The following is a 144,179-nucleotide window of genomic DNA, read 5'->3' as shown; positions in this document are numbered from 1 at the left end:
TCCCTGAATTGTTTCTAGAATAACCATACAGTGTCACCATCACCCCTGGGTGATCTGCAGTAGACTCTCGCAATAACTTCCACTTTATTTTTTTTTTCCCCTATTTCTTACTCAGAGGCTTTCAATGATATCCTCAACTGCAAGTGCTGTCCAGTCCATCCCCTCCTTTATATACAGTGCTACCCCTTCACTTCACCTGCCCTGCCTATCTCTACTGAAGAACCCATAACTGCTCATCACAGTAGTCAATTCACAGGTCTCTTCACACCGCATCTCATTTATATGAGTGATGATGTATCTTCTAGTTCCTCTTGTAAAATCCTTGTATTGCATGCAATAGTGCACAAACGTTTCAAAAGTTCTCCAGTGTACTTAGTACATTGTGGAGCAGAGTGAAAGCCCTCAGCACTCCATCCCTCACTGTCATGACATCCCATAGCTTACCACTAGTAAGCCTGATTTTTATCCCTTTCCCCCTTTGAACCTAGTTTAAAGGTCTTTCAATCAGCTCTGCTAACTTCTGAGCAAAAATATTTTTCTCCCATTAAGAAATGTGAATCCTGTCAGTCACAGCAAGCTTGGTGTTCTATAGATGACCTGTGATCAAGACCCAAGAATTCTGCTGGTGTTACCAGTCTCAGAGCCAGGCATTGATAAACTGGGTCTGCCTGTTTCTTTTGAAGTCATTTCCTACAACTTGGGAGGGTAGAGAAGAATACTGCCTGCACTTCCAATCCCTTCTGCAACCTCAACAAGGACCTGAAGTCTCTTTTGATTGCCCGTGGGCTTTTCACTATGACTTTGTTGGTACCCATATGGCAGAGCAATAACTGATAATAATCTGAGGACCATAGAAGGCTAGGAAATTGCCTGCTAATTTATTTAGCTTGATTCCCAGGGCGGGAGCCAACTGGAAGGCAGCTGTGGTCAACAGATCAGACTCTGGTCTTCTCAGAATGGAGTCACTTAAGACAATAACATATATTTTTGTTCATAAAAGAGGTAATGATACAGATAATAGGCTGACCTGACCTTGGTGACTCCTCTAGCATAGGTGGATCATTATCTACTTCATCATGACCCTGTCTTTCCAATTACAGAGTTTTACAGCATTACATTTCTCAGCATTAGAGATCCACCCTCATTCCAGACTAAACTCTGCTTCTCTTTTTAGCTTTCAGCTGCAGTGAGTGCTTGGTCCTGTTTTTCTCTAATTTCACCTTCACCTTTTTTACAGGTGGCTAGGGAGATGCCATTATTTCTTTCTCTTCCATCATCTAATTGATCTTCGAACAAACATTGTCAAATCTCAGTGACTGTCCTTCTTCCCACAGTCTCCCTCTCTAGTACTGACCTTAACTGGGGAAGAAGGATAAAACAATCATGCTTCATTTGGAGGCTTGCAACTGACCTCAAAGTGGAGAGTGTTGGCACAAAGATGGACAGGGCCCTGAGGGCCTGGGGAAAGTCCTGGTTATGGAGGGATGCTTCTCATCAAGCCTGTGATGTGGGTCTGTGCAAGGTTTCTGCTGTGTATGTCAGACCTTGTAAAGGGAGAGCTGTCCAGGGGATAGGAAGGCTGGTTTACATTATAGAAGAATCCACTTTCCCTGAGCTTTCTCTCAGATGCTCCCAACATGACATGACCAACCAATGACACATACAATGGAATTTTTTCTTTCAGCATTATTTCACCTGATGTGTCTATCTCCTTTCTTAGCACTTCTGTTTTCACATTTTTCCCCGAATTCACTGAGAGACCTTGCTATTTCTAGGACAATTTTTTTCACTTGTCTGAGGTGTGAGCAGTCAGAGAACATTGCCTTTTCAGTGGTGTTAACTCAGACAAAATACAGACATCCAAACCAGGCAAACAGCAGTTTGGCACATGCAATTCTCCCACCATTTTCAAAACTTTCTGCTGTCATCTTGCTCTAAAATCATGTTTGTGGTGTTGCATTTTCTCTAGTTTTCATGCTTACAAACTCTCTCCTGGTTTTCCTTTCTTCAGGAGTTCACCTCGTGGATAATCTGTGTCTCAGGTAACTCTTCAAAGGATGGGGAACATCCTGCTACCGAAGTCAGAGGTTGCTCCTCCTGAGGTTATAGTGTAGTGGTATTGTCACCAAACTCCAGGAAATAAACTCTCCAACCAGAATGATGGGTTTGTAACTGACATGACTTTATTATGCCACCGGGTGCATGGGGGGATCGATCTGCCTGTCACACACATTGAAGAGACAGTTCACAGCTCACATATCTTCATTACATACACATTCATCATAATCCTGTGAAATGCCCACCCAATTCCTGTTACTCATTGCATATGGTAACTTGGGCAGATAAGGCTGTGGAGGAGTTTTCTCTGGGGGTTGCAGTGCTTGTTTGGGGAGAAATACCCCCACTCAGTTTACCCTTCTATGGAACTCCATTAGTTAAGGACACTGGAATGTGTTTAGTGTTTCCAATTAACTACATGATCTTGTTTGGGCTAATTTGTGACCCTGAGAGGCTCCTTGCGCTGTTTTCTTTCGCAGCCGTTTACCTATTTGTCAGGCCTTACCAACACAGTGGAAAGCCTACATTGGTTTGAGAGAAGACATCTGGTTCTCTTGTTGCATACCTTCCTTATCTCTATATCCTCTATACACAGTCTCTATCTGTATAGCCTCTATGCCCAGTAAAATTCTAGTTTAAGAATCCTTGTAGCACTGTCTGTGTCTAAGTCTCTATATTAGTGAAATACTAATTTAATTTGGTATCAATTATACAGTGAAATAAGTAAAGGACTAAGCTATTCTTTATCTTCAGTGGGGATGGAGAACTAGAAATAGATTCAAAAAGTGAGAAGGATAATTATAGAAGGCATTAAGAGAAACTTTCTGGTGGCAAATACACTGCTGGCCCAAGTTCCATTAGACGTGTTTTTAGAATTCTCCAGATGCTCCTACATTCCCCAAACCAAACCTGTGTAAACTCCTAATTTTCAGGATCCTGTACAAGTACAGCAGGAGTTTTTTTCCTTCTCATAAGAGGCCTACCCCGATCTTCCAGAGGACAATTGCATAAACCAAATAGTCTGGTAGGGTTTATGAAGCAATCAGACTGTAAAGCAGGATAGAGAATTATGTTGTATTTATCCACTCCATGCTGGGCCTCAGCTTTGTGGTCTACTCAGGAGATTATTAAGAATATATATTTCATGTTAATTATGATAGGGCAAAAGGACAATTTGATTACTGTTAGAAGCTTAGTCTTGCCAAGTGCTCTACTTAGTTAGAAAATAAATAACCAGAACCTAATAGCCTCGGGCCAGTTTTAATTCACTCATGTAGAAAAATGGTTTAATCCTCCTTAGTGGTAGTCAAAATAATCATCGAGTTAGATGATTAGACAATTCACAAATGTGAATAATAGACAATTCACAAATGTGCTGTCAAAGTGAACATGATCATAATTAGAGACTATATTCTTTCAGGGAATTTTATTTTATGGCATCCCATGATAAGCATAATTAAACTTCTTGGGAAGATGAACATTTAAGCTGAGTTAGAATTAACCTGTCACACATCAAAAAATGCTGCTGCTGAGGTGTAAAAAGAAGCTTAGGATCTGTGATAGCTGGAAACATGTGAGTCTTACATAAGAAGCTCCTTTTTCCCTGGCAGTTTTCCATCCCTTTTGTCAGACCAGAGCACAAAACATCCATTCTTGTGCATATCTTCCTATCAAAGGGACTATCTAGGGTGGGGAAAAATATAAGCAGAGAGTTCATGCTGGCTTACTACCAAAACATTCAAGCTTCAGCCGATTCACATCTTCACTGGGAAGCCTTTTCAGCTGAAAATCTTATTCAGCTTAATCTCCATAAGACTTCTAGGTGTTGGAAAAAGAGAGAGAATGTCCATCACTTGGCCTGAAGGAGAATCAGGTCATTCCCTTGCCTCTTCTGAGCAGAAAGCACAGACAACATTGTCAAGAGTGACTACCTTTCCTCTCTGTGCTCTCACAAAACCTGGAAAAATGTTTCCTCCTGCAAAACCCAAAAGGTCACCAGGCATTTTCTGGTCCTTGCTGGACTGATACCAGAAATCAGCTGCAAGCTTCAAATCCAGTTAAAACTAGCCTAGCATCCCAATGAAAGGGTCATAGAAAAAAGAAAAAGAAAAAATGGCTTCTCTGCGGAGACAGTAAGAGCCGCAGAAAAACAACAGCACTGGGTGAGTTTTTTTAATAGAATAGTTTTTTTAATAGTAAAAGCCACAAGTTCAAGGGAATATTCTTTGTTTGGTTTCTTTTAATAAGCAGGATTGAGAAAATCTTTCTTTAAAGAAAAGAGCATTGACTCTGCAGAAGATCACCTGAAGCCCCCAGGAGAGGCTGGCTGCCAGACTTGTTTCACAGTCCAGCAGGTAATCATAGCCCAGATTATGGAAAGCTGGCTTTCTATTGGAAACTGTCATGTACATCTGCTACTCCCAAAGAACTGCCAGAGGTCCGCAAGTCAGTGTGCTGCATGGGTTTCTTTTCTCAACCTTCCACAGATCATGAAAAAAGTGATAGGAAAACTGAAGACAAACCTATCCAAACCAGAACTTCTTTAGTTTGCCTTTCCTCTGAAGTGGCTGAGCAAGGCTGAAAATCCACAGCTCACATACTGCAGGTCTTTTGGAAGGTTGTGGTCTTGTTACTCATATGTTGCGTTTCCAGGTAAAAATCAAATCAACTTTCCTTCATCTAGAAGGACTTGGAAAGTGTTTGCTTGTGAGTGTGTATCTGGATACTGGGAGTGGACTAATGGGCAAGTGGGGCTCTTGACTTTCTTACACAACCCCCTGGAGTACAGATATTCCTCCACAGTTGCCTACTGTGTTCTTCAGTGCATGGAACAGTGTCAGTAGCTGTTCCAGTGAAGTCCAGGCATCTTCCTGGGTGTTCAGTATGGCAGTGAAAATTGCTGAAGTCCATTTCTGTCCCAGAAGCAAACTCAAATTTTTCCATTTCCTGATAAACCCCTTTGTTGTGGGTTTTTGTTGTATGTAACTGGGGGCAGTTATGCTTCATACAGCTGCTTGCTCAGTCAGTCCACCCGCAGTAGGGTGGGGAGGAGAATCAAAACGATAAAACTGATCAAACTCATGGGTTGAGATAAAGCAATTTAACAGAAATAGGATAACTGCCTGAATAAACAAAGCAAAACAAGGAATTCATTCACAATTTTCCATTATCAGGCATTCAGCCATTCCTAGGTCTTGATCTGTCATAATGATTAAATGGGAAGACATGCTGTAACTCTGAATGCATAATGCACAGCAAAAAAAAACAAAAAAAAAGGTATGGGATATCCCTATGGCCAGTTGGGGTCAGCTATCCCAGCTTCTTGTGCACCCCAGCCTGCTTGCTGGAGGAGCAGTGGGAGAAGAAAAAATGGCCTTGGTTGTGTGGAAGCACTGCTCAGAAATAACTAAAACACTCCTCTGTTATCAACATTTTGTTGGTCACAGATCCAAAACATTGCACCATATAAGCCACTATGAGGAAAATTAACTCCATTCCAGCAAAATCATAGAATCCTACAATGGTTTAGGTTGGAAGGGACCTCAAAGCTTATCCAGTTCCAACCCCCTGCCATGGGCAGGGACACCTTCCACTAGACCAGGTTGCTCCAAGCCCTGTCCAACCTGGCCTTGAACACTGCCAGGGATGGGGCAGCCACAGCTTCTCTGGGCAACCTGTGCCAGGGCCTCACCACCCTCACAGGGAAGAACTTCTGCCTAAGAGCTCATCTCAGTCTCTCCTCTGTCAGGTTAAAGCCATTCCCCTTGTCCTGTCCCTACAGACCCTTATCAAAAGCCCCTCTTTCTTCAGGTTTCTTGTAGCCCTTTTAGGCACTGGAGCTGCTCTAAGGTCTCCCCTTAAGGAGCCTTCTGTTCCCCAGGCTGAACCAGCCCAGCTCTCTCAGCCTGTCTCCAGAGTAAAGCTGCTCCAGCCCTCACAGCATCTCTGTGGCCTCCTCTGGACTCACTCGCAGGGTGGGTCCTTGAATACTGATCAGCTTCCATGGGTCCCTCTTCTCTCCAGGGCTGTATCCTTTTGGATTCTTCAGAATAGATATCTGAAGAGGTTAAAGTCTGCCCTCTTGAATTCCTTGCCTCTAGCTCTAGTTTTTGCTTTGCTCCCTCCTCTTAGAATCCTGAACTCCACCACCTCATGGTTACTCCAACCAGGATTGCCCACAACTTTCACATTCACAACTACTTCTTCCTTGTTTATAAATTTCAGGTTCAGCAGATCACCTTTCTTTGCTGATTTCTCAAACACCTGTATCAGGAAATTGTCATTAGTGCCCTCCAGCAGTCTCCTGGGTTTGTGCTTTCTTGTGTCCCTTACCAGCAGATACTGAGGTGATTGATGTACCCTATGAGGTCCAGGACCTGTGAATGAGAGACTTCTAGTTGTTTTCAGAAAGTCTTACCTACTCCTTGACTGGGAGGTCTGCAGCAGACAGCCACAAGAAATTCACCCATGTTATTCTTTCCACTAATCTAGACTCATCAGCTCTTGACTTGATCCTAACACATCCACAGGCAGGGCTCCATGCATTTTGCCTTTTCTCTCACATAAAGGATAAGCCCCAATCCTTGCCTTTCAAGCCTGTCCTTGTTGAAAAGCCTATATCCATCCATCAGAGCACTCCAGTCATGTGAGTTATCACACTGTATCTCCATGAAGTCATAGCCCTGTATCTGCCTCCTTGCCTTTGAAGCCTGTCCTTGTTGAAAAGCCTATATCCATCCATCAGAGCACTCGTCATGTGAGTTATCACACTGTATCTCCATGAAGTCATAGCTGTGTATCTGCATACAGAATTCTAACTCCTCCTGTTTGTTCCCCATGCTGCATGTATTACTGTAGAGACTTGCCCCATACGCTCTTCTGCGGGCAGTTCCTTCTTTACATACCTATGCATGAAGTGACTGCATTCCACTTCTATTTTATTGAATGCTACCTTCCTTCTGTTCCAGTCACCCTAGGCCCTTGTCTTTCCCACCTCATCCACAACTCCTTCACTTGTTGTTTCAGAAATTTCTCCGCAACATCATCATTCCTAGTTTAAATCTCTTCTTATCTGGTTGGCAAGTCTGTTGGCAAAGATCCTTTTGCCCCTGCTTGTCAGGTGGATCCTGCCTCTTCCAAGTGATTGCTGATCCTCAAGGAGAATCCCAGGGTCATAGACACCGAAACCCTGGTGCCAGCACCACCTGAGCAATCAATCGTTGGATCCATCCTGTCCTCCTCAGGCCCTTATACCCACCAGCAGGACTGAGGAGAGCACCTTGTGGCTCTCCATGCCCTTGATTACTGTATTAGCATTGTAGTATCTTCCTAGGTTACCCACAGCAATGCCTACATAGAGGAGCAGCCCCGTGCAACAGTTGGACTTATCTTGGTGGCTGCTTCACATCACCTTGAATTTGAGTTTCCAGCAAGCAGCAAGCTACCCTTGATGGCAAATCAAGCTGCCTTCATTACATGCAGTAAAGCCTCTAGTCTTATGTGCAATTCCCAAAACCAGACAGGATTCATTTGAGCGCTGGCTGAAGACCGATCCCATACTGTCCTAGAGATACATACTTAATGTTCTCTAAGCATTACAAGTGCAATTTTTGTGCTGGTCTCTTTACTCACTATATGGTATTTTTATCAGCAGTTTGTTTTTTTTTTCCCCTGGGCCGTGATCGAATCCTGGTGTTAACTACTTCACACTCTCCATGCAACAGTGAATTGAAAATATCATGGGAGTGTGAATGTGTTTCTGATATGCATTCCTGAAGTTAAAATGCACGAGGCTTGGGGAGATTCAGAGCTGTTCTCATTAATAAATGAACTGGTATCTCACTACTGGTGGGCAACAAGAAGTATAACAAGGCTCAGAGAGGAAAAAAACTTTCTGTACTGCTACCATCAATGCCAAAGTTAAACAAAAGGAAAACAAGAAAAAGGTCCTTTCTATAGAACTCATCCTCTCTCTTCTCTTACAAATGACTCCTATTAATGCAAGTGAATCTAATCTACGGTACTTTGTTTTTATCCTCCTGATAGAGCTGGAAATATTCCTTAATGTTATTGTCTTGTTAGTGGATAAGCAAAGTGTTTTTACGATTTCATACATATTATGGCAAAGCAGGGCATAGACCCCATGTTTGCAGATGCATGCAAAAGACATAGTATCATCAGGGGAGTCTTTCCAGCAATCAACTAGAACATCAAGTAGGAAAGAGACCAGGCAGTTTTGTTTTCCTGAAATGCATGAACTAATTTTTAATATGCTGTAAAAGGGAGAGGGTCTTATTTACACTGGTGACTTACTGAATCTAATATCACTTTAATAGTTTGCTCCAACATCCAGTGGAGTTAATAGGAAAGCTTTCAGTGAGATAGAGTCCTTTTGTTGACAGAAGTCAGCATTCTGGTCTGGGAGGGTTGGTTCATTGTCCTTCTTTTACGGGAGAGTTATCTGAGATGGGATTTTTCTGGCTGCCCAAGGGCAGTGGAAGTCTCTCAGCTTTCTATTTGCAATCTCAGTCTAATTGCTACCAGGAATCCCATCTACACAAATAATTGTAGTGATTCACAGTACAAAAATCTTTTGCATTTCTGTGAATTCCACATGTGATTCCCACATAAAAATGTAGGTGAAGTCAGTAAAGAGCCTGACACACTGACGAAGAGGGACATAAAACTCACAAGATAAAAGCAAGTGTGCTTAGAGTCAGATTCACATTGAACATCCTACAAGGGGATTCTGTTTTAGCAGGACACATAATCTATGACACTGCAGTACTCACAGCAGTTAACACAGCAGACAGAAATGTCTTTTCTTACATTGTACTTTGAGAGGTGAAATTAGATATTTCAACTGCTCTGAGTCAGAAATACATTTGTAGCCAGTGTCAATTTACATTAAATCATTCTCCTTTTATTTTTTTAGCTGGGTTCACCTGAATGTTGGTTGATATGTTTGGTCTCCTTTGAGGTTGCTTTCCAAGCTTGTAATTTGCTTTTCCAGAAGTTAAAAATATTTGTGAAAATATATAAATAGATATGTAAGTATATAATTAATTTACATAATGAATTATAAGTACAAATATAAATACAAATATTAGTATATATATATATTAGGGATATTCATATAGCCTTCTAGAGGAGTTTGCATGTAATACAATTTTTAAAAGATCTCTACCCCAAGTATGTATTCATTTTGTTGACTTCCAGATTTAAAAATTTCCAACTTCTTGTTTTGCTGCTTTCAGTTTCAGAAGAGGAACAACATAATTATTCCAGGTTAATGTGAGTTCACCTCACAAATGAGAGCTGACTAGCTGCAGTGCCTCTGATGTGCAGTCTGTGTCTGGTCATATTTGTTTTCATCACCAGCTGGAGGAAAAGGTGAGGGTCAGCAAGTTCTGCAGCACCATGGCTATTCTTTGTCTCCTCTAACCTTATTTAGCTCTGCTCAGAAAGCTTTCTTAGTAAGGACAGTTCTGAGCTGGTAGCTAAGTGACAATTAATAGAGCTGCTCTGCACCTTGCAGTCTCAGTGCTATCCAGGCACAGAAACGAGACATCAGCAGGAAATTTCAGCCCTTGCCAGTCAGTCAATGGGAACTGACCCTGAAAAGCAACTTGAAATTCCCTTTTGAACTGCTTTGGGATTTTCAAATCTATCTGTGAATATGAATTAGCCCAAAAGCTTCTTTGAGTCCAGCCTGTCAGAGTGGAGTTTTTCTCCTACACTGAGGCTGTTGCTTAGACTGAGTGAAGGGGAAGAAGCTGGTTCAGTCTTGAAAGCTGTGTTCCTTAGGGAGTCTGGACTCTTATGCAATCCATAGTTGGAGACAGTGGAGGAGTGTGTTTCAATACACTTAGTCTCCTGCCTCTTGTGTGCAAGACTCTTTGGGATGGGAGGTGTGTAAGTTAGGTCCTACTGGGACCAAAGGGCCGATCTGGAGAGCTGTTGGCTGCCTATGGGGTATCTATCATCATTTTCATCTTCTGGACTAAGAATTTTGATGTTGTTTGTAGGCAAAAGAGGCAAAGCAAGTACTCTGGATGAGTCCCAACACTGGCCCCTGAGGGACACCACTTGTTACTGGTCTCCAGCGCACGCTGAACCATTGACTGCAACTCTCTGTGTGTGGGCATCCAGCCAAATATTTATCCACCAGGTGGTCCATCCATCAAATTTGTGTCACTCTGCAAGGATGAGACAAGGATGTTACGTGGGATAGCGTTGAACTTTTCACACATGTCCACACCGAGAAAAAACACACCTGGAGTTTTGGTGGTTCCTCCCTATGCCTTGTGGCATGGAGCTAGTCAAATGCTATCATACTCAAGCACATGTTGAATGGTCTTCTACCAAAGAGCTTCTGGAAGAAGCAGGGTTAACAACATGCTGGTGGGTCTGAAAAGTGCTGGTGAGCAAATATGGACATGCTCCAGATATGAGTGTTCTGACCAAAAGGTAAATGCCAAAGTAAAAGCACCACAACACCCAGTTTTTAATGTATGGTGATCCCAGCTGTTCACTGTTTGATTGCATTAAGCCCCATCCAAGCCAGCCTTAAACACTGCCCAGGGATGGAGCAGCCACAGCTTCTCTGGGCAACCAGTGCCAGGGTCTCACCACCCTCACAGGGAAGAGCTTCCTAAGATCTCATCTCAGTCTCCCCTCTGTCAGGTTAAAGCTATTCCCCCTTGTCCTGTCCCTACAGGCCCTTGTCAAAAGTCCCTCGAAAGGTTTCTTGTAGCCCCTTTATGGCAGCTGCTCTAAGGTCTCCTGGAGCCTTCTCTTCCCCAGGCTGAGCAAGCCCAGCTTTCTCGCCTGTCTCCAGAGCAAAGCTACTCCAGCCATCACAGCATCTCTGTAGCCCAGTCCAGGTATTAATAGTCCAAGGAAGAAAGGTTTTTTTTCTTGAAGGTATGGACAGGCCTCCTCTCCTTTAACATCACCCTCAGCCTCTGTGCTTATTTTTAACATTAACTGACAATTTTAGCACACGTTTTGATGTATGTTTTGCAGCAAAGTCTCCTTAGTTTACCAAGGATAGTATCATTTGTGACAATAAATGCACTTCTCTTTCTTCCCTCTGGATGCCTGGTGTGCTCTTACCACAAAGTTAGGACTAAGAGTCTTGCTGGAAAACAGAGTAGTTGCTAGCTCTATCTTATACAACAAATATTCAAAGATGTACCTCTGCAGAAATAATCCATTTGGAGAACATGCTACCCACCACTTTTTGGATGGATGGCAGATTGAAAGAGGGATTCGTTAAACAAGGCTCTGCTTGTAGCATATATTGTTTGAATCTCTATTCCCCTGTCCACTGGCATTGTGGGGTTTTTGGTGTTCCTCCCTGGCTGCCACAGTTGTGAATCCTGGTTGAAATGCTGCTGTCAAGCCCTGGATATGAGAGACAGGCAGTTTCTTGAGGAATACTACTATAGGTAATTTAATATATTTCCATTTCAGTGACATCAAAGGGTTCAGTGATTCATTCTTTCTTTCGTCTGCTGTGGTTTCCATCCCTGATAAGCTCAGGATCTTGTCCTAAGGTTAGATTTAACCTTTGATGTGACAATGCAGAAATCTAGCCACCACAACCAATGTGTGCAACGCCACAGTTGGCCTTAGTCGTAACTTCACCTTCAGTGTTCTTAGGCCAAATTGTTTCCAAGCTATAAACTATGCTCCCACCTTCCTTCAAATCCCCCCCAAAAGGGATACAGGAAGACTCCTCTCTACCTTTGGCCTGCTTTTACTTGGAGGGAGGGGGGAAGGCAATTTTTCATGGTAAATATGTGGGGCAAAAGAAAATTTCGCTGAATCCCCCCCCGTAAAACTTTCATATTTCTTGGTTTCTTTTCCCTGCCCATGACAGGGGGGTTGGAACTAGGTGATCTTAAAGCCCTTTCCAACCCTAACTATTCTATGATTCTATGATTGTATGACTTTTTTCCTATTAAAAAAAAAAAGGTTCACAACAGCTCCTTTCCTGAGATATTGAATAACTTTTCAAAGGGAAGAAGAAAAGGAGAATGGTTCCTGTAGGAAGTTGAGTGTGCATGTAGGATGGCAATTTTTCAACACAAAAAGTCATGGGAATTTGGAAGTTTTGTGATAATTGCACTTTTATACATTATTTCTTCTTGTCTAGGAGTAGGAATGCTCAGGTAAGAATATCACTGCAAATTCTTGTGAGGAAGGGTGATAAAATGACAGTCCGTAGGGGCTGCCACACACCCCCTCCCATCCCCCATTCTTGGTACACTGACAAGTAAGTCACACCTGCCTGATTTCAGCTGGCAGCTGAGATTATGTTTCACCTATGCTGCTTTACTCATCATAAGACTTGAGCTCACACCATCAATACAGAGCTAATGACAAATGTGCTGTCACCTACTTGTCTTTCCTAAGAAACACAAGACTTGACTTAAAAGGGTGAAAAAAATCTGCAACACCCAAAACTGACATGGGAAGAAACAGTTTTCTCGCTGCAGGAGTTCAACCCTCCAAGCTTCTGGTACTGATTTTCTCTGATCTTAATTGCTTTTGTGAACCAGGCAATCACATGATGCAATAATCAAACCAGTAAATCAGTTCAAGCAGTGATGTACCTTGTAATTAAGCAATACAAGTAATCAGCCTAAAATGGGGGCCATAAGAAATTATAGTGTCATCAAGCAATAACTCAATCACAGCTCTTCATACAGTTTGGCAATAATGTGGAAAAGATTGTTTAGCTATTAAGCCCCTCAATTTTGGTATTTCCAATAAGATTCAAGCAATGTTTAAATAGCCTGTCAGAAGGCAGAACTACTTTCCAGTTAAATCTCAGGTCCTCTCTTACTGTTGAACTGGCAGAAAACATTTTTATCTCCCCTGAAGTCTGATGAGAATTGAGTTTCTGACAGTGTCCGTGTCTTCACTCTGGAAACCTTTATTTTAAAAGGAAGAACACTGTGTTCCTATCCTTTTTACCTCTCTAAAAGGTAATCTGGTCTTAGAAGTTTAGAAAAGGATCCTAGCATTGTATTTTAGTAATGTTTCCTAGGGGAAAAAAAAAATAAAATATCTAACTCTTACCTATTTCTCCATGGAAACCCTTTACAAAAACAAAGGCATTTTAGACTTCTTTGTGATCAAAGTAACCCCTTGTACAATTAAGAGGAACATTTTGTGAAGTAAACTTTCTCTTGTGGTTGAAAATACTTTTCTTCTAGAAATTGGAAACAGAAATGAGTAATAACTTTTTAAACCATCGGGTTTTCTCTGTAACCTTTTATGCTGAAGTCTTTGGTTTTCAGGTGGTTTTGATAGAAATGCATGAAGGTGATTTTTATTTTAAATACCAAAAATGGTTTTCAGAAATCAAATTACCACTATTCTTGATCAAAAACATGTTTTGAAATACAGGAGTTGGGGGGAGGGGTGTGGTGTGTGTTTGTAGGTATTTGGTTTGTTTGTTTATTTTTTAGTTTAGCATTCCTGGAGATCTTAGAAAACTTGAGCAAAAACAATGAGAATGAAAACTTGACAGAAAAAAGCACATACAAATTAAAGCAAGAAAGTCTTTCTGTTGAAACTCTCATGGAAAATAATATCATACTGTGACTTTTGTTTCAATGCTGTTTTCTAGGGCTGGGGGTTAGCACTTCTTACAAGCTGCTTTTGTTTGGAGTCAAGCTCTCATTAGTATTTGCTTGGTAAATGTAGCTTCATTGATTTTGTTTTCTACCTACTGTAATATTTTAAGCTGCAGCCTCAATGAAATCGGAAGATCTCTCAGGTGCATCACAGGGAGTGCCCTTTTTATCCAGCTAAATATACCACCATGACTTGAATTTTCATCTGAGATTTGTGAATTGAATAGATGGATTTCTCCATCCCCTCTGATTGATGTACAATTGTGAAAGCTTGACCTTTACCTGCTGAATACCCATTTCATTTTAGCCTGAAAATAATTCAGTCCCAGAGCTGTAATGAAGTTTTCCAAACTTATTTGTCTGCTAAGTACAAAGTTCTATCCTATGCAGGGAGCCAAGGAGGGAACTGGTTACCAATTAATCATGACATTTCTGCTGTTTTCCTGTCCCAGAGAGACTTGACATATCCCGCTAATCTTCTCCTTGTGTCTTCAGGAAGTCTACACCATATTATTCTGTACTTTTCCATTAATATATACTGTAGGAGATAAATGTAACAAAACTGTGCAATCCCTTAGGGAAGGGGGAGGGAATTTTATTTTAAATGGTCTCTCAGTGGGATAAAGCTATGCACTTACACTTTCACATACAGTCACTAGCACCAAGATGAGTCTGCCCAGGTGCTTTGACTAAGATCAGTTATGTATGGCATAGCAAAAGTATGTGCGCACTAGGTTAAAATGGCCAGAAGCACTAAACTTAGTCCAATGGAGTGTTCAAAATACTCCATGACAACCCATAGGGCTAACACCAGCAGAGACTCTCTCTGGGAGGCACCCAGCTATACCAGGGACATATATTCCAGATAAGACTAGCCTATTGAATGGAGATGAATGGTTGACCCAGTACATTTTATATATGCAGAAAGGGTTTAAAGATAAAAGAAGGTATGCCCAATGGTGCCATACCACACTGCCTGAAGTGCAGGTACGTGTTATACAGCCAGGAGACAAAGTCTTAATGAAAGTGTTTTTCCAAAAATAAAAATTGGAACCTAAATGGTAGATGCCATGTACTGGTTTACTGTGTTCTTATTTTGCTGTTAAGTTTTTAGGAAAAGAAACTTGGATACCCAATTCTCAAGTAGAGAGGGTTGTAGATAGCCAAACCAGCAGATTGAAGACAGAATCCTGAACAGTGGCAAAGAGTCAAGTGGGATATTCCACTACTTCTGACACTGCCAACTCTAGTGACTACTACACCATAGCCAAGTATAACATTGAAAAGAATGAGTGTTAAGGGTGGTCATGTTGTACCTGTTACTGATAGTCACCTTGTATGTGAAATTATGGAAAATGATCACATGATTTGGACGATTTTGTCCAGCATATTAGTAGGAGTGCTGAATAAAAACAAAGGGAGGACTGTTAAGAGATACTAGTTATTTAGCTTAAATGAGCAAGTTCTAAATAGTTTGAGTCACTTAGAGTTATAGTACTGTGTGGTTTAGTATGCTGCTTGCATATCTTTACTTTCTTAGCATAAATAGCTATATTTGCTGAAGCTTTAGGCTATAAGCTGTGGACTTCCACATAGGCATGAGTTAGTTTTCTTAGTAATTGTCCTGGAAGCTGATACAGTGCAGTGTTTTGTCTTTAGTGTGAGAACAATGCTGTTAACACAGTGATGTTTTAGTTTTTGCTAAGTCATGTTTATCCAAAGTCTGGACTTTTTTAGTGTCCTGTAGTTTGTCTATGAGCTAGTGCAGAAGAAGGACAAATCAGAAGATGAGGAGGCTACCACCATCAGCAGAAATGTGAAAGGCCTATCCAAACCCTGATTTGTCCAAAAACCTACCAAAACAAACCTACAAGATGCAATGAAAATTCATTGAGAGGGCAATGGAAGCATCCATTGTCATCTGTCCTGAACACTGTGGATGATACGTGGTGTGTAAATTTTTCTCTATTTGTATTTCTTTATATAGTTGAATGATTATATTTGCTGTAAAATGAACACCTCTGTCTGACTCAACCCTTGCCCATCATCAAACAAAGGCATCAGAGTTGCTGGGTTCAAGGTATTGGATCTTTTCAAAATTACATTATCTGCCATTGGAAGGATCAGTTCATATCTGTATGCCCATTGCAGTGATAATGCTTGGGTTGCATACTGGTTTAACAGTATTTCCAGCTCATGTGGGATGTAAAGTGTTACAGGGTGTCCTAGAGTGAAGGGATGGCATTTTTCTAATATTGTGGCTGCTGCAACTGGTTTAATACAGGCTGGTGCTCTTGCAACCAGATCTAGTTCCATGGAGTAGTATGCAATCAGTCCCTAGTGCTGTCCTAATTTCTGTGTTGTCACTCCAGTGGCTATTCTTTTTCATTCATGCGCATCTAAGTTGAAAGGCTTTGTATAATCTGGGAGGCCAAGAGTGGGAGCTGATGCTAAAGCTCCTTTTATAGTTTTAGAAGCTTGTTCCCTTCCTGGACACCATGCAATAGTTTCCACTTCCTCATTTCTTGTTGCTTCTGTCAGAGGTTTTGTGATTTCTCCTAACACAGGAATCCAAAGTCCCACAGCTCCAAGGAACACTCACAACTGTTTCTTTGTAATTGGATGCAGAAGCTTTATTGTAATTTCTATTCTTTCTGGGTCTGTTACTCACTGCACTTCCCTTAGGATAAACCCTGTGTATTTAACTTCCTTCTTACACAGCTGGAGTTTGTACAGAGAGACGTGATATACCAAGGCAGTACATAGATGTATAGTACCTTTTATACAGGTGTCCTCATCTTTATTTGCTATTAACAAATCACCTACGTATTGTGCAAGAGCTGATTCACACAGTAGTTTTATGTCTTTCAAATTATTTCTCAGTATTCATGAAAAAAATGTAGGAGACCCTGCAAACCCTTGTGGGAGACTTGCCCAGGTTAATTGTTGTCCTTTCCACACAAAGGCAAACAGAAGTTGTCAATCCTTATCTAAAGGGATACTAAAAATGCAGCAGTTAGATCAATAGCAGTAAAATATCTTGTCAATGGGGTATCTGTAGAAGTATGGTAGAGGGATTGGGCACCACTGGATGAGGATCCACTGCATGATAATTACCTGCAGATCTTGTACAAAACAGTATTCTGGGTCCCCATCTTCATCTAATCTATTCTTCTTTTCAGGGAGTTTAAGAGTATTACAGAGCAACACACACTCTTTCAAAATCCTTTGGGCTAAATACTGGTCTGTTTGCTTTTGAATGCTCTTCTCAGCTTCTTGAGGAATAGGATACTGTTTTATGGCCAGAGGGGGTTTTCTGCCTTTGTTTTTATGTTTATGAGTTAGTAATCCCACATGAGTTGTAATTTACTGCGCAGCTTTGATAGTACTCATTTCAATACTTATGGTATTTATGGCTCATTTTGTAAGCTTTTGGTAATCACACTCATCCCCATAATTATTAAGTCTGTCCCTTCAGGTGACGAATGTAATTCTACATCCAGAAACTTCAAGAGATCTCCCCCTAGCAGACATGCCAGGGGGTACTCTGCTAATAAAAATTGCCCCATGTAGTCATTTCCTATTGTTACTAACCAGGGCTTATACAAATTCCACTCTTGTTGTCCTATAACTCCATGTATTAAAATTCTGTCTGTGGTCCTGGACTATCTCAGTGTAAAAGTTGAAAGGAATAACATGGTTCCTGTATCTACCAATAATTCAGTTTCATTCCCTCTAACTTCGCCTACATTATATCCCTACTGGTCCAGTTGAGTTACCCACATATTAAAAACCTCTAACCTAGACCCCACCCAAATCTGCAGAGTCCTTATCTTCTAGTCATTGTGACTGTGAGTCTTCCTGGGGCAATTCTCTGCCGTGGTAATTTTTTCCTTCTGTCCTTTTCCATGGCTGGAGTGGATATTCCCACTGTATATGTCCTAAATTCCCACAATAATACCACCCTCCTCCATCATTCCTTCCACTTCTCTTTCCCTTTTCCCTGGTCTTAGTTCAGATGTTGTACCTGCTGTCTTCGTTTCCCAGCCCCAGTCTTTTACATGTAAGTTCTTTGCTAAAGCCACAACCAGTAAATTTGTCTCCTGTTCTTTTGGTTTCTTCCTTTCTTTAATTCGCTTAGCTTTTTGCCTTTCTCTTTCTTCACATCCATCATATACAAATACAACACCACTCAAAACCTTCTGCAAATTCTCTACCTGCCACCCAGCCTTCCAGAATCTGAAGAGGGCCTACAAGGATGCAGGAGAGGAACTCTTCATCAGGGACTGTAGTGATAGGACAAGGGAGAATGGGTTCAAATTTATACAGGGGAGATTTAAATTAGACATTAGGAAGAAGTTCCTCCCTGTGAGGGTGGTGAGGCCCTGGCCCAGGTTGCTCAGAGAAGCTGTGGCTGCCCCATCCCTGGCAGTGTTCAAGGCCAGGCTGGAGGGGGCTTGGAGCAACCTGGTCTAATGAAAGGTGTCCCTGCCCATGGCAAGGAGTTGAAACTAGATGAGCTTTAAGGTCTTTTGCAAGCCAAACCAGTCTGTGATTCAGATTCTGTATCAGGGGTTGCCTGATCCCTAGTTGTGAGTACATCATTAAAATTCTGCGGTGTCATTCCTCTGTGTTTTAGAAAAGCTTCTTAGAGCCATCCCCAGAAATCACTAGGGTGCTTATCAGGTCTGCATTCTTGTACTTTAGTCCAGTTCACCCCTCATTCTCTTAATAGCTTCTACTGAATTCTAGAGCCTTGTCTGACAAATGGCTCATCCCTTGCATTTATTCCCAATTTGGACCATTTTCTAGCCAGGTGTTTATTTTTACCTCCTGCCTGTTGAACCAGTTCATCATCCTTATTAAAGATTTTACCTCTCTCAACAGGTCAGAATAATTCCCTCAGTAACACCAGGGTATCTCCCCAGCTGGGATTGGGCTAAGTGCATATGTTAGAAAATAATTGAGTACATTTCTCAGCATCCTTCTTCAGTCTCGGCATTTTACTTCCCCGTATCACCAAATCACCAGACCCACCAGACTCAGGGTCTCTCTCCTTCAGACCTTATGTGAATAACTTTCTCCCAAATCAACATGCAGAGAAAATTAAGCCAGAAGATGAGCATGAAGAAACTAGCTATGTTTTTTTTTTTTTTCACTATGCTTCAGCTTATCCAGCTTATCTACAGACAATTTCTGAGGAGATACAGACAGCCTGCGGATAAGTGCATAGTAAGGCATGCAAAATGGTCATAAGAACAGACCTAGAAATACTGTGGAAATAGTCCTGTACAGCAGTATTTCCTGGAGAAAGTGGGCCCTCTAACTTTGTAACCCTTGTACCTGTTTTTTAATTTTCCTCCCTCACTAGGCCTGTATAGATCTATTAAAAGTCAGATAAGGAAGTGACAGTAAAATCGTGCATTGGGAAATACAGAAGACTTGGTCTGTGATCAAAATGCAGAAAGAGCACTACACTTTTCAGCACAGTTGACTAATCTCCCACTCTACTCCATTATAATGTCCCTGGGATCTCCTTTGGGTTCACTGGCATCAACTGATTCTGCCCAATGATTTCGCCCAATGATTTCCAGTGTTCCACCACTGATGTCAGTCAATGTTTTTCACCTCCACAAACGTAGGATGCCTATCAGGATCACAGGGGCAGAGAGCCTGCACTTTTCAGGGTGTGCTGTGAGGTCTGATGTCAGGAGCTAGGTTACCTCATGTAATATAATTTGACAGATAAAAATCTAAACAATGTGACAGGATCTTATAGGACTCTGGCAAGATTTACCCTGTATACCCTACATACAATTACTCATAATCACAGAAGACTTATTCTCCATGAAATCTTGTGAAGTCTTTCTTCCCCTGAAGACTGCCTTACAGTCGTTGGGGTGTCTATACATTCATAGTCTGACCTGTGGAGAAGGGAAGGAATTAAATACCCAGCAAGGTAAAAAGAACATGCCTATTAGCTGTGAATTTTCCAACCTACTCACTTTGTAAGACACTGATAGTACAGAAAATAATTATTTTTCTTCTTTTGACTAGAAAAATTCTGAGCTTCTGTAAATATGAAGCTACCTAAGAAGGAACTAGTTCTGATCTGCAAATTAAACCCACCCCACTGCTAGCTAACTTAGCAAATACGGACTTTTTCAGCATCCTGCTATGCATGGTCCCAGAAAGTGTGATCAGCTTCTTAGGGACCAGTGGTCTTCCTTGGGTATTTGTACACTTCTGATTTGGCAGCAAGACACATCTAGCCACATCAGTTGTGCTAGACAGTAATTAATGTGATTTAGTCTAGAGAAGAGTTCTCTTGGGACATAAGCTAAAATCCAGTGTCTAGCTCTGGTCTGGCCACTAGGCAGTGGAATCACAATTGTTCTTCTAGGTCTGTCTACATGAAGAAGACTCCATCCATGGATAATCAGTATTTTGGTATCTGCTGTGTATAAACAAACTCCCAAGGGGATCCTATAGGACTGCCACCTTGTCTAGAGCTGTGACATTGTAAATCCCACTTATTATTTGGAACTGAAAAGGAAGTTGCAGAGAAACCTGGCCTTGTGCTTGTAGGTCTGCCTTTTCTATTGCTCCTGCCACCGTCACTGAGGTGAGCTAGAATAAATTTTCCTCTGGAAACATGATTCTCATGGGTCAAACTTCCTTTCATGACCTCCTTTAGTAGCTATCACAAGCCTTCTTCCATTTGACTTTGCTGATGAACTTTAGACATCCATGTTTTTAGGACACCTTCAACACCAGAGCAGGGAGGAAATCAGCATCCAGGAGCCTCAACTCAGACCTGCGAGAGCCACCTACGGAGCCTCAGGTCCTCGACACGACTTGCCCAGGAGCTGGCAGCTCAGCTCTTTAGAAAAGACAGGCCCAGCAGGTGGGGAGGGGGAGTTGCCCTTTATATTAGGGATAGGCTGGAGAGTACAGAACTCTGTCTGGGGACAGTTAACAAAGTTTGTGGGTCAGGGTTAAAGGGAAAACAGCTATGGGAGACATTACTGTGGGGATCTGTTACAGACCACCTGATCAAGAGGACTCTGCGGATGAAGCACTCCATAGACAGATAGGAAAAGCCTCACACACACAGGTCCCTGTCTTCATGGGGGACTTCAACTACCCTGATATCTGTTGGAGTGATGGTACGGCCTGGCACAAGCAATCCAGGAGGTTCCTCAATTGTGTGGAAGACAACTTCCTTCTGCAAGTGATAGAGGAGCTGACAAGGAGAGGTGCCATGCTTGACCTTGTGCTCACCAACAGGGAAGGGCTCGTTGGAAATGTGACGCTCCAGGGCAGCCTTGGATGGAGTGATCACGAGATGGTTGAATTCAAGATCCTCAGGCCAGTAAGAAGAGTGTGCAGCAAGCTCACTGCCCTGGACTTCAAGAGAGCTGACTTTGGCCTCTTCAGGAACCTGCTTAGGAAGGTTCCATGGGATATAGCCCTAGAGGGCAGGGGGGCCCAAGACTGTTGGTTGATATTCAAGGATCACCTGCTACAAGCTCAGGAGTGTTGCATCCCAAATAGAAGGAAGTGCAGCAGGAGGGCCAGGAGGCCTCCTTGGATGGATAAGGAGCTCCTGAGGAAAATTCAAATGAAGAAAGAGGCTTATAAAAGGTAGAAGCCAGGACAGGCGGCCTGGGAAGAATACAGGGATGTTGTCCGGGAAGCTAGGGACCAGGTTAGGACAGCTAAGGCTCAGTTAGAATTAAACTTGGCTGGGGATGTGAAAGATAACAGGGAGGGATTCTATAGGTAAGTAGTGAATAAAAAACAGACTAGGGAGAACGTAGGCCCCCTCAGGAAGCTATCGAGAGAACTGGCCTTTGGAGAAGGCTGAGACTCTGAATGACTTCTTTGTGTTGGTCTTCACTGGCAGAGGCTCTGACTGCACCACACAAGTCTTGGAAGGTAGACACAGGGACTGTGAGAATGAAGACCTTGGGCCCACTGTAGGAGAGGATCTGGTTTGAGACCATCTTAAAAACCTGAACATGCACAAGTCCGTGGGTCCTGATGAGATCCATCCGCAGGTCCTGCAGGAGCTGATGAATGAAGTTGCTAAGCCACTGCCCATCATATTTGAAAAATCATGGCAGTCAGGTGAAGTTCCCAACGACTGGAAAAAGGGAAATATAACCCCCATTTTCAAGAATGGGAAATCAAATGACCCAGGGAATTACAGACCAGTCAGTCTCACCTCTGTGCCTGGCAAAATCTTGGAGCAGATTCTCCTGGAAGGCATGCTAAGGCACATGAAAAACAGCAAGGTGCTTGGTGACAGCCAGCATGGCTTCACTAAGGGGAAATCCTGCCTGACCAATTTGGTGGCCTTCTATGATGGGGCAACGGAACTGATAGACAGGGGTAGAGCAGTTGATGTCATCTACCTGGACTTGTGTAAAGTGTTCGACACTGTCCCCCATGACATTCTTGTCTCTAAACTGGAGAGACATCAATTTGATGGATGAACCAGTCAGTGGATAAAGAACTGGCTGGATGGCCACACACAAAGAGTTGTGGTCAACACCTCAATGTCTGGCTGGAGACCAGTAACGAGTGGTGTCCCTCAGGGGTCGGTGGTGGGACTGGTCTTGTTCAACATCTTTGTCGCTGACATGGACACTGGGATTGAGTGTGCTCTCAGCAAGTTTGCCGATGACACCAAGATGTGTGGTTTGGTCGATACGCTGGAGGGAAGGAATGCCATCCAGAGGGACCTCGACATGCTTGTGAGGTGGGCTGATGCCAACCTCATGAAGTTTAACCATGACAAGTGCAAGGTCCTACACCTGGGTCAGAGCAATCCCAGGCACAGCTACAGGGTGGGTGGAGAAGAGATTCAGAGCAGCCCTGCAGAGAAGGACCTGGGGGTGCTGGTCTATGAGAAAATGAACATGAGCAGGCAGTGTGCACTTGCAGCCCAGAAAGCCAATTGTATCCTGTGCTGCTTCAAAAGGAGCGTGACCAGCAGGTAGAATGAGGTGATCCTGCCCCTCTACTCTGCTCTCGTGAGACCCCACCTGGAGTATTGTGTGCAGTTCTGGTGTTCTCAACATAAAAAGGGCGTGGAACTGTTGGAACAAGTCCAGAGAAGGGTCACGAGGATGATCAGAGGACTGGAGCACCTTCCGTATGAAGATAGGCTGAGAAAGTTGGGGCTGTTCAGCCTGGAGAAGAGAAGGCTGTGTGGAGACCTCATAGCAGCCTTCCAGTATCTGAAGGGGGGCTATAGGGATTCTGGGGAGGGACTCTTCACTGGTGACTGTAGTGATAGGAAAAGGGGTAAAGGTTTAAAACTTAAACAGGAGAAGTTTAGATTGGATATAAGGACAAAGTTCTTTCCTGTTAGGGTGGTGAGGCACTGGAATGGGGTGCCCAAGGAAGCTGTGAATGCTCCATCCCTGGTGGTATTCAAGGCCATGTTGGATGAAGCCTTGGGTGAGATGGTTTAGTGTGAGGTGTCCCTGCCCATGGCAGGGGTGTTGGAACTTGATGATCCTGAGGTCCTTTCCAACCCTAACTATTCTATGATTCTATGATGCTATGATATTTGTGTTATGATACAATGTTAATACAAGAGCTCTTGATTCACATTAGGAGTAAGAATTCACTGTACATTCATTTTTGGAAACTTGTGGTCTAATTCTGCTCCTGTAGAAAGCTGATGCCTTTCTTGTTTTTCTTCCCTTCATACTCTGTGTATTGAGAATGGCTCCATGGCCCAGCAGTGAAAGGAATACATGTTCAATGAATTTTCAATAAATGAGTGGTTCAATTTGAAATCTGTGTGGTAACAAGCAAGAGACTTCTAAAGCGTATCACAGTAAAATTTCTAGTTTCTGTTTAATTTTCTAGTGTCAATGCAGTGTCATATCACATACAGCAGAAGGCAAACCTCAGAGAACACAAATGTGCAGACATGCATTTGAATTTGGTTTATAAAGTCATTGTGTCACAGAGGTAGCTCCAAGGTAAAACTGGAATGCAGAAAAAATGGGTCAGTTGAGACCCCCAACATTTCAGAATGAAGGAGAAAACAAAATCAACACACAAGCAAGCTAGTATATTGTAAGTTATACTTCTGGAGAAGATAAGGCTGTGTAGAAACCTCTTATCAGCCTTCCAGTATCTAAAGGAGGCCTACAAGGATGCTGGAAAGGGACTCTTCATCACGGACTGGAGCAACAGGACAAGTAGTAATGGGTTCAAACTTAAACAGGGGAAGTTCAGGTTAGTTATAAGGAGGAAATTCTTTTTCTGTGAGGATGGTGAGGCACTGGAACAGGTTTTCTTCTTGAAAATGGGAGTTGTATTTCCCCTTTTCCAGTCATCAGGAACTTCACCTGACTGCCATGATTAATTTGTAGAGGAAGCCCCAGCAGGAAATTCACCACCATTCCCAGCCAACTTGGAAACCTGGATGAGAAATGGCACAATTAGAATAAGAAAACAAAATTTTGTGTGTGGTTGCTTAAGCTTGCTTCAAACATACATTTCTCAGTCGTGTGTGGGCCAAGCATGAATGAATGGAACATCAGCCAGGCCTCCTCAACTCAAGCTCCCCCTGCCCTGCCCCTGCATGGTAGTTAGTTCCAGAAACCTGGGGAAATTATCTCTTTGCTAATCTGTAACTGGCACAGTGAGGGGGAGCTTGCAGACAGGCATTCATCTTTATTTGCTTGAATAATTATCTGCTTTGCTTGATGTGCATCAGCTGGCTTTGTGAGTTTGATAAATGTTATCGTTTGAAGATTAAATTTTACAAAAGAGGATTAGATGAGAAATGGCGTGTAACTAATTAGTGGCAAGCAATGTGAAATTAAAAGGCAGGCAAGTGTATGGAACAATGCTTGTATTTCACCCAAATTCAAGCACATTACTGATTAGGCATTTAGGTTATTGAATCCTGAAATGCTTTGACTCTCAACAGAGGACATTCTTCTCTTTCTACCTGCATCTCCTGAAGATTCAATAAACACAGTGATTTTTTTACATTTAATCTGTAATTGATTTTAGCAAAAAAGCCATCATACAGGAAGACCTTGTGTAAGAGTTAAATCATGTTTCCAAATCACATCATTTGTATTCAGGGAAACTCATCATTTGAGTTGTTCTAGTGTAGATGAGAAAAGCACTTACACATGTGCACTAATGGAAGTACCTGCTTAAGTTCAGTTATTTCAGTGTAGCTTAAGGAGATGCTTTAAGTCAAATTCCTTCTCTTGTGGTTTAGCTTAAATTCGAATCTGTGCTTTGGCCATTCTTGTCTAATATTCAACTCATTCAGATTTAAGACCATTTTTATGACTACTGGAGTGTCGCTTCTGCTGGCCAGTAATAAGCCATCCATTTTGTGACTGTTTAATAGTGTCGTAGCTGATGTGTTCCATGGACGCTAACATTGTATAGTGTAGGTAACTTTTCCTTTTTTGCTAAAAGATTCACTTGCATTCGCTGGGCATGGGGTGGATGTGGAAATGGGAAGAATAAAAAGGCTAGCTTTTTTTTTTTTTTGCCTACTATAGCTATAAATTTTATTACATGATCAGAGTAAATCCCTGGAGGTCTGATTTACTAGTTGCTATAATCCAAGAAGACAGTGGGATTATGTTATAGGCCTAATAGATGTGGTGTAGGAAATATGCTAGTAAGAGAAGAATTGAGATCAGATGTAATATTTTAGCTCCACTTGCACTGATTTGTGCAAGGTGAAATGGAAAAAGGAATAGTAGTGGATGTCCTTGGATACTCTGACACTGATTGGACCAGTGCAAGAAATGCCATGCTAGTAAAAACATGGAATGAGTTTGTTGGACATATTTATTCATTTATATGACATTACAAGTTACATTTTTACAGTGCCACTAAGGGAAAAAATACTCATTCTAAGGAGGGATTTATGTCTGTATTTTCTGTATTACATAGACTTGCTATTTCCAGGTACTGCTATTTCCCTCATCCTGATTCAGCAAATACTTTCTACCTAGAAAATTACTTCATCATATGTTTAGTTTTCTTAACAAAGTGAGGCAATAGGGAGCAAGTTCAGACTAAAATAGGAAGGTATGAACTGTTGGTTTGTGTCTAAGTATTATGGTCTCTTTAGAGACATCTGAGTGTAAAGAGCATAATACTGTAACAGCTTAATTTACCAGCGCCATACGACATACCTAAGAGTAAGTGCTCTACACGTGCCTGAAGTATCTAAAGAGATATGCACACATTCACTTCATGCCTAATGAAAAATTAAAAATAATGAACAATTAGATTTGTTGTTGTGAACGGGAAATCATGCCTATTGATGTGAATAGCTCCCTTCCAAGCTGAGTTCAGAACCCAGGGCTACTCCTTTTACACAGGAAAAGAGCTATAGGACACAGTAGTATACTACTCATACACCTACACAGCTGAGTATGCTGTTTCCCTCTGCTCCTTTTCTTTGCCAAGAAGCAGAGTAATAAAGGAAGGTGAGGTACAAACTAACTAGGAAAATTGAGAAATTTGAGCCTTTAAATTTTGTTTCCACTGTAAATTGCAACAAAGACAAAAAATGTGACCTCTTTTCCCCTCTCCGTGATATGGAAAATCTGAAAAAAAGAGAGGTGCTCTGACAGGATTATGTGTTTAGTGTTGATGCAGACATGCGTTGCTAGAAGAGAAAATTCAAGGCAAAATGAATTAGTCATCACCAAGGTACAGTGCTTTTGCCATATGAAAACAGAATGTCTCCACAGCATCAAATACAGGAAAGTAGAAATACTTTCTTTGTCTTGTTTATCTTTAAACTTCTATGTAAACTGAGACATTTTCAGAGAATTCACTGATTTGGGCAAGTATTATTTACCAGTGGAAAGAATCCAGTCAAAAATACTTGAAAAAGTAGTCCCACAACAAAAGCTTGATATGTTTTTGATAAAGACATCATGATTTGATCACCTGAGTGATAAAGATGAATTTCCAGCTTTGTGGACAACTTATGTCTCCCAAAGAAGCCTTTTAATGTGGACCAGTAAATCCTGGAGACAAAAAGCTACAAGATCTTCACCCCATCATGCCCATCTGTGGGAATCAGAGCCCTGCTGAGGTGGGACTCTGACAAGGCAAGAGCTTGTTTGGAGAACAGGAAACAGAGACAGGGATAGAGCTATAAGGACAAGGAGAGTAGAAAAGGGACAGTACAAACAAAAAAAAACCCCACCTTAGGAGCTAGAAGCTGCAAATGGCAGCCTACCAAGCAGCTTGTTCATAAAGAAGGCTTGGACACCCATGCCCGCAAATAAAGGAGATATAATATGCATGCCTGTTTCTGCATGTCATGGAGACAGGGTCATCAACAAATATTTGCTTCAGGTTTTAAAAGAAGAGACAGCTAAAATTTGTTCTGTGTGATACCTGCAGCAAATGCTCACCTAGAAAGGACATCTTCGAGAAATCTGAAGTGGCTTTTTCTTCATATCTAGCAGAAACGGTTTAAAAATCCTTTCACAGTTTTGACAAATGAGAAACATGCACTTCTTTGAGGGAATATGTATGTATTTTTTCTATTTTGTTGGAAAATAAAGAGCTTACTTCAGGACTGCTATAAGCTGAGTAGAATAGCAAGAAACAAAGCAATACTTTTGAAGAGACAAAACGTCTAGGATTCTGAAATCTTTTGAAAGCCGGAATTGACAGCTAAACAGCAAACAAAAACATGAAGTAGGTTTGTGCTGAGTGAACTAAACTGCTGGGGGGACTGAAACTGCTGTCCACAAACTGCCTTTAGCAAGTGTCCGATTCCTCTGTCTCAGTAGCTGTTTTGATTAGAAGCTAATTATCTTATTCAAAGCCAGGCTGGAGAGAGCCTTGGGTGACGTGGTCTAGTGTGAGGCACCCCTGCCCATCACAGGGGGATTGGAACTGGATGACCTTAAGGTCCTTTCCAAGCCTCACTTTTCCAAGCCTACTTTCCTATTAGTAATACTTTTATGTGGCAGTTTTCAGTTTAGCAGTCAAACACCATATGGAATTGAATAATCAAACATTGCATTTAAAGAGGCTGCAATAAAACATCTTGACTCATATAAATTTTTATTTTTTTTCTTCATTTCCTGGAAACAGATTCTTTTCCTTTTTTTTTTTGAGAATTGAATATTCATTTTTTCAATTGAAAATATGACCAAAACCGATTATTGTCTTACACCACTTTTTTACACAGACATCAGTAAGCGCACAGACACCCAGCTGATGGCCAAGGAGTCTGAGTTCTGTAGACAAAGCTCCGTGGAGATCTTTCTCAGCTCTAAGTTTTCCATACTCTTCATTTGCGCCAAGCAAGGTTACAGAGTGGATTCCTGTTGTCCTGGTACTGTAACGAAGACTGTTCCCACAGTCAGGAGGAGGTATATCTCAGTCATAGAGTGCAAACCAGATGGAGAGCTGGCTTTAGTATTTTGAGAAGATTTGGAGGTGCTAGTGGTGGTATCAGCATGTGCCCATGGTGCTGAGATAGATCCCATTTGAGAAACCAGTCTCCATTCCTTGCTCTGATGAGAAAACACTATTTATGACTGCCAGATTAATATTAATAACGTATTCTGGACAGAACATTTTGTTATATGCCGTCAGAGTGAAGATCCGTGGGGCATTGCTCATATCTTGGCTATGGCTGGGCAAGCTGTTATTTCTCTTGTAGCAGAAGTCATGTCATGTATCTTGGTTAAATCACACAACAGATCCCTATGAGTCCATCTGTCTTGCTGGTTTTCTCAGAAAATTGAGGACAGGTTGTGTCAGAACTCCTCTGTTCCATTTCCAAGGTAAAAGCCTTCTGCAGAAGACATTCTGAGACCGTTATTAGACACATCTATAGACTACATCACCTCTGTTTGACCACCTATTTTCTTGCCCTTGTGCCTGAACCCTGTGTGTTGATGAGTGTATCGATGGGATCTTTTCTGACTGATAAGTCAGGGTGCCATCTGGATAGAAGGTACCCAAATCAGGCTCACAAGCATTTGCATTTTCATCTTTGAATGCACATCCTGTGGGAGCTGCTTGGAAGCTGGCACTTGAGACAGGCAAGAGATGCTTAATTTGGGACTAGGAGTATCTCAGTGAGCTTTGTGGCTTGGTGATCCTGTGCCTTGTTCTCCTTGAAGAAGTGGGAGCTGTGAAATAGTTGATGGTTTGGTCATGTTTCACAGATTCATGTGTCTTGATTTTCTATGGCAGCTGCATAATCTGGAAAAAATGGAAGCAGTTTTGGGACAAAAGCGTGAGCACATGACCTTTGAAGTGTCACCTGGTTCTGGGGACAGTCCAGCAGCTCTAAACAGGTCAATGAGAAGCTCAAAGACCTCTCAGGGCCTTCTCCTTGGTATGCTTATTGTTTTGCATGGCTTTGAAGGCCTCTGTGGATGACACCACTTTATTCTCTTCACACAAGGGAGGACATTTGCTGTTGCAAAGCTTGTCAGGAGCCTATGGATAGGAAAGATACCATTTCTCAGCAGCCCTACTTGTCTGTGCTGAACCTGGTTGCTACAGGAGTTTTTTGGTGTAGCATGCTCTGGCAGGGAGAAACCAAGTTTAGGCAATGAGGTGTTTTAACTATTATCCCCCACTTCTCTGATCCTTTTGTTTCAGGGAATTTGAATTGTTCGTTCTCAGACTCCAGCATATAAGAGGAAGGTGTGTATGAGGAGGTTAAGTAACTTGTGGCGAGCACATTGTCTTCTTTTCCAAGAGTATTCACATGATGAGGGAAGAATGTGCGGTGATGTATGACAGACCCAAACTGTAAGCCCCACCCAGAATTATATAGGAACATGGGGGGGTGGGGGGGTAGGGGATGGGGGAGGGTGTGAGGGGCATGGGGTGGGTTTTGCGGGGAGGCAGGCAACACAGGCTTGAAAATGCTGTGTTAATTGCACAGGAACGTGGGCACACAACTCCGTCAGGCTCCCAGGTTTATTTCTTGGGCATAGCCATCTACAGTGACACACTGCTAACAGTGTGTATGGGAAAGAGAGCATCGAAAAGATATGCCCTTTGGACTGGAAATATAGGGGGTGAGATAGGGCTTAAAAAAAGCAGGTTCCCTACACCCTCTTGGTGAATAGGGTGTAGAATAGAATATAGAGTAGATGAGATAGAGATAAAGAGAATAGAGATAGAAAAAGAGATAGAGAGATACAGAGAGAAACAGAGGTAGAAACAGAGACAGAGATAGGGATAGAGGTGAAGAGAGGTAGAGATAGAGATGATAGAGACAGAGATATAGAGATGATAGAGATAGAGATAGAGATAGAGATAGAGATAGAGATAGATAGAGGAGACAGAGATAGAGACAGGGCAGGATAGGATAGGATAGGACAGATCAGAATTAATAAAAAGAATAGAAGAATGAAGAATGTAGAATAGAATATAAGGATTATAAAATATAAAATACAATAGTTCAGTTGGAAAGGACCTCCAGTGATCACCTAGTCCAACTGCCTGACCAGTTCAGGGCTGACTGAAAGTTAAAGCATGTTGTTAAGGGCATTGCCCAAATGCCTCTTCAACACTGACAGGCTTGGGGCAGAGAGACCGAACCAAGCTGGGGGCGGGCATTATCCTGAGCACAGGAGCCCTCCCGCATCTGTCCCCGAGAGCTCTGCAGGCTGCAGAGCGCCGGTGCCTGACAGCTCTGCTCCGCGAGGAACCGTTCTGCCATGCCCCTGGACCCGCACCCCTGAGCCCCGCCGCCCCCCTTCATTCCAATTCCAGTCGCTTCAGGGACTGCTGTTCCAGCTCTCCCGCTGCCGATACCGGGGTGGGCAGCAGCAGAGCCCCAGGCCGGCTGTGGCATCGTAAAGGTAGAGCGTATGGCTCTGATTCGACAAGTAGCGCTCGCAGCACGCGCATCCCCTTCACCTTCAGATGCCGTCCAGAATTCGGGATGAACCATGGATGATCTTAAAGGTCTTTTCCAACCTAGTTGATTTTATGACTCTATGTATCGCCGCAGTAAACTGCAGGGAGGGGGACCCGACCACCTCCAAACACCCCCCCCCCCCCCCCCCCCCCCCGCCCTGCTTTCCTCAGCCTCCTCCTGGGCTGGAAACGTCGCTGGATAGCGAGAGAACTGATCTGAGCTCGGTGAAATCCAAGCGAAGGAAGAGGGAGGAGGAGGAGGAGGCTCTGCTCCCTTCCCATCTTCTTTCTTGCCTCTCCAACTCCTTCTAAGACCTCGGGGATTAGAAGGAAGGGGATCTCCGGGAAAGACCCAGAGCAGAGGACGCGGGCCCGCTCTCCCACCCTCTCCCTTTTACAGGAATCCGTATTTGCAGAGATGTCCCCTGCTGTACACACACAGTGACTCCTACTAGATGCAAGGACGCGATTGCAGAAAACATCAGCTCGCTCACAACCTCCCTTCCTTCCCTGCCGGCAAGGGGCGAGAAAAGCTGGGGATTCTGCAAAAAGCCGGGATGGGGCTGGGGTGTGTGTGCATGAGATCATACGCACCCCCCGAAGGGCTGGGGAGCGCCGAAGCAAGGGGCGGGGGAGCCGGGGGCAGGGGGAGGGATGGAGCCCGGCTCCCGCAACGAGGGGAGGAGGAAGGAGGGATCGTGTTGGTGGGATGGTCCGGAAGTCCTGTGATAAAAAGAGGGGCGCGGGGGAAAAAGTAGGGAGCAGCTCTGGACTCCTTTGCGCTGCCTTCTCACCCCCGAACACGCAACTTCCCCGGCACTTCCCTTGAGCGCGCGGGAGCCGATAGGACCAGAGCGGAGCTGCCGCAGGGACCTGACATCGGCCCGGCCCGGCTCATCTCAGCTCATCCCAGCTCAGGAAAGCTCTTCCCAGCTCAGCACATCACTCGCCCGCCGAGCGAGGTACCGGCGCCGGGGCGGGATAGACCGTGCGGTGCTGTACCGTACAATACCGTGCCTTGCTGGTGTGCGGAGCGGCAGCGGGCACGCAGGGACGGGGAAGCCCTTCTTGTCGTTGTCCCCGGCGCTGGCGGGCCCCGCGGTGCCTGTGCCGGGCGGGGAGCAGCCACCGAACCGAGCGCACCGCTCCCAGCCTTGTCAACCTTGAGCCGTCCCGGGTGTTCCCCAGGAGGTGAAGCCCTCGCTGGCGTTGAGCCGGGAAGAGGCTTCTGAGGGATCAAGGTGCAGGATCCTTCCCCGCATCCGTTATCTCTATCCCGCCTCTCCCGCCGGCACTCGCGGATGCTTCACCTTCAAATGCCCCCTCGGCGGTCCTCGGCGGAGCTGCGGCTCCCGAGATTGCCCTCGGAAAACCGAGAAGACGACAAGCAGGCGGGGAAAACGAGGAAGTTCAGAGGTTTAACGCCTTCCTCCCCTCCTGCAGGAGGAAAGCCCTGAGGAGCATCACACGGCTCCTCCAGGATCAGTCCCGTGTTCCCTTCCCTCCTCCTCCTCCCCTTTCCCTGATCATCCAGCTTTGCTCCCCCAGTGCCTTGTCCTGCAAATCCAAGGTCTGCAGGTATGGCAGGTTGGAAACTTGCCTGCACCCAGACAAGGGGAGAAAAGTGAGACTGAGAAGAAGCTGAGAAAGACCAGGCATCAGCGTTTTCTCCTCCTAGAGAAACCATTGCTCTTACAGTTGTGCTTCTCTGCAGGGTGCCCTTCAGGACTCCTGATCCCTGTGCATCTGAGGTGTGAAGGTGGGCAGCACCGTTAAGCCATCGTCATGGACTTCGTCATGAAACAAGCTCTAGGAGGTAAGTGCAGTTGGCACAAGAGGGGCCTCCCATCCTTTCATCCCCTTCCCTTTGCATCTTGGCAAGAGAGGGTCCCTGTGAATCTCTATAAGGGTCTGCAGCTGGAAGAGCTGTTTGGAAACACATGCCTCTCGCGGATTCATGATCCCAGAGCCAAGTGTCTGAAGGATCTGGGCACGAGAGGGCAGCAACAAGCAGACACCAAAGTGCCATGTCAGGGGAGAGATCACCACAAGGTGCGCAGGGCCTGGGTCATGCCCTCTCTGGCACTTCACTTGCTCCATAGTGCACAGGTCTTGCCTTTCTTCATGTCATACTGCTGAGGTGGGTATTACAAAGGCTGCAGGAAGTTTTAGCTAGGGTAAACCCAAAGGGTAGCATTTTATCCATGTGCATAAGCCTTCTCTTTATCCTCTCCCCCCCAGACCTTGACCAAAAAAACAGTCAGTGCAGAAATGTTTGTACCTAGTGTTTGGAGATTTATTTTTAATAAGACAGTCACTGCAATATGCAGTGATTAAATATTAATAAAATATCCCCCACATATGCACCATACATGGATTTTGGTCTAACCCCAAATATATTTTTGACATATTTCCTTCCATGTGTGATTAACTGTTTTAACCTAATGGTGGGAAATAGAAAAGGCAATGGTGTATGTGTATGGGGAAACTGAAAACAATGCAGAAGTATTTGGGGATGAGATTGTTTTGTTCTGCCACAGTTAACATTGCCTTTCTGTGCTGCTTGGCCTGAACATCCAGTCCAAGCAATGCTGTCACTGTGATGACGATGCTGAATGATGGCTGCTGTTGGGAACTGGAATATTTGGCCTCAGAGGAAGTCACTGAGGTTGATCTGATCATTCTTTTTTGTACTGTACCTCATGTGTGAGTTTTTCATTGATTTTCATTGATTTTCCTTTGGAGAAACTGTAGAGTCATGGAAGTGTGAGAGTACTTTGTGCATAATGTTACTCTATTGATGTCATATGCAGCTTCAGCATTTACTGTAGGGCTCTCTCCCATGGGATGGGAGCAAGATTTTGATCCTTGAAAGCAAATGAACTGTTCGAGGTTTTTTTGTTTGTTTTGGTTTTGCTGTTGTTTTTAACACCAAGAGAGCAATATTCTCACAGTTAAGACTAGAACAAGCAACCCAAGTTTTATCTGGGGTGTTTTGAATGGGAAGATTCTACTGGAGAAGAAAAGGTCTAATTTGATTGTGCAAAATAGCTAGATATGGAGATATATATGTGGGAAGATAGCAGTTTGTATGGTAGCAGTGTTACATTTCATTACTCTCCAGAACCTGTTTTGAAGGGGAAGTAGTTTTGGGAAGAGTAGATTTTGCACTGGTTACTACTGCTTGCGCAGAAATGACCACCTGTACCTGCAAACTGGAGATACAGCCACTGCAGCTGAAGATCTGTTAATCCACCAAGGGAAATAACTGCTTAGAGACTGCAGTTAAAGTCAGGGGAGGATGGCTGCAGCAGAGCAATAATGGCTGAGGTGCATGCCTTTCTGTGCAGCTTAATTTCTAACCTGAGCAGGAGGCAGTGCCTGCCCATGCTTATAACATCCACCCTGGACAGACATTCATTCTAACATAATGTTGCATGCCAGAGTCAGGATTGGCATCATAAAAGGAGAAGGCAAAGTTTGAGTTCCTGATGTCTGTCAAGATGTTGTCCAGAGCACCAGCTCTTCTGCCAGGTAACTTAATGTGTCAGGAACTTGCCTACTTAATAAACGAGAAGTCTCTGCAGAGTGGTAAAAACCAGGAAATGCTCATTCATTAAACAGAGACCTGTTTTTAAATTAGAAATAATTTCTAAGAGGAAAAACAACGTCTCCCAGGGCAAACAGAACATGGAAAGCAAAGCTAGTTTTGGACACTTGTTTCCCACTGGCACTAAAGCCCAAGCTGGCTGCACTGGCACAGTAAGATAAGGGCTAAAGGTTGCAGTTTCCTTAATTATGGGGCCAGAACCCTTTTGTTTGCTGGTTCTGACATCCACAGGGAGATGCTCAAACTGAGCAAAGCGCCAAACCTCTGGTGGGTAACAGGCTTGCTTCGGCTAGGATACATGGTGTGATCTTCTAGTGGGCTTTTTCATTATTCACACTTCTAGCAAGATCTTCCCTTGGATTTTGTGGTTTTTTGACTTCAGTTTCATGAGGCTTTTCCCAGAGCATCTCCAAATTCATTTTGCTGCCTGCCTGAGATTTTTTGAATGGTGTGAAAGTTCTTTTTCAATTCTCAGAATCTCTTCTGGCTACCCTGGAAGAAACAAAAAAAACTGCAATTTTGTCAGTGAGGTCCAGTTTACCGAGAATCAGACTTGCTATAGATATCACTTGGAGATCACCTTCAGCTATGATAGCTTAACCCTTTCACTATCTCAGCCACAACAAAAGCCAGTGGGCTTCCTTGTGTAATCATTATGGTCATGATATTTTCTCTTCCCAGCATCCAGCACCAAAGTGGGGCCTAGACCAGAGCTTATGGTAGCTCAGAGCCTGGATCTGAGAGCTGCTTGCAGGTTGTGTGTTTTTCTGCTTTCCTGATGGACAGGACCGTACAGGGCTCTGAAGTATATTTGGACTTTGGGACCAGGTTTTGCCATACTAGAGTTTAGTTAGGGTATGTCCTGGGAGGAAAACTTCATTGCTTTCCCACCTCCTCACTCATTAGTAGAACATTTCTGTGGGAGTTCTCCTGTTGTCTTTGAAGCTATCCTAGAGGACGTTCCCTGTGCCATTAGAGACAAGGGAATCAGATTTGGTTTTTCTTGGAGTTTTGCCAGTCAGAGAAGAAGTCAGTGATGTGTCTTGAAAGGTAAGTGAGCTAAGTTAGGAAGCAAGGATAGGCAGTTATGTTTAATAGAGTTGCTTGGCTTGGAAGTCTGTATGACTGGAAAATTTGCATTTTGTGAGATCAGTTTTGCAGGTTACTGTGTTGTGAAAGAAGAATGTGTCCTTGCCCTGACTTGTTATTAAAGGACATCTGTTTCTGTGCAGTGGAAGGCTGTACTCTGCTATACTGCTGCACTGGGATTTTGCTACTCATTGGCAGCAGAATCTGCATGGCGATTGACCATTTGAAATGTGTCTTTGCAAATCCCTGTCCCCTTCAAGGCAAAATCCTTGTCCCTATCATTAGCAGTGGAGACTGGCTGAGGAAAAGCTGTGCAAAATATGAGCTCATTTGGCCAATTTGCTTCCGTGGCTTGTTTTGTTCTTCTTAGGCATTTTCAATACCCTATTTGAAAGTCACCTCATTTATTGTCTGACAATGTCAGAAGCTACAGAGATACAATGCAGTCATGATGCTTATTAGCTGTGTAGGACAACAAGAAGAAAATAGCAAGAAGAAACCCAGAGGCTTACAATTGTGGCTTCTTCTTGCACAAAAGTAACAGGGACAGCAAAGGGGTATTTTGTAACTGATCCTGTCACACCAGCAGACACTGACATAGGTATGCAGGAAGGGTGATCAGTCACTTTGCTGTTCCTGTGACAGTTCACTAAATGAAGACAATCAGAGTGATTTAATGATTGTGTTTTACATTAGGATTGCTCTTTACCAAGCCAGAGCAGACTTCTGAAGCACTCTCATAATGACCAAGGTGTCTATCTTTTCAGGAAAAAACTGGTAGTGGAGGACCTGGAGGAATTCAGCCATAGTGTTTTTCACTGGGAATTGTTTATTTCTTTATAGATTTTTGTGAAAGCAAAGGTTGCGTTAACAGCTGTGTTATACTCCCATGTCATACTGCATTGTCTCACTTCTGTCACTAGTGGCTTGGACAAATAGGGAAAAGGAACCAAAGTAGAAGACAGTAAAATTCATGAAGCTCTGCTAGCTGCCATCCTATAACTGGGAGACTTGAGGGACAAGGGTCTCTAGTCATTTTCAAATGGAAAGAGAGGAAAGGGGAGGTGAGTAGGATTTGTCTGAGGTGGGATCATGATGTGGTTGAAGAGGGAGAGATTTCTTAGGGCAGAATCTAGCACTGTGAATGCCATTCTGTGAAGATATGGATATACAGAGCACACAATAGCTCTAACTCTATTATATGATGCTGCGCAGGGGGCTTTTAATGTGCTCCTTTTATTGACATGGATAGGAGACATGTCTAGCTGTGATGTCTGCCTTAATTAGTGACTTTTCCTAATGGCAGCCTGTGGATAAATCAGGTAACTCATTTCATATACAATAATGCAGATGAATGGTACTGTCTACAATTCTTGTTCATACTACCCATACTCCTTGAACTCATTGTGCAGTGCAAGCTCCACCAGGAGGGAGGCTTCATTTGATTTTTCTGGATAGATATTCACTGGTCTATATTGCAGGTATAAATTTCTGTTTTATTGGCTGCAGCTTCGAGTGAAGACTACAGCTTAGCATTCACTTCTTTATCTGTGAGGATTCAGTGGAGATTTGGTTTGGTTCATAATAATTGTTAAAATACTGCAGGCAGAAGACAAATGCAAAACCATATTGCCATCTGGAAGTTGTCAGCAAGGGGGACTGCCTACTTCATGTTCCTTACTGGCAGCTTTGATTCAGCTAGGTATACCACAAAATACAGTCCAAAGAGAGTCTAAAGTGCCTTTGTTCCCTAAGATAGGCAGGGATCTAAACCTTCCTGAAGATGATGGGCTTGAAGTCACTGTTCATAAGCTCTGAAAAAACAGCCCCTGTGCTAAGCTTACGTTAATGAATGTGTGACTACGTGTGAGTGCCAGCTAAGCCTGAATGGAAGCTGTACTAGTGTTTGACAACATCTTAGCAGTGGCCTTCTCTGTGGTTTGTGAAGTGTGTATTTTGCTGCTACATTTGCCTTACTTCAGTTTCTTGTGATGTCAGGATGAAGTCCTTGATTTTCGCTAGAGAAGTCAGTGAGATTGAGTGCAGTCAGAGGCAATATAGATGTGCCTAGGGTGGAACAGACAGTGAAACAAACACAGCGGTTTCTTCTCTTCCAACTCAGCCTCTTGTTTCTCACGTGCAGTTCTCTGCTGAGCCTCTTTCCTGTTCTGGGACCTCATGCATCATCTAGATTGTGTGCCACTGCTGATGTTAATGTATGAAGTTCTGGAGCAGGGCTGAAACTGTAATGCAGAATGGCAAATTATAGTGCCAACATGCAGTGATGATGTTTACTTCTGGGGTCTCTATTGCCTATAGTCCTTGAAACCTGTGATAGATGAGGTCTTTCTTTTTGCAGTCAGGTGCTTCCATATCACATAGACTGAAGAAGCTGAGATGAGACAGGAGTTCTCCAGCCCATATTCAAAGTGGTAAATGTGGGTGGCCCATCTACTTTTGTTCTCAGATAACTTCTGCCTGTATTGCATGCAGCTCTAGGCCCCACAATTTAGGCATGATGTTAAGGTATTTGATTGGGTGCAGGGAGGGCAACAAAAATGGTGAAAGGGCTGGAGAGCATATCCTGTGTGGAGCAGCTGAGGATTCATAGTCCAGAAGATGCAATGAGGATGCTTCAAGGGCTGGAGCACCTCTGCTGTGGAGACAGGCTGAGAGCCTGGAGAAGAGAAGGCTCCAGGGAGACTTTGGAGCATCTTCCAGTGCCTAAAGGGGTCAGAAAAAAATCTGGAGAGGGGCTTTTGACAAGGGCCTGTAGGGGAAGGACAAGGGAAATGGCTTTAAACTGCCAGAGGGGAGATTGAGATGACACCTTAGCAGAAGTTCTTCCCTGCAAGGGTGGTGAGTCCCTGGCACAGGTTGCCCAGAGAAGCTGTGGCTGCCCCATTCCTGGCAATGTTCAAGGCCAGGCTGGACAGGGCTTGGAGCAACCTGGTCTAGTGGAAGGTGTTCCTTCCTGTGGCAGGGGGTGGGACTGGATGAGCTTTAAGGTCCCTTCCAACCCAAACCACTCTGTGATTCTGTGAGTCTGTGATTTTATGATTCTATGACTATAGGTTTGTGTAGTTTGGAGAAAAGCAGGCTAAGAGGTGTCCTTATTGCTCTCTAAAGCTGCCTGAGGAGGTGAAGTGGAGGCTGAGGATTTCATCCCTTCGTCCTGGTGACTGGATATGTGGGAATGGTTTAGAGCTGCATCACAGGAGGTTCAGATTTGACATTACGAAATATTTCTTTACTGTATGGGTGGTCAAACACTAGAGACACTGAAACAGGTTGCCCAGGGCAGTTGTGGATGCCCCATCCCTGGAAATGTCTGTGGGAGGTGGTGGATGCCCCAAGCCTGTCAGTGTTGAAGAAGGATTTGGACAATGCCCTTCATGACATGCTTTAGCTTTTGGTCATCTCTAAAGAAGTCAGCTGGACTAGATGATGGTTTAAGGTCCCTTCCACTATGTTACGTGGAATATATTATATTATATATATACCACACATATATAGGAACTGTATTATCTTATACTATTAAGTTCTAAAGTGAGTAAAATATGAATTTTGCAGCCCTGGTTTGTAGTATGGTTGTGTTGTTGATCTAACATCTTCTGGGTCTTCTTCAGTGCTTAGAGTGTATGTATTTTAACAACATTATGAAGAGGTAGATATCTGATAGATACATTTTTCACAAGGAATGGTTTTATAAGCCTTTTTCTTCCTAATGTGTATTGCTGGCAAAGAAATTTTCTTTAAGAAATTGGATTGAGTGCAATCATGATGTCTGTGACAGAGGAAAGGATAGAAAACAAAATCCCATGTAGGTGACTCAGTGCTTCCAGAAAAACAAAACATAGATGCACTTAGCTGTTAAAGGCTGATTAATCTATACCAGCCTTGGATCTTCCCTGTTAATTTATTTGATGCCAGATCCTCCATAGCAATCTGTAGGGCTTAGTTATTCAGGGATTCCCATTGACACCAAAAAGCAAGATGTCTTTCAAGGAAACAAGTCACCAACTGTGGAGATGATACTGATGAAACAGCTACAGTGACACTCGTACGATTTTTCCACCTAGGATCCAACTCAAAAGGAGGAAAACTGGCTAGGCCCTTTCTTCCTGTGCCTTTCTTGAGAAACTTTCCTTTTACTTTTGCTTGCCTCCATTGGGACTGTTGCTGTTATAATCATACTGATGATCTCACTTGTGTATGCTGGGATCTTACTTATGCTTGTCTTATTTGTAAGCAGGCACTGAGATCAGAGTGTGCTTATTTAGTATCCCTGGATGAAATAAGCAACCTTCAGCCTGCTGATAGTAGAAGTATGGCACAAAGAGCTTAATTAAGATTTCTCCTGCTGAGCATCTGCTTGACAAGAGCCTGCTTGGAGTGCAGTTACAAGGATAAGCAGGAAATTTTCTCTCTCAGAGAGGGGAGAGAGGGAGAAAAAAGGAAGTTTCATATGCACTATGGTGTATTATGGAGTTTATCTAGTATTTCTTCATGGCAGAACAAAAGATGCTTCTCTTTGATTCTCTGTTCATTTCAAAGGAAGTTCTGACACTTTTCATTTTAACATCTGTTGCTGTACAGCTGAATCTTTCTGGCTTTTCTCTTTTTGCATCTTCCATGATTGAAGCTGGCTCTCATGGGGGCAGAGAAAAGCAGTGGTTTCTTTCCCAGCTGTATACTTTTGGCACAGAGTTTGTCAGTGCTGAAGTTTTGGCCACTTTGCATAGGTAAACCCTATCTGCAGCCTCAGATTTGGAGCTAGTCAGGAGTCTAATACATGATGCATTATAGTTATTCAGACCTCTCTAGTGAAATGGGACTTTGAAAATACAAGCTACTGGCTTGCCTTTGTGTTGGTCCTTAGGGAGAAAGAAGTTCAGACTATTGTTAGGCTGTTAGTTGTGGAGGCCTACTCGCTTGTGTGCTGGCAAAGGGACAGCCATCAGAGAAGGCTGGTGTATATGAATGCCGATGTACATGGCAGGGCATTGTGCTTTGATTAGAAGTGAAACTAAGATGGTGAAATCAAATCCATGAGGCTACAAGGTTTAGAAATCTTGCTGGGTGAAGTTGAAAGTGTATGGGCTGTTTATGTTTGTTAGCACTACAGTAATACAGGGCTCTAAAAGGGCTAACTAATCGCTGCAAATGCTTAAGGGAAGACAGGCACCCTGTCCTGATGGAAGACAAGAATCTTTCTTTCATTCTGAAGCGTCCCCAAGGCCAATAGCATAGAGTTCAATTCTAGCAATAAGATTTTTGCATGGGAAATTGCAGTAAGAAATCTAAGGCAGTTGCATGGAGATGAAAAGCTCTTCAGCAGTTTTTGAAGGTCACCAAATTGTTAAGGAGACCTGGAAAAGGAATGGCAGTAAGGATGAAAGGCTGGAAGAAAGTCAGGGACAGATCTTTAATGTGTTGGCACTGGCTTGCTTCCTATCAGAGGGCTATATGCAAATTCTTTTCAGTTGAGCATCATGGTCCCTTCTTAGAACATTATATGATAATGCTCAGAGAGGAAAGAGAGGGAGTAGAGGTTCGTGATGAGACTCAGAGACAGATACAGGTTCTAGTGTTCTCAATAATGGGAATTCACCATTTCTCAGGCCCTTGGAGAGGCGAAATGGTTCAGAAAGTGGTGACTATGGGACATGAGCCTCTCAAAGCTGCAGAATTTCTACTCCCACTTCATACAGCTGCAGATGCACCACAATGAGGCTCTTCCAAGTTCTCTGAATCTCCTCTTTCAGTGGTGGGGCAGGCAGCACTCTGCTTAACCTTGGACACTCCTTTTTAGGAGACTGCAACTCTGCACTGCCTTTGTATACTCATTCCATGTGCTGAAATCAAATGCTTGCTCAAGGCTCCACAGAACCTTGAACTTTTGCTAAGTAATGTGTTTGAGAACTATGTTTATGGCTGTCTTATTTTCTCACCTATGGCTTGATAGCAAGAGCTTGGATACAGTCAGTTCTGTTTCTCTCTTTGATGGGTTCAGGTTAGGGATCTCAGGATGTAGAGCTTTGCCAAGGTGGCTGAGAATTTCCACAAGTTGCTGATCAGGTAAGCATATGGTTTGCTAAATGGTGATCACTGCAATTACAGACATGGCCAAGGTTACTAGTGATCTTCCTATCACTGGTATAAATCACAGTGCATACCAGAAACAAAATAATTCATCAAATTGTGTCTCTCTACTAGGGACAAATTGATAATAACACTGTCCAATTAGAGAATTGATCCTCCCTCCTTCTCCCTCCCTGCAGTTTTAAATGAGCTGATTCCAAATTGGGTAGATGCTGTTACTGCAGTGTTTGCAGTAATGCAAACACTAAATTTAATCTGATGACTTTGATGTGCATCTTTTTTAAAATTTGAATTTACCCTTACCTACAAGAACAAAGCTGCTCAGCAATTACTTGTGTTTTTGCAGCATGGTTTGAGTCTTGTGGCTCATTTGCAGTGATACTGACCTTGAATGAATGTCAAACATGCAACATCAACAGGAATGCAGGATTTGAATGCTTGATAATTATCTTCTGTGGGAAATCAGGAAAGAAACAAAGAAACCCAAGCATGGAATGGTGGAGCTGTCTCCTGAGATAATAGGAGGAATGAAAGTGAAGGCAGACATCTATTAAAGGAATAGGGATGGCAAAGCCATGTGTGTCGATGTTTAGGTTAGCTGAACTGCCATGTCTCTGTGTCTCTGGATCCACCTCTTCTCATTTTGCTGGTGAGCACAGGCAACGTTGACCAGCTGAAAAGAAATTTGAACCTTGTGTTTAAGGTAATTGAGTGGGAGATGTTTGTCCCAGCTGCTGAACCCTGGGTGTGCTTGGAAATGTCACTTAGTCTCTAGGTTAGATTGTGTTTTTCCCAGTCCCCTTCCACAGAAAGCAAAGCCTGGCAGGGCCAAATGTGACCCACAGGAACCTGAACAGTGCCCTTCTCTTAATTGGAAGGGAATAGCTTTTCCTTTTGCTTCAGTCGCTCCTTCTTCTGCTTCTTGGTGCTTGGCAGAGCTGAACATGCATACTTAATGGACTTGAAAGTTTGTCCTTGGCCTGCTATTGGGAGTGAAATTTTCTTGTTTATTCTGCCTCCTTCCCACCATGTTATTGCAAGAGACTCTTTATCAGGGACTGTAGTGATAGGACTAAGAGTAATGGGTTCAAGTTTAAACAGGGGAGATTTAGGTTAGATATAAAAGTTCTTCCCTGTGAGGGTGGTGAGGCCCTGGCACACGTTGCCCAAAGAAGCTGTGGCTGCCCCAACCCTGGCAGTGTTCAAGGCCAGGTTGGACAGGGCTTGGAGCAACCTGGTCTAGTGGAAGGTGTCCATGCCTGTGGCAGGGGTTGGAACTGGATGAGCTTTAAGGTCCCTTCCAACCCAAACCAATTTGGGATTCTATGATTCTATGCAGTGTGAGACTTTCTGCATGTCCCCTGAAGGGGCAGAAACTGTGGGGGACCGCCTGATCTCTGTTCAAGTCCCTGTTCTTAGTATATGTGTCTGTGGAGATCCTTGAAAAGACACAATTAAAATTTTATTTTGCAAGACATCTTTGGAAAGGTTTTGCTAAACCATGAGGGTTTTGTTGGTTAGTTTTGTTGTTGTTTTTTTTTTTTGTTTTTTTTGTTTTTTCCCGTGAAAAGATTTTAAATACACAGTTTGTATTTTCTCAGCAATCAGGAAGAGACTCCTCGTAAACATGAATGATTTCATGAGACTAAGACAATATATCCAAACAGATGCATTTTTAATCTTTGACAGCCACTTATTATTTTGCTGGCGTTAAGTGTATGGATGCTATTTTCCCCTGATAGACTGGGTTGCTCTTACTGGGTAAATGTTTTGTTCTTTGTGAATGAATCTATTTCTCTTTGTAGTTTCCTCCAGATGTATTTTTTAATTAAGTAAAATAAATTTTATTTAAAAACCTGCAAACAAACAAATACAAACAATCAAAAAATTGAGGAGAAGGAAAAAATATTCAGAAGTTTTGGCAGCTGCCATCATACCAGCATAGCTGCTCTTGTGGACGGCTCCAGCTAGTAATAAAACTGCTTGGGAGAGTATTTAGAAAAAACATAGTCTCTGTCAGAAATAGACAAATCTGCCTTTTATTATTTATGATGATGATGATGATGATGATTATCTATATTTAAAACACTTGTGACAATTATAAGTTTCTCCTCCCTATTTTTCTTACAGTTTAGATATCTGCATTTCCTGTTCCATGTCAGCCCAGCTGCACTATGACAGATGAAAAGGAGCATAAAAGAGGAGATTTGTAATTATATGGAGATACATTAAAATGCTGAGGAAAAATTTAAGAAGGGAAACAACTGCTCTTTCTAAACACATGAGAGAGGTAAACACTGCAGTAAAGGAAGACCTACTTACGGAAAAGGACAATATTGGTAAAAGGATAACGTGAATAAATTGGCCATGAACATACTAGAGTCAGGAATTAGAAGAGAGTTTCTGACACGTGGAAAAGGAGAGAGGTGCTGGGGGAATCTGGGAGAAATGGAAGTGAGGTCTCATGTAGGTTTCAAATAATCAGTGTAATTGTGCATACCCAGAGATACAGGGACAGTGAGGCAGGAAATAACTCTGTATCCTGAGCACCCCTATAGAAAGAAGACAATGTCTTTGACTCTTCATTTGAAAGACTGTCCTAATAACAAAGCTATCTTTAAAAGGGGTTTGGTTTTTACATTTAGTTGTGATGTTATTACAATATGTGATAGTCTCTGATGGGATCCAGGGGTCTGACCCAGCTGAATGGGAAGCAGCAATGTGCCCCTCTGCATGAAGTTGTCATGGAATCTTGTAATCATGTAATGGTTTGGGTTGGAAGGAATCTTAAATCTCATCCTGTTCCAAATCCCTGCCATGTGCAGGGACACCTTCTACTGGACTTCCACAAGCTGTGCCAGGGCCTCGCCATCCTCACAGGGAAGAATTTCCCTCCATTGTAAATGCTATCCACAGTTTATGTGGAACAGTTTACACAGTTTACCCACAGTTTACAATATTCAACAGTTGTCAGAGAACAAGCTATTCTGTCTTCCTCAGTACCAATATTTACTATTCTGACGGCAGACTATTAGACTCAGCTTACATTCCTCACTTTATGCTCCTCCTATCTACCTTGGCCATAACCTGGATTTAGGATCACATTCCAGTGGCTTAAATCTCTACCTAGGTAGGCACTTCAGGAGGATGCATTATGCTGGCTTAACACCCATGAAAAGAGGCATGTTTTATATGCAGTACTAAATCCCCTGGGCTCAAATGCCTCCTGTAATATTGTGAGGCTTATAACTTTCCACCCAAGTCTCCTTAAAACTACTGAATTACTCCAGGAGTACCTACCCAAAGGAAACCTTCAGCCAGGGCATATAGGCAGACAGTAAAATATCAGGTCATTGCCATAGCAAAGTGTTGGCTTCTGGAAGAGAAGAGGAAGGTGCCATTCCATTCTGCTGACTGCATCTGGCTGTGTGACGAAGCAGAGATGCCACTGACATTTCCCTTTTCTAGTTATGTGTCTTGAGGTCTCCTGACATGGAGACAGTGACTTGCCTCCTGGATGACACTTTCAACTGGGACTTGTGGTTTTGCTTTTTAACTGCTATCTGGTAAACTTTTCAGGTAGTACTGCTTCCTCCTGGACCTCAGTTCAGTTGTTCAAGGGCACTATATGTGTGTTCTTGCTATGCTACCTGCTGCACTAACAGGTGTTTAAAATAGGTGAGCAAACCCCATCATCTCAATCATGACCGCAGACAAGAGGTTCTGCTTCCACACCAGCTACAGTGAAGACAGAGCTGCTACAGTTTTAACACTCCTTCACACCTTGAATCCTATCAATGCAGGGTATGTCAGCTTCAACGCTGTTTAAACTCCAGCTAACTATTGTGAATTGGCCACCCTGAGTTAAGAGCACCCATTATTTTTTATCTCACTTGTAGACATGCTGTCTAATTGCTGATTTTTAAGTTGTTATTTGTCTGATATTTATCTGGGGCTTCGTTTAGCATGTATTTTGCTATGTCCTGTAAAAGACTAGGTCTTTTTTATGTGCTTAGAAATTAAAAGCCAGCAATTGAACTAATCTAGCCCAACAGAGACAAGCTCTGCATGACCAGTGAAACCCAGGGCTTGATTCTGCACAAGAGGGTCCTGAGACCTCACAGGCACTGCTGTGATACAGCATAATGTAATTCACAAATTTCAGCTGCTCTAAGAATGTTTTTATTTTTTTTTGACAGAGATCTGTCTGTCTACAGCAGCTGAAGGCAGCATTTCTACTAATTTCTTGTAGATGAGAGTAAAATCATCACAGGGTTTTTCTTCCTTTTCTCCTTAAAACCTCACAAAAATCCCTGCAAAATCTCATGGGTTGGAATATTTTGTGTTTCTACGCAGTGTGAAAAGGATGGGTCAGACCTAGCGCTGCTGAATGTGCATAGAAAAGGTATTTGTGGCTCATTATTAGGGGACAGGCTAGCCAGAGACGGTGTTACTTACATAAGATCTCAAACATACCCCAAGTGCAGCATGGATGCTTTGGAGTGAAGCAATTATCTATTTTGCTGTCTTAAGAACAGAGTGACCTAGATTCTGTCTTCTTTTTTCTCTTTCTCCTTTTTTTTTTTTCCCCTTTTCCTCACAGGGTGGCCCACTTAGTTGATTAAACTGCAACTCAATTATAATAGGTTGTGTTACAGTTGGGAATAAAGCAGATGTAAAGAGACTGGAACTTATAAAGTAATTTTTTCTTTTCTTTTTTTTTCTTTTTTTTTGCCTTGTTGGTTACCTGGAAATTAAGTGACAAGCATCAGTTTTAGTAGTTTTGGGGGACAGATATCTCACAATAGCCTTTGCTAGCAGCAGGGAATGCAAAAGTGATATAGTGAAAAGTTGCACATTTCATGGTAATTAAAAAAAAAAAAGTAATGGTCTAATTTCAAATAAGAGATTTGAAATAAGCTTTAAATCCAAAATAAGCTCAAATTCAGCAAATGCAGTGACAATGTGAGGCTGATACTTTTTTTAAGTAAATACATAAAACATGTTTACACTTGTGTATTATTTATAATTTTGGTGTGCCTGCAAATTCTCTAATAAATCATCAGAGGCATTAGGAGGACAAATAAGTCATCCAGGTAAAGTCTGAGGAGGACATGACCAAGATCCAGCTGAAAACTACCCATCCTAAACATTCTTTCATAATGGAATTATCCTTTACGTTAAGGACATGACAGCCAGGTAACATGTGGTCCATGCTAAAGAATGCTGTATTTAATGAAAACTGAGCATCAGCTCAGTGTTGTATTTGTTTCCTTCTCTGTTTTCTCCTCTCATTTAAACCTCAGAGAGCAGAAGAAAAGCAAATGTGTTCAGTACAGGACAACCTGAAAAGTAAAATTCCTCTTCCCACCAAGTTCAAGGAGGAAAAGGATCCAATGAGAGCTCTTAATCCCTGCCTGAAGACATGTGCAGTCAAACTGTACTCCCACCTATATATTTCTGGGTAGGTATCTGCAGCAGGGATGAAGCTGTGGATGGAACCCAGCACCAGATTTATGCATGGACTCCAAGTGGTAGGAGGAGTACCTTCTGTCTCCTTGGGCTGGATGTTTAGCAAGGCTTCTGGCCATGTCATTGCATCACCTGCAGCTGAGCAGCCTTCACAGCATTGCCACCTGCACATTCATCCTGCTCTTATTTCTGTCCCTGACAGTGTGGAAAGCTGATGCTGTGAATATATTTCTTGATGACAGAACAGAGGAAGCCTGCCCATTCCTGTTCTGGAAAGTCCCATTGCCCAAGCTGAGCTCTAGTGTACTGTCTTGCTGCTCACTTACTACTTCAGGTTCTGAAAGTGGTTTCAGAGCTGCAAAGTCTGTTCTATGCAGTGAGACAGACAATCTCCTTTCCTGCCTGGGTTCTCATTTGACTTCAACAACACATGAAAGAAGCATCTACCTGTGTCAAAATCTGCCTTTGATACTTTGGAGCTTAAAGAAGTTCCTAGGGGATCTGGGAAGAGCTAAGGGAGAAGGGCCTGGGAAAATCCTCCTTCCTGTGTTTATGCTGAACTTCCTGGTATCAGGGAGTAGTGAGCTAGTAAGGAAGAAATATGCAAATATTCTGTGAGATACTATATGAAGCTGGTGGCTGAGTTCATCACTTATGAGAAGAGCCAGGTATCCTCCAAGTGCGTCTCACTTAGAGCAAAAGAGAAAGATCACACTCTATCTTCAAACAGTTAGTAAAAATAAAGTGCTCTTTGTCTTTGTAGGGAATTTTTCCTCCATTGGGAAAGATTAATCAGTGATACCACAGATGATAAAAGCCAGTCATGTAATTTGAAGGCCTTGAAAGCCCTAAAAGATGACTTGCATTAAAGATGACTGTCATCAAGGGGAAGGCCACATTGATTTCAAACGGTCTGAGATCCATTTGAAATTTGAAAGCATTTGTGGTACACTTATACATTCTCTTAGGTGCTTTTATTTTGAATTTCATGATTAATTTTCTGCACTTTCTCGATAGCTAACTTACATAGACATGGACACTGGTGTATCTTACAGTCTACTCTTTTTTAACTCATTTCATGAACCCTCGCTAAGGATGTTATCGCTAAGATAGCACTAAAGCCACTTATTAGGGCCTGTTCTTCCTGGTGTTCTCTTATGAGGACGGTAGTGGGAAGGAGAAAATGGAACAACCAATCTTGTCTGAGGGCTCAGAACTCCAGTTTTCTGACAATAAACTTGTTCCCTTCTTTGGGCTGCTGCAACTTCTTCCCTGTAACAATGTGAGTAGATTCTGGTACTTGCTGCTGCTTAGACCTAGCAACAATTGATGAAGATAAATAAATGATACCCTGTGAATTTTACACAGCTCAGCAGTCTGGATTATGTGGCTAATATGTCCATAGTGCTGCTGAAAGAGCTGGTGTGAACTGCCAGTGGAGCATGTAGGGGTTAATGGTATAAGAGACATTCATCCAGTGAGCTTTAGTCCTGTCTTTGCTCATGATGATGTGGTAATTTTCTGATGAATTGGATTCACTGTGGAATTGTAGTAACTTGTACTGGGGTCATGTACGTGCAGGTTTCCCTGAGAAAGACCTTGCCTTGGCTTTAGCAAAAAAGCATGGTGACCTTTGATAGAAACAATAGATCACGGAGTGGGTTGGGTTGGAAGGGACCTTAAGGCCCATTCCCTGTCATGGGCAGGGACACCTTCCACTAGACCAAATTTCCCCAAGCCCCATCTAAACTGGCCTTGAACACCGCCATGGATGGGGCAGCCACAGCTTCTCTGGGCAACCTGTGCCAGGGACTCACCACCCTCACAGGGAAGAACTTCTGCCTAAGAGCTCATCTCAGTCTCCCCTCTGTCAGGTTAAAGCCTTTGTCCTGCCCCTACAGGCCTTTCTCAAAAGCTCCTCTCCAGACTGTTGGTTTCTTTAGGCAGTGGGGGCTGCTTTAAACTCTCCCTGGAGCCTTCTCTTCTCCAGCCTGAATAAGCCCTGACTGCACATGCTACTTAGAATGGGGAGAGAATGATGTCCTTTATGTGTGGGGCATGTTTCGGAGCTTCCATCAGGAAGCACAGGAACCTTGTTCATACGGTAACAGGGTAACCTCTACTGCTGCTGGATTTACTACACCATGGACCACAGCTGATGGACCCTGCCCACAACCTCAATTCCAGCAGATCTCTTCTCCCAGAAAGCCCATTACACCTTTTGAAGAGCCATAATATGCTGAGAGGACATTTTCCCTGTATTTGTTAGATATGTTCATTGCCACACAGAAAAATCACCAGACTGGCTTTGCTATACTCACCTTGCTGAGAAGGTGATCTCTCTGTCCCTCCCACTGTTGTGTGCACACAGTAACTGCAGAGTACGATTGTTGTACAGGGCATTGACTATGAGCATGTATGAACCCTTCCTTGACTGTATTTATTGTAGAGAGTAGGCTCAGAGTAAATCCCTGTTATCCACCATTCCCCATAATTTTCATTCCATGTGCAAGTTTGTACCAGGGAATCAGAGACTTGCCTTGATCGTATCACTGACAGTCTTGGGGAGTTAAATTCAGTTCAGGGTTTAAGCAGAGAGACTTGAGGTTCCTTATGTCTTGGCAAATGCTCACTGTTCATGTTTGCCAACCTTTTAATTAGAGAACCGAATAGAGAAAGTGGTAAGAGGTAACTGGCTTGAAATACAAAACCTTCAACAGAGCTTTCATTTTAACAAGGTTCTTATTCCCATTCTCTTTAACTACAAAGCCTTTATAAGAGAGCCAACTCATGAGTCAGTCTTCATTAAGACATGTACTAAAGCTGGCCGTAACTGTTATTTGAAAAATAAGAAATCAGTTGTATTGGACAGATCAAGGTTTCTTGATTTGTTTGGTTGTTTTTGTTTGTTTTTTTTTTTTTTTTATCTCTCTCAAATCCACTCCCATGCCCTCAAAAAAAAATTGCAGGGAGCACACACTGGGGCAGTGGGAGGAGAGAGGAGTACTGGCATAATTTATCTTCTCCTCAGAGAAGCTGGCCTAACCTTGCATTCTTTGTTGCTCAAGGGTAGAAAGCACAACACTTGTAATAAGGCACTCAGGGAATTTGCTGACTTTTGGCTGTCTCTGTGGCCATGAGCTCATGCCAATTTGGTAAATAAGGCAAAATTGCCTATCTTTTCCTGGTCTGTTGGGGTATGTAATTTTTCACAAGTAACATGGGAAGTCCCATCTGTTTCATAACATATTCCGGACCTCTGAGGCATCTTTGGGAACAGAAGCTGTGAGCAGAGAGCTTTTTCCTCTCTGTCCACCATCACCTTATTCCATTGTCAGAAGCAGAGCTACTAAGCCTTTAGCTCTTATTTATGGCATGTCATTGACCTCTGGTCCCAAATGCCTGTTAATTGTTAGACAATTTCTCAACACTGTTTTTTAACCAGCTCAGTCTGGCTTATACCTGTAGCAACCTTTATGTGTATCAGTATGGTTATATTTAGTCATTTGATGAGTGAAGAGTGTGTGCCTGAACCCAGCATGCTTTTCTTCCAAGATTTTGCCTGTAGCCACAAATGTATGAGACGAAACCAATTGGACAGACGCTGTTTACTGCATTTTGTGGCACAGCCTTTAGTTTTCCAGTGCAGTGGCATGGCAGAAGTAGGCTAGACTTCAGTTGTGATGGTCTATGCAAAAAACAATGGTGGTGTGGTTTCACTGTTGCGCGATCTGTGTCAGACAGATAAACAGAAGCACAGAGGCTGTATGTTGCAAAACCAGTCAGCCACCATGACATCAAAGGATCTAGAGAGTTGAACTGGTTTTGGAGAGAGAAAGTATTTGCCATAAAATCTGTTTATCGTTAAACTAAACTTCAGCTTAATTAACCTGTGACAGACTCATTTGTGTAACTTTCCAGCTTAAGCACTGAAGCTCCTGAACAAGCTCATTAAGACACTCTGATAGATGGACCAGCTTGACAATGGGAAGTAACACAACTAATCTTAAATACAGACTGTTTCATTATGTAACATTTTAAAAATGTTTTTTCCTTAAGCAGATCTCAGCACCTCTGGGGAACATTTACAACTTCTTGCTATGAGTAAGCATGTGTTCCTTCTCTGGCCTAAAAGGTGATAATGAAGTCCTTCGCAGGATCTGTGGTAGTTCCTTGCTAGAGAAAGATGAAATACAGCACTGGGTTATATTCTGGCCACCAGTGAAAGGAACAGAGTGAAGGTTGTTTAAGCATTTTCAGCAGAACACAATCACTCAGATCAGGATGATTTGCTGCCTGATATACTCACATAATGTCAGGATGAGGCAGAGCTGTATTTAGTAGCTCTTCTTTTTCATCTAAAATATGAGCTATTTTCTGGCACACTGCATTGATTTCTATCTCATCTTTATCTTGTATAATTGCAGAGGCAGGACAAAGCCTAATCTAGTCTTATTTTTCTAGTGTCTTCCATGCCTTAGCTATGACAATAGTTTATATCAGTGTCATCTCCTTTTTGACAGAACTGCTGGTGGATCCACACTCCCTTGCGGGAAGCATACTTGTGCACTTGAATATTCCTCTTTTGGTACACAGCTTTAGCTTTGCACCCATCCTGTTTTATGCCATTATTTAAGCGCACTGCTAATGCTAATTTTGCCCTACTAACTCTCCAGCATCCAGATAAAGAACTGTAGGAAGGCTGGTGTGCTTGAAAGTTACGTTTTGTTTTTTTTTTTTTCCTGGGTAATGCAAGGTACTCTGTCTTGTAACAAACCATGCATGTCAAACTTCCTTACTTTACTCAGTTTACACCTACAGTACTGCAGCAATGGAGTGAGTGTCCATGCTGTCATTCAAATGATTAATTAAAATGAGGGATAGACCTTTCAGAACACTCTCCCTGCAGCACATCATTCCAACCTGACAGCAAATCAATTATGCATCAGCTTCCAGACTTAACAAAGCAATACCAGTGGTCTCCAGGAGCCTCTTTATTGTTGCTTCTACAAACATACTGATGAATACAACTAGCACAGCTAATCACCAGATTCTTAGGTCCCCTCAAAGAATTAACATGAAGTGATCTTCTAAGGGACCTCCCAGGAGACACTGGTTTCCCTTCAGGAGAATGGAGAGAGCACAGGCAATGTTTCTTAACTGTATCTACTGGATGCCCATATCAAGTGAGATGGATCGCATTAGGATTGTCTTCTTGAGAGAAGGTTCTGAATTGTCACAGCTACAGACCCAATTTAGATTAGCTAGAAATGTTTACAAAAAGAAGAAGGTCTGTACTTGCTTTCATGTCTGCTAACCGGAAGTCAGCTTTATAGCTTCATTGCAACTGTTTACTCTTCTGTTCCTTTGTCTGCCCCTGTTAAACTTGGTAGACAAATGGAACAAGGAGAGGTGCTGAGAGATGAGAGAAGGGTTTGAGAGGAATAAGGAGGTATTCTAACAGCAGAATTTGGAGCTGTGAGTATCCTGGAACTGAGATATGCCCCTAATCTTCTAGAATTTACATAATCTTGCTGGTAAAGTATCTATAAGGTTTGTGGTAGGTGTTACACTCATCCAAGTTTTATTTCTGTTATGTCTTCTGATATATTACCTTCTTAATAGGAGCAAGGAACAGGTTACTGCACATTGGTATTGTTGCTATTACCTCTCTCTGTGTGATCCTCAGTCTGGTTTGATGGATGTTGGTCCTCTTTTCTTGGGGAAAAAAAGAGGAAGCCTTCTATCAGTATGGAAGTCCTCTCAAAGGAATGCTGTGTTCATAAAGTGTAGTATTTAGAGAGGGAGGCATCTGAGCCTTAATTCACTATGCAAGAGGCAATGTGCATGTAGTGTCATATATTTCAGTGACACTGCGTTGTATTTTGATGGAAAGGAAGACATAACCAGCATGAGCCATTTCTATATGCACTGTCTCCCTTAACTTTTTCAGTGCTGCTTATGTATATCAGCCACCTGGAAAGATCATAGCAACAAGCAGAAGAGTTTTCTGAAACAGTGCGGGGAGTGTTTCTGTATTGGAGGAGAAATCTGAAGTTGAGGTAGGTGAAGTGGAAGGAAAAGACCTTTTCACACAGTTTTCACTTCCAAACCTGGAAGCCAGATACCACACAAATTCCCTCCAGAGTCTCTTGTGGGAATTGTCATCCACAGCCACATCATCTGGGAAAATCAGTGATAAACTGAAAGTACAGGGAGACAGCAGACTTTTTGCTCCATGGTGTGTCCAAGAGGTCCACACCAGCGTTATTACTGGAGCTGTTAAACTGAAAGTAGGATTGGAGCTGTTAAATAGAAAGTAGTTCCAGGATATGGTTTGTATGAGTCTATTTGGTCATAAGAAAATGAACATGAGCCAGCAGTGTGCACTCACAGCCCAGAAAGCCAACCATATCCTGGTCTGCATCAAAAGGAGCGTGACCAGCAGGTCGAAGGAGGTGATCCTGCCCCTCTACTCTGCTCTTGTGAGACCTCACTTGGAGTATTGTGTGCAGTTCTGGTGTCCTCAACATAAAAAGGACACGCAACTGTTGGAACAAGTCCAGAGGAGGGCCATGAGGATGATCAGGGGACTGGAGCACCTCCTGTATGAAGACAGGCTGAGAAAGTTGGGGCTGTTCAGCCTGGAGAAGAGAAGGCTGCGTGGAGACCTCATAGCAGCCTTCCAGTATCTGAAGGGGGCCTATAGGGATGCTGGGGATGGACTCTTCATTAGGGACTGTAGTGATAGGACAAGGGGTAATGGGTTAAAACTTAAGCAGGGGAAGTTTAGATTGGATATAAGGAAGAAATTCTTTCCTGTTAGGGTGGCGAGGCACTGGAACGGGTTGCCCAGGGAGGTTGTGAATGCTCCATCCCTGGTGGTGTTCAAGGCCAGGTTGGACAGAGCCTTGGGTGAGATGGTTTAGTGTGAGGTGTCCCTGCTCATGGCAGGAGGGGGTTGGAACTTGATGATCTTAAGGTCCTTTCCAACCCTAACTATTCTATGATTCTATGATTTATGTTTTCACTATCCACACTGCCCTTTTTGGCTACTTGCACCTTCCCATTAAGAGTGTGGCCACACAAGGAAAACAGTGCAGCACAATTAGAAACCTGCCCCAGGGCAGGACTGAAAATGAGAAAATGGTACACTTCTTTCAGTCCTGTTAGGCATGTGAATGCAAAGGCAACATATATGACAAGGGAAGCACATGATGGATGTTCCTGTAGCTGGTCTGTGGGAGCAACAATGGTAATAGTCCTGGTTTTCATTTGTTCTTCCAGACTGGATCATCAGTTATGTTTCTGAGATAAATGCAGAACCCCTGTCAGAATGAACAAGCGGCTGAACTTGCACAGTGTCAGCATAATGAAGATGAAAGGTGAGGATATGGCAGAAAGTAGCTGAGATGCCATGTTCTCAAGAAGAGAAATATATTTTACAGGAACTGAAAAAAGAGATGAGGGGTGTGTGCTGGGAGTCTGTCCCTTGAACAGTTGCCCAAAGCTGCTGTGCATCAGACATGTTGCCTTTCTTTCTTTCAGTTCATCACAGTTGCACTTCACCTGAGTAGAAGTAACTGGCATTAATTTGTAAGTGGCACATTCATTTTGAACATGCCCACCAGTGTGACACCACATCAAGTTTCCAGCCTAAAGAGGCAGGCAGCTCTTCTTAATTCTGTCTGGTATTATGCAGAAGCATCTAAGCACATCAGGTGTGTGATGATCTGGGACTGTTTGAGATTTCTTCTAGAAGCTTTGGTATTTAATCGCTTTTTTTTTTTTTTTTCATGTTAGGAGTGATTTTTCAGCAGTTGTGGCCAATGTAGTGTCCCCTTGTGTGTGTGTTGGCTACATGGTGGTGGGATAAGAGTTCTTTCTGTACTGGAGAACAGTGCGCTGAGTTGACAAAATAAGTGAACCTGTTCTGTCCTTTCAAAATTGGGTAACTGGAAAGTTGGTTGTTGGTGTTCACAAATGGAAGAAACAGAATGTGACTCAAGGATTAATTAGATTGTCCTATTTGCAGTGGTAGTCACACTTGTGGTGTGGCACTCAGCAAAAGTTGACTTCAAGAGCATCCAGATTACTCTCTGTTAGTGGTCTTCTCTCTTTTAACTTTCATGTTTGAAGCTGGGATTTTGATTTTTTTTTTTTTGGCAGTAAGCGCAAATAACACTACAAGGAGCTATTTTGGTGCTGCTAACTGTTCCCCCGGTCTCTCTGTCTGTCTGTAAGTCAATGTCTATCAGCCTTGCCCACAGACTGAAATGGGGAGGGGAGAGGGACAAGCATCAGCTTTTAGCGGTTGTGATGATTCTTGCCTTAACAGTTGGTTCTTGCCTTAACAGTCTAAGTTTAACTTGTTGTTAAGGCATGACTTTCTCCGCAAGCTGAATAACTGAGTAACTCTTATGTTTCACATAAGAGAATGAAGATCACTGGGGTTCCTGTGATGCCAGCTGATGATCTGTGGCTTTAACCTGGAAATACTTTAAATTGTGGTCCATCAGACTCTAACAAAGTCCCTAGATGAAAGAAATGTTTCAAAAGTTCACCATGGTCATCAGTAAGGTAAAAGACATGGACTAAAATTTAAGCATACGTGTGGCTCCTTTGCTAGGCTGGGGCTCTACCATTTTTTGTACGTAAGAAATTGGAACTTGTCAGGCTTTTGTAGCCACTTTTCCCTTGTCTTAGCCTCAACTGAGATCTGTGCATGACAGAAATCTGAACATGAATGCAGGGCTATATTCAGCTGGCAAGAAAACTGGTGAGAACCATGATGTGTTGAGACTCGTGAGGAGACCCAGGCTACAACCATCAGTTGCTACCTCCCTTTATAGGACAGCCTTTAAACCTTGTTTCTTGCAGCCACTGCCGTTTATTCTTGGCAGCAGAAAGCCCTGTTCTCCCCTTTTTTTTAAATATTTGCTCTTTAGCCCATTTAAAGAGTGTACAGTTAGAAAATTTTCCAGGCACTCTTCTAGGTCATGTTCCCTCTCTCTTTGCATCAGTTCTCCATCTCCAGTAATGCTTCAGATGCAGCTGTGTTTCTGGGCTCTTTTGCACAGCAGATTTAAAACCGTGATAAGTAGCTGCTAGTTGGAATTGAGGCTTAGGGGCTCATTAGCTCACAGAGACACTTGTATTTCCATTTGCATTTTAGGGGAACTTATGATACCCTGTAATTGCAATGTCTGAAGACTCTCCATTCTCCTGGGCCTGAGTAGCCACTGGTTTTCTGCTCATTTGATTAGTAGCAGCAAAATTAACCATTTGTTTGGAAAGCAGCTAAATTCCTTGTACCATTGACAGTCAAAGAGGTGATACCCACCCCTGCAGGCGCTAGGGCATGTCTTCAGTAATAACAATGGATGCTTCTTCCTTAGAACTCACTAGACTGCAAGGTGTTTTCCAAGCTGGGGAAGGTCTTTACTGCTTTCACAGAAGAAAGAGCTAAGGCTCAGAGGTAAACCCCAGTCACTGGGATGTAGGTAGGGTGAACTTGCCATCGTGACTAAGAACCAGCTTTGTCCCCAGTGCTCACCCATCCTGTTGTATGTGTAGAGTTCTATGGGACTGAATACTGTCATGGAAGATGATTTCTTCTGCTCCTATCTTCATCCCCAGTATTAGTCTTTGAAAAATTAACTCAGTCACCAAGGCACCTGAGATAGTGTCTCTGTGATAGGAGAGAAGACTCAGCAGCAAGCAAAAAAAAGTGGTGAAGGAAATGGAAACATCATGTGAAGGAAGGAAACAAGAATGGAGATATTCTGAAATTTCTCTGGCTAGAAACTCACACTGAGCAAATATGTTTTAAAGAGCGGTTGAATGAGAGAGCTTTCAATGTGCCTTCCCATCTAAGTGGTTCTGTGACCCTGTGGTGTGAGAAGTCTACTTAACACTGGTTCATGTTTGTCCTCCTGGTGAAAGCACTCAGTGAAGAAAAACTAGAAATGAGCACTTGTCTCTTGTCTAATGTGCTGTTTTGTAGCTTTAGTGGAAAGCCAGCATGCACTTCTGTTAATATCAAAATCTTGTTGTGGGCACAAGGGAAACACATGTTACATATGAAAAGCCAAGAATGTATTAGTATAATCAAAAACTTAACTGTCTAACTAAAGATGTATTATTAGTTCAGATTTAGTTCTTATGGCAAAAGAAAACCCAAAATAAATACTGCTATTAAAAAAAAAACTCAGTTGTAATAACAATACAGTTAAAATTATCATACGCATGTTCTAGTATTTATCTTCCTACCTCATTCTGTGATAACATGCTTGCTGTTCCACTGCTTCTTGAGGTCTTAAGGAGAATAGCTTCAATCTGATCAAGAGAGTCATCAGTATTGAGAGTTCTTTATTAGGAGAAACGTTAATGAATTCTTCCTCACTCAAGGATTCAGTTGGGGTCATTTTTATACTTTCCCTAGCACACCTTTACACCTTGCTCTTTTTTTTAATCTACATTCAGATAAACTATGTATAATACTATACATGTGTGTTCTTTGTTCTGTTATCTCTACAACTGCTTTTGCCCATCTCCAAGTTTGCATTCCTTTAAGTAACTGTTAGTGAGTTGCAGTTTCTCCAGTCTTAACCTGCATCTCATCTTTCATCTCATGTTCACTTCTAATGATGAGGCATCCACAGCGTCTTTGGGCAACTTGTTGTTATTACAAAGGAAGGTTAGATATAAGGAAGAAGTTCTTTACTGTGAGGGTGGTGGGGCACTGGAACATGTTACCCAAAGAAGTGGTAAATACTCCATCTTTGGCAGTGCTCAAGGCCAGGTTGGACAGAGCCTTGGGCGACATGGTCTAGTGTGAGGTGTCCCTGCCCATGGCAGGGGGTTGGAACTAGATGATCTTAAGGTCTTTTCCAACCCTAACCATTCTATGATGCTATGAAGTGTATAGTTATGATCATTTACCTTTATGCTCACCTATATATGTTATGAGAGGCCTTACAACACTCACCAAATGATTCTCATCAGTGTGGGATGGAAAAGTGTATATTCATAAATGACCTGTGTCACAAAGTTTGGAGTCATATGGGCATCCCCAGTGAGGGTCTGGTCTGGAGGTGTCATCTAGGGAAGCACCAACAGCAAAACTAATCTTGGGTAAATAGCCACTTAATTTTTGTATGATTTTGGTGTAAACACTTAAGTGGGCATAGAACATGATTCCCAGCTTTCTTTGTCACCACAGTTGGCACCAGTGGTACCTTGTCAAGTATGTTTTGGCTGCTGGGCAGCTTATTGGGGATATTCTGGGCTCTTGCTGAGTTCATCAGGAATACCTCAGACTCCTGCTGAGTTCACCAGAGCCCTGAGCTCGTTAGGGAGGCTTGGGGTGGGGTGGTCTTGGAGGCACCCACAAGATACACAGCTTTGTCAGTTGGTTTACTTAGTCACCTCTATGACTGCTTTCATTAACTCTTCTCTACATCCTGTGTCTCCATTTCTCTAGGCCCCTCCTGTCTGTTTTCTTCTAAACTATACCAAACTGTCCTAGAATCATAGATACAACTACACAAAATGACTGCCTGCTTCTACTGCCTTCTTAGAAAACATGATTTTACTGTGGGGAAATAAGCAAGAGTAAGACAAATCAGCTAGAGCCACCTGGCCATTAGGAAAACTGCTGTTAGAACTAAATGAAGTACAGCTGTAACTCCAGGAGGGTCAAGATCAGTTCAAATAAAGAAGGCTTGGCAAACCTCAGCCCTGAAGTCATGTCATGGTTTAAGCCCAGCCAGTAACTCAGAACCATGCAGCCACTTGCCCAGTCCCTCTGCTTCTTCATCCCCCCCCACTCCTGGAGGGATGGGGAGGAGAATCAAAAGAATGTAACTCCCACAGGTTGAGATAAGATCAGTCCAGTAACTAAGGTATAACACAAATCACTGCTGCTACCACCAATAATAATAATAATAAGGAAAATAACAAAGGGAGAGAATACAATTGCTCATCACCTGCTGTCAGATACCCAGCCTGACCCAAACAACAATCTGGGCTTTCTGAGTAACTCCCTCCAGTTTATACACTGGGCATGATGTGCTGTGCTATGGAATACCTCTTTGGCTAGTTTGGGTCAGGTGTCCTCCCAGCTTCCCCCCTCACTGGCAGAGCATGAGACTGAGAAAGTCCTTGATAAGAGTAAACATTACTTAGCAACAACTAAAAACATCGGTGTTATCAGCATTGTTTTCAGGCTAAAGTCAAAACCACAGCACTGCATCAGCTACTGAGGAGAAAAATGACTGCTACAGCTGAACCCAAGAGAGGTCACTACACAGCTTATGCTCTGGTACTCACTGGCAGTACTGCAAACAGCCTTCATTTATCCAGGGTCAATGGGGTCACATGGTTGTTTCCCATGGCCCCACACCAGCTGTTGTGGCTGCTTATCTGACCCACACCTTCCACCTGTGGCTTGGGTCTGATCGTTTCTCTGGTTTACTATCTCTAGCTTCACTTACAATAGCATAACATACAACGCAGACATCCTGCTCTTAAAGTGCCATTAGCAGCTCTTTTTTTCAGGCTTTTGAGGGAAATTTTAGCTGTACTATAAATTTAATTCAATTTTCACTGCAGTGACTTGACCTCTCCATGCTGACCATTCATGAAGATGTGGGTTACACTCATGTACCTGTGATGTAAGGCTCAGATTTTTTTTTTTTGACATGTTTTTAATGCTCAGCAAAGTTACATTGAAAATGTTCCATGACTGCCATAATCAATGCCAACTTGAATCTGACAGTATGCTATCAAGTCCTTGCAAGTACAATGCATCATATGCTGTAGCAAACACTACACTGAGTTCTGTGGCATTTGCAGGATCCTGTGTTTCCTGTGTTAACCAAAATGTGTGTGTTGTATTCTCTTACTGTGAAATTTGTTTTCATGTGAGATGCAGCAGAACCTCACCTCACGTGACCCATAGCAGGGACTCCTATGACAGCTTGCTATGGAATTGAGAAAGGGACCAGCTCTCATGTGGAAACTTAGAGCACTGAAGAACAAATATATGTATGTGTGAGCAAGCACCATCCAAAATGTAGTTGGAAAGTTGGAAAGGGTTAAAATGAAGAAAAAAGTGGAGGGTAATAAAAAGGGTGCAAATATCTTTACTGTTAATGCTTAGAAAGACTTCTCCAGGAAAGATATACATAGCTTCTTGGTCAAATACTAATTATGTTACTAATCAGTCAGAACCATCCCAAAGTGTGCAACAAGGACACACATCTGAAGACAGAATTTCTGAGGGTGAACTACAATTTTAACTTTCACTGTGCATGTAGGCTATCCATCCTGCACTTCTTCTGACATATACCAAAATAGATTGCAGATCTCTAACCACCAGGGCATATTCTCTATTGATGTTGACTTCACAGAGCTGCAGGCTAGTTCACAGGATGTAAGAACTCGGCTTTTACCTGTAGTTTTCAGAAGTAGCAGCTTCACACACTTACTGGTGATGCAAGCTGACTGGTATATGTGGAAGAATATTCCTGAAAATGATGAAGGGTCACAACTTGTTCGTGTCTTCTCTGTACTCTAGGTTAGAAATGTGAAGACAGCATAATTACACAGGGACAGGATTTCTGCCTTGCAGTGAGGGAGAGTAATTTTTAGTATTTGGCATAGCAGGCCTATAGGAAAGAATTTGTTATGAATAAACCCAGAATGAACAGAGAGGGGATTCCAATAAGCACTGAAAAAAAAGTGCTAAGCAAGAAAGATACCACCTTGTGAAGACACTCAATGCTGCTCAATATGCAGTGGGATTAGCCTGGATCTTTGAAACTAAGTTGCAACCATGTAAACTGAAAATCTTTACTGTAAATCCAGCTGGAATAAACAGCAGGCAGACAGACTTTGATACTGCAAAGTCTGTTCCTGTGCCTCAGCTCCTGTTAGTTCCTAGCATCATCTTTGTGCCCGCCAACACTGAAATTGCCTCACGACTGAATTCCTATTGTACTCCCTCATGCTGTTAAGTTTAACTATTCCTTTTGAACAGTGGCTACACCAGAGCTATTCAGAATCAGTTTCACCATTGTTAATAGTCAGTTCAAAAGGATATTACATGGCAGGACTTTGGCAGATCAAATGAAAGGATCATGTAGCTCTGTGTTGGCTCCAACAGTAGGTGCATTGGGAAGACAGCAACTAGGTAAGTGTAGTGGGGATCCATCCAGAACATTGCCCAGCCTCCAGTAAATGTGTCTTTCAAATCCAAAAGTTACTTCTGTGCATATTTAATAATCATGAGGATTCTTTAATTTAGAGCAAGGGAGTGTTTATGTAAAAAAAGAATTGTAATGGGATTTGAGCAGAGACAGAAATATGTTATTCTCCACCCTTGTAAAACTTGATCCCCACACTGAAACCTGCATTTTGTATTGAACTGGATTTGTCATTCAAAACAAGCAAAATCCTGGTATTTTATAAGCTGTTGAAAACAATGGGAGTTTAAAAGGCTGTGAAAGATGTTATGTGGAGCAGTCTGTGCCTTTTGCTTCTTTAGGATCCAATCAAAGGCTCAAAGCCTTTGGATAGAAAGCCTGGGTGATGTACAGTTTGGGGTGAATAAAGAATTTAACATATATTCTCCCTTGTGATAATGATGGGTGAGGTCTGTCAGCATAAAATTGGTATAAATCATGCTCATTTTAAAGGTAAGGGACCTCATTGCTGTCAGCACTGAAATCGCTTGCAGATTTCTTGGAAATCACTCACTTGAAAAGTGGAATTAAAAGATCTTTTGCTGGAATGGGGAATTTGCAACACATTGGCTGTCCATTTATGTAACTAGGATACATAATTAGCAAATCTTACCAAAAAGCTGTTGCCTACTGTCATTTAGATGCTGGCTTTGGCTGTCAAAGAGGTGGGCAGATTTCTGCCTACATCCTGCACCACTGAGGTTAGTGTGTTTTTGTTGTTTTTTTTTTTTAATTTCTGAAAAGTCTTAGCAAAGAAACAGAGACCTCTGTGACCTTATGTGTGGTGTGAGCAGCTCACACTGTTTGTTTCACCACCATCTCACATCATCTGTTCACAGTAGGGCCTTTTTACTGTTCTGGGATCCAGTGTGCCAGAAATATGTGCAGGAAGGCAGGTTTACACTGGATCACAGCAGTGGTCTGCCTCTTTCTGCATCCTGTCTCTAGTACTGAAAAAACTTAGATACTTCAGCAAAGTGTATGCACATGCCAAGATAATAACTTCCCCTAATATTCTTTCATCTTTCTTATTCTGTTTTCATTCTGGGGGCTTTCTGGGCTATAAGTTTTTTCTCTGCATTTAATGATACTAAGTGGAATTATCTATTGTGATCTTGTCCAGCCTATCCTTGAATCTGTGGAATATTTTGTGTCTTCAGATGGAGTGCTGTGGATATCTTCTATTATCCACAGGACTTTGTGCAGGTGTTCCACCAGCCTACTACTGGTTGCATGAAAAATCCAGCTTTGAATCCTGTTCCTCATACCTTCATTTTCTCTCTCAGCTGATTTTCTGGAATTTGAGTTCATGGGACAAGGGAAGTGCAATGTGTTTTCAGACAGGGAGGAGGTCTGTTGTTTCCCATAGTCCCACAAGTAAAGGAATTCTACTGAGACGCATGTTTCCCATTGCAAATCTCAAGCAATCAAGAACTTGGTGGTGAAGATGGTGGCATAATCAAAAGTGGTAATCACATAGAATCCCAGAATCCCAGACTGGTTTGAGTTGGAAGAGATCTTAAAGCTCATCAAGTTCCAACCCCCTGCCATGGGCAGGGACACCTTTCCACAAGACCAGGTTGCTCCAAGCCCTGTCCAACCTGGCCTTGAACACTCCAGGGATGGGGCAGCCACAGCTTCTTTGGGCAACCTGTGCCAGGGCCTCACCACCCTCACAGGGAAGAACTTCTGCCTAAGATCTCATCTCAATCTTTCCCCAGTCAGGTTAAAGCCATTCCCCCTTGTCCTCTCACTACACATTCTTACATCCTCACTCAAAACCTCTACATTGTCTTCTAGTAGTCTGAGAATACTTGTGAAAGGAAGAGAGTAATTTTGCTGTGCTGTTGAAGCAGAATTGCAAAGGCTCTTGAAGGTGTCTTGTAATAAAGGGACTCTTGAAAACATTAGCTCTGATTCTGAGAGGCAACTGAATTTGGTCAGTCAACAGTACAACATCTGCACAGTTTTTTTGCTATACAAGAGCAAGCTCAGCCTTCACAAACAAATGAAATTGATATTTGTCTATCTGCAAGCAATGTTTTGGCTTTTGCAAAAGTGTTTCTAATACTCAGTAGGTGTCCTGGGTTCAGCAGTAGCAGTCATTTTTCTCCTTCGTGGTAGCTGTTGCAGTGCTGTGTTTTCAACTTTAGTCTGAGAATAGTTCTGATAACACACTAAGGTGGCTTAACCCACAACAGTAGGTCAGTTAAGGAGTGATAGAAAATGCTGCGTGACCTAAATGTGTAAGATGATGTAAGAAAAAAGAAGTAGAATAATGGTGAATGAACACTTCAGAAAGCTCCATCGCTCATCAATTGTTCATGGTCTGCTGGTAGTATGAAGAATTAAGAGCAGCACCCCAAAAATTAGAAAGAAGATTTTGTGATACTGCTAAGCTTGCAGCAAAAAGGATGCATATGGAATAATTAGATTCAGGCTCACTTGTATATTCTTTCCATGACTTACTTAGGTAGGATCACCTGATTTCATATAAGTGTAAGCCTGGCTTGAGCTAGGAGCCCAGATGACAATCCTAAATGTACACAATTATCTCCATCTTTTTTGGAGTGTTCCATCTTCTTCATTTTAGACTATTACTGCTGTTGTTATTACTGTTGGTTTTGTTGTTGTTACTTACAGTTTTTAAGTTAGTCTGAGGAAATTAGCATCAATGAAAAAAATGGAGAAAAAATATCATCTCTTGTGCTGACAAAGATGGATGAATGAATTAATTTTGAGGCCTAGGAAGGAAAGCATTTACAGCAGATCAGAAAATGGACAGTTGCAAAGAAACTGTGTGTTAACTTGCCTGAAAGCTGAAACTCTAGACCATTCATAGTTTCGCAGCTGAATGACTGCAGTGGTAAATGCAGTAGCTGAGAAGTATCTGGACCTCTGCTCTTGGAACAAGAGGATGATGTCACATAATTCCCACCTTTGCTAGTTTAGGTTTATTCACAACCTGCTACCGCAGTTGCTAAACCCCATAGCTATGCATAAATATCAATTCTGAATGTGGGTGACCATAAGACATAAAGAAGTTCCAAGAGACTGTCTAGTTTGTGAACTCATAACTTAAGCCACTAAACTCTTCCATGGGTTGGAAATTCAGACTTCCTCTCTCCTCCAACTCAGTAGAACATTTGGTATAAGAATGTGGCTTGGGACATGCCAAGCATTGGATTTTTTTCCTGATCTTATCTATAAGATACTTCTGACATTAAAAATGGAAACTGTCCATAAGTACAATGCACATGTGCTTTTTCTTTCTTTTTCTTTTTTTTTCTTTTTTTTTTTTTTAATTTAATTAGGAGTCTCTATTTTGTAAAGGTTGTAGAACTGGCTTCTGTTGTCTTCCTCTAGCCACGGCATACTAGAAAAGGTTTCCCAGGATGGTAGTACATCCTGCTGTTAGGAGAAGAAATATTTCAATGTAAATGAATTTCATAGACCTGAATTTGCCAGATGTGAGGCAAGTGTTCCATGCAGAAGGTGCTGCAAGGTGAAATGTATTTCGTTAAAGGTGCTAGCATCCTTCTCTGGGCTAAGCACAGATAATGTTTGCCTACAAATCAGTCTGTAGCTCATACTTGTCCTTGTCAAACAGAGAGTCTCAAGGGGTCAGTGTTGGCTGTGCCTTTCCAGTTGATGTCCTCCCCTGGATAAAATCCCATTGATGACACGTTCCGCAGGCCACAGTGTCCTGACTAAAGTTTTATTTTTGTAAGTATGGATGTCACAGCCAAAAATTGATTTCCATGGAGAATAATACTAATGTGTCTTCTGGTTCTCTAGAAGAAGACGGGCTCCAGCTTTTGCCTTAATACTTTGCCTGTGCATATGAGTTCTGGCAGATGATGCTATTGACAGTGTTATTTTACCTATTCCTCTCAGCTAAGTAGTTTTGGTGGAGAAGAAAAAAGACAAGACATGGTGCTGTAGCACAGCTGATAGGATGTCTTGATCAGATACAGAAGTGCCAAATTACAATTCAGTTACCAGGGTGCAAGGGAAACAAAACATGAGTTAAATTTGATGTTCAGCAAGAGTAAGTGGGATCATGAAAAGGATTTGAGGAAACATAATTATCCATTTTTTCATGGTTTCCTTGCACACTACAAGGAAGCCAAGGAAGCCGTAACACACTAATTATCCCAAACTGCAGCTTTACATGTGTTATCCCAGAGGAAATCTTGCACATGCAACAAATTAAAATCCCTTTCTGATAATTAGACAGTGAACTTCCCCATAATTCACTGTGGTGAGGGAACAATATCTTACAAGAAGACAAGGAGTAAAGTAGGAATAGGAGGGAGAAATCTGCCATAAAGTGCTCCTGGAATTAACTTGTATAATTGATGGCTTGGAAACTTTAGCTGTTATTGCAAGCACACAGCAAAACAGCATTTATGAGACAACTAGCAGTCCAGAATTTCTTTAGCACTCAGGAAAAGGCTTTGTGACTCTTCATTTATCTGTGGATCTTGACTTCTCAGCTCTAAGCACAGTTGTCATTTGGGTCATTTGTTAAGTTCATCGTGAGGTGGGATGTCATTGCAATGACAGCTCAGTCCCTTGCTGCACAAAGTGGACATGGAGGTAATGGTTGCCTTTTAGAGCTCAGCTTTTGCTAAAATCACAATATCTTGTACTGAAGCTGATTCCTGGATGAGGTGCCTGTAAATAAAAAGAGACAGATCTGTCTGACAGGATTTATCATGAGTGTTAGAGAATGAAGAATAATGAAGTCTTCAGTAGCTTCTTTCAGTCCCAGAAAAGTACAGTACTATGTCTTAGACCAAGCCATTACCTGAGGGTAGTGCCTGCTGGTTTCAGTCTTAATTCCTGCACTTAGGAGGACTACTCTTAGAAGCTGTAATTGAAGGCACCTCTTGAGATCTGCCCAAGACTGCACAATCAGGTTTGGAATATCATATATGTACATACATATATACATACTCTTTGAAGAAGACAGAAACTGTTCTCTAGGCATGTTGTAATGACAAATAAGAGAAACACAGAGTGGTTTGGGTTGGAAGGGACCTTAAAGCTCATCAAGTTCCAAACCCTGCTGTGGGCAGGGGCATCTTCCACTAGATCAGGTTGCTCCTCAAAGCCCTGTCCAAGCTGGCCTTGAACCCTAATGTCTAATATAAATCTGTCAGGTTAAAGCCATTCCCCCTTGTCCTGTCCCTACAGCCCCTTGTCAAAAGCCCTTCTTCAGGTTTCTTGTAGCCCCTTTAGGCACTGGAGCTGCTCTAAGGTCTCCCCTTAAGGATCCTTCTCTTCTCCAGGCTGAACCAGCCCAGCTCTCTCAGCCTGTCTCCAGAGCAGAGTTGCTCCACCTCTCGCAGCATCTCCATGGCCTCCTCTGGACTTGCTCCAACAGCTCCACGTCCCTCCTGTGTTGTTGCCCCAGAGCTGGACACAGGACTGCAGGGGGGATTATCCCCAGGGCACAGCAGAAGGGCAGAATCCCCTCCCTTGACCTGCTGCTCATGCCCTGGGGATGCAGCCCAGCACATGGTGGGGCTCTGGGCTGCAAGCTCACACTGCTCTACACAAGGTACTGGTTTATACTCACTTGGAAGAGACAAAACTAGTGGTCAGGGTCCAGATACCTGACAGAGAAAGGCTAGATTCCTTCTTGGGAGTGGGCTTCTTCCTTTGAAGGATCAGCAACAGGTGAGGAAATAACCCATTAGATAAATTGATGCAGAAACAGTTGTAGCAGGAGGCTGGAGAATGTGATTTTCTTGGGATCTTTCCAGCCCTATTTCCCATGGTTGTTTCTCCCTGATAAAATTCTACTGAATTATTTTTTTAATGAGGAGCAAAGATTTCTCATTTTAGGTTGCAAAAAATTATAACAGTATTAATTAGAACTTGCATAGCCAATTTCATTTTTCAGAGTTTTAAAAGAAATGTTAATTACTTTATTAGTAATAATTAACATGTTCTTTGGGAATTCTGGTACTTCTTTTTTTCCAGTTGTATGTTTGCCATTAATTTGCTCCTTCAGATGTATTTTCTGTCCTCACTTTGCAGTTTGGACGGTGTATTTTCACCTGGTGTGTTCAAAATATATTCAATTTCTTCCCCCTGATCCTTTTTTAATATGATAACATGGGTCATGGATGTAAGGAGTATGGATGTATGACAACTGTAAAAATTACTTCTAAACATTTCTTTAAGAGGCCTGTGAATGAAAGAACTCTCACACTCAATTAGCCTGAGTCCTGGCTTCTGTTATCTTTAAACTTGTTTAAAGAGTGGCTTTGGTTTTTGAGGAAGAGGTCATATTGTTGTTGTTTTTTTTTCCCCAGTAGACTGCTATTCTTCTGGAATGGTTGCAATGCTCTGTGAATTGATGTGGCATGTCATCTCCAAGGCTCTTGAGTACCCAGTTCATAGATGCATGGCCAAGGTTATCCAGTGAAGTTTGGTAAGCTTTCATGACGTGAAAGTAGGAGCCCAGCTTGGCTCCTACCATAGTTGCTTCTGTGGTAGAGAGAGAAGTCAGCACCAGGTGCATAGCTCAGCTGATTGTGAGGAGAGTGGAAATATTTCCTGGCTCCATTGCTGGATAGATTTCACATTTCCTTATTCCCAGACAGGAATTTATTACCGAGCACATAATTCCTTGACATTCCTAGGAAATACTTGCTGATGAAAGTAAAATGGTTCAAAACAAGGTCTCTGTGTATTAAAGCAATACAGCTCAATTGTGTCATTGTTAAGTTTAGGTGATATAACATGATACAGCCTCAGCACTTTGCTATCTGAACCAGTTGCAAGGGACATGAGTCAGCAGCGGGCCCTGGGGAAAGCAATAGATATGAAACTACTTGCACCTTGAAGTATATTTCATGTCCCTGTGAGATCTGAGGGGGAGTGAGTTGGGCTCTAAACCCTTTACTGGAGATGGACCTGGAAAACTTTCCTACCACTTTGGCTTCTATTCAGGTTTATGTTATGCCCTAGCTCTTTGCTATCGCAGAAATTAGAAGATAACCACACTGGCACAGAGGCAGGGGATCTTGGTCACCTGTATCATCTCTTTGGGAAAAAAAAAAGGAGAATGTAATTTATTTCAGTAATTAATTTACTTGCCGTAATAAAAAAATATCCCTAACTTAAGTGTGACGTAAAGGTGATGGAGGGAATAATTGACTTCAATTCATCTTCAGTGATTTTCTTTTCTTTTCTTACACTTACAAAATGCTGAAGGCTGGATGTTGAAAAGACTTTACTCCATGGACTGAGTCACCCCTACCTCAAAAAGTTCTGAAATGCTAGAATTGAGCATTCCTTGCAGGCCCGGGGGGCCTCTGCTCACTTCAAGAGAACCAGTAACAATCCCAAGACCTGTTAGTTATTCTGAAGGGACTGCAAAACTAGTTAAACAATATGCAAAGTCCAGTGCCTTTTCAGTGCATATGATGATCAAGATGGGGAAACCATCAGAATAAAGCCTCACCTCCTATGAGCTCAGGGTTTTGTTGCATTTCATAGCGAACCTATCTCTGCCCCCTGGTAACCCCCTCAGTTCACCGCCTTGGGCACTATCTTTTTAACAGCATCCCAGCTACCCGTCTTATCCTATTTACTCCCACTCCACAGTTTTCTTTCCCCTTTCCTATACTGCCTAGCATTGGTTGCTAAAGAAATGCTGACAGACCTTCTGATCACTGCCTCTTGGGATAGGGAATGTCATCATATCTGTCCCTGTGGGTGATAATTTCAGTTCGTCAGTCTTGCCTTATCTTCTGCTTTTTACATAACATGTCAAAAGCTTTCAAGCTGTCCTGCTCCATCTCCTCTGTTTGCAACTGGAAAACAGGCCTGAAACTGTGCATGTCCCCCTGTTAGTGGGAGGATTGGTATGGCATATTTATTATACCACAGTGTGGTGGCATTTATATAATCTTCCAAGGAAGCAAACTCAAAAATCAAGAAAAATATAGGTAATACAGTGTTACTATAATGTGTATTTCCCAAGGAGATGAAGATGTCCCATCCAGCCCTTCCAAGGAATGTCTTTCAGAAAAGTTTGACAATGCTCCAACTATTCCAGATTTTTTTTTACTCAATATGTACTGGATTTTGACTGCTTCTCATGATTCCTCCAGAAAGTAATGCTGTTGCAGCAAGCAATCTCTTGAAGATGCGGGAAAAAAAGCCTTAGGATAAATAAACCATCTGGTTTGTGCGTATTTTGTTAAAGAACACTGATCGAAATGTTATTTTGAGGGAGTTTGCAGAGGCCAGAGATTTTTGCATTGGCCATGTCCCTTGGCAGTAGATCTGTACTGTCAGATCTGTAGATCTCTAGATTCTGTACTGTCAGGTCTCAGAAGGACTTTTGCATGGGTTATACCTGGCTGCGAAGCAGCCTGTGCAGAAGGCTGAATGTGTAAGGATGGGAGATGTGGTTGGCCTGATAAACCCTTCCCACAAACCCTAGGATTTCTGGTCAGGTCGTATGGAGGAGAAGTCCTTACATTAAACTAGAGTGTAGCTTGAAAATGGTGCCATTTCATTCTGGTGGAGACAAAACAGAAGCTGGGATAACTCTTGGGTGGTTTATTAGCCACAAAAGCAGGAGGTAGAAGCTTAAATTCTCCTTTGGAGGATATTTTTCAGCCCTGTAGGATTGACATGATGACTTTGAATGCGGGATGGAGAGTAAGTAAAATGGGATTGTCTAAGAAGAAATGTCTACAATTTGCCATTAATGTGTTACCAGGTAAGGAAGGCAGAGACAGAGAATACAGATTTGGATTTATGTTTTGAGAAAGATTCATTTTTCAAAAGGCAGCAGAAAGCTAAAAGACTGCAGAGGTTTATCAGTACCAACTGAAAAATCTTGATGGTCTGATCAGCCAGAGGCTGGATGCTGGAACTTACAAATTGGAGTTATCAGTCTTTAACTGGGCTTTCCAGAAGCCCTAGTGCCCTTAAAAAGTTCTGGGACATGATGAGATTTTCTGCTAATGTCTTCTGCTGAATACTGACTGTGAAATCACAGCCTGTCTCTGTTCTGTCTCTGTTCTGTCTCTGAAATGTGTGAAGAAAAACAGTTGAGCTGGGATATAGATGAGAAATAGTGCAATTGAAGCAGTTCTGGGAGCCCATCCAGATATCTTTGAAGCCTGTGTGAGTCTATCCATCCATGCAGCTTTATCCTCTCCAGAGCTTCCAAATGTTCAGCACAACAGTCTGTATCCACACCCAAAAGATGCTAGACTAATGCTTTAAGTGCTTCAGACCTAACTACCCTGAACTACTGATCCAGATGTGAGCTTTACCAGACTGCACAATGGGAGTATAACAAGAAGGAGGACAGATCAGAGATTAATCTGAGCAGGGTGTGTCCATAAGAAAGCTGGTCCTGGAATTACTACCAAAGCCCTTGTCACCAAAATCCTACTTTGATGCCAGATGCCTGCTGCCTTTTTTTTCCTCTTGTTTATCTCAGGCTTTAACCTGACAGAGGGCAGCGTGAGATAAGATCTTATGAAGTTCTCCCCTGTGAGGGTGGTGAGGTGCTGTCGCAGGTTGCCCAGAGAAACTGTGGTTGCCCCATCCCTGGCAGTGTTCATGGCTAGTCCAGATGGGGCTTGGAGCAACCTGGTTTAGTGGAAGATGTGCCATGACATGGGGTTGGAACTGAATGGGTTTTGAAGTCTCTTCTAATCCAAACAGATCTGTGACTCTGACTCTATAACTATATATGCAGGAAAAAGAAGGTGGAAAATCATTTGCAAACAGCAAGGTCTGGCACTGCTTCAATGCACATTTTACATCACTCCTGCAGGCTTCATTTGCACCTGTCCTTGCCATCCCTTTTTACCCAGCCCCACGTCTTGTTCTTCTATCTTCAATGTATTGTGATGGTCCTTGTCTAATTCCAAAAGATCCCACAGAAGGCTTTCTGTTAGTTTATCTCCAAGGATGTCACAATAGGGGCAGGGACTGTAATGGCCCACCTTACTCTTCTAGGGGCAAGCTCTTATTGATTTAAATGTTCAGGTGGACATATGCTATCAGTCTGTGATAAAGCATTTCTGTAGAGCAGACTTAACATAGCCTTATACTTTTAGGCCAGTCCTAGGCCTGGATTTGTAAGACCAGAAACTTTTTTCTACCAGCTCCTGACATTGCTTAGAACTGTTGTGCTTTCACTTCTGAATGTTTAGACTGGGGTTTTGCAGCTCCATTGACATTTTCAGTAGGTGTTAGCATTCAGGTGACTTATCTCAAAGCAAACTCTACAAATCATCAAAACCAAATGCATCAAATACATCATCTCTTAAGATTAACCTGCATGTTCCTTTTCAAGAACAACTCAGTTGGACACGCCTGTTCCAGAGTCCTTTGGAGTCCAGAGTAGCTTAATTCCCCTTTAAAGATGTTGCACTTGAAATTTTCGACTTCCATTAACCTGAAGGAAGTTGTGGGTGAAATATCCCACCCAGAGAGCTGCATTTTGTAGGACTGTTAAACATACTAGCAGACAATTCTTTCCAGTGGTTAAAATAAGAACTGTTCCTGTCTGACATCAGAATCAGCTGTCAAATATGAAGGTGATAGATCTTGCCACTTTGTTTTCTGTTTCAATAAAACCAGTCCTTGTTAGTAATGGAAAAGTGATAATATGTGTGCATTTTAAAGTGGACCCTGCACAAATAACTAAGTAAGTAATGATAAAACTGTAGAACAGTCGTGCAAAGCAGTTCAGCAAATATTTTATCCTGGAAAACAAGTACTCCTCTTATTGTCAGGTTTACATTTCCAGGCTGATCATCATTCACCTTATTTAAAAAAAATGGTGTGTGTGTGCTCTAAGTATGCTTAAGTAAAATCCTCCAATGCAGTATTTGTCTGGGGATAAATTTGGGTGAATTATGTGGTGTATAAGCAAAATGGAGCAAGATGAGTAGAGGAGGAAATTCTACTCAGAGTGCCATGGAGTTGTGAAGAATTAACAGGAGGCCAAATGTGGTTTCTTTAATGACAGATGAGCTTGCAGTGTCTGCAAAAGAAAGGATACAATCAATAGGTATTTCTACTATGGTCCAGCCATAAGGTATAAAACTGGTGAAATATTTCCATCACAAAAGGGTGAGAGTTTTTGCAAAATTTTAAAATTTCTGCCCTGGGAACTCTCTGGAAAAGTAAGATTATGTTTTCCCAGTAAGTTTTTTGAATACTGCAAGAAGTCCAGAAGAAAACTGGTGTTACTCCAACAATGAAATGTTGAAAGGGAAAGGTGGTGACCCAATTTTCTCTGTATGTTCAAAAAATAAAACATCTGACACAAGGAAGGTAGATGCATACTTCAGTGTGTGTGAACTAATTAATACCATTCAATACACCTTTTCTTAAAAGTATATCATGTCATATTAAGTCATTTCCTACTAGAAATGAGATGACATACTAGACAGAATTTCAGTATTGTTGACATAATACCTTGGGTACTGGAAGATGTGAAAGGTAAGCACTGCGTGCTGCCTTTGAATCCATTAGGATGTCAATAAACAGCATACTGAATGGACTAAAGCTGAGTCCTACATCAGGCTTTGAACGTCCTTTTAAACAGAAACCATGGGCTTACAATGTGTTTTGCTATATGGTACTGTACCAGCTACTAGGAAGAAGATTAACTCCATCCCAGCCAAAACCAGGAGACCTGGAAAGTCTGTGCAGTTTGCAAGGCTGGTGTATAGTGGAGACCGTAATAGAAGGCCAAGATTTTGTGTCCATGTTCATGTGCTCAGCTTGCTATTGGTGTGTTCTCCCAACCTACAAAAGAAGCGGGACCTGATCTGTGTCTCTCAATGTCTGATTAGAGGTTTGGGAAAAGCAGCAAAATGATCACTCTCTGGAGATGGTTCAGGATGGACCATGTACTTAATAATGACTATTTAATCAGGCCTAGAATTCTTTGCAAGTGTAGAACTGCAGCGAAGGTCCTGCTTGTGGCTTGAAGGGGGAGCAAAAAAATTCTGCCCAGACTTCCACAAATCTCATTTAAAGTTAGGCTGTATTTTCAGCATGCTCAGGATAAGACAGCAGGTAAGTATTCCTTTTCTACCTCCTTGCTCAGCTCTTTGCAACATTACAGTGGAAATATGTTCTTGACCAGTATCACAGCAAATATTAGGAGCTTCCTCTGATTTGAGCTAGCAGTAAGATGGAAGAGTACTTACAAGTAAGTAAGAAAGGATCTCCTTTCCTTACTCATCCTGGATATACATCACAATCAACATTAAACTCAGACCAGCATCGTTGGCTGCTATTTTTGAAAGTATCCAAAGGAGTATTCAAGAAAGACTAGAAATATTGATAGAAGCCAGGGACTATGTAAAAAGAAGCTGCACCTTTACACATTGTGAGCTACAGCCCTGCTGGTGGTAGACCTGGCTACACCAAGCCACAGTAGTTCATTGTTTGATGCCTTGAATACAGCCTGAAACCCACAAGAGGATGATGTTTAGAACTATTCCAACAGTTAAATCACAGTAATAAATGCTGACAAGTTCATTGCATGGATTTTTGAATGTAACATGTAAGTAGAAGTCCCAATAAATAAGGTTCTAGCAACATCAAATTACTATTCAGAGTAGATTTCTCTGATGGCTGCATACAAGTTTTACCTACACTGTAAATAAACCTTCTGTCAAGTCATTCTGAGACCTTGTTCATGTTTTATCATGCACAAGAAAAATTAAAACTCGTATAACAGAAGGTGAAGAAGAAAGCTGACAATGCAGGGGGGTCAGTGGAAAGCCTGATGGAGCTTGTCAGCTAAATTAAATGATCCAGACATGACACTTATTTAGTAAAACTGAAGAGCTGGTGCATATCAGGGGCATATATTCATTACACAGTTTGGGCAAGAAGGGAAGTTGTGATTTTTGCTGAATTCAGTAAGAACAAATACAGTTTGAGATGCGTCAGGGAATGACAAAAAGAGCTCATATGTCAAGCCCAAATGTTCGAGGCTTTGTGTATTTTTTCAGCAGCAAACAAGACATCCTCAAGCTGTTCTGCTTGAGGACAGAAAAGTTCCTCAGAGGGATCTGGACAGGCTGGACCTATGGGCCAAGGCCAATGCTTTGAGGTTCAATAAGGCAAAGTGCCAGATCCTGCACTGCACCATAGCAACCCCATGCAACTCTCCAGGGTTGGGTAAAAGTGGCTGGAAAGCTGCTCAGCAGAAGAGAACTTGGGGATGCTGACTGATGGAGCTGAACATGAGCCAGATTGTGCCCAGGCAGCCAAGAAGGCCAGTGGCATCCTGGCCTGTATCAGCAATAGTGTGGCCAGCAGGGCCAGATCATCCCTCTGTACTGGGCACTGGTGGGGCTGGACCTTGAATCCTGTGTTCAGTTCTGGGTCCCTCACTACAAGAGAGACATTGAGGTGCTGGAGCGGGTCCAGAGAAGGGCAACAGAGCTGGTGAAGGGCCTGGAGCAGAGCTCTGATGGGGAACTGCTGAGGGACCTGAGGTATTTAGTCTGGAGAAGAGAAGGCTCAGAGGGGACCTTATTGCTCTCTACAACTGCCTGAAAGCAGGAAGGAGACAGGAGGTAGCTGGTGTCTTCTCCCAAGGAACAAGTGATAGAACAAGGGGAAATGGCTACAAGCTGTGCCAGGGGAGGTTTAGCCTAGATATTAGGAGCAACTTCTTTCCTGAAAGGGTGGTCAGGCATTGGAACAGGCTGCCCAAGGAAGTGGTAAAATCACCATCCCTGGTGGTATTTAAAAAATGTGTAGGTATGATACTCAGTAGCATGTTTTAATGGTGGCCTTGTCAGTGTTATATTCATGGTTGGACTTGATCTTAAAGGTCTTTTCCAACCTAAATAATTTTATGGTTCTATGTAAAAAAAAGATGTGGGTAGGCTAAAGAGTGTCCAGCAAAGGGCCACAAAGATGATCTGAGGACCGGGAAGCCTGCCGTATGAGGAATGGCTGAGAGAACTGGGTTTCTTCAGTCTTCATAAAATAAGATGCTGGGGAGACCTTATCAACATGTTCTAGTATTTCAAGGGTTTTTGTTTCCCCCCAGAATTTCATTCAGCTGATAAGATACCATAAGCACCAGGCTTCCTGTGATTAGGAAGTCTATGCTTTTAAAAGTGCTCACAGATGCAGCCTGCTCTACCATGCACTAAAGTCAGCTGGTGTCTCTTTTGTTTTAGGTACAACTTTTGCTTCAGCCTAATTTAAGCTTTCACCAGCCTGAATTCCCACTGCATGGGTTTACTAGCTGCATTGCTTCTTCCAAAACTGTCCTTCTGATGTCTGTTCCCTGCATTGTTTCCCTAAACAGAGGTCTCCTGTGAGAGAACATCTCGACAAACCACACCATTGCACAGACAGGTTTATACACTGCGTTGTTAATATCTCTATGCTGGAGCAGATCACATTTTCTCCTTGGCTTGCCTCGCAGTGATAAGGACACAGCTAGTGAATAATATTTGCCTGATAGTCCTTAATGATTTAGGTGGAGCTGAGGAGAGTGTACAGGAATGGTCTGTGGTTTATTGGCAAGAAGACGGGATGTTCCTTTGTGTAATACAAGAGCAGTCTTCTGGAATAATCTCACATCCTTTTGTGCCGTTAGTGCTGTTGTAGTGCCAGGCACAACAGGAAGTTACTGTATTAATGACTAACCATTCTTGAGAATAGTCACCTAATACTAGGCTAAAGTCCGTTATTATTGTGGACTGTGCAATAAAGGTAGTTCAAACTCTATAATTAGGCAACTTTATTTTGTATAGTCCTAGTATCCTCAGCAATGTGGTGTTAAATAAAAACTGATCAAGGAGTATGGGAGGATATCAGTATAATTACATCATCATTCTCATCATAATCATCATAACCAATTATTATGACCTGAAAAACAATCAGGCTTTGTATAAAAGTGCTTTATACTCTTTCAACTTGGCCTTATCCTGACCTGGGATCAAGTGGATTGGAAACATCTTTATCTTAGTGTCTGTTTCATGGTGAGTTTCCTTTGACATCTGAATATATTGAAGGCTTAGAAAAGTGTTGCTGGGACTGCTTCAGTGACACTTGAAGCCTCCAAGATTAATTAAATTGGCCAGTTTGGTTTCATAGATTTACCTTGGATCATAGCCACATGGCTGGAATTGAAGAGTTTAGGAAGATAATTTCTGGTAGGAAAAAGAAGGGATGGGAATGAATGGCTGAACATAGTCCTAGCAATATGTATATTGTCTGTACCCAGCAAAGAGGTTTTTGGAAAGACACCAGAGGCTGACTGGGTATGGGATTCTCTAGAAAGGCATTTGAAAAATGGTCTGGTTTTATGTTCAGCCTCACATGATATAAAGCAAATAGTGCAAGCCATGCTTCCTGGCATGGTAGGTGGAGGGCAGTCCTCAACACTGCTATTCCTTCTGTCATCCATTTTCAGAGAAGCCCTGCAAAGACTTGCACAGGGAAGGGTGGGGACAAAGTAAAAGGAATGAAGTGCGAGGACAGAAACAATCAAACTCTGTGTTTGAAAGAGGATTTTCAGCCTGTGTGTATTATCTGATAAATAACAGCAGAAATTTTTAGTCTCTTTACTTGCACCCAGAACAGAACGAAGATTCCGGGTACCAGGCTCTGTCATGACAAGTTCTTCTGCATCCATCTATCTCAATATTCAGTACAACAGCATGATCAGAGTCAAGTGTCAAGTACATGCACGCATACAGAACCTGGGACTTAGGCAGATGCCTAAATAAAATATAAAATTCCTGAGTATATGTATTTCCCTTCTTCTCTCTCCAAGGAAGAGTCCACTAGCTGTGAACACCTCTTTGAAGAGGAATTGTATTAGACAAATAGCTCCAGAAAATCTGCAATTCAAATGAAAAGTACTTGTGTCAGTGTTTGACAAAGCATGCCCAGTGGGGTGCCCTGTGATTCTGTCACTGAGCAGATGGGGAGATGGAGGATTATTGTTTGTTGTATTTCAATTTCATGTAGACAGCACATTGCACATCACATGAATGCGATGAATCAGATGAACCCTCACAGCTGAAGTTTGACAACTACTAATGGAAAAATACTGATGAAGTAAAGTGGAGCTTATCAAAACAGTAGGCTTACATTATGAAAATAATTCTTTTTAAAGGAACTTTTTTCAAACTTCTGGACTTCTTGAGATTAAAGAGAATAAATTTACATTTTTGCATAACAGCAAAGTTGCAATGAATAAGCAAATTCTCTTTTTTCTGTTCAAGTATAAAGCCTCTACAAATAAAGCAAGCATTTAATGATGGGCTTGGAATGATGTAAGCTTGTCCTACTGCAAAGTCTAACGGCATCTTAATTTTTATTGTGACCTTCAGTTTTGCACTAAAGTGCAGTGCTAGTCTGTGTACTGAACTCCAAAAGCCTTAAGCGTATTGGGATATCTAGCTGATGTATTCATTTCAAAGCTCCTAGTCTGACATGCACATTCCTCATATAGCAGAGAAAGACAATGTGTTAATTCCCAAAGCAAAACAAAATTATGTGAACTTACAAAATGTTTCTGTTTTGCTTTGGAGATACTATCTCCCAAATACCTTCCATGAGTGAATATGTTGCTTGTACCCTTAAATTACTAGGAGAAATATGCTTAATTTGAACGTGTGTAACCAAAGAGCTGTTGATCTTGAGCAGTATGCTGTGTCATGTTAATCTCATGAACCAATACTTAGACATGCTTCACCTGTTACAGGATGATATTCTTTTTGGTCCAGCTCTATTTTCTTCTTCACTAACAGTCACGTGACTATTACATGGTTTGCAACCCATTTCTCCACTTAGTCATCCACATATGCTCTTCATTTACCTGAAAGAGAAAAAAAGAAAGCTGGAAGATTATTCTCACCATGCTGAAAAGATAAGGCTCATCTGAGTTATGCAACATCAGGCTGTCAATACCTCTTCCTTACATTGCATCCTTGGTGTTGGTTTACAGTTGTTTCCTGCACAATCTTTCCATTGGGAGTAAGGTTATTTGGGGTGCGAGGAGGACTAGTTCCAATTCTAGTAAGAGACTTTTGTCTCAACACTCAGTTCATCTGTGAAAGTGATGTTACCATGAGCTCAGACATCCTTCCCTTGGGAGAGTCCAGCCCTGTGACCTGAAGGAATTCTTTCCCAGCTAGTAAAGGAATGGAAGTAAGTGCATGATTTAGTATGTTATATTTAATGAAACCTCACTTTACTTACTAAAGGATCTTGCTGGTGGAACAGATTTGGTGTGTCTAAATCTTCTAATGGTAACAGCCTTTTTAAAATTCCAGATACCAAAGAAATTATCCTCACAATGTAGTAATGTTTTAAAATATACACACGTATATTCATATGCTGCTTTCACTGTGTGAAATAAAAAGCAGCAAAGGAAATTATGTCTCAATGGGATATCAAAGAAGATGATGTGCCTCACTTCCAGAAATAGTAATAAAATTTGTAATGTTACATTTTCTTTTCTTTTTTTTTTAAGGACTTTTCCACAAAGGCATCAATTCAATTAATTCACTTGCCTCCCATCTAATGTGAAAAATGAAAATCTATGGTTATAAACTCCAGTTTTACTTTAATCATAATCTAGGCTCAACAACATGCACTGCTGGATCAGCAGTCCAACACGATAAGAGCACAGGTCACTTAATTTCCCCACCCTCCTGCTGCTGGTCATGAAGACTATAAGAACAGAGGAAGTTTGGAATCATTGTTCCCCAAACATTTTCCAAGCCTCCAACACTGGTGGTTATGGAACTTCTTGAACAGAAAGTAGTTTCTTCATATTTGGCAGCCCTCTTTTTCTTCTTGATCTCTTCTATTCTCCTCTCCGCACCATGGAAATTGATAGGATTTGCAATATCCTGTGGCAAGGATTCTCACAGATCAGTTACTTGCTTTATAGATAACCAAAATCTTCTGTTTCTCTGAAGTTTTCCTCAGACTAACTCTTTGAAATTTGCTTCCTCCTTAGTTCCTGCTTAACTCTTATATTTAAATATACAGTGAAGAGTCATTCTTTCTCCAAGTCTTTCCCAATTCTATAGAGCTCCAGCTATGTGTATTCTTCTTCCATGGCTGGAAAGTTCCACTCTATTAATAGTTGCTTGGGCCAAAGGTGTCCCACACCCATCATCCTCAATGACCTGCTTTAATGTAATCTTACTTATCTTGACAAGCTGCACAGACCTTTACTGCAGAGTAAACAAGAGTTTAAATTACACATTTTTGTGAACCTACTCCTATTTGTGACAGATGCTGACTGGATAAACACACACCACAAAATGCACTGTGCCTCTCCCAGGTTACCACTTCAGAATTTTCCATTAGTGAACATTGATAAACTTTGTTTTACTACTAGAAGATCCTTCTAACCTTTGATCAGCAAGTTTCTTTTGACTTAATTTAAAGGATATTAACTTCCTGTAGCTGAGAATATATTCTCTTTATATCTTTTCTTTTTTTTTTTTTTAATCCTTTTTCCCCCATGCATAAATGGTGAGCTTGCAACTTTTCACAGGAAAAAATGTGCAGCTTCTCAGTATTGCAGCCCATCTGTCTGCAAAACTGAGACTGAATCCAGTTGCAGTTGAGGTTACAGATGGATTGAAAATAACAGTCCCTCCTACTAATTTTTCTGGACTGCATTTGCTAAGCATCTCAGTGCTGAAACTGTCATTCTCATGCCCTTCCTTATTCCTGCAGTTCTGGGTTGTAGATGAAGATCCTAAATATATTAAATTGGCTATTGAAATGAACAGTGCTTGTTTGTCTATATAAAGCTTTTAATGTGCCTGTCCTTCCTTTCCACTGCACATGGTCTCTTGTTTATCACTACAGCGTTATGGGTCAGGAAGAACAGGCCAAGTATCGCAGGCCACACATTGGATTATGTCTGTAATAGCAAGCAAGCTGTAGCCTTGAAAGTATGCTGTTCATGCTGTCATAGAAACATAGAATCATAGAATAGTTAGGTTTGGAAATGTCAGCCTTGCTCCAGTGGCTGTTGATTCTAGAGCAAGTACTAATTGTACAGAAGACTGACTTTATTCCCCCATAGCATGTATGTGCTTGTCAGCACTGGATTGCACTGCAGAAGAATCTTTACTGTTTTTGTAACAGTGGTGTTATGACCAATCTCTTTCTCCAGTATCAGCTTAATTCCTTTGAATCCTGAGGGGTTGGGGTCTAGATGTATCATGTTTTCTTTTTGATACTGAAAGGTTTATATTTGGTCTTTGAGTTTCCTTAGGTCTCAAGGTTTGTGGGCATGGGCAATGGCAAAGTGGTGTAATAGCACTTCTCCCTCCAGGGGTAAGGACTTTATATGACATGCTAATTCCACATTCTACCATGGAAAGCAAGTAGTAAAAGCCAGTTATTTTCTCTCTTTGCCTGGGATAGGGAAAGATAACTCTCCTAAACTACAGTAAACTGTCTGGTCCTGCATACTTATGACCTTTTGTAGATAGCCACGGTTGTATTGAGATGCTCTTAGGAGGTTTCATGCTCTCTCTTTAATAGTTTGGGTAGCCAGAGGGTTCCCAACTGACTGGGAGCTGTGTGGATTCAGCACTGCTAACATCACAATGAGCTGGGAAGGAGTTTGGTGGAGGACCTCCCTCGGATATCTCCCAACTTGGTTTGTCCACATGCATCAGCCACTATTATGAGCACACATCTAGGCACATACAGGATCTCTGCTGGCACCAAAAATACTGGCCTGATATCTGACAACAGTATTCTTTCTTCCTACCTACTGCAAATACTTTAGTGCTCAGGTTCAAAGCAAAGGGAGGTCAGTGTAGCTAATGAGCTATGTGTGGATTCTTCCTGAGTCTACAGGATAAGAGACAGGATCATCAGGGTCCAACTCAGAGATACAGAATTACCTGTTCAAAGTCAGATATTGCCAAAGTCTCATGTTATCTTCCAATTGCTCCATTCTTAAGTCTGGATCACACTATTTCTGGTTCCATTTTGCAGTAATGACGTATTTAGTCTAATGCATTCAGTGTAGTTCAGAAGGGATGTGCTGGGGGATAAAAAAGGAAAAAGAGAATTTACCAGGCATCTTTCCTCTAGGTAAGAGATCTCATTGTAATGCTTCCATGGTAGGATTAAGCTACGTGACAAGCCATTGAATATTGCACACTTCTAATATGAAACAATCAGTCTGGTAATAGTTCAGTTGCTGATCTGTGAATACAAGGTTCCAAAAGACTGTGCCTGCATAGAAATCACAAGAGACAAATGCAGTTTTTTAGCATGATGTTGGAATCTCAGATTGCGAAGCAGTCGTTTTATACACCAAATGAATATGGCGGTCCTTTCATCACAGCCAAGAGGGATACCACCCTTCCCCACCTTAAAATGCTTCGGGAAGAGGAGGATGCTGTTGATTGTGCTGGATTTGCTGCTAGGATATGTAGCAGCAAATATGCTATAACTGTATGCTATACTCCTTGGACACCACAGTGCAGTAATCAAGCTTTTGGGCATGACTCTTTCATCAGAGACCCTTTCAAACCCTGACTTTTCTGTTGCTCAGGTAAGGCAGCTGCTGTGGCTGTGGCTCTTAAAGAAAGATTTGTGGTTGAGGTACTTGAGGGTGCCTTCCTCCTATACCCTTCAATATGCAGGACAGCAAAAGGAACAAAGTGCCTCTGGAGAATAGCCGTAATAAGCCTACAACAACAGATGAAGTCACCAAAGAAAAAACTGTTTCCATGAGATATAGTTGGTGTCTGAGCAATACTGACCACTATTTGCACTGGAGTGCAAGAGAAGGTAATAATCTTACAAGTAATGAATGAAGGGTGAATGGAGCAATGTAGATAAGCAAGCTGTTCCCATGTAAGTCCAAATTATTTCAGGGAGTAAGAGCAACAGCCTTACATGACTGTATCCTTGTCTTTTTCACTAGAAAAGCATTTATAAAAGTGTGTTTTGCTTTAGGATTACATTGTAGGCTCTTTCATTTATGTAATATTTCTACAAGTTGAAGTTTATCAAGAGCTGTGAGCCATTAAAATCTCACTTTCTTCATCATTCATCCATGAATAAGGATGTGAAATCTCAAATCTGGCAATGGCAATAAAAATCTTCTGTAGAAAAGTTTCAAAAAATATTTTCTTCTGGTACAAAGTGTTTCATATCTTTCCATTTTCTTTTGATTCTCCTGCAAATAAAAAAAAAAAACAAACCAAAACAAAACTCTAGAAGTAACATAAATTATTTTTCTTGCCCAATTATCATCTTATCCCTTGAGCTTTTCTGAGTAATTCTATAGGCTCAGGTAACTCAATGTCATGCTGAAAAATGCATGGGTCAATAGCAGGCATGGCCTATATATTAAGAAGAGTAAAAGAAATTAGTACTGATGAAGGACTGAAAATAGAACCACCACATTTTGGACAACCAAGACTACAAGGTGACTTGCAAGAGGTCTTTAGTTCCTTGGTGTTTAACAGCACCTAGGCCTTTTGCCTCCTGAAGTAAATTAATATAAAATTTTGCAAGAAATTTTACCTTCCTTGTTTTAAGAACATTTGACCTGGGATCTGCATGTTTTAGAAGGGTTGTGAAGGTCTTATTATGATGAATACTGAAAAAGACATCAGGATATGCAAGAGGTAGCAGGCTCACAGCTAAAGGTTGGGTGGAGAAGAGATTCAGAGCAGCCCAGCAGAGAAGGACTTGGGGGTGCTGGTCAATGAGAAAATGAACATGAACCAGCTTCAGTGTGCACTTGCAGCCCAGAAAGCCAACCATATCCTGGTCTGCATCAAAAGGAGCGTGACCAGCAGGTCGAAGGAGGGGATCCTGCCCCTCTACTCTGCTCTCGTGAGACCTCACCTGGAGTACTGTGTGCAGTTCTGGTGTCCTCAACATAAAAAGGACATGGAACTGTTGGAACAAGTCCAGAGGAGGTCCACGGGAATGATCAGGGGACTGGAGCACCTCCTGTATGAAGACAGGCTGAGAAAGTTGGTGCTGTTCAGCCTGGAGAAGAGAAGGCTGCGTGGAGACCTCATAGCAGCCTTCCAGTATCTGAAGGGGGCCTATAAGGGTACTGTGGAGGGACTCTTCATTAGGGACTGTAGTGGTAGGACAAGGGGTAATGGGTTCAAACTTAAACAAGGGAAATTTAGGTTAGATATAAGGAGGAAGTTCTTTACTGTAAGGCTGGTGAGGCACTGGAATGGGTTGCCTAGCGAAGTTGTGAATGCTACATCCCTGGAAGTGTTCAAAGCCAGATTGGATGGAAACTTGGGTGACACAGTTACGTGTGAGGTGTCCCTTCCCATGGCAGGGGGTTGGAACTAGATGATCTTAAGGTCCATTCCAACCTTAACTATTCTATGACTCTATTCTATGATTCTATATGAAAAAGGCACCAAGAACAAAACTCCACGTGTGTGGGTTCTCTTCAGACTGATGCATTAAGAGTCAGGATTTTATATGATTCAGGTTTATGCAGCCTGTCGATGCTATATGATAGAGGTTTATGCAGCCTGGTCCTGGTGGAAGACCACAGCAGTTAAAGAAAGGCTGGGCAGCTAGTATGGCCTCTCATCCTGATGGTCTTGACTTGGGGTAGTTCACTGAGTCCTTTGATGTTCTGCCTCACAGGAAGGAAATTCCCGTTTTTGCTTTCAGATGAGGTAAATATTTAGATTAATTTATAAATGGAAGTTCTTTTGAATACAGTAATAGTGCTACTGTATTTTCCTTAACTTTTTCGTGCTGGTTGACAGAAAATTGCTGTCTTTGGTATTGGGTTAGAGTGTGGCCAAGCTTTGCATCGTGCTTCAGGTGTATGGTTCTTTCTCACTTTAAGCTACATTGATGACTTTTGCTTTTAAAAAAAGAGAGGGCTTCACCTTGGCATCTGCAGAACAGCCTAGAATACGGACTTCAGTAGTGTCGGATAGCTAGACTGTCCTTGTATTTGTCAGAAAATGATAAAACCTGCCTTAGGAACTGTCTTACAAATTGGTTTCTGTCAATATAAAAAGAGTTTTGAGGGTTACCCACTGAGGTCTGCAGGACCCAGAACAACAAATGTTGGGGTGAAAGAGCACACCTACCTTCAGGGTAAGAACATGTGCAACAAAAATGCTACCTTCATTGGTTTGGAGTAGAAGATATTTTCTCTTCTTCCAGATATTTGAAGGAAATACAGATTTACCTTGGGATGTTCTTAGTCCTGAGAGATGGTGTTCTGGATGTCAGAATAGATTTACTGCTCACAGTCTATTAGGAAAAAATTGCAAAGTTTTTTGTTGGGGTTTTTTTTTGTGAGATGTTCAAAGTTCTGAGTCACAGACTGTGTGTGATGGGATTATTGAAAAGCAGACAGTGACAAAAGGGTAAGCCACCTTGGCAGAAGGGAAGATAGTGGAATTCAGAGTTGTGTTAATCAAGATTAAAGGCTAAACCAGAGTGTGGTGCATTTGACAAGAGACAATAGCCAGGCCAAATACAAGAGCTGCATTTACGGAATGAGGAGTGATAGGGGTCCAGATTCTGGCACTCTCCAGCTACATGCTTGTGAAGACAACTTCTTCAGGTCCCTCTTCTATGGATACAGACTTCAAAGGACTTGCATATCAAGCATTTCATACTGAGTCTACTTCTTGCCAGATTTTAATGTTTCTAGGTGAGATACAATCATTACAGAATAACCCAACAATGACAGTTCTGAAAATAACCTCTCACATCTTACGCAGTTATCACACTTCAAGCATGAGCAACAGCTCAGAGAACTTCTGTTCAAGTCAGACATTAAGACAATTATTTATCTTAGTTTATTTTTTTATTCTCTAGTTTCTGTAAATGTATTTTCAGCCTTCCATTTGCACTTAAAGACTGTTAGAATATGAAACAATGCAATATGTTAATAACTGCCATGCCACTGTGAGTTTTTTTCATTACTCTTCTACAAATAAAGCCATATGTCTCAGGCCAACAAAAACTTCAGTATTTGTTTCCTATGACAAAATTTTGGCTTCTCAGATCTCTTGTAGGCTTTGAACTCAGCAGGGTCCGACTGCTCCAGTATTGCTTCCTCTCTACTTTTTTGGAGGATCTTTTTGGTTTTGCAGCTTTCTGGAAGTAGTCCATTTTGTGACCTGCATGGAATCCTTGAAAAAGCCAGGAAACCTTCTTGCGAGGTTCCATAGTCGCAACAAGACCACAGCCACTGTGCAGGCAACAGTATTTAAAAAACATTGGGGAGAATGTGCTAGTTCTTTCATGACCTGGTTTATCCATTTCACATCTATTTCAGCAGATTGGAATATCCTGTGATGCATTCTGTGTTCTAGGCTGGGTTGGATGGGGCTTGGAGCAACCTGGTTTAGTGGAAGTTGTCCCTGCCTGTGGCATGAGGTTGCAACTGCATAATCCTAAGGTCCTTTCCAACCCAAGTCTTTCTATGATTCCAAGCTTGCCTACAGGTTGCAGCACATTGTCAACTCCTTCCAGGAAATAATTGCCCTAAAGTTTTTCTCTTCCTCCAGTGGAAGTGCTACAAGTTGAGTGTATGGGGGTAGAGAGGAGACCATTCATGCTGTGTAACTTCTGTGTGAATCAGAGACAGTGGGAAGCAAGAGCTGAAAATGGGCCGGGAGCATCTGCAGGGCTTCTTTGCCAGGAAAGACATAGATCTTTTGGAGAGGGTCCAGAGGATGGCCACAAAAACGATCAGAGAGATGGAGCACCTCTGCTATGAGGAAAGGCTGAGAAGGTTCAGCCTGTAGAAAACTCCAGGTAGACCTTCCTGTGGCCTTTCCGTTCTTACAAGGGGTCTGTAAGAAAGATGGGGAATGACTTTTTAGCAGGGCCTGTTGCGACACAATGAGGGGTGAAGGTTTTAAACTGAAAGAGTGAGATTCAGGGTCAATGTGAGGAAGTAAGTTTTACAATGAAGGTGGTAAAATACTGGAATGGGTTGCCCAGAGAGGCGGTGGATGCATCATCCCTGGAGACATTCAAGGCCAGTCTGGATGGGGCTCTGGGCAACCTAAAAAATCTGTGATTCTGTGATCCTGTAATTCTGTGAACCTGACCTAGCTGAAGATGTCTCTGCTTGTTAGAGGAGTATTGGACTATATAAGCTCTAAGGTCCCTTCCAACTCATGCTATTCTGATTCTATGACTAGCTCAACGATAGCATGGAGGTAGCTCCCTCAAGCCATAGTGATAGGCAAGCTCAGGAATGAACGACAGGGAGGAGTCAGACCAGGCATGACTGCTGGAGGGATGCAGGCAGGACTGCCTCAACAAGTGACCCCAGAGGAGGGAATGGCTGAAGTCTGCAGCAGCTAACACAGAGATTTCTTGCTGAGAAAGTCATTCAGTGCAGGGCTTTGAAGCAAATCTCATGTGAAGTCAAAAAAACACAGAATCACAGAATGGTTTGGCTTGGAAAGGACCTTAAGATCACTTAGTTCTGACCCTCTTGCATGGCCAAGTATGCCTCACACTAGAGCATGTTGCTCAAGACTTTGTCCAGTCCGGCCTTGAACACTGTCAGGGATGGGGCTTTTACCACTTCTTTGGGCAACCCATTCCAGTGCCTCACCACCCTGACAGTAAAGAACTTCTTCTTTATGTATAACCTGAACTCCCCCTGTATAAATTTAAGCTCATCTGCCTTTGTGTTACCAAGGAAGCTCTTGCAGCCTGGAACTCCTCATTCACATCTCCATGCAAAAGGAATTGCAAATTACACTGTTCCTGTGCTGCAGAGAGATGTGTGTAGACAATTGGCTGACTCTGAACCAGTTTTGGCAGCACTCTGCAAGGGATTATGAAACATACCATACAACTCCTTTTGTCAAAGAAACTTTTCAGGCATTGAAAAAGAATCTGGTCACCTCAAATGTTGTTAATAAGGCTGCTGGGGTTATGACATGGATGATTTCAGAAGTCACATCTGTGAAGTACTTTTTTATTTTTTTATTTTTTTATTTAATTGAGGGAAGTTTTTGATAGCTTCTGTTCTGAAACTCATAGAGGTGCAGTTTGCCTTTTACTGTCTGAATTTAATTTTCCAGATAGATTTGTCTATTTGGGGTTTTATTTATGTTTCATCAGTGTCCCATCCTAGATTAAACTCCCACAAACAACTCAAATAGCTCAAGTTGCAGAGAGGAGAGAAATCTAGTCTGACCAACACATACAATATTGTGTATGTGAAAGTGTATATATTATGTTTCTGTCTGCGCCTCTATGAAGAAACTGCTGGGAGCAACCCAGATTTAAAGAGTTTATTTCTGGGCATGGTGTGTCTGCAATCACTGTTATTTCTTGACGATGGAAGAAGTTCCACAGCTTCTCATGAAAATTCATCTCCTCAACTGCTCAGCCTGCCAATTGACCCTCAGGCTTGAGAAAACATGACAAATCACTGGGAGAAAATATATTTCAAATCAAGCAGAACTTGATTGTATGCAATAAGATGAGGTTTACAAGCACCTAATTTGAGTAACAGCCTATTCCAAATAACATTTTTATCTGTCTGCTAGGTACCACCCCAGTGATACCACTGTAGCTACCAAGAAGCATCACAGCTCCAGTGTATTGCTATGCTGCTGTTAGCAAGCATCCACATTTCTTGATATATATTAAGAAAATAAGTGAAGGTGCATTAGTTATGTCTAAGGAGTTCCTACCTTTTCTGATAAGTTAGTGATTTCACCAGGTAGAATATATTACAACTGCTACACCCCTTGCTGCTATGTAGAGGCTCACAATGATATTTCGTCAGAATAACTCAACTGCATGGGAAAGGCTTGTAATGACTGTTGATTTGACTGCAGTCTGTTTAGAAATTTGGTGTGGGAGGATGTCGTGTTTCAGTGATGGTTTAGCTCATGGCCAGTCCCAGTGCCTTCATGCAGCATTATGTCTTCCTGCCAATAAGCAGGACACAAGGGTGTCAATTAGATTGGAAAAGACCTTTAAGACCATGAAGTCCAACCATTCCCCCAGCACATCCTGGCTTTTATCAGCAATAATGTGCTCTTATGAGGAGCATGTGAGGGAGCTGGGGGTGTTTAGTTTGGAGAAGAGGAGGCTCAAGGGGGACCTTATCGCTCTCTACAACTGCCTGAAAGGAGGATGGAGCCAGGAGGTGGCTGGTCTCTTCTCCCAAGGAGCAAGTGATACGATGAAAGGAAGCGGCCTTAATCTGCATCAGGGGAGGTTTAGACTGGTTATTAAGAACAACTTCTTTCCTGAAAGGGTGGTCAGGCATTGGAACAGGCTGCCCAGGGCAGTGGTGAAATCAGCGTCCCTGGAAGTGTTCACAAACTGTAGGACTTGGCAGTACAGGGGGATGATCACAGCTCCCGCCCTGCTGGCCACACTGTTTCTGATACAGGCCAGGATGCTGTTGGCTTTCTTGGCTGTCTGGGCATACTCCTGGCTCATATTCAACTATTGTCAAACAACAGCAGGTCCTTTTCCTCTGGGCAGCCTTCCAGCCACTCTTCCCCAAGCTTGTAGCATTGCATGGGGTTGGTTTGACCAAATTGCCTGACAGCAGTATGCAATTTTTATGCATGAGAGCTGGTGTTCTTCTTACTTCTTATTGTGCTGTACACTTTTGATTTAATATACTTAAAATCTCTGTGCAGTGAAATCTTCACTCCAGGTGATTCATGAGCTTCTAAACATCCTCTGTTGTAAAAAATAAGCATACTTCCTAGTTGAAATAGTTTATATCCCCTGATGGAATTTCATTCATGCCCTTTCTGCTCTGTGACTTCTCATTAAGCCTACAAGGCAGCACAAACAAGTATTTTCTGATACATTAAGTGTGTTGCATACCAAACAGCCATGATGCATAGGATGACACCATTTCATGTCAGGAAGCACAAGATGGTGGTACATGGTGAGATGATTGAGACAAATGTACAACACAAATGTGGGAAGACAGAAGCTGCAAGAGGGTTATCATCTACCTCTGACCTGGGGGAAAGTTTTGCAGCAGAAAAAAACCTGTGGCAAATACATCTGTCTTTTCACAGTGTGCTGCAGTTTGGTTTTGTGAAAGGTTAAAAATGTCTCAGTTCCACATACACACATCTCACATTCTGCAGGAGACTGGTTTACTTTTCATCTGAGTGCATCATTCTATATCACAGACCACACTGGAGCACTTCTACCATTGCCTTTTTAGACACACAAGACCCTTAGGAAAGGCTCATTATTACTTCAGTCACTGGTAAAAGTACTACTCTTGTTTGCAAACAGGCTGTCTAGAAAAGTCATGAGCTCACCTAAGCAGGCCCCATTGAAGACCATAAAAACAGCTCAAAGAATTATGTTTTTCTGCAGTACTTCAAAGATAATTTATATTTCAGGCTTTACTTCAGTGTACATATGTATTTAAGTAGCACACCTGCAATTCCAACTTTCTCATGAGAGGGAATATCTCATGATGTACATGCAAAGCTCAATGTGATCAGGGCCAGCGGGCCAGCCTGTCCCAGTAAGATATCTTGGGTTGGGGACACACTGTCCCCAACAAACTGAGTTCATCACCTCACTGGTTCAGACCTCTCCAAAGGTAAAATGTAGGCTTTTACTCCTACAGACATTCCCACAAGCAACACTGAAATACATTGAATACATTGCAAATAAAATCAGACTAGGGATAACGTGGGCCCTCTCTGGAAGCTATCAGGAGAACTGGCTACCCTGGACTTGGAGAAGGCTGAGGTTTTTAATGACTTCTTTGCCTTGCTCTTCACTGGCAAATACTCTGACCACACCACCCAAGTCTTGGAAGGCAGACCCAGGGACTGTGAGAATGGGCCCACTGTAGGAGAGGATCTGGTTCGAGACCATCTTAAGAACCTGAACGTGCACAAGTCCATGGGAGCTGATGAAATCCATCTACGGGTCCTGAAGGAGCTGGCGAATGAAGTTGCAAAGCCAATGGCCATCATATTTGAGAAATCATGGCAGTCAGGTGAAGTTCTCAATGACTGGAAAAAGGGAAATATAATCCCCATTTTCAAGAAGGGGAAAATGGATGACCCAGGGAATTACAGACCAGTCAGTCTCACCTCTGTGCCTGGCAAAATCTTGGAGCAGATTCTCCTGGAAGGCATGCTAAGGCACATGAAAAACAACAAGGTGCTTGGTGACAGCCAGCATGGCTTCACTAAGGGGAAATCCTGCCTGACCAATTTGGTGGCCTTCTATGATGGGGCTACAGAACTGATGGACAGGGGTAGAGCAATTGATGTTACCTACCTGGACTTGTGCAAAGCGTTTGACACTGTCCTGCATGACATCCTTGTCTCTAAATTGAAGAGACATCAATCTGTGTGGTCTGGTTGATATGCTGGAGGGAAGGGATGGGATCCAGAGGGACATCGACGCGCTTGTGAGGTAGGCTGATGCCAGCCTCATGAAGTTTAACCATTACAAGTGCAAAATCCTACACCTGGGTCAGAGCAATCCCAGGCACAGCTACAGCTTGGGCAGAGAAGAGATCCAGAGCAGCCCTGCAGAGAAGGACTTGGGGATACTGGTTGATGAGACATGAGCCGGCCTCAGTGTGCGCTCGCAGCCCAGAAAGCCAACCGTATCCTGGGCTGCATCAAAAGGAGCATGAACAGCAGGTCGAAGGAGGGGATCCTGCCCCTCTACTCTGCTCTCTTGGAGTATTGTGTGCAGTTCTGGTGTCCTCAACATAAAAAGGACATGGAACTGTTGGAACAAGTCCAGAGGAGGGCCACGAGGATGATCAGGGGACTGGAGCACCTCCCGTGTGAAGATAGGCTGAGAAAGTTGGTGCTGCTCAGCCTGGAGAAGAGAAGACTGCTTGGAGACCTCATAGCAGCTTTCCAGTATCTGAAGGGGGCCTATAAGGGTACTGTGGAGGGACTCTTCATTAGGGACTGTAGTGGTAGGACAAGGGGTAATGGGTTCAAACTTAAACAGGGGAAGTTTAGATTGGATATAAGGAAGAAGTTCTTTCCTGTTAGGGTGGTGAGGCACTGGAATGGGTTGCCCAGGGAAGTTGTGTGTGCTCCATCCCTGGTGGTGTTCAGGGCCAGGCTGGACAGAGCCTTGGGTGAGATGGTTTAGTGTGAGGTGTTCTTGCCCATGGCAGGGGGTCGGAACTAGATGATCTTCAGGTTCTTTCCAACCCTAACCATTCTATGATTCTCCTTTCCCCATCCCACATTTTGTCTCTGTCCACTGCTGAAGAGCACCAGGTTAGGAGCCATCAATGTCCTGCAGCTTCAGAAGGAAGGGACAGGAGGAGGTATCTTTTTTCCCAAAACTAAAATACACACACCAGACAGGTTCCTCAGCCTCCTTTTACCTAACTTCTGCCAGCTAGATCCTGCTAAAAGGCAGCAAGAGGAAAAAGGAAAAACCTGGAAACAAAAATAGTTATCAGACTTCAGCACCCAGCACTAAGAGGATATTCAACCACTGTGCCCTAGACAGATGAAGGATGCAAACCTGACTTATCTTCTGCAGAGACTTCATTACGCAATGATACCTGAAAGGCCACAGAATTTGCAGTAAATGTCTGTGGCTGCTTGGTGGAAAAGGACCTGGGGATGCTGATTGATGGAACTGAACATGAGTCAGATTGTGCCCAGGCAGCCAAGAAGGCCAACAGCATCCTGGCCTGTATCAGCAACAGTGTGGCCAGGAGGGCCAGGGCAGTGAACATCCCCCTGTACTGGGCACTGGTGATGCTGCACCTCAAACCCTGTGCTCATTTCTGTGCCCCTCACTGCAAGAGAGACATTGAGGTGCTGGAGCGGGTCCAGAGAAGGACAACAGAGCTGGTGAAGGGCCTGACGCACAAGTGTGATAAGGAATGGCTGAGGAACCTGGCATGTTATGCTGAAGGCTCACGTGGGACTTCATTGCTCTCTACAACTACCTGAAAGGAGGATGGAGCCAGGAGGTGGCTGGTCTGTTCTCCCAAGGAACAAGTGACAGAGCAAGAGGAAACAGCCCCAAACTTTGCCACAGAAGGTATTTAAAAAATGTGTAGATGAGGCCCTTAGTGACATGGTTTAGTAACAACCTTGGCAGTCCTGGGGTAAAGGTTGGACTTGGTGATCTGAAAGGTCTATTCTGACCTAAATAATTCTATGATTCCATGAAAAATAAGAGAAAGCTCATATGTCCAGGGCAGTGTTACTGTGGGTCTGAGATCTGGTAGGAAGAATGTCACCTGATTTCTCTACATACATGGCATAGGCAACTTCACTGTTGCAGGTAAAGCAGAATAAATCATATACTAGCTAGAGAATTCACTTAAATACTTGAACTGGTAATTATAAGATAGAAAGAGAAAACAGAAGAGAGACTGATGCATTTGTTGTACAGATGCACAAGTGCCTTTGAGATTAGATGCTGCTTTTTGTGCAAGTACTGTACTGCTCATCACAGTTGGAGAGAAACTGTCCCTATGCAGCGACGGGATTTCGCAGAGAAAAAGCAGAGACAAACATTTTTGTTTAGAAATTATGCTGACGTGTCTGGCAGAGTCTTGCTCTAAAAAGAATATTTTCTTTCATCTGCCAAAGAAGATTCCCCAACAGCTTGTGAAATAGGAAAATCATTACATTCTGTTAACATGCCTATCTACTTCATTCAGTTTTAGGCTTCAATACCTATCTGTGGAGTGAAACATTGCTCTTGCACATGTTAGAACCTATTGCTACCTCAGAAAAAAAACATTCCTAGAAAGCTGTATTTGATTCCACTTGGGTTTATGCCAAGTTTAAAAAGGCTCTTCAACACTGGCCTTTAAAGTTTGCATTGTGGTGTGTAAAGGAAATGAAACACTACTGTAGTGGTGAGAAGAGGCATTTGTCTCCAAAAAGCTGGAGTTCCAAATACTTCCAAATAGCCTTAAATATTTCAAGTACCTTTACACAGAGTTTGCTTAACTTACTAGTTTATTTCCCAATAAGAAGACTTCTGAAAATGCAGTTTGTTTATCTGGTTCCAGAAGGGGAGAGACTGAAGTAAAATACCAGAAACAGATAAACCTGAGTCTGGGGAGGGGGGATGGCTGAAGCAAAGGACCCCAGGGACAGTAAAAGAAAAGATTATCTGTCTAACTACAGACAGTGAAGCAAATGCTTGTTGTTCAGAACACTTTTCTGAAGAAAGAGCAGGGAATGACAAGGCCTAAGAGTTTTTTCACATTATGCCATGAACACAGACCGAGGTGCTGTAGACAGTTCCAGGATGTGAAATAAGGAAAGCTGAGCAACAGTTACCATTCTGATGATCACCCTCATGTCTTGATCACTGAAATAATCATCTAGTATCTTATCACATTTCTGATTCTGTGAATAACTTCTCACTATTACCTTTGTATGTTTGTTTTAGTGCCATGCTTGTTACATGGGACAAGTCTCAGTAAAGCCATTGTAGGTGCTGGGTATCCTCAGACCTTAGTCTTTCCTGCTGGGTAGGTTGAGTAATACCGGTGCTGAGAAAATAGTAAGCTGACCAGCAACCTGGAAAATGGACATGGAGGAAAAATGAAAAGACCAAAAGCAGACCAAGTCTGTATTGCAGTGTAATGAGCACTACAGTGGCCAGCTAGCTGTTGACCACAGCCTTATTTGCTGTTTTGCCTTCAACTCTGCAATACTTTGATAGAAGGTGAGACCAAGGGCTGGCAGGAGCAGCATAAGGCTAATCCTTGGAGCAAGGGGTAGACCAGACTAGTCTTGCATTCTTATGTGTTTGGAAGATAATCTAACCAATTTGTGTGAGGAAACAACATCACAAAAAAAACAAATCCATACATTCCTGTGCAGCTTTTTTCAATATCGTTAATTTGTAAACAATGTAAACTGATTCTTTGAGTGCTCCTTTTCTATCCCTTTCTCATGCCCATTTGTGTTCTGCAGCTACGTAACTTGCACAATCCTCATGATCCGTGGCTCACCACTTGATGTGTTCAGATGGACTTCACTGGGATCCTTCAAATAACATTTTTCTGATGTATCAGAAAACTTAATGCTGAAATAGATAGGCATCTCACTGACTTGGACATAATCCTAAAACCATAGTTTGGCCCAGGAGCAGAAATGCATAGGAACACTCCCCTTGTCCAATGTGTAAGACACTTGTGTTGAGTGGATCTGGAAAAGTAAACAGCAGTAGAGTTCCATTAAGTTCTTTGAGCTTTGAATTTCATTAAGAATTTCTTTGTTTAATACAATGTTAATGATCCTCATCAGAGATCCCCACGGTACCAAAAAGACCAGAGAAACAGCATTGCAAAGATATTATGATTTCTCAAGTGAGCTCCTCAAGTGAACTTGGCATCAGTTCTTTGTTTATGAAAGATGAATCACTAATGCATTTCAGTAGGTGTATTAGTTATAGTTAATTAATAAATTGTTATGATTCTTTTGAAGCTGTTCAGTACTGATGTATGAACACTGTATTTTGTTCATGCAAGTATCACTTTGGATTATCATGCAAAGCTTTCTGAAGGGCAGTTACATTTTTAGTAAATGTTTAAAACTTTAACAGGAGGAAGTCAGGGGTCTTTATTTCAGCTGCAATAAATGGTGTGGCTTTTGCTTTTTTGATGAAAAATAGTAACCTGTTTGCTAATAAAACTGCAGAAGGAAAAGACCCTGCACTTTTTTTTTCCCCAGTTGAAGGAGTAGGAGGCAGATAGCAGAGGCGGCTTCATTCTTATTGCTGAAGAAATGTGCATATATTTGTTGTAAAATTGCTTTCTATAGCAAGCATGGAGCTGTACTCTTTGGTTTCCAAAATACTCCTAAAAGCATTGTTTGTTCCAGTTGTAAACGAATGAAGAACAGATGTAGGGCTACATTTTTTAGTCACAAAGAGCATCAGGTTAGTGTGGGCACAGACAACAAAATCTTTCCAGGCTATTGACTTACTGTATTAAATTGAAGAAGATTTTTGTTCCAAAACATGATGGCCTGGTGCCCTATGGCCAGGTCCCTCTCTGTCTTTCCTTTTTCAATGGAACAGAAAGACCAGGCTGCCCAAATGGTGTGGAATAGTCAAAGGCTTTATTCTGACCCGTTGACAGTATGTACTGCTTCTTTGTGGATAGGTTGTTTTGTTGTCATCCTTGACCAGAAAAAATTTTGTCTATGCAATTAAGGATTATTGAACTACCCTTAGCCCGAATAGAGATATTTTGGATCATGGTTTTTGTAACATAGAATCATAGAATAGTTAGGGTTGGAAAGGACCTTAAGATCATCTAGTTCCAACCCCCTTGCCATGGGCATCTTTTGCTCATCTCAATTCTGATAACTTTCCATTGGATTCTGCCAAACTCTGCACTGAGACAAGCGTTGTCTGGTGGAAGCTGACTCAAAAAAAGTAAGAAATCAGAACTGCCTTAGATTATGCACCTCTGCAGAACAAAAAGTCTTCAAGAGAGACTGGCATCTAGATTCAGGGCTGCTTTCAGATGGAAAGACTGAAGAAAGGAGATGTTTGAAAAGCTCACAATATACATAAGTCCCCATAAGGGACGTTCAAAGGTCATCTAGTTCACCCCCCCTGCAATTAGCAGAGACATCTTCAACTAGATCAGGTTGCCCAGAATCACATCCAGACTGTCCTTGAATGTCCCCAGGGGTGGTGCATCCACCATCTCTCTGGGCAAACTGTGCCAGTGTTTTACCACCCTCACTGTAAAGAAATCTTTCCTCACATCCAGCCTGAATCTCACTCTTTTAGTTTAAAACCTTCACCCCTCATTCTGAAGCAACAGACCCTGCTAAAAAAGTCTTTCCCCCTTTTTCTTACAGACCCCTTTTAAGAACTGAAAGGCCACAAGAAGGTCTACCTGGAGTCTTCTTCAGGCTGAACAACCTTCTCAGCCTTTCCTCATAGCAAAGGTGCTCCACCACTCTGAACGTTTTTGTGGCCATCCTCTGGTCCCTCTCCAACAGGTCCATGTCTTTTCTGTACCAAACACTCCAGAGCTGGATGCAGTACTCTAGGGAGGGGTCTCAGATTACTCTGGAGTCTTGTACAGGGGATTCTCTGTCTCCCTTGTCATCCTTATGGTTGTATGAGCTATCAGTACTAAGTTCGGGGCTGTTTCATTTTGGGGAGTCAGAAAAACTCATGGATGAATCAATTAAATTTGCAAGACATTGTGGAATGGAAGTGTGTTGCACTAGTACTGAAAAAAGTCCGAACAACTTCTAGATACCAGTAGGTTAGGTCTTGACTGTAGAATACCTTCTCCTTACTCTCCATTTTATTGCAGACTGAACTAGCTTCTTCATAAAATGCTGTTTAGTGATCATTTATCACCTCATCTTAGCTGCAGAGGAGGTTACTGATGCACTGGAAACACCTCTTTCTTCCATAAGGGTGAAGGAAGCATATCAAAACAGGATTGCTGTCCAAACATAACAAGTTTGGGAGCCTGATATTTCTTGTCTAGATTTAATGCCTGGAAGAAGCTACACTCACACTGCTTGTGTCATCTCTGTTGGGAACTGAATTTCATCCTGATGGTGAAAACTGCTTTCTCAGCCAGTATAGCTCATTCAGGGGTAATCAGCAGATGTACTGACTACTGAAGGAAGACTGGAAATAAGAGTGCAATGTTTTAAGAGCAGTAGAACAGAGGTCCAGTTTGCATTTTGTTTAAAAGAATTTCACCTACTTGTGTAAATTTTGGTTGTGATGATGACAAAGTTTATGTCACAGTAGTCAGGGGGAAGAGTTCGAAAGCATCTCTATAACCTCAAAGGGATTTGGACAAAAATGCTTGGACAAGATCTGATTCGTAGAATCATAGAAGGCTTTGGGTTGGAAGGGTGACAATGGCCATGGACCATGAGATCATTTGTGGTCCATCGGTGTCTTCATCTAGTTATCCAGTTTTCCCAATAGAATGGAAGTGTCAAAATGTTTGTGGTTAGCTAGCTGAATGAAGATGGTCATCTTTATTGTTATTATTTATCACCTGGGAAAAAAAAAAAAGTTAATACAACCAGATCTTATCATGTTTAAAATAACCAGTTTCTCCATGTTTTGGTATGGGAGAAGTAAAGGGGCCATTTCTCTGTCACTTTTGGGGGGTGTCCTGGGTTCAGCAGTAGCAGTCATTTTTCTCCTTCTTGGTAGCTGGTGCAGTGCAGTGTTTTGACTTTCGGCCTGGGAACAGAGCTGATAACAACGATGTTTTGGTTTGGCCAAGGACTTTGTGGGCTTCATGCTCTGCAAGGGAGGAGGAGAAGCTGGGAGGAAGCAGAGACAGGACACCTGACCCAAACTGACCAAAGAGGTATTCCATACCACAGCACGTCATGCCCAGGATGTAACTGGGAGTTAGCTGGAAGGGCTGGGAGTCTGCAGGGTTGGAGGAGGTATGGGTCAGTTCTTGGTTGGGCTGGGGGGGCGAGTTATTGGTCGGCTGGTGGTGAGGTGATGTATTCTCTTCCCTTGTTATTTCCTTTATCATTATTATTATTGGTGGTAGCAGTAGTGATTTGTGTTATACCTTAGTTACTAAACTGTTATTATGTCAACCTGTGGGAGTTGCATTCTTTCTGGTTCTCCTCTCTGTCCCTCCAGGAGTAGGGGGAGGGAAAGAAGGGGGGGAGTGAGTGAATGAGCCCTCTGCCTGGTTTTAAACCACGACAGGGAGGTTGTACGGTTGCTTTTGGTTCAGGGCTGCTTTCAATTTAGGGGTCTGGAAAAGCACAGAATCACAGAGTGGTTTGTGTTGGAAGGGACCTTAAAGCTCATCCAGTTCAAGCCACCTGCCGCAGGGAAGGATATCTTCCACTATATCAGTTTGCTTCAAGCCCCGTCCAGCCTGGCCTTGAGCACTGCCAGGGACAGGGCAGCCGCAGCTTCTCTGGGCAACTTCTGCCTGTGTCTCACCACATGTGATCTGGAAAAGAAATGTGCAAGGGTAAAGTTACAGTATCTGCTCACCTCCCAAGGAATTCCTTGATGTTTTTTGGAGTTAGTAGTTAACTTGGTAACTGTCATCTCTGGAGCAATTCAGGAGGATCATCCTGTTGCAGATGTTTTTCCGGAGAACTGATGTGGAATGCAAGAGCAAGAGCAGTCCTCTGGCACTGTTGGGACAATGAAAAGGTAATTTATAAGGGAGGGATAAGGGGTTGTGAAAACCTCTTCACTTTATTTAACCTCCAGTGGTGGCAACTAGCAAGGATTTGAAAGGACTTTCACAGTATCTCCTTCCAGGCTAAGCCTTTGAAAAGGCCCAATAACTTTGCCTTAAACAAGGTAGGAGATGTTAAATATACAACCAGCCAGTGTTCTCTCAGGGTGAAGGTACTTCTTTAGTAAATGATTCAGGGTGTGTACCTGCTCTAGAGCAAGGTACATGACTCCCAAAGGATATGTGTCTTCACTTCATCCTATAACGAAGCTTGGTCCTGCTGCAGCCTTCTGGTGCCCTGATGGTGAAGTATGGTGGTAAATGCCCCCCCCCTTTTTGCCAGCACCATCTTTCCTCCCCAGCTGGAATTTTGCCAGTCATTTGCCAACAAAAATGCCTCTGAAATACAGGGTAGCTGGATTTATGCAGCCATGTGGGGACAGGTGCATGCAGGAGGCATCTCAATTTGAATGGATGTGCAAGGGCTTTGCATGATAACAAAGAGCTGGCTCAGAAGCATATAGGGGCTGAAAATTTGAGACCAATGCGTATGCAGGGGTAAAAAGAGCACAAGGCAGAGCCAGGATTCTACCTGCACACTAAGCATTAGAGGCATTGGTGTCCAAGGGTCAATAAAAGACATGCAGAGATGCTGTTTCTTTCTGGTCTGTGATAGGAACCTTGAAATCATGATCAGCTCCGAATGTCTGGTAATACTGTGTGCTCTTACCTGTCATAGTATGTGTAATTTCTGGCAGCAATTAAGACTGGGATTACTCATCCCTGCAACTGAGATTTCAAATTCCTTTCCTAGCCATGGTGTTACTCCTTTCTGAATGTGTCAGCTGTCTGTTACATTAAAGATCTTCCAAAATCAACCTTCAGCCACTTGACTTCAGGTTAGACACAAGGAAGAAGTTCTTTACTGTGAGGGTGGTGAGGCACCCTTACAGGTTGTGCAAAAAAGTGGTAAATGCTCTATCCCTGGCAGTGTTCAAGGCCAGGCTGGATGGAGCCTTGGGCCTTATGTTCTAGCGTTGGGTGTCCCTGCCCATGGCAGAGGGGCTGTAACTAGATGACCTTAAGGTCCTTTCCATCCCTAACCATTCTAAGAATTTATGGCTGAGCTGATGGAGTGAAAACATCATGTGGATGGCAGCTTACCCATTTCGGGACTGGAAACAAATTATGTTGCTTTCATTCAGGACTACAGATGCAGTGTCTTTCTCTTGCAGCCCTGCTTCTGACACCAGTGCCAGGTAACCCACCTGGTCAGACTGGGTGCACTAGCTATCCCCTGTTTCTGTGTGGAGTGTGCCTCCCTCACAGTAGAAGAAAAAGCATTTCCAGCAGAAGGAGGTCCTGGCTGTGGGGAAGGAAAGAGCTGGAATCATGGTGGTTTTCCCACATGCTTACAGGGCTGACTTTGTCTTGTGCTTTCCCTAGGGGCTACCAAAGACATGGGGAAGATGCTGGGTGGGGATGAGGAGAAAGACCCAGATGCTGCCAAGAAAGAAGAGGAACGACAGGAAGCTCTTAGGCAACAAGAGGAAGAGAGAAAAGCCAAATATGCCAAGATGGAGGCTGAAAGAGAAGTTATGAGACAAGGGATTCGAGACAAGGTAAGGGATCTGGCTTTCAGCACACACTGGGCATCTCATAATGCTCAGTGGAGAGCTACAGGTTTCAGCTTTACAGCTGAATTGAGACCAGTTCCCTGGCTCCATAGAGCCAGGTAATTTCTTCACCATACTGAACTTTCTAATCTTGTGCACTGTCCCTCGAGCTCTGTCCCTTCTGTATGGGAGGTTTAAACACATCTCCCGTACAGAAAAACCTTGTAAAGTTGAAATAGTTCATGATGAGGGGAGAAAAATTATTACTATTTTTCATAATCTATTAAATGCTCACATTATTTTAAATGTTAGAAGCTTCTCTTTCCTTTTCAGGATGCTTTCCAAGCTTACATTTCTGGTGTATAAGAAGGGTCTTAATTCAGTGTGTTTCTGAGAGATACAGTCCAAGTATCTTTTGTATTGTTTCCAAGGCTTTCTTGCGTTGACAGGTGACAAATCTGCTCTAGTTTTCATATCTAGGCTTCCACTACTCACTGGGAATTGATTCATCTGAAAGAAAGTTTTGCTTATCTGAGGGACTTAACACTGGCAAGCACTCTCTTCTGCTTGAGTTGATGATGTTCTTGTAATGACACAATTTGGTGTGAGAAGGAAATGAAAAAATGTGAGGACTGAGAGAGATTGAAATGTAGAAAACAAACCTTTACCAGAGAAATAAGCTAGATTTAAGGTGGCTGACCCCACTGTTATCATACATAAGCTTTTAGTGATTGGTGTGTGGAGGGAGAAGGCAGCTTTGCTGCCTCATCCTCAAGACAGAGTCAAAATTGTCTTTGTATAATAATATGGTTTTATAAGAAGAGGTCGTGGAGCTCAGATAACTTTGAAAGAAATGTGGGTAATGTTTGGAGGAAAGGTTTCTGATGATGAATGCCTGTGTGTTGACTTGTGCCATATGAAAAAGAACAATAGGAAATATCTGTAGACAGAATGAGGAAGTCCTGGTCAGTATAAGAGATGTTCCCTGTGCAGGGCCTACCACTGCACAGCTTACAGTGCCCTAAGAAAATGTCTGGGAGAAAGCTTCAAAGTCTCATTAAGGGCTGAGGGAGGCTGTCCACAAACAAAACTGTGTCTGCACTGGGTCAAACTTCTGACACAATCTTTATGATTCATGAAGAAAGAAAGGTCAAGGATGACTTGTTGTGATGGCATAGTGCATCTTGTAAAAAGAAATTAAGAGTTGTTCAGCAAATAAAGAAATTCTGGATTACACTTCTAAAAAAAAACAAAAAGTACTTACAGGGAATTATCTAAGTATGACACTGCCAGAGAAAGGTATTCATATGCTCATTTAAAAGAGGGTATTGGCTACCAGGGAGACGCAGAACCCCTACCTCATCAAAATTTGTTGTTTCATAATGTATTTTATGAGTATGTATCTAGAGTAATATATTAATATAAAGATATCAATGTGTGCAGTATATGTTCAATGTATGTTTATAGGTTGAACTGTTTCTAAGCCATAACAAAGGTCTGCATTAGATACGAGGAGTGAAAAAAAGAGTAATGAATGTCTGAGTTGCAGGCAGATGGTCTGATGTCCTATTTTCACTGGTCACTGTCTCTTCTGGTAGATCACTGAAGAGTTCCCAGAAGCAGATTAAGCTTTCTTTCTGTTGGGCAAACTGCTGTAAAAACATTTAAAAAAATCTGGGATGCCTTCTGTTACAAATCCAAGGCGATCCATTCTAGAATTCACAACTTGATGTGTAAGATGCACATAGCTTGGATGAAACATGCAGCCAATGGGGATTTCACTGGGATACTGTCAGCTACCTCGATTTTGCTGAGTCAGGCTAAGTACTGAGTGGTGAAGGCTCTTGAAAATGGATTGACTCCTGAGCCATATGGCAACTGGTTGGCTCTGAAGAGAGGATAAACAGGGATACTTGGAGCAATGTTATTTCACCTCATTGAAATCTCTGGATTGGAACAGGCGTTGAAAGCTTTTCTAGTGATGTGGTGGGTGATCTTTGAGATTATCAACAGGAATTCCTGTTTTGGGGAGTGACATGCATTGCAAAAACACTGCTTAGTCTCCCATGGTTCTTTTCTCTTGGGGATAATCCCAGGTAGCATGCATTTGAAAGATGAAGTTGGTTTCTTCAGAATTAGAAAAGATGGATAAAGCCATAGAAAGGAGCTGTATTGGGTTTTAAAGTTTTTTTTTTTTTTTTGATTTTGAGAGATCTGTGAAAGAAGGCAATTACTTTGTCCTGACAAAAAGGTGGATTTGAAGATACACAAGACTCTGTCTCCAAGCACTGGTGGCTAGAAATGTGAAACAAATGTTGAAATAATAGCAAAAAAGGGCTAAATTATTTCCTTCATTACTTGTCTATTTAAAGATTACCTTAATTTCTCCACCAACTCCTGTAAAAATAGAAATATAGGGAAGGAGAAAACTGAAAAAGAGATTCTGTCTGGTATGCGTGTACATAGTTAGCATGTGCTAACTTCAGGTTTTAAATCCAGTGTGTTAAATAGAGATAAGTATTTCCCTAGCCCAGCATGGCAGCTGGGCACAGAAATTACTTTGCAAAAGGGTAGAATGAATTTAACTAGGGCTGTTTAGTCTGGAGAAGAGAAGGCTCAGGAGGGACCTTATCGCTGTCTACAACTACCTGGAAAGAGGATGGAGCCAGGAGCTGGTTGGTCTCTTCTCCCAAGGAGGAAGTGAGAGGAAATGGCTACAAGCTGTGCCAGGGAGGTTTAGACTGGATATTAGGGACAATTTCTTCCCCAGAAGGGTGGTCAGCCATTGGAACAGGCTGCCCAGGGCAGTGATGGAATCACAGTCCCTGGAAGTGTTCACACACTGTGTAGATGGGCCCTTAGTGACATGGTTTAGTGGTGGCCTTGGCAGTGCTGGAGCAATGGTTAGACATGGTCATCTTAAAGGCCTTTTCCAACCTGGTTGATTCTGTGATTCTATGAATTATACAACAGTCTTTCTTTTTTTTTTTTTTTTCTTTATTAAAAGTAAGCAACATTTTCATTTGTAAATGAATTTTTAAGGATGACATTTGGACACGACACTTTGAAATATCTGATATCTGGACCTGCTCCTACCCAATAATAAAGTCCAGCATCTGATACTGAAAATGGACTGAAAGTATGTAAAGAACATAACTGGTGTGTACTCCAGCTTCCTTCTACCTCCAGATGCATATATGCAGCTTGCTTTCTGAGCTGATCTGGGCTTGGAATCTCAACACTCCTGCCAAGAATCCTTTAGTGCCCCTCTGCCTGGTAGGTCAGGTCTTGTTGCTAGCACCCTGGTGGTGAGGCTGGATAGCTAATGTCTGTTACCTTGCTAATACCATCAGCTCGACATATAGAGCAACCATCAGTGCAGTCTCCAGTGCTCCTAGGGGAAATACTGCCTTCTACAAACAGATGACCTTGTTTGTGTTATATAGCTGCACACCTCAGCAGCAAAAGCTAACTGCTTCCTTCATGTAATGATCCATAATTACTTATTTACATGATTTTTTCCATCACTGTGACAGACCCAAGGCCTAAAAGAACCTTAGTACATGCTCTGTAACTCTACGCATCTTGGCTGCTAGTGAAACAATGCCTGTAGTTTGGCTTCCTGCAAATCTTACACATGCTTCAGAGAGTCAGCATTGCTGAGCCTAGGCTGAAAAGTAGCAAGAGCTCAAGGCTATCTATCTTCACAAAGGTGGGTTTCAACCAAAAAGGGTGTTAGCATGGTCCTCTCTCTGTCCAAATGGCTTGGCTTCAAGACAGAATTCAGGTTTGTATTTAGGCCATACTTGAGATGGAGCATGAACTGCTTCAGTAGATGCTGCATACTCAGTTCTCAAAGTAATAGAGGAAAGCGTCTCTGGCCCATCGTGTCTTTGACCAGCCTTATGTGCTGTGAGGAATAAAGCAAAAGTTTAGTTCTACTAATAAGGATTCCTGCCCACCAAGTTGAGCATGAAATCTGCATGAGAAGTATGGAAAGGTGTCAGATGGAAAATCCAGGTCCTGGAAAAATTAAGGTTGTTTCTACATTTGTAACTGACACTGTTGTGTGCTGTGTAAAGGCACAGTGCTTAAGTGGTCATACGTTTTTGCTTCCAGGAACCTCAGTTCTCCCATTGCACAAAAGGAGGTCGACTGTTTCCTTAATAAGCAGATATTCGGTATTTCATCTCTGCCATGCCTTAAAATGTTGTTCTCAAGCTCATTTATTATGCAGTATCAAAATTCTGATGGTAAAATAATGAATTCCCTCATTTGAGAGATTAATTCTTTGTTGCTATTATTGAAATGCTTTCATTTAACATAGCTGATGAGCTCATCCTAAGCATGGTTTCTTGTGAGATTTATCTTGGTGGGGTGCAAAGGGTTTTGTTGATTTTCTCCTGTTTACAAAGTACAAAAGCAGAAGGGTCATTATGTGACTGAAGCCTTGGGGACAGAAAAATGTTAACATCTTGTTGCATCAGTGAGCCTGTATGGTATAGTAAGAGATGCTCAGGACTTCATTATCCCTTTGCTGGCAATAAGGAAATGGTGAAGTCTGGTGTTTGGTATTTGTTCATGCATGCAGCATATCACACTGCGGGAGAATGTGCAGTCCTTGTTCTCTTAAAGTGTGAGTCCTTCTGCCTCTGGGTGTGTGCCATTATTCTTTCCCATTTTTCTTATGGGGCCTTTAAAAGCTTTCAAATATGGTTGTGCAGTAAGAGTCTCTGAAACATCTGGAATTTTCCAGGAAAACTATGAAAGCTATTCAGTTCTTTATAGGTATTTAAGACATGTAATTTCCAGGTCTTTCACTGTTTAAAGTAGGTGTTACTGGAATTTACTTCTAGAAAAGTGAGAGCATTTGGATTGCTGGCACTGGGAGATGTCCTAGGTTAAACCTGTGCTTTTCCCAGTGGGAAAATGTTTTCATAATGCTACTTTTTTTTTTTTTTCTTTTTTAAAATCTGATGGCTGAACTCACTTTTGGCACTAAACCACTCAGACAAGAAAGCAATCAGGATTTATAGCTATAGTCCTAGATCCTTATGTGAGATAATCAACATGGAATATGAATTAATTATTTACTGTTCATATATCATTTGCATATTTTTATATATAATTCGTGCATAGCTGTGAAAATCCTGTCTTAGGGCAGGAAAAATACCAGAATGTGAATTGACTCTCTTCCACAGCAATATCAGACCTTTGGAACTAAGCTCCAAGCTCAGGAGTGCAAACTTAACTTTGGTAAAACTTTGTTGATGTAAAAACAGCTTCACACTGTTAGCAAAACTCTTTGGTCTTACTGCATCTATGGGATGTTTCATTTGTGTCTAACTTCAGATGCAGATATTACGAAGGGCTTTAAAAACTCCTGTACAGAGGAATAAATTTTCACTGCCTGAAAATGTAATTTTGAATGTGCAGCCTTCCTTGTGAGGAAGAAATACATAGAGTACTTTTTTACTGGAGGCTTACCAGCAACTGAAAAAAAGTGCAAAAATTGTATTTGTATTCTTTGCATGTCAAAACAAAAGATTTTCCTCAGCAACAAATCATGTTCTGTAATTCAAATGACAGGATTCATATCTCAGTGAGCAGAAACATTCTGTCTGGTCTCTTCCCTTTTTAATCATTGATAATAAACCAGTGATGTGAATTTTTATTTAGCACTTGTACTATAATGGACCTCTGGCTACTGTTCAGTGTGTGGACCTTAAAATGGATTTTCAGGGATTAAAATGTATGCATGGCACAGATGGAGAGGTATTAATTAACATACTCTTCTGCTTCCACAGTGTTTTTTGGAAATTCAGGATTAAAAAAAAAAAAAGAGAAAAAAACCGCCTTAAGTACTTTCTTTGTCTTTTTCAGTAAAGAAACAATTTGTGCTGTAGAACAAGGAGTGTTTACAGCTGGGTCACAGGCCTTCTGGCTATTAGAAAGCATTAGGCCTGGCTATGACCTTCCTGGTGTGATGCTTTGCAAGATGGAGATTATATTGTGTCTTCCAAGAAGTGGGCTAGGAAGTAGGTGTGAGCAGTCATGATATCAGTGATGATGACACAGAGAAAAATACACTCTTTGTAGCAATTAAATCATAGTCTGTTCTGGGTGAAGAATGCTGCAAAGGCACTGTCTTGTGGTGTTTACTGTGCTCCAGACACAATTGATTCACTGGTTATTGAGGGCAGTGGAACCTGGAGTAATTGTTGCACCAAGTCCAGAGGAGGGTAATGAGGATGATCAGGGGCTCGAACACCTCTCATATGAAGACAGGCTGAGAAAATTGGGGCTGTTCAGCTTGGAGAAGAGAAGACTGCACGAAGATCTCATAGAAGCCTTCCAGGATCTGAAGAGGGCCTACAAGCATGCAGGGATTGTAGCAGTAGGACAAGGGATAATGGGTTTAAACTTAAACAGGGGAGATTTAGGTTAGATGTATGGAAGAAGTTCTCTACTGTGAGGGTGGTGAGGCACTGGAATGTGTTGCGCAAGGAAGTTGTGAATGCTCCATCCCTGGCAGTGTTCAAGGCCAGTTTGGATGTGGCTTAGAGCAACATGGTCTAGTGGAAGGTGTTCCTGCCTGTGGCAGGAGGGGTGGAAGTAGTTGATTTAAGGTCCTTTCCAACCCAAACCATTGTATGATTCTATGATTCTAAGCCCAATCAGAGTTGGAAGAAGGAAAGGACATTTGCAGGGTGCTTGAAGAGCACCATAGCAACAGATCATTATCATGCTGGTATGTGAGGACATTCAAGGGTATAAAGTGATTTGACCTGGACTAGACTTCTGACCTTTTGCCGGAACTTGTTCCCCAAACCAGTTGTATGCAAGGATGTCTGGACTGGCCTGTGTTGCCTTTCATCTGGATTCTTGAATTTCTAGAACAGTTTTCTTGATAGTTTAGAGGACAGTTCTTTAGCATCAAACTTGTTTCTGGACTACAGCACTTTGAGGTTTTACTAAATCACCCATTTCTCTAACACTTTCAACCTTTGAAAATTCCAGCCATATATAATTTTCTGCTTTGTATGTCAAAAAAGTCCCCTTGTCTGTGAAGCAGTGACTGTCTTTTGTAAAGAGGTGAACAAACTGGTCCCCTCCAGTAAAAGGAAGCACAACTAGAAAGGCAAAGGTTAGCAAAGCTACATGGGTATGCCTAAGCTCAGCAGTGTCTCTTCAGAGTTTAGAGAGAGAACGGTGCCTTCTCAGGTGTGCTTTTAAGCATGAAACAGGGATCAATGTACCTGCTAAGGACCTCCAAAGCCATACTTAGCCACAGTCATCTTCAGAGTGATTTTAGGGAATCTGTTTCTACCTAACCCCTATAGTTTCATCTTTATATTCTCTCGGAAATCCCAGGATATGCAACACATCTTGGTCTTTGTGAATCCACCCAACTACATGTACAGAATTCTCTAGATGGTCTAATGAAAGTATATGTGTGCCAGGTCTTATTTCTTAACATTAAACTAATGGAACTTCCCCAATGGGACAAGTTGTGTGGATTCCTTTCTGCTCTGTAGCTTTCAGTCATTTTCAAATTTAGAAAAGGGAGGCACCATTACCAAACCACTGGAGCTCAGAAGCAAGCTGACATCTTTTTCATCTGCTTCATGATAGTTAAAAGTTCAATTATTTAGCAGAACTCAGCAGGATCAGTTTCCAGCTTCTGATTTCCACACTAATACCTTTTGGGGCTCATTAGTCAGCTTCTTTCTGCAGCTCTGCCTTGCTCTAACTTTGTTCCTATGTTTCACGCTAATCCAGATCTATACCAGTAGATGTCACTTTGGATACTCACTAACGAGATCCCACTGGGTGATGCTTCTGGAGTTACTGAAATGTCTCCTCAAGTGCAGAATTTATTACTCTTATGCACTGGCTAGGGCACCTTGTAGAGTCATTCAGCTGAAATCCTCACTTCAATAACTTTTGTCCTGCTGAGCTGGCTGGCAAAACTTGTGTACATTGCTGTCATGGTGCTGAGCAGATTCACCCACTCAGCACTGGATGCAAAATAAATAGAAGCAAATAGCACACAGATTAGTGCTGGAGTTCAGCTATGAAGGACATCTGAATAGTGTCTTCTGCCTTCCTGGCTGTGATTTATCAGAACTCTCAGCATTTGTCTCACCTACTTGGAAAGACAAGAAATGTGAACTCTAACAAATGCTCTTTTTTTCATTTCACTGTTCTCTTCCAGTACCACTGCAATTGAGAATCTGTGTCTGAATAACCAGACATTGCTGGTGCTGTTCTACCACCTCGCAGACCAAGTTGCACTTCTGGCCCTCAGACCAGAGTGCCGTGTTGCCAGAAGGTCTGTTTGGAAACTAATATGCAACAATTTTAATTGACTTACAATTCTTGTCTCATAATAAGGAACTCTTCAGGACAGCCCTCTCTCACCCCATCAGTTACTTATTTATGTTACCACCCAGAGGACAAGAAAGGTGAGAAGGCAACAGCTATTTGTAATTTATTGTCTGATCACACAGTGCATCCTCCCTTCCCCTCCCTCTATCTGTTTTGTTTGTATTTTGCTGTTTCTGAAGCTATCCTTTTTTTTTTTTTCAGAGCTAGGATAGTCTGACTACGTTGCAGAGCAAGAACATGTCATCTAGGAATCACTGCTTTATTGCTACAGAACACCATTACTATATGGAAACAAGCATGTACACACAGAGAAATGTATGTTGAGAAAGTCTGAATAGATTTTATTTATTCAGACTTTTTTTTTTCATTGCATGTAGGAGAATATTAATGCAAAGGTAATGTCTGCATCACAGACAAAGCCTTACTTCATTCCAGTTTTGATGTCAGTGCGCATTCACTTGTCACCGTAAGTAGTCCACAGCTAGAGGAAGTCCATGAGAGACCTTATGGAAGAAGCTACCCAAAGAAGTTGGTGGCTGCCCCATCCCTGTCAGTGCTCAGGGTCAGGACAGGGCTTGGAGCAACCTGGTCTAGTGGAAGGTATCCCTGCCTGAGGCAGGGGGTTGGAACTAGATGAGCTTTAAGGTCCTTTCCAACCCAATCCATTCTAGAATTCTATGATAATAAATTCTATGTTGAATATATAATTTAATTAATGTTTTCATTATTATTACAGTTTATTTGGCATTAATGCTTGTGATTTACAGGTGGAGAAATTGAGCAGTTTGCCCCAGATCATGCAATGGTTGAGTGAGAAATTGATTTCCTGAGCTGGAGGCCTAGGGATAATCTAATCTTTGTGTAAATGGGGTTTCTCCCAAAAACCTCCACAGGGAGCAGTCCATAACAGAAGTTTAGGACTTAGAAGCTAAGAACATCCCAGAGCCTGTATGAACAGCGTTCCCATTTCTATTTGTCTCCAGAAGTGGCTACCATGCCAACACCCTTCCCTCTGGAATTACTTTAAGTAGTAGAGGCAAAACCAAACTAGTAGTAGAGGCAAAACCAGGCTAAATCCCAACAAAGACATGAACGCCTCTCTTTGCATTGAGTAGCAGAAGAGCTTATTTGCTGCTCTGCTGTTTTGAGGAATAAAATATTATTTCCTTGTTGGAAAAACCCCTCAGTCAGGATGGTATAAGATTTGGCCAAGTGGCTGAAGGACCTCTGAGTTTTTTCCAACACATTATCTCTAAATCTCTCGATTCACCTCGTCTTTCAAGGTAGACAGTTCTGTCCTGAATCATGCTGTTTGTGTCAGCCCCAAAATGCAGCACCATTAGACTAAAGGAAGAAGTACTATTGCCTGTAATAAGTACAGTTTCACTATTTTGTCATCTAACAATTTCTTTTTTCGCTAGATTAAAAATCACAAACATGGGGGAGAGCTTGTACAGTTGTTGCTTCTTTTTTATGTTAAACTAATTCAAGGACTGTGAAGGTCACCAAACAGGATTTGAAGGTCTGTTCCTTTTTTGCTGCAGCCAAATAGCCCCCATTACTACTTAAAATCAGGCATTAGCCACATTGTATGTTTTATATTGGCAGTTTGTAATCTGAATATTGGATGATCAGATAACTCACCAGCAATTAGTGAGACCAGTGGAGCCTGCTTAAGAATGCAGCCTGGTGTCTTCATGGCTCAGCTCATCATTCTTTCCTGCTGCAAGTCATCAGAGCCAGGCTCAGCCTTTGAAATGCTGCTGTTTCCTTAAAGCAAGATGTGACTTTGCGTCAGTCTCACTACAAAGCTCTGCATCTGTTCTGACATTGCTTTCAGTTTCATCAGCTGGGATTTAAGACTGTCAGGGAGTCTGACTGACAGTCACCCCAGCTGGCTGAAAGAAGAGCTCATAAGAGGCCAGATCTGACTTCATGCATTGGACAGGGTGATGACGTTTGGGGTGTGCTTTGCTTGTGGTAGCTGTGTGGCTTTTTCTCCTGTGTGTCCCTATTCCCCATGGATGCTTGTTGCTTACAGTTAAGCTGGGAAAAGAGTGGAGGGTTTGCATGGCCCACTTCTAGTAAGTGACAAGTTTTTGTGATGTTTTGGTATTTCTCACGAATCCCTGGTGGCTGACAGGTGGGATAGTGCTAAAAACATTCATTTCTTTTTGCAGATGATTGGTTTATACCACTGAAGGTGTTGTAGGTAAAACCTGCCAGTTTAAGCTGTAAACCTGTCCAGCAAAGGTAGGAGTGGCAGAACCGTATTGCAGAGGATCAGCTTCAACATGTCTGTGTGCTTAGTCCAGCTACAGGCTAGAAAATTTTCACTTGCTTTCTTCCGGTTTTCTTTGCTCTGATGTTGTCATAACAGATTTCCATGCACTGTCATTTGCAGCAGGTATTAGGTTGATTTAGTGGGGAAGAAGCTAGTAAACTGCCTTTGCTGGGGTGGACAGTACCTCCACTTTCTGCAGTCAACAAATGAGAAGGAAGATTGTTCTGTCCCTGCCCACTTTTAGTTAGTTTCATATAGCATTGGGGGTTTTAGCTCTAGATGGGATTCAAATCTGTGGCTTGAATTCTGATCTGCAGTTGAGTTTTAGGAGAGCAAAACTTCTAAGATATTCTCCATCCACACCTCATTGCTACTACTACAGCTCTTCTCCACAGCCTTTTTGCTCCTGGCCAGCTCTGACAGGGGAGATGAATGAGAAGATTTAAAGCAGAAACATAGAAAAATGTTTTTTGTGGCATGCTCAGATCTCCAGAAAGCTTTGGACACAATGCAGATCCTTCTGGAAATCTGAGAGAACAGTTTCTTGACTTTACACAAAGCCCTGTCAGTCTGGTGATGTTTAACAGAAGCAGGCTTAATTTAGTTAACTCCTGAAAGTGTGACAGTGCTTTTTAAGTCAGGAAGTAAAACAACAATGCCTTCTATACATGTGCCAGGTAGTCTTCCAGCCTTTGCAAGTCTGTCTTTTCTAATTTAAAGAGCCAGCTCTGACTCCTAACTATGCTGTCTCCTCTGACAGAAGAGACAATAACCTGTATAAGCTCTTGGAACAGTCTCGGTCTTGGTGGGTGGTTTTGCTCTTTTTTGCTCTCTTTCTCCCATGTCTTGAGAAAGGAAGCAGATTCCAGAGGAGGAACTGAGGATCACAGATCAAACTAAGAGCCACATGGGAAGCTTTACATCAAATTCTTGCTGAGGAAGTCCACTTTGGACAGTGACAATGCTGCGGACTTATGTCTCTAAAGGCATTTGAAAAGAGATAGTCTGATCCCCAAACCAATGGTTTTCAATGTAGGGGAAGGATGAGGCTGTGTTCTTGCAGCCTCATTGTTTCTTACAGGCTGTTGCAAAAGAAAATAATTTGCTGTGAGGGTGATGAGGCACTGAAACAAGTTGCTCAGGGAAGTGTGAATGCTCCGTCCCTGCCAGTGTTCAAGGACAGGTTGGATGGGTCTTGAATCTGGTCTAGTGGAAGCTGTCTCTGCTGTTCCAGGGGACTTGAACTAGATGATTTTTAAGGTCCCTTCTGACTTAAACCAGTCTGTAATTCTATGATTCTATAATGTGCTGTTAAATTTCAATGTATGGTGAAAGAACGTGTTTCTCCTCTAAGAGATTTTCTAAGGAAGGGTGATCTGCAAACAAAAACAAACAGAAAAACACTGGTCTGCTTTTACATGAAAGGTCACTCTTCTGTCATCCAGACTGGGTGCTGGGCAAGGGGTTTAAGCTGATTCTGTGGTACCACACGCGGCACAGGTGTGTGTTTGGAGGTGGAGGGAGGTAGGGGGTGCTTCAGGACTCACTTTGGATATATAGTGGGAGAATCTCAACTGAAAAAACTTCCAGCCTATGACCAAAGATAGGGATACCACTGCTCCTGCAGGGCATCTGACATGGTGAGGGAAAGGACAGGAATCTGACTGGCTCAGAACTCCTCTGGAGTGTCCTTCTCCTGAGAGGTGTGCATGGTTCCTATTTTAAGATTTCATTTTCTGAGAGATTTAGCACTCAACCTTGTTTGGCAGGTTCAGTGAGTGTCAAAATAAAAGGCCTGTCACTTATGCTAGTCGTAATCTGCCTCTCACTCTAAGAGTGTCACATTAGTGTCTGTGTAAAAGGTACTCTGCACCTTCCAGAGGCTGGGCTCACAGGTCTGCTCCAGCATTTTTGGCAAGAATCTCTGAGTGAATCTGGTTGACAAAAGTAGTCACAGATTATGGGAAAACTCAACACACCAAAATTTGTGTTGATTTTTGTCTTCCACCCTTCTGGCTGTTCACTTGTGCTGTTCACATGAAATGGTCAGTTCATGTCCCCAGCGCTGCTTTTTATCCCTGCTTGCCTCACGAATGCAAAATAAAAAAAAAAAGAAAAGGAAAACCAAACAAAAAAAAAAAAATTAAAATAAACAAGACTGTGTTCTTCTCCTTCCACTGACTGGCCCTGGGTTTCCAAATGGCAGCTTCTTCCTGCAAAATGCATCTACTTCTCAAGAGCAAACCTGTGATTTTTGACTACTGAGAGCACTTAGAGAGACATCAGGCAAAGGAAGGAAGACAGGGTGCTTTGTCTTAGATTCAGCACTCCCACACGGTGTCAAAAATGGGAACTTACCTGCTTTAAATCCTTCTGTCTTCTTTTCAGTTTAATGATCCACATGAGCACATGAATGTTAGAGGTATCACATGACAGGTAACAAGAGCAAATATCCAACAGCAACATAGCCTTTGAACCCCTTAAAATAATTTAAATCTGCTTAACAGAGATATCTAATCATACCCTTGATAAAACTTATTCAGTGAAAGGTTTTAGGCTCAGTGACATTATATTTTTGAAGAAGTTTTACTAAGCTCCTCCTTGCCTGTTTCTACAACATGTATCCTGGCAAATATCTTTACAACAGAGCAGTGTAAATAAGAGCACCAGCATAACCACAAGAGAGATTAGTTGCCTGCTTTTAGTAAGCATGCCCAGAAATTTAAAAGGTGTACTTCAGTCTTAATGAAATGATTTATTTGACTGACATGGACTGTTTTCCTCTAGTGGCCTGAAGTTGTTTAGAAAGAAATTACAGTTTTTTGTTCAAAAACTAAATACATAAATTCATCAGTTTCTCCTCAGCCTGATGTGAAATGGAGTAGAGGAATCAGCTATTGATTCAGTGAAGGTGAGGGTAATTCAGGTACAGGGAAATGACTAAAGGCACTTTATCTGTCCTGATACCACCAAACAGCATGAAACGCATTCCCATACCTCACACACATACCCCGCAAGCTTTTAACACAAAGTATAACTCTGCTTTTTTAGGAGGATTTCTTTATATTTGCTCAGTGATGACTCAGAAACAGAATTGTAAGGCCTGCATTGTTGTGCACATGTAACTTTGTACATGAATCTGTCAAAGAAGCCTGAAAGGAGTTTGGTAGGAATGTCCCAGGACAAAACTAGGTACTTCCTAGTACAGTTATCTTGAAACAGTGCTGCACAGGTCTTGTCCCCCCCAGTCTTTTGTAATCAGAGCATCCTTATGGTGAAGTAAGGCAGTTGCTTAAAGATACTAAAAATGTCACAGCTCCTGTAATTAAAATCAAACCTGAAAGCTCTGAAGTGTTGACTAAGTAGAATTATAGTTATTAAAGCACCTGCTCTTGCTAGGAGTTGCCAGGTCTCTCTGGCTTTACTGTACTCAAAAGGAACACTGAAGAATTTAACAGTATGAATGGAAAATCAAACTGAAAGCTGCACAGTGGGATGCCTGTGGAAACAGACTGATTTATAACTTGGTGCAGACCTATCAAAAGGCTACACTAGATTGATTTATCTTTATTTTGATTACTAAAACACAATACTGCCTTTACAAGTCTGGTTAAATCAGGTAATTTATGCACTTTCTAGTGACTGCACTTTTAAACACAGCTCCCTTCCTATAAAAAAGCTCCAGTCCTGCAAGCAATATAGTCCTGATCACTGTGGGTAAAACTTCTGATGGCTCCTGACTAAAAATTGTAGAACTTAAAGGCAAGAAACTAATTTGTAGTTATGGGTAGTGCTTGGAAAAATTCAGCCATTGCAATGGCTTTATGATCTGCAAAACACACTAAGTACCACCCCAGGAAGCAACCTTATGTTTTCTAAAGCAGAAATTATAGCATTGCTTTTGTTACAGGGTGAAAATGGTGAAGTAAGAATAGGAATAAATTCACCTCTGGTGTAGTCTGGAGAAGAGGATTTTAATCTCAAGAAGCAGCCTGCCTTCTATTTCTAGCAATTGCCTGAGATAGGGCTAGAAGAAGGATTGTTCATTTGGTATTCACAGCCCTGCATGGGAAAGGCAGCATGCACTTTGTGTCAGGGTGATCCCTGTCCTGAGGACACTGGCAGACAGATATGCTGAAGTGAAATGAAAACCAGATGAGTGCAGAGGATGTGGTGTGTGTTAGGTATGTAGGCATGTGGCAGGGCCTGGGTCACAGACTGCTGGGTGATTTCCTCCATCCTGCTTGAAAAATTGGTTTATGATCCTGCAGGTCCTTGTCTGGATCCTTAGCCAGGCAGAACATTTTAGGAAGATGATACCACAGCCAAGAGAAAAGTACCCTGTGACAGAGAAGCGTTGTTAATGATTCTGCTGTAGATTGCTATCCTAATGATGACAGCAGAACTCAAGTTTGACGTGCTTTGTATCTCTTCTTGCACACTATTCATTTAAGGAGCCACCCCACTGTAAAGACCATCGCAGAGCAACAACAAGAACAGGTACAAGCTTCTTTTGAGTCTATGCCCCTTTTTGAATTTGGATTCTGTACAACCTTCTGCCTCCCACCCTCAGAGCAAAAAAATAAAAAACAGAAACTAAATTAATTAAAAGTCACAGTAGGTTGCTAGTTATAACTTAAACAAGATAATACATGCATGGACTTTTTTCCACTTAAAAAAAAAAACAAAAACAAAAGCCAACAAAACAAAACAAAATACAAGCCACAAAACATTAGCTACAAATTAAAGTACCTGACAATTTTATTTAGAACTCTTAAACTGCAGAGAAACGTCCTACAGTATTTAACTTATTTAAATGCAGATTTACAGATAAGTACAGAAACAATGATATTGTTATGCTAATCACAACATTTTCCATCTCTTTGACTAAAGGCTGGTTTTCTCTTTTCCTTTGCTTCTGTAAGAGCTAGTGTGCTCTGATTCTTTGTTCTCAACCAATGGAATCATTTTTAATGAAAAGCAGGGAGGGATTTGCCATGGATATTGCACAAGGAGGAAGCTTTGCAATGTTTTCTGTGTAGATAGTTAAACTTGTTTGTGTATGTGTTCATGGGATGGTTGTTTCTGGTTTATCTGATAGTACGTATCAGCCTCTCTACTCCATGACTGCTTTTCACATATCCTGTAGGTATTTTTTCTTCCTTGAAACAATATAACTAAACGTCAAATGATGAGAAGATGACAGAAACTGATACTGTATACAGTATCATCTTACATTGTTAGAAATATTTACCATATATGGAGTTGACAGTATTTCCTCTGTTCTTTGACTCTTAGTCATTTAGTCATAGCTTAAACTTTGCTTAATTCATGTCATTAACTGATGCAAATTAAAGGACCAAAATGCAAAAGAGAGGATTTAAAAGCATTCTGTCCATAAAAAAAAAAAAGAACTTTAATGTGTGGACAAATGGTAGTACATCTTTGCAAGTTGTGCAGCTGCCGGTCACTCCTAGTCCTTGGTGTCATTCTGGACAGCAGGCTTGTGTCTGACATGGTCTGCAGGAGTGGAATGCTATTGGTAGAGCTTTAATACAACAGAGGCTTTGGTGATACATCTCAGCCTTACAACCTGAGATGTAAAGCATGCTATAGCTGTGCTCCACACCATGATATTATGGTCTCCTTTACTCCATGTAAAGTTAGGAGCATGAGCTTTTCCCATGACTGTGCAGTCTCCTGGCTGCTTGAGGGTAGCTCCTGGCTCTGCTTTGCCCTCTGCATACAAACCAGTGCTCTGCCAAAAGCCTTTGTCCTCTATTAGCCAGAATATGTCCACCCCGCTTGGCCAGTGCCCGGGGCTCTGTACACACATATGTCCACCATGCTCTGGCACCAGGAAGCAGCTTGGACAGCACGCCACTGCCTTGCTGTGCCTGTGGTCCAGACAGTCTAGGGACAGAAATGTTCCCGGGATGGCCGACCCCAAAGGGTAATGGTGAATGGTATCACATCTAGTTGTCAGCTGGTCACTAGCAGTGACCCCCAGGGCTTGGTACTGGGGCCAATGTTGTTTAAGATCTTCCAGATCTTTACTGACAACCTGGCTGAGGGGATCAAGGGCACCCTCAATAAATTTGTGGATTATGCCAAGGTGGGCAGAGTGTTGATCATGTGAGGTCAGAAGGCTCTGCAAAGGGATCTGGACAGACTGGATCTATAAGCCAGGGCCAATGCTATGAGGTTCAACAAGACAAAGAGCCAGATCCTGCACTTGGGCCACAGCAAACCCATGCAATGCTCCAGGCTTGGGGAAGAGTGTCTGGAAAACTGCTCAGCAGAAAAGAACCTAGGGGTGCTGATTGATGGAGCTGAACATGAGCCAGATTGTGCCCAGGCAGCCAAGATGGCCAATGGCATCTTGGCCTGTATCAGCAACAGTGTGGCCAGCAGGACCGGGGCAGTGAGCATCCTCCTGTACTGGGCACTGGTGAGGCTGCACCTGGAGTCCTCTGTTCAGTTCTAGGCCTCTCACTACAAGAGAAACATTGAGGTGCTGGAGCGGGTCCAGAAAAGGAGCAAGGGAGGATGGAGCAAGGAGGTGGCTGGTCTCTTCTCCTAAGGAACAAGCAATAGTACAAGAGGAAACAGCCTCAAGCTGTGCCAGGGGAGGTTTATACTGGATATTAGGAAAAATTTCTTCTCTGAAAGGATGGTCAGGCATTGGAACAGGCTTCTTCCAGTCTGTGGAAGTGTTCACAAACTCTGTAGATGCCTTCAGTGACGCAGTTTAGTGGTAGACTTGGCAGTGCTAGAGCAATGGTTGGACTTGATGATTTTATCGTTTTTTTCCAACCCAGTTGATTCTGTGATTCTATGAGTCCATTTTTCTACTAGTGGGTAGAGAGTCTGTAAGGTTAAACCCTGGTCAGCCCTTCCTTGACACCATGTGTGAAATTCCAGGCACCTCCTTGGATGTGGCAAGTTATTTGTGCTTTCTGAGTCAGCTCTGAGGCAAAAGATCTCAAATGCTTCTAAACCAGTACTTTCATGCTTCCAATACAAGATGGGCTGTAAATTGGTATCTCCTATTGCTATGTATTTTACAAGACAGAACTGCTCAGCCAGCTCTTCAAAAATATAAAATACTTGCCTAGAAAGTGTAGAAAAAAATCTCTTTTATGGGACACCTCTAGCATACTGTGATACTGTGACACTTCTACTCAAATGGATTTTGTTGCGTAGCTCCTGCCAGTAGGGAAAGGTTCCCTGGAAATATTTTTCCTAGCTCAAGAGGTATTGCTTTCACAGAGAGGTTTTGTATTAGGCCTTGTCTTGACAGATAAGTAGATATCAATCTCAGTCCTTACGGGTAGATGATTTTCAGATGCAACTGATCATGGCATGAATATGTTTGGAAAAGTACATTTAAAAAAGATAACCACTATTTGTTATTTCTGATGAGTGGCTTTAGAAATCTCAAAACAGTAATGGGCTAGATGAGCTAGAAGATCATATTTAAACAGGAAAACATAATAATCTGAAACTGCTGAAGAAGTTTTATCCTGTGAATGCCCGTATTGTACAAAACACCTTGACAGTCTTGGAGATAGTAAAAGTCAGAATTAAAAATAGAAAACACACTGGAATGAAGAAAATGTGGAAGAATAATACAATCAAGGTGGTAAAAACACCAGAATTTATAAAGAAAGAAAAAAGAGCAGAAGTGGAACTTCAGAACTGGCAGGATTAAAGGCAATAAAATTATAGAATCATAGACTCTCAGAGTGGTTTGAGTGAGAAGGAACCTTAAAGCTCATCCAGTTCCAACCCCCCTGCCATGGGCCAGAACACCTTCAACTCAACCAGCTTGCTCCAAGCCCCGTCCAACCTGGCCTTGGACACTGCCAGGGATGGGGCAACCAGAACTTCTCTGGGCACCAAATATGCATCAAGAAATAATTTTTCCAACAGCACTGATCTTCTATTAAATGAATTCTGTACAACTGTTAATGACACTGTTTTTTTTTCTGTGTACAAGAGACACAAAAAATGCATATGAGATGAAAATTTTAAAACGTCATTTACAGCTAAAGATGATATTGGATAACAGCTCTGATGTGAAAAGAGACAACTTTGATGACGTATGGTGTGGATACTACAGATCAGTGCAGTTAGGAGCACACATCAGAAAAGAAAAACAGATAAGGTAATACCAGTAAACTTGAACTGATTCTTGCATACAGTTAGAAGTTTGGTTCATATTGTAACAGGACATTCTTAGGCTTGACATGACATCGTTTCTGAATTGCTAGCCGTAAATATGTGTATAAATGGATTAAGGTTTTGCAAACAGAATCCCTGTCAAATAGGTAACTTCTAAGTCTCCTGAATGATTAGTCGCTGGCCCTAGACCTAGAGAATATTTTTATTAAGATGACAAAGACAGATATGTATAGAAAGAACAGAAAATCTATTACCTTTTCTGCAGGCCAGATTAAGAGCAAGAAATAGCATGTCATGAAAAAATCACCTGAATTGTCATGTTTCAATAACAATGCTGTGGGGAGGAATGTTCATTTCAGGCATCAAGCATGTGGTTCAGTGCTGAAAATACAAGCAAATCCAGTTCTTTCAAAAATTACAGCTTTACTCAGAACCATTGTTGAACCTCATTAGAGACATAAATAATGTAAAAATTAACATAAAGGGGAAAAAGGCATTTGATGATGAAAATGTTCCCTGCAGTTGGAAATTGTTTTGCATTCTCTCAGACAACTAAAGACAAGAATGGAACACTTAACTGTGCTTTGAATGGTGTTAGGATAGGAGCACAGCTCTGCTTAATGACAACTCCACTTTACTTAGCCATCCCTAAGCCATTGATGCTGCCAGAATTGAAACACTAAGGTATATAAAATCTGAAAGGTTTTCAGGTTTCTTTCTTTCCCCCTTCCTGGCAGGACGGAGGGGAAGGAGAGGAGTAAAAACTTGCAACCACCCTGGACCAAATGATACCCTTCTCCCAGAGGAACACATAGATGCAGGAAGAATTTTAGACAAATTTATGCTCACTGCCCAAAGTGTATCTTAGTTTTGATCAATGGAACATTAGGGACCTGAAGCAAAGTCGTTGTTAAGTGAGAGTGTGTGATAGTTCTGCAAGTCCCATCAACTGATTGTTAGAGAAGAAAATGTTGCTGAAAAAGTGTTGAAGACCTTTGAAGAAAACACATCAGTTTGAAAGAGGTTTCATCTCCTTACACAAGAATCAAATGTTTCTGGCCTGATGAAACAGCCTAATCTCAGGAAATTTTCTCTTTAATATTGAAATAGCTCTTGAAATAATGACTTGTTGAGAGTGAGCAGAAAACTGGTGTAAGTGAAATGTCATAACTTTAGTAAAACAGATGTACTCAGCTTCTGTTTGGAACTCATTTTCAGGTAGCTTAGCTTTTTTATTATTATTATTAATAAAGAGACATTTCAATGACGAAGAAAAAAAAAATCAAACATGGAGAGTTTCTTCCAAAACCACAATGAAACTAGACGATTTTTTTTTAAAGCCAATAGCAAAACTACCACTGACTTCTGTGGTGCAAGAGAAGGTCTGAATAGGTAGTCATAAAGGGCAAAGAAAAGACAAAGAACAAGGAGGAAAAATGGGTTAAGAGACAATCAGGATGACACAGAAATTTAATGGCAAATCTGAAAAAAATCCACGTTCTTTGAATTCCTGTATTGTTTAACCGCATGGCTTTTCAGCATGAGAAAGTAATCTCACTGATTTCCAATACTGTAAGAAGAAAAGGAATCTGATTGGGACACTATACATGCAATATGGAGAAAAGCAGAGCATGCGTACTTTAGACCCAGGCAGACTAGGCAGAGCAGACTCGCTTGTGCAAATGCTCTGAAGTGACCAGCAGAACAATATTTGTAAAATTTATTTAATTTAATAGAGATGAGGAGAAGAAATAAGACAGTCCCAAGCCTGATTCCCTCCACAGAGAAATCATTGAGAGACTTTTCTTACTGTTAATTGGAATGGATTGATCTTTTTAGGAGCATAAAGTTAGCTTGAAATCGCAGTTGAAAACACAATATCTTATATTAAGAAATATTATATTAAATGCATATTATGATCAGAGGACCCCAAGTAATAAATAAAATATGTCCCAAGTGCATTTATGATTTATAAAATGTAAATTGGTAAAGGGTATGGACGCGGTTAACTCACAAAGGAGTAATTATAGCAATTAGAAACCAGTACCTCCAGTGCATTAATAGAATGGAAAATTAGAAAGTCAGCTCTGACTTGTATCTTCAGACCAGTGTAAGTAGGGTCAACAATGTTTAACTCAATCATAAAGACTAACGTGGTAAAATGTAGGATATATTTTGTTTATTTGGTATGTATTTCATGAACTATTGAGATCCATTTTTTTGTATTCTCTAATTATACACTTACAAAACCTAACAAAACCACACTTCTTAGGTTTTGTTTGCCAATTGTAAATTACCAGTAATCATGACATCCACACACTGAAAAAGTATTCACAGCACATTTCAGTTTTGCTTACAGAAGAGACGCAGAAGCCAAACGAGCTATTGTAAATAACTGGTTTCAGTAAATACTGAAGAGTACCTTTTAATTTTTTTAAAAGCCTTGAAAGTTAAAACCGCATAGAATGGGAAGATCATGCTCAAAATGCTCCTTTGGGCATATGCTGTCCCAACTCTGCACTACAGCTTTGAATGAGAGGAGCCACTTATCAGCCATGTCCTCCAGGCCTCAAATGTCTTTGCTGAGTCCTCATAAAGGTAGACATCTGTCCTGGTTTCAGCAGTAGCAGTCATTTTTCTCCTTCTTAGCAGCTGGTGCAGTGCTGTGGTTTTGACTTTCAGCCTGGGAGCAGCACTGGTAACGCCGATGTTTTTAGCTGCTGCTAAGTAATGTTTAATCTGACCAAGGACTTTCTGAGTCTCATGTTCTGCCAGGGAGGAGGGGAAGCCAGAAAGAAGCAAAGACAGGACACCTGACCCAAACTAGCCAAAGAGGTATTCCATACCACAGCACATCATGCCCACTACATAGACTGAGGGCAGTTACCTGGAAGGGCTAGACCACTGCTTGGGTCGGGCTAGGTATCGGTTGGCTGGCGGTGAGCAATTGTATTCTCTTCCCTTGTTATTTACCTTATCATTATTATTATTGGTGTTAGCAGTAGTGGTTATACCTTAGTTACTGGACTGTTCTTATCTCAACCCGTAGGAGTCACATTCTTTCAATTCTCCTCCCCATGCCTCCAGAAGTGGGGGGAGGAAATGGCGGGGGGAGTGAGAGAGAGGCTGCATGGTTCTGATTTGCTGACTGGGTTTAAACCACAACAACATCTGATTTCCATGTGGCTGTAGATTTAGCTATATGCATGTCTTTATATAATGAACAATTAGCAGAGTATCTAAATGTGCATCATTTGGCTGAATATCTTTTTTACTCACAAGTGCTTTTTCAGACTAAAGAATGGCCACATATACCCACAACACTCACTCTCTCTTCCATGCTCTCTAGAATTTAATCTTAGTACTGTAGTTTAGCCTTGAGCTGTGATTGAAAGGCTGTGTGATGCTGCAACATGGAAGCTCAGAAAATGTATGACAGTTGCATCCACCTCAACAAATTCTCAGAGAGATGCTTGGTAAGGTGGGATTTGACAAGTCACCCAGGTTGGTCATCAGAGGAAGAATAGTAGTGTAGGGTTTTACGTACATTTAGGGAAATCTTGTGACAATTTGGGGTGTGTTGCAGTGTTCCATGTGCAGGTTGCATCCATTTTCAGTCATCATGTCTGGAGACTTTCAACAGAATTGGAAATGCAAAAAGCTAACAGGATTAAAAAAGAAGAATTATTACGTCTATACATGGGGAAGACCTAAATATGACAGCCCAAATGCAAGCCTGGTTTCATGATGTCACTAAACTGCTCATGGTTGAAAGCAGTTGATATCAGAGGATCACTTAATATTGCCCTCATTCTTACAATCCTTCTCAAAGCAGCAACTTCTGGCCGCTAACTGGACCCTTGATCTAACACGGTATTACAGTTTTGCTACTCATTTTGCTCTGTGCTTCTGTTGTTTTCCTTCACTCCGTCTTTTACTTCTCTCACTTTCCTTTCTTCCCTTTCTTCCTTCCTTCCTGATCCCCTCCCCTTTCTTCCCTTCATCTCTCTTTCTATTGCCTCTCTCCTCAGAGGGAAAGGGTCCACATTTGAAAAGCGTTAAGATCTGGCATGCAAAACAACTTTTGTTGTAAGGAAATGAGAATTCCAGGAAGACTATCCTGAAGCTACATCTAAATTGAATCCATGTGTGAGTACACCAAGAAGTATATTCAATCAGGTACTAAATTAAGGAAGTTCCACCTTCATTTTAAAAGGCTCTTTTCCTTTGCGCTAGCTGTTAGCTATGAAATGGTAGTGTGTGACATATATACAGTGGAACTAGTTGGGTCATACTACAGAGAATCTCACAGCTCTTGCCAGCTGTCATTAGCAGAACCTGAAGGCATTCCCAGGCTGCTTTCATTTCTGCCAAAGGAATTGATTATGCTTAAGGGAAGGGAGGTTGAGAGAAAGAGAGGGACAAAAAGGAGGAGGAGCCTTGTTGCTTTCTACTTTTAATGAATCCATCATAATGGGAATGAGTAATTAAGTATCTATTTAAAAATAAAAAATTAAGAACTCCTCAATGTACAACGTACATAATTCAGAGTGAGAGGAAAATAAACTAATCTGAGGAGGGAGCCCTGGGAATATTTGCTATGATTTTAGGGATAACCAGGTATGTGAAGTGCTTTTGCTTTTTTAAGCTTTAGCTATCAAACAGTTCATTTGTCTTCCCCTGAGCTGATGCTCATTTCCTCCTTCATACTCAATAGGGAGAAATGCATACCTCATATTATGATGTCCTAGGTGCCTGTCTTAGTGCAGAATGTAATGCTGCCCATAGTGTATGTCACTGACTAGAAGAGCTCAGAATAGATGGTTAGCTTCCAGCTATCAAACTGAGCAAGGTGCTTATAGGGAACCTCTTCTATTACCAGATTCATTGCAAAGCCTTTGTGGGAAGGAGATCCAGAAATAAGAGAGCATCATGCTACATAATCGTCTTGGTCCTTCTTAACCATGGTCTTAAACCAACTACCAGTTTGCAGTCCATGTCTCTCCTTGAAGCTACAAAGCAGAGTGCAGAAGGCAATTTCTCCAGGGTCTGAAGTTTTTCATTTTTTTGCTTCAAATACTTTCCAGACAATATCCCTGCAGGAAAAGCCACAGAACAAAGTGGGAAAATATTGTTACTGTCTTCTAAATAAGTTCATTAAAACAAAGCGACTTTCTGCTTCCTGTGTTCTTCATTGTCTGCAGTATTGCTGTCTCTCCTCTTGGGAAACCTAGACCTGCTCTAATAAAGGTTGATGAAGTTAACATCCCAGAAAAGTAATTTTCTAAACACAAGTCTAAACAGCCAGGCATATAACATTTCCATGCAACATTACTGAACAATTATACAGTGTCTTCAGGCTTGCTGTGCTGCACTGGGAAGCATGTGTGTGATGGAATATCGATGGGTAATCTAGAGAGCAAGTGGGTGCTGTTGAAGCCAGTGATGATAATGCTGTCAGTGAGCTGTTCTGTCTTCAGACAATTAGAGACTGTGTGTCTCTAAGGCTTCTGCTTTTTTCTCCTGATACACCTGTGGTAGGGATGGGTTATCTCTGGGGAGAGAACCAAGTAAGACTAGAACAGGAACTGGGGCTGAGGAACCTGCCATGTTGAGAAAGTGACAGGCAAGCTCTTGCCAGTAGGGATGCCCAAATGCATGAATATATAAATGAGAGGGAAATCTTCTGTCAGCAAAACATGCAAACCGCCTTTCCCAATATCCTTGAGAGAACTCCAGAATTAAAAGCTTGTGCACATCTTAAAAATCTGCAAACAAGTTTTTGCCAATGTTTGCAAAATTCCTATTCTCCCACACTCTGCAAGCTTCTTTGGCAGAAATCCTGCAGATGAAGGATTTCCACCCTCAAAGCATATCAGGTCAAGCACAAGTACCAGAACACAATCACACACTTCAGCATCTGCCAAGCAAGATTTGGGATCAGTCAGTATTACTGATGATGCTAAACATCTGTTCTCTGACCATAACCATGGCCAGTCAACCGAAGGGATGAGAAAAGTTCAGCAGGTGATTCCACCTGGAAGAAATGTGAACCATGAAACATGCATCTCATCTCTGGTGCAGGTTTTGAGTTACCCATCCAAGCTGTTTGCAGGCTGTTGCAACGGTGGGAGCTTTATTATGCAGTGGCTGTTCGCAGGTGACAGCAGCTCTCCAAATTGGTGATAGCAACAGGGCCTTGCAGCACTACAAAGCCTGAGTATGGCCTTCTAGCTCTGTAACATCATTAATGCTATTCAACTGGATAGGTGAGATGCACCAGATATTCTCCCTTACCAACTTTCATTCACTACAAACAGGACTTCCACAGCCTATTGTGCAGCAAGAAAACTACCTAAAATTACAAAAAGAGGCTGGTGTGCGTGCCAGATCAAAATCAGCTAGAGAGAGGTAAGTAACTTGCCCTTCATTTTTTTCATGTCCCTGCTAAGGACTACAGCATGTGAATAAATATTTATGCCTTCTTACCTGCTCTTTTTGGATGTCAGAAGTGTTCTTCCCATTTTTAAATCATTTTGATGTCAGAGTTCTCCCCTCTGTGGCCAGCTAATGGGATTGAGAAGTACTTTTGTACTTCAGAGTGAGGTGTGTGTCAAAGGTTTGAAACTAATTGATTAGCTACTTTTGATTTTACTGAGTCTTGTCTCTGAGCTTGTGGCAATGCCTGGGTCTCCACAGATGTATTGTCAGGGTGTGTGTGCTAATTAGATCCTAGCCACAGTGGGACGTGGTAGGATTTATTTCACCCAGAAGAATCCCCAAAGAGCTGATGACAAAAATTAAATGGTCTCACAGCAAGGACTGAAGATAATCACCTAACTAATCTTTCCAGATGCATTACTGCTACCAATTACATTGTCTTATGCTGTCAGCAAAGTCAACATTGAAAACATTGGTATAAGTTACAGAACGAAAAAAATTCTTACTGAAAAGTTTTATGGAGATTCATGTCCTGTCAAACTTATTCTATCAATCAATCCAGGGCAGGTACTGAGGACAGAATAACCTCATGAGAATTGCATGGAAGCAACTTGTTAATTTGTGTGGCATCACTATAAGCAATGGCTCCTTCAGAGCAGATTCAGTTACTGCAGACCCTTTGGAAAGGTAAATCTTAGACACAAGTTCTCTGTCCACCAAGAAGAAATTAATTTTCTCCCATACAGCTCACACAAAATGCTGGGGGAAAAAAAAAGCAGGTGCATACCTATATTCAAGAGCACTTTTTAGTGTACTACAAAATGCCAAGGACAACCTAGAGGTCATAATAGCAAGAGCCGTCAGGTGCGCAGGGAAATTTATGCAACATGCCAGAAACAAAAATGGCACATAGAATATTTTTTTTTAATCTGTGTTAGTGGTCTTCCACAGAATTGCAAAGGGATCAAATGCAGAGAGATCATGTAGTTTATCTACTGAGATATCATCTACTGCAATGAATCAGCCTTTTAGGGTTCAGCCTTTGAATTTCATCTGGCTTCAACTTCCAGTCTGTCAAAGTGCTTGTGATCTTTAAGACAATGAAATGATGAGCCCTTGCAAGCACAAACATAGCAATGCAGGCTGATAACAATTTCTAATCCTCAGGAGCAGTAACCAAGTTCCCTGTTCCCCTGGAAGGGCAAACACTGTTTCATTTGGCAGTTGTCTGAGTCTTCAGCATGCTTTGCACTGTAAGACAAAGCTGACTACTCATCCTGCAGTGAGTCACTCCTCATCCACCTGTATTAAATTCTTGTAAAACACAAGTCTGGACCTACACTGACTGGACTACAGCTTTCAGAATAAAATAAAATAAAATTAAAAAAATAGGGAAAAAAAAACAAAACACCAAAATCCTTTCACATATGGTAAACAGGGGTTATGGAAAATGGTTATACCTGATCTAAATTATTGCAACATAACAGGGAATTAATTTTACCAGCCTTGTAGAAATAGGAAGGCTTTCATTTGTCAAAGAAAAACATTGCAGGAGGCAGGAAAGAGGAGGAGCAGCTTGTACTCCATGTTCTGATCTTGAAAAGTGCACACATAAACAGAGATACATCCTGTGGATTTATTTATGCTGTCAGATACTTAGCTGTAACATAAATCCTTTTAAACTTACACAAGTGACTGTATTTGTCTATATCCAAAGTCCCTGCCACTGGCTTCTGGAAAGTTTTCCTTGTAAAATTCAAAATGCAAATGTTGGAAACACAAGAAATCATAACCCACTTGGGCTAGGAGCACACCTGCTCCGCATAACTGAAAGATGCCCTGTTCTCATGGGAGCCTTCTGCAGCTTGACCCCATCCTGGTGATCATGGAGCAAAACTCAATATCCACTGTAACATATAAGAAATTAAACTTGAATTCTTACTCTGAAATACGCAACTTTCTTCTTATCATGTCTCATCTGCTTTGAAGAATAGAATTGACCCAGATTTTTCTAATTGAAGCTGCAAGTCAGGTTCTGAGGGAGAGATTTTCTGAAGGACCTAATAGGCTTAGGAGTACAACACATACAGTACTTACTTTGTGCCCTGTAGTCGTAAGTCAGTGGTGATTTCAGCCAAACCTCCAGATACCTAGAATCAATATTTTGAAGCCTCTGATCCTGTGTTTTTCTTCATGAATCAGATATTCTCTGCTTACTCTGGAGATTTCTTCTCTGATTACAAGATGGAAGTCTTTGCTATTCAACAGCAATTTAATTCACTCCTGAAACTCTCTGAACCTCATTGCCTCTCACTAAGGCTGACCGTTATGCAGTAAGACATCATTTTAATATGGACGCTGCATACACAAGAGGAAGAAAAGAAACATATTTGCAAACACAGAGAGAAGGAAATCATGTCACCTGCTGAGTATTCTGGAAAACATATGTGATACCTATGCCTGTCCTTTCTTATAGACCCTTTCTTCCCAAAGAGGAGTAAATTTCTTCTGAAACTGTGGTTCACAAACTAGTTCACACAGCCTGAAGGCAGTGATAGGAAAGAGCATTTTGACTATGAAAACCTCATATAGTTCAGTTGGTTGAGCGGGGAGCACAATGGCCAGTTTGTTTCGGAAGAGTCAGCAATAATAGTGGATCAAGCCAAAACATGGCTCCCATCTCTCTAACCATGTATGTCTGGTCTCACCTCCATCGAGACTAATGGAAAGATTCCCTTTGATCTGAACCAGCAGTAAATTCAGTGTCCTCTGCAACCAGGAACAAGATGTACCTCTGTTTTTCACTTACAGTTACACAAATGGTAAGCATTGGACAGATGTGATGTTGCTGCTAATCGAAGTAAAGTAGCAAGGCTTGTTGAGTACATATCAGACCTACTCAGGAAACCACTGCTTTACATTCCTCTGTGTCAGTTGTGGGGCAACATTAAAACGACTTTCGTGCCTATTGATTTGGGCAGCACTACTCTTGGATTCTGGGGTCAATGGGTATTCCCACAGGAATCATAGAATTGTAGGATCATAGAATGGTTTGTGTTTGTTCTAAACCCCTGCCACATGCAGGGACACCTTCCATTAGACCATGTTGCTTCAAGACTCATCCAACATGGGCAACAAAAACAAACATACTAACAAAAAAGAGCTGATGTTCATGCACAAATGAACTCAGGAAATCCCTAATGATGAGGTGGAAGAAGAAGCAATGCACATTTCTGGGCCAGACTCATGTAGAAGCAGGTCTGTGTGCTGAGAACAGAGTGCCCAGTATTACCATCCCCTGTAGGAAAACCCTTCTGTCATTCTGCAGCATCACCAGCTCAGGGGCTTGGAGGGAATACACATACGGGAAGGAAAATATGGTGTTTATGTTGTCACATAAACACACAGCAGCACACTTATAACAGTAACATCTGTAAGCAATACTGCAGCACCAGTAAAAAGACAAAACCAGACCAACAAAATGACAGATACTTTCCGAAGACTTTGACTGAACATTGTCTCATCTTCACTTGAAACTTAAAGCCAAAGGTGTACTCAGCAGCCTGTTCACTCAGAGACCAAAGAAATCATGTAGAAAGACTTCAGGATGTATTACAGAAAGAGTAGTTTTCTGTACAGTTGTGGAGAGAAAAGTCAGTGCTAAACCTTACCCATTCCTCTCAGTTTGTTTCTTTCCAATATATAGTCCTAGCAGAAGGTGCCATTAGGCAATGGTGGGAAGATTTTAATTGGGCTGGTGCTCTCCTTGGGAATAAAAGAAAAAAATACAACTTAGCACATACAATAAATGAAGCCCAAAAGGGCAGATAAGAGATAAATCTTTTTGCAGTAGCTGTGCCTTTTCTTCTTCCAGATTTTTTTTTCTTTTAAAAAAATTTTTAGAAATAATCAAGTTAGACATAAGGAGAAATATTTTAATTGTAAAGAGTAGTTAAGTTGCAGATAAGAGTTCTTCATCAGCTGAGGTCCCTAGGAAGAGGACTGGTTCGGGTCAAGTTAGCCCTTGAGGTGGAAGGGTGGGAAAATTGCTCTGTGTCTTCTCTAACCATATCCTTTCAAGTCTGGTTAATAATTTGGTTCTTTTTCTATTGTACTGCGGGTTTGAATGTAAATGAAACTTAATAGGCAGGGCTGTGTATGGAAAGACAAGGTCTTCTGTAATCTGTATATGAAGCAAGATAAGGAAGAAACACTGAAATCTCTCAGTAGCTTTTAAAAGCTCAGCTGCTATATAAAATAATAATTCCAGAGATGGCTGTATCTGCCACATCTGTTCAGACATGGATGCAGTACCACCTGCAGATATGCAAAACCACTGAGGAGGAAAATTCCCTGAAGAGAAATGTAACCAGTACCAGAAACAAAGGACAGGCTGGGAGAGCTGGGCTTGTTCAGCCTGGAGAAGAGAAGGCTCCAGGGAGACATTAGAGCAGTCTTCCAATACTTCAAGGGGGCTGACAAGAAACCTGGGGAGTGGCTTTTGACAAGGGCCTATAGGGAAAGGACAAGGGGGAACGGCTTTAACCTGACAGAGGGGAGATTTAGATGAGCTCTTAGGAAGCAGTCTTCCCTATGAGGGTGATGAGGTGGTGGCACAGGTTGCCCAGAGAAGCTGTGGCTGCCCCATCCCTGACACTGTTCAAGGCCAGGTTGGACGGAGCTTAGAGCAACCTGATCTAGTGGAAGGTGTCATTGCCTGTGGCAGGGTTTTGGAACTGGATGAGCTTTAAGGTCCCTTCCAACCCAAGCCACTCTGTTTTCTATTATTCCAAGAAACCAAAATTCAGTGCTGGTTGATGTGCAGTGTTATTTCTTGTGATGCAGACTGAAGACCAATTAGACATGTGTACATGTGAAGCCAGTCAAAGGAACACAGTTCATTTTTCTGCTCCAAGGAATTAAACTCATCTTTGTTTATCTTCTTCACATTCCCAGTAGCTGACACTTCAAGTCTAGGTTGCAGGACAGATATGTAGTACCAAAACCACTAGTCCTCATTTCCTTTTTATCCATGTATTAAGAGGAAAGAAAAGCATCCAGTGAGAATATCCAGTGATATTCTGTGACTATATGAAGTATATACACAATGATATTTAATAGTTTATAGAGGCTGTAAAATATGGTAATTCAACCATAACAACAGCAGATACAGTTACGCGATTAGCTAAATTAACCGTAGTAACTACAATAATCTTGCAGCATACAATCATGGTAAATATTAGTAGCATAATGTTATGGTTATTGTGTTACGGATAACTCAAACTGCTAAGGTCAGCAAGAGCACTCTGTTGGTCTTTTGAATCCCTATTCAGAGTATAAGAGTCCCTGTAGGGTCATACTGCCTGGCATCTCAGTGGGAAAGGTGTTCATCTTGGCAGCTGCCTATTCTCAGAATCCAGAATCCTCTTCCCTGCTAAGGTTCTGCTGGTCCCACGATGCAGTCTCTCTATCCCCCACAAAAACTCCTGTATTTCCTTAGCTTCTCTTATTGTTCCTAGAGGGTCAGTTCAAAATCTGATCCAAATAAACTACTCATTTAAGCTCGATTCTAGCTGTCTTCCTGGAAAGCCAGATTTTTGCTAGATAGAGATGTTAATTTTTAATAAACAATGATTAGTTTGTCATAAAAAATGGTAACTACCTTTGGGTGGATTGACATTTTAGCTGCAGGTCCATCTTGGCTGAACAGTCCCCCTATTCCTTAACATACTTTCTGCCATTAGAGTCACATCAGATTTCCAACATGTTTCTAGTTCATGCACTTAATTTGACTTGTGGAAAGCAGAAAGAATAGGCAAGGAAAGAAATGGCAACAAAGTTGATTGTTTGTGTAGTCTTTTCCTGGCATCCACTGAGTGAATGTGGGATAAACTGGGCACCATGGTATTTTTCCCTGTTCTTTCCACCTGATGACTGAAGATTCCAGCCTGCCAGTATTTCACCAACATACAACCCAGTGAAAACAATTTTATGTGACAGCATAGTAATAACTTTAAAAGCAGCAATGCAGTTTACATACTTAAAATGTTTCAGCATCTTGCTGGTTTAGGTCCATAATTTCCACAATTGTATGGTGACATGAGTGAAGGCCAAGCAGATAATGGTATAAATAAAGCCTCTGATATTAAATTTTGTAGGGTTGGACTTTGAAAAAAAAATAATGATATTGTTGTCATCCCTAATTTTTTTTTTTTTTATATATATAGTGCAATATTTACCATCCTCAGGAAAGCTAGAGCATGAAAAAGGTCATTTTTATATTTTTAGGAATTATTTTTTTACTTCATTTTACAGATTTCAAGTGAAGACTCCAGGTGCTTTTTTAAAATTTTGCTCATATTAACTTCCCTTGTTATAATTTGATTTCCTCTGAAACAATTTCAAACCTGAATAATTCCATTTTATTCACCTATGAATCATAAAGCATTACATTTTGACTAATCTAAAACGTTAGAAAATGCCACCAACCTTAAATTATAACAATGAACTGATCTTTTCTTATAAAAATTGCTTTTGATGCAATGCCATCTTTCTCCAAGAGAAGACTACGTTTGTCCGAAATAAATCTGTATTTGGGTGTTACATATGTACTAGGCAGAAATGGCTTATTATTACATGTTGTAGCAATTGCTATGGATAGGAACCAGGCTGACAAGTACTGTGCTACTTCCTCCATATAATCTTTGATCTTCCCTCTATCCTAGCACATAGTAGCACCTGAGTGGTTGGTTTTGTTCCATACTTTCCTGTGGTCTAGATCTTTGATCAACAAGCTCTTGACAGAGAGGATCAACCCACTATTGTCTTGAGATGGAGGATCTGAAAGCATGCACGGGACACGTGTGTTACTATGATTTGTGTTGTCTCCTCTATTGTCCTCTAGGTGGCAAAGGAAGGTAAAGTCTGTAGAAAAGTTACGCTGGAAATCACCTAGAGGGGTCTACCTGTGACTTGAGAGGGAGAGTGAGCATTAGCTAGCCTGTTATATATAGACTGTACACAGCCTCGTGGTGTATGTCATTCCCCCTGCAGTGGTTATTGTTTCTATGCTGGATCTTCTTTTTCCTGTTCAGCCCTACAACTATAAGTTGATCAAATGCTTCCTTTGCCTCAGATGTGGAGACATCGTTTGTCTTGAACATCTCCCACTAAATGTGTATGTGACCAGCATCCACTAGGTATAAAAATCATAAAACAAATGTCCTTAATGAACATTCTTTAGAAGAACTGATTTAGAGAACTAGGTGGTTTTGAAGTTACTGGTTTCAACCTTGCAGGATGTTGTCCTAAATCTTGATGACAGTGAAGAAACAAAGCAAAAATATTGGCTTTGTTCAAAAATGAAGGATTTTCTTGCCAAAACCAAGAGCCCTTTGAAATGAGCAAGTCATGACAGCAGCAATGAATATTTTGCTTTACTTGTAAACAATTTGGTCTATACTTAATGGAAAAAAAATTACAAGATAAAATAATGAAAAGAGCATCTACTTCATTTCTATTCAGCAGAACCACAGTATTGATACTAGAAAATACTGAGTATTTTGTACCAACATGATTCTTTGATTTTTTTTTTTAAATAACATCTAATTTTCATTTAAAAGTCCTTTTCAAGCTTATTCATGTAAAATATTTTGCTGTTCTTTGCCTGGGTTTAAGTTAGTTACCTTATGGTTCTGATGTACTGAGACAAACCTTAATTCCATTTGGCACTTTAACTAAAATTTAGGCATCTGTAAAGGAATAGCTTCTACAGAGCAATAATTTTGAAGCTGATAGCTGCTACAGCCTTTCCTCTTCCTTTACAAAGGTCAAATGCCTCTATAATGTAGCTGAAGTGAAATGGTTTTAAGGAATCTTTCAGGTGCTTGTGAAATTATTGAGCAGGCAAGAGTCAGCAGCCGTAAAAACATCTGGTTAGAAGGGGAAATGACTGAGAAGAAGAATGTTCCTGGCAACCTGGGAGCCTGGGGACCAAAATCCTTGCAACATGCAAATGGACTTTTTGAAGCACAGCTGGGCACTGAGAAGCGGGACATCTGAGACTGTATCAATGGCAAAAGAAACTATGAAAGTGTAACTTATATTTATAGTCAGAAAAAGTCTGAGAAATTTAAATTGATCTGAATAAACAGAGCAAGTCTCTGAGCAACCTGATCTAATTGAAGATGTCCCTGCTCACTACGGAAGGGTTGGACTAGATGACCTTTACAGGGCCCTTCCAACTCAAACCATTCTATGATTCTATAATAAAGAGGGTAGCTTGCAGGTATCCTTGTTTCTGTAGATTTGCATGGGACAGCTTGAATTGGTTAATTTATTTCTAATCGTGTATCACCATAACCTCCAAAATTTCTGTGAAAACACTTATGGAAAGAGCTTCAAAACCTGTGAATCACCAAAATGCATGAAAGCTGAGAGTGTTGAGGGTTGATACTGCAGAAATAGTTTTCCTTGGCATCCCTTCAAACTAGAAGTTTTAAAGAAAGTCCTAATGACTGTGGGAGCTGAGATACTACAGCACTTCTCTCCCTAGTCTGATTTACTCAGGCATATACTTAGTTCTCTATTAAATCTTGCATTTTGAATGTAAAATCATAAAAAAGAGATTCTAATTAGTCATATGAAGTCTTAATAGCACACCTTTAATTCTTAATGGGAGTAGCAAATTTCAGGTATCTATTCTACTCTGAGACATCTATTCTACTCAGAGGCTTAATGATATTTCTCTTGCATCTGAGTAAGCTTTAGCCCCAGAAGTGCAGAGTTCAGTGGGCAAATACAGAGTTTCTCATGAAGGTTTATTTTCACTAGGTCTTTCTGTCCCACTTTTAATGTCTTTTCGCTGTAGTCCCAAATTCTCTTCCATGCTTGTTTTTGAGTGGTTTGAGCATCTGACTGTCTTGTCACAGAATCAAAGGATTGTTAGAGTTGGAACGGACCACTGGCAATCAAGTAGTTCAATCCCCTGCCAAGGCAGGGCCACCTAAAGCAGGTTACATAGGAACATATCCGTGGTGGGTTTGGAATGTCTCCAGAGAGGGAGTTTCCACAACCCCCCTGGGAAGCCTGTTCCAGTGCTCTGCCACCCTCAACTTAAAGAAGTACTTCCTCATGTGGAGTTGAAAACTCTTGTGTTTTAGTTTATGGCTATTGCACCTCCTTGTCTTGTGAGATCTGTCCATCCACATGGCTGCACTTAGTGGGAGAGTTGTTAGGAGGTGTAATTTGGGTGTCTTTGTGAAAAAGCAGATAAGAACAGTGATGCTCATACTGCAGAATATGAAGCACTGTGTGTGATGGCTGGTTTCATCAGTCATCCAGTTCGGCAGGTGACTGACAATGTGTTCTCTCTCTCCTGCAGTATGGGATAAAGAAGAAGGAAGAAAAGGAAGCAGAGGCTCAGGCTGCACTGGAAGCTAATGCTGAAGGGAGTCTGACACGCCCAAAGAAGGCTATCCCTCCTGGCTGTGGGGATGAAGAGGAGGAGGAAGAAGAAAGCATTCTAGACACAGTCATCAAATACCTACCAGGGCCCCTGCAAGACATGTTCAAGAAGTAGTAGATGCAGACTGTTAGATGGGCATAAACAGCACTGCAAAGAATTTTTCTTTTGCCCAATGGGGATTTACAACCTTCCATCCATCATGCAGCCCCACCTCTGCCCCTTACTGCTCACTGGGTTTCCCTTTGCTTCCCATTCCCTTCTGACTGCCTCTTGCCCTTTGCTCATCCGTTTCTTTTTGGTATATAGTCACATCCAGTAGATGACTCTGAATGGATGTAAAAATAAAAAAGCTGCAAACTACACAACTTTTATTATAAGCCATAGTACTATGTATGTTAAGGCAACTGTACATTAAGCATATAAAAGGAACAACCTTATGTGCATTTCCATGCAAAGCAGGAAGGATTGTTCACTAAATGTGAACAGTGGCTTCTTTAATTTTCTTTCTCTTTTTATTATTTTTTATAATAACTACTAGCCATTATTTCTTGTTGCTTGGCTCACAGTAGCCATTTGATGTTGAGCACGTCTGCCCTTGGAAAGGATATCACAGTTCTCCCAGGGGCAGAGCTTTCCTGTTTTAATTCCATCACTGGCATAAATAAGAGATCATTTGAAAGGTAAATCAGGCATGACTTACACAGCTGACATCACTCAGAACTGCGGAAGAAGTGAGTCATCTGCCCTCAGATGCTGGTTTGTTAGATGCCTCAGAATCTAAGCAAGAGTCATGTTAATTTGGGAATTAGCCATACACTTAACTTGAAAAGGCAGATTTGGTCAGACAGTTGCCATACAGAGAGCTGAAACCACAGGCGAGTTCACGGTGCTCTGATAGAGGACCTCCCCAACCCCTTTGAAGCCAATGACCAAGTACACAGGTCACTCTGATTAACTAACCCTCCTTCTGCCCAGTGCCATACTCAGCTGTCCCATTCCCAGCAGTGTTTGCAGGATGGACATTTGAATTTCAGTGTATTGTTGTGTTTATGTCCTCTCCACCCTTTCCTGCAGTGTGTGGGAGAGTGTGGTGGCCTGAATGCTAGCCATACATGGCCCTAGAGATCCAGAAATCCTGGGTATGCCTGCTATGAGTCATGTTAAATTACTGCGTTGCCTTGGGGAGGTCACTTATTTTCCTGTCCCACACAGCTGCTCCAGCTGTGTAATGTAGGTTTCAGTCTCTACCTACTGTAAAGGCATAAAGTCAAGATGCTTCTCCAGTGCTGTGCAGAAGCTAATTAATATTGTCACTGTGTGTGGCATCCCTTGATTCCAGTAGGGTGGGAGGAAACGTCTCTCTCACCATTATCTTTGCTGCCTTTCCCAGACACAGATACGGAGGGCTCCTCAATACAGGTCTGTACACATTGAGTAACTGCATAAGATAAGCCAACTTCTACTGCAGATGTTGATTTGCTGGTATATACACAGACTTAATACACAGACAATCTGATTTTGAACACAGACCCTCATGGTCAGGTATCTGGCTTGTCATTTGAAGAGCCCATCCTGGAGTTCTTGTGTTTGTCTAGGTCTCTGTAGTTGCTGATGCGAGAGCATCATGCCATCTTAGTCTTACAGTCCTGTAGGAGAATCATGATTTAGTCTGGTAGAACCACCATTGTTCACCCCTGTCATAGGAACAGAGAAGTTTCCTAAGTATATGGAAGACATTTGGCAGCAAAAATGAAAGCAATCTCAGATACTTCATTACATACCTAAATTAATCATTTTACTTCAATGGAATTTCCTTGATGCACTTGTTCAGTGGAAGAGAGTTTAGGCAAACATCTCAGTACTTCCCTGAACAAGAAATTTTTAAAGATATTTATCATCTTGTCAGGTAAGCAGAACAAATCTGCACCGTGGTTAAGGCAGTGAGCTTGTGAACTCTGTGCCTTTTAGCAGTATCTCTCATAAAAGAGAAAAAATATAATGAAACAGAAGAAATGTATTTATTTTACCCTCCTTACCCAATTCTTATCCATTGCTTCTTCACAAATTATTTCAACTGTAAGTTTCTACCAAATGCAAGGTAAAGGTTGAGGAAGTTTGACTGATCTACAAATCAGAACCAGCTGATGGAAGATGCAATTTATTTCAGGCTATGTCTACAAACAAGGTGTGTTCATTCAAGTACCAGCTGCCAAGGGCTTCCCAGAAGAAAAAGAAGACAGGTTTTACTCTTTCAGATAATGTCAGTGAGGTATTTTTCCTAACTTTCATTTAAAGCAAGGTGAATGTCTCACCCCCTTCAAGACTTTAATAGCCCAGAGCACTCTTTATCTCTGAATCCATGCTTGGGTGTAGCATAACTGTGTTGTGCAATTTACTATTTCTAGGGAGAGTGTCCTACTCACCCCATGAAAATTCAGCAGATAGTAATTTAAACCTATTTAAGTCAACCTGACAGAATTGAAAACTCACCATTTGTCACAAAGGCAGCAGCTGGTTTTGGTGCTCTGCCACAGAGGGAACAAAATCCAACACCCCTGAAAGCCAAAAGTCAGAGGATACCTCTTTGCTCTGGCAACTCATTGGCAGTGAAATCTAGATCACACTGAGATACAGACATCAATATTTTAAAAATGCTCTGTCTAATCTTTGTGTCCTGCATCCTTTGCATAAGTAGAACTAGCAGAAATGTGCCCATGCTAAAAAGAACACATCCATTCATATCTTCCTTTAGCCTTGTGCTGGAGAACTCTGCAAATAAACCTACCAGGAGGATGAGCTCATTCAGCTTTGTTTTGGCCTTTCTCTACCACTTGCTTGTTGATCTTTCCTTAGGCCCTATCATGGACTCACTTCCTCATTCAACCAAATACTCTTCTTGATGCAGAATCAGAATTTTCTTCCTGTTGTACTCCTTGCTGAATGGTTCTCCCAACTGCTTATCTTCACAGTCTCTGGCAGCTGGATGTGCATGTGTGTGCACGTATGTGTGGAAGAGGAGGAAAAGGGAGAAGAAAAGGGGAAAAGAGGGAAAGGAAGTGTGTTTGGTATTATGTTTTCTAACTGCCTCAGCAGCTCTGCCATTGCATGACTGATCTAAGTGTTTGTAAGCAGGTAATGCTGTCCCTGGGCATGTAGCATTAGAAACACTCCTTTAGTGAACTGAACTCCTGAGCTGTATGAACATCTGGGTCCAAACTCTGAAGAGGGCCGTAAGATCTCTGTACTGAGTTTGTTAGGCTTCATGCTGGGGTCAGAGAGCAGCAGAGAAAGGGAAGGTGGTTTACTAAATGTTTGATGAGTCTTTTCTATTGTGGGAGCCTCCCAGTCCAGTCGTGTCATCACTTCTGTACCTCAGCTGTCCACACCAGCGCTTCCTCCAGCAGAGATCTCAGCCAGGCCTGAGTTGGTAGTTCCTATTTTAATTGTCCTTTTTTTTTCAACAAAGAAACATGACGGGAGATCTACTGCAGGTACTGGGGAGGTTTTTCTTGGGTTTGCCTCACATAATTTTTGGCACCTTGTATGAGTTGTGGACCTCTCCTCAAGTCACTCCATTGTCCCTGAAGTGCCTCAGCCATGCTGAACAGACTGGAGAGCAGGCACTCTCCCTTCCCTTCTGCCCATCCATTTCCCTTCCCACTCTGAACTGGCAACATGGGACACAGACACCTTTGGCTCATGTATGAATGTGAGAAGCATTGTCTCAGACCCTTTCCCCCTCAGCACTCAAGCAGGTGTTGAAGTACTTAAATGAGACCAAAGACAAGCATGGTTCATTGTCTGGATTCTGAATATCTCTTTGTATTTCCATGCCATTGCTTTATTTGCATCACTGGTCTGTTCAATCTCAGGTAAAAGAGGTCTTTCATTTTTTTTAGCTAGTTTTTATTTACACAGAAAGGTTGGTGGCTAGACACTGCAGCCATTTCCTTCACAGTTCCAAGACCTTACTTATTAAAGGGAAAACAATTCAAAGGGCCTCCACATTTGGAGGGTTTAGTTTACCCTTGACCTTGTGAACTCACATTTGTATTTAGAGAAAGCCATACAAAATCAGACTGCAATATTAATTATCAATGCTAATCTTGTGTTTAAAATAAATAAAACAAAATATAAGATCATGTGCTAAATCACTTTGGAGTTTCTCTATGTTTCTAGTACTATACGTTGGCTTAGGTTCCTCACAGACCCTGTCCTCTGTCAAGAAAGACCATACCAATGCTGCTGAATACATCTTTTGGCAAGCTTACTGTGCTAGAACAAGAATTGTTAGAAGTTAGCTGTTGTGACCTCAGCATAATGTCGTATGTATCTGAAAGCTGTCTGTAACTATTCCGAATATATATTGTCAAGATAACTGTTTCATGTACAGAGTTAGTAAAAGATTTCATTACTGTAATTAAAAAATTGCTTGTTTTCTCACACACACACAGAGCAAAATTCAACTTAGCCATGCATTTTCTAGTAGAAATGCTCCCCAGCTTCCTTTCAGATGCATGCAGTATTCTCCAAGCAACTACAAGATGATTTAGTGGCTTTGTGAATGTGAACTTCATTTGTTACTTGCCTGCTACATTTTCCTGCATGATGGGGGTAAACAGTATGATGTTCTTCTAAAATGGAATCACAGCCAATAAAAATACTAGTGATTTCATACGCCTTTTTTGCAATGCATTCCTGTGAAATTCTGCCAGGCTACACTTGAAAATCAAAGTATGGATGCTGATATACAAATAGAATGGTAAAAGAATCAAGGAGAAACATGGGTGTTACTTGATGAGGCTTGACATTTACAGGTGATTATTAAATTTTCAGTAAGTTTTGCTGTTAGGAATTAGTGTTCCTTAGGATTAGCACAACAACATTCCTTTGAAAGAAACACAGTCCTCTAACTATGGTTTCGTGAGAATATGTCCGGATCTTAAAAAGTGTAAAAAGCTGATTTGCAATGATATCAAATATATCTTTGGATCCAGATTTTGTGAGGCATACAAAACTCTTTTGGTGGCAAGTTGTGCACAGTTGAGCCTTGTTTTATTTGTTCAGGGTCAAATCAGCAGTTGCTATGTCCAGCAGCATGTTAGAAAAAGAAAGAGAAGTAACCATACAACTCATAGGAAATGTTGACAGTGTTTTCCCTGTGAAAGCTTTTTTTTACAACCATTGCATGGTGATGTGTTGGCTTTTTTACTAACAGAAGCAGACAAAGGACTGTTACAGAGAAATCAGCAAGCACTCATGAATGGTTCTAGTAAAAATCACTCAAGTTACGGAGGTGTGTTAGGAACCTAATTCTCATACATTGATCCTGGGATACAATGATTAGCTCTACTGCAAGCTTTCAACCTTCATTGAGAGCAGTGGAGGCACAGACTACATGCTTCGGCAGATGCAAAACTTCTAAATGAAAAGCTGTGCAAAACTACACCACTTTTTGTCCCAGCTAAGTCCATTTTAATGGCTTCATTTAGTTTTCTTTCTGAAGTACCATGGATGATAGAGGCTGCATAAATCTTTCTTTGAAAATGGGGCTTGAATGAAGGTTACTGAACAATGCTGGCACAATATTGTCCTGTGTGCTGGACCCCAGGAGGTTTGTGGCAGGCATCAATAGACCTAGTTAAAAAATCTCAACCAAGATATTTAATTCTCCCTCTCCAGCTGTTCCTCCTCTCTTCAGGAAAGGCAAGGTTAAAACTGCATTGGGATATTTCTTGTTGCAGATAGCTCTGCTAAAGCCTGTCTCTGCTGGTTTTAGAGGTGATCTGAGATAGGTACTGAAAGCAAAACTGAGAAAGACAAATGGCTGGAGCATATAATAACATCATAGAATTGACCAGGTTGGAAAAGACCTATAAGATCATCAAGTCCAGCCATTGCTCCAGCACTGCCAAGGCCACCACTAAACCATGTTACTAAGGTCCTCATCTACACAGTTTGTGAACACTTCCAGGGATGGTGATTCCACCACTGCCCTGAGCAGCCTGTTCCAATGCCTGACCACCCTTTTGGAGAAGAAATTTTTCCTAATATCCAGTATAAACCTCCCCTGGCACAGCTTGAGGCTGTTTCCTCTTGTACTATTGCTTGTTGGGAGAAGAGACCAGCCACCTCCTCGTTCCATTCTCATTTCAGGCAGTTGTAGAGAGCAATAAGGTCCCCCCTGAGCCTTCTCTCTCCAGACTAACCACCCAAGTTCCCTCAGCAGTTCCCCATCAGAGTTCTGCTCCAGGCTCTTCACCAGCTCTGTTGCCCTTCTCTGGACCCGCTCCAGCTCCTCAATGTCTCTCTTGTAGCGAGGGACCCAGAACTGAACACAGGATTTGATGTGTGACCTCACCAGTGCCCAGTACAGGAGGATGCTCACTGCCCCGGTCCTGCTGGCCACACTGTTGCTGATACAGGCCAAGATGCCACTGGCCATCTTGGCTGCCTGGGCACAATCTGGCTCATGTTCAGCTCCATGAATCAGCACCCCTAGGTCCTTTTCTGCTGAGCAGTTTCCCAGACACTCTTCCCCAAGCCTGGAGCATTGCATGGATCTGTTATGGCCCAAGTGCAGGATCTGGCACTTTCTCTTGTTGAACTTCATAACATTGGCCTTGGCTCATAGATCCAGTCTGTCCAGATCCCTCTGCAGAGCCTTTCTATCAAACATCTATGCTTTCTTGAGCCTTCAGTATTGAGAGGGAAGTAGAGTTCTGCTAGTGCTACAGGATGGCAACCATATTTTCACATCAGGTTTGCTTTCCTCCCAAACCCTATTTTTTACACTGGAGGGCCAGATGTAGCAGTGTATTTGGCAAGCTCAAGTTGCAGCAGCTGAGAGCACTTCAAGTCAGAAAAAGACATCTTTAAAACTTTCATGATGAACATTTCAGCTGTGCTATGAGAGGTTTAGACCATGGCAAGGAACAACTGCTTGACTGAAGATGTAGTTCGGTTCATTTTTAATGAAAAAAAAAGTATTTAGAACATTATTTTTCCAATTTCTCAACTATGAGTTAAACAAGAAGTCAAACCCAAGGAAAAGCCAGTCTGCATGGGAAGAGACAATGTGTTTTGAAGTGAAATTTGGTATTCAGACTTTGTATTCTGTTTCAACTTTCACTTTATTGATGCTGAAAATGGCAAAAAGTATTGTATAATCGCTTCAGATTTGGTTATGTAAGACATTATCCTGAAGGCCACACGTGGTTGAGATGGGGCTCTTTTCTATTTCAGTTTTGTGGCTTGGTAAGCTGTGAATTTTCTGCATATGTGAGCCCAATATCTAGGAGCTGGCTTTTAAACCATACAAAAATGAGACACCTTTCCAGGTTTCCTTACCTTATAAACAGCTATACAGACGGTCACTAGATATTCACCTTTCAGCCACAAAGAATCCTTTTTTCGGTGATGACTGAGCACAGCAAATCTCAGACCAAATGTGAATATTTTAAAGTGAATGCATTTACAAATAAACAGATTAATATAGATTGAAAAAATACCTTGCTACTGAAACTCGTCTGGTAAACTTGGGCATAAAACCCACAACAATTACTTCTTTCTAAATAATAAGAAATTCTGGCACTTCTATTGCAAACTTTTAGTAAATAATTAGGTTGAAGATTGAAAGCCCTTCTTATTTAGGTAATTCAGTCGTGTTTCACAGTTCTAAATGGGGATGAAATGCAAGCCATTTGGAGATTTTTCACACTGTGTTGCAGTATAGCATTACAAAGCTCCTAATGATCTTGGCTTTTACCTAAAAAAAAAAAAAAATAAAAATCTTTCATCCTCTGTAGGACTGCAGCCATTTTTTAGTGAAGATGAGTCAGGCTGGCTTAATAAGCAATGGCAAAGAGAGAAAAAATTAAATGCCCACTATACAGTTAAAATCATGGGCTGGCAGATGGCAATTGCTCATGGCTTTTTTAGCTCAGCTCAACAGAGCTCTGCATTACTTTGAGGGGGGAAAAATGTGAAGAGAACATTTTAGTGGAAATTTCGTAGGCAGCATAAACAAGCTTTCTTATATACTGAGGTTGTGAGCTGGTAGCTTAGCGTGAATACTGCACAAGAACTGACTGTGGAGAGCCATCCCCATGCAAAGCACAAGGGAGAACATTACCCAGTTGTAAGAATCTAGTTCACTTGCCTGAGAAGAAGCTAGAGCTACAGGGCTCCTTATTTACACCACTGGTGAAAAGAAGATAATGGCAGTGACCCCTCTTCCATACGTCCCAGTGGGATGAACTGTCCTTTACATAAGAAGCCTTCTCTGAGGAGTCCTGCAACTCGGATGTCAACAATATCCAACGAATGTATGTCAGAAAGACTCTTGGGAATGATGAGATGAAACAAATGAAAACCATGTGATTTATCAAATGTTACACCAGTCTATGGCACCAACTAAAATTAATTAGAGCAGCTTTGGTGATAGGGAGCTATTTAAATGTATATATTTTTCAGACAGAAATTTATTTACCTGCTGTGAAGTCTGTAACATGCTTAAAGAAGTGGACCAGATGGAGTGTGCCCTTAAACACCTAACTGTGCTTCCTAAGCAGATTAACAAATGGGAAAGACATAGGACGTTCACTACAATTAAATGTTCATCAAGGATAAAAACCACCTGCTGCTGATTTGTTTCCCTACATGAACTGATCTAAGCCTCTTTAAAGCTCACTTTAAAGCCCTTATTCACTTAATGTTACTTTTTGTTTCACAGAGACTGATAAGTATTTTCCTCTCAGAACTCATTCAATTCCTTTCTACACTCATTTTCTTTCTCAAATGCTGATACAAGACAGTCATGCCTCACTTGAGGTATTCAAACGATGGTACATGAGTGTTAAATTAACTCTCAGCAGAAATGGAATGCCAAGCATCTCACCATGAGCTTTTCTCCTAAGTCAGGAAATTCTCTGAACTAAGAGTATTTACTCTATTATTTTACTCACTTGTGATTATTGTATTCACTCCAGACCAAGAATCCTACAGGAGAAGTAATGAAGACAATGTTAGCTTATTTAAAAAAAAAAATAAAGATTAAAACTTTTTATATCTTAACATATTAAAAAGTAATGGCAAAGATTAATGAAGAATAAAAATTTTGCAAGTCCTCTTCCTGCCTCTCTCCCATATAGTAGCTCTGAGTGGGGGCTCCAAAAAGGTTGTAGTCATCATGGAAAGCAATGCTTAGGGCTGCACAAATGTGGAGTTTGTTGTGAGTGATGTCCGATAGTACTGTGGCTGGCTGTAATCACTGTCAGTGAGGTAGGTGACTAGAAGTCTCCAGTTAAGACCAGTATCAATAAGGGTTCCTTATGGAAGCAAGCTGGGCTACATCTATGGTCTCAGATATGGTACCAACTGCTGCCAGGGAAAAAGCACAGAC

General features: G+C 41.9%; 1 protein-coding gene across 1 annotated transcript; it reads left to right on the top strand.

Annotated features, from left to right (window-relative positions):
- Positions 1-32,307: 32,307 nt before the first annotated feature.
- Positions 32,308-139,453, top strand: LOC134166660 (complexin-1). Its single transcript, XM_062624526.1, has 3 exons — positions 32,308-32,457; positions 99,838-100,013; positions 134,693-139,453. The coding sequence occupies exons 1-3, from the start codon at positions 32,427-32,429 to the stop codon at positions 134,888-134,890; spliced, it is 405 nt and encodes a 134-aa protein (XP_062480510.1). The 5' UTR covers positions 32,308-32,426; the 3' UTR covers positions 134,891-139,453.
- The last annotated feature ends 4,726 nt before the right edge of the window (positions 139,454-144,179 follow it).

This window comes from Pezoporus occidentalis, unplaced genomic scaffold (genome assembly GCF_034315485.1).
Source record: "Pezoporus occidentalis ecotype Australia unplaced genomic scaffold, CSIRO_AGI_Poc_V1 ctg269, whole genome shotgun sequence".
Taxonomy (NCBI): domain Eukaryota; kingdom Metazoa; phylum Chordata; class Aves; order Psittaciformes; family Psittacidae; genus Pezoporus; species Pezoporus occidentalis.
The sequence above is the reverse complement of the archived record's forward strand: the minus strand, read 5'-3'. Positions and strand labels throughout refer to the sequence as shown.

What these genes read in the sequence shown, in the direction of transcription:
- LOC134166660 (XM_062624526.1), top strand. Translation starts at nt 32,427, where the DNA reads ATGGACTTCGTCATGAAACAAGCTCTAGGAG. An exon ending in CATGAAACAAGCTCTAGGAG is followed by an intron (nt 32,458 to 99,837) that starts GTAAGTGCAGTT and finishes TGCTTTCCCTAG; the next exon opens with GGGCTACCAAAGACATGGGG. An exon ending in GACAAGGGATTCGAGACAAG is followed by an intron (nt 100,014 to 134,692) that starts GTAAGGGATCTG and finishes TCTCTCCTGCAG; the next exon opens with TATGGGATAAAGAAGAAGGA.